The sequence below is a fragment of the Mustela erminea genome, chromosome 1, assembly GCF_009829155.1.
Source record: "Mustela erminea isolate mMusErm1 chromosome 1, mMusErm1.Pri, whole genome shotgun sequence".
Taxonomy (NCBI): Eukaryota; Metazoa; Chordata; class Mammalia; order Carnivora; family Mustelidae; genus Mustela; species Mustela erminea.
Window position 1 is genome coordinate 196,954,340 of NC_045614.1, and position 144,179 is coordinate 197,098,518.

Consider the following 144,179-nt stretch of genomic DNA (forward strand, 5'->3'; position numbering starts at 1 on the left):
ATTATGGTATGTGCAAACAGCAGAATATTATTGAGCCATATAAAGGAATGAAGTGCTGATACATGCAGTACTGTGGATGAACCTCAAAAAAGTTACGCCAAGTGAAAGGAACCAGGCAGAAAGTTTATATGTTTTCATTTATATGAATTTGTATGATTCTATTTATATGAAATATCTAGAATAGATAAATCTGTAGAAACATAAAGCAGATTGGTGTTTGCTAGTGGCTGGGAGAGGGAGAATAGGAAGAAACTACTTAATATACAAGATTTTTTTTAGAAGGGTGATGGATACATTTTGGAATAGATAGAGGTTATGATTGTACAATACTGAGAATGTGCTGAATGTCACAGACATTCTCACTTTAAGATAGACTTTAAAATAGTTAAATTTATGTCATGAATTTGACTATAACTAAGAATATAAAAATGTGTTAAAATTTGTTTTAAAGAACAGAGGCTAAAGACTTCCATTCATGTCCTGGATTTTGGAAGAATATGTACAATATCCACTTATATATGAAAAACCTTTCTCCACACAGAAGAGATTCTGAAAATAATATAAGCTGGAAGGTGATAAACCTTAATTGCAAATTCCAGTGGTTTTGAAAACTTTCAGGAGAAAGTTAAAGGATAACAATATATGTCAACAATTTTTTTTTTTTTATATTGAGGAGTCTGCTTCCTCCTCTCTCTCTCTGCCTACTTGTGATCTCTCTCTCTCTCTGTCAAATAAATTAAAAATCTTAAAAAAAAAAATTTAAAAAAAAAACAATTTTTTTTCCTTCAAATCAAATTTCTTTCACTAAATCACTTCAAATAATAATCCCTTTAAAAAATGGTAAAACATACATATCACATGCATCTCCTTGTTTAGTAATAAAGGATATTTTGATATTAAAATGGTGTTTTAATTATATTTATCCAATAGTGTTCTCATTTTTAATTAGTTTCTGGCATCAGAGTCTCAAGGAAGAGAGTTTGCATCAGAATAAAGAGGCGGTAAGGACCAAATTATTCCATGAGTATATGTATTCAGACTTATTCAACATGAAACTTAAAAAGTGTGTGTGAAAAAAAAATTACCTAATTTTTACGCTAAATGGAAAATTCATTTCAAAAACATAATTTAATGTTACAATTTTCTGGCAGTTAAAATGCCTATTTCAGAACTTCCAATATTAAAGTGAGGGGATGTTCATATTTAAGGGATATTCATATCTATATATTCATATCAATCTGACCATATTGATGAAGTTCTAGAACATAGGTTGGGTTCTGTGGGGTGAGGTCCAGAGCTGATGACCAAGTCAGAATTCTTGAGGCATCTTTGGTGCAAAAATGGTGGTTTATCAAATCATGGGGACAGGACCCATGGTCAGGAAGAGCTGCTGCCCTGGGGTTGTGAGGGGTGGTTGGTTATGAACCATGGAGTTGGGGGAGGTAAGGAAAAGGGAGGTTTCAGTAGAACTTTCATATGCTAAAAAAGACCTACAAGATACCAGATACCAGGGGCCTTGCCATTGCCAAGATCATTTTGCCCTCTAGCAAGGTATTAACATTAAGATGGGTGGGATATTCCTAAAGAATGTCGCTTGTGTCCCATCCAGGAGTGGGGGTGGGGGGAAAGTTGCAAGGTGTCAGACTTTTGCTTTGTCCTCAGCCAGTCTTCTGTTCCCTCATCACTATCACATATTTTTTCTGTATCAATTGTGCAAAAGACCCATATTCTTCTTTATCACTTTTTTCACCTTTTCTCTTTATACCAGCTATTTGGGGCAGACTCAGAAGCCACTAGGACTGTAGTAGTTAAATAGCAAATAATTTCATTCCAATTAATGAAGAGTGTCAAATGCACGTTGAGTAAATATTTGAGATGTATTTAATCAATAGTTTAGTATTTAATCAATTTAATCAATAGTTAAGTATTTTTGCACCATTCATCTTTTTTCTTCTTTCTCTCCCCTTAGAATTCATTTAACCATCACCCACTGAAAACCCTCCAGGTGACTCAGTGCTACCCTCATTATTCATAGAACCAGAAGCAAAGAAAACTAAAGAGGCTTTTGTTCTTAAGCAGTCAAAACAAGATAGGCCAACAATAGTTACAAAGCAATGGATTCAGTAGTAATTAGAGATTTGGAGGCTCTTTGTGAAACTGTTATTCCTAAAAACCCTTAATCCTTCCAATTTCTTCTTTGTCCTATGCTCTATACTTCTGACTTCTGTCAGATAGCAAATAGTATCTGTGCCTGAAGGAAGTTTCTAAACCTAGCATATGCAACCAAGTTTCCTTTCCAAGAATCAGCACTGACACATTACAAATATACCTCCTTTAAACTGTGTTATAAAAGTACATAAAGGCATTGATTTAGTAAATTAATTTTTATCTGAGCCCCTCTTAGTATAAAATTATGCAATTAAATGATATAGTGCATTAAAAGGATATGAAATGGTTTTCTACCCTTCTGTGCAAAGGAGTTGAAAATGTAACTATCCAAGGTTAATTAGTGGCAATAGTAAAAGTAGTATTTTTAGTAGGGGAATGTTTTGTTAAGTAAAACTAAAATATGTTTATGGCTTGCTGTGACCTTATTTTATAATGTTAAACTTAAAGGTTACCTTACAGAATGTAATTACCAACTTTCAGAAGTAGTTTATGGGGGTGTTACAACTTCACACTATTGAATAAAATATTTACAACTCTGTGTGATGATGAATAAAATGCACTGAGATTATACTAATAGATTCAGAGTAAGAGTAATGACATTATTTTTCCATGTTTTGGAAAAAACACATGTTTTTTTCCAAAGCCTGTGGAAGCAAAAGTCTGGATGGCAGAGAGAACAGAATGGCAAGGAGATATTTTTAAATGATTCTAATAGTGTTCTAATTAAAAAATTCTTAAAACGGTGCTCTTCATTTCTTTCTCCTTTTGAATAATCTTGATAACCAGGAAGTCCTTCTTGTTTTATCTAAAATTTAATCAGTTCTGTGGAAAATAAGCCCAGGTGATGTGAAATTTGGCAGGGACTCTTATCTTGAGCTTGCATTAACCTCTGTAGTGTAATGGAGACTGTGAGACTCTTGGGAGTGACAGTAACCACGGTGACAGAAGAACAGCTGGTTATTGGCATTTCGTCCCTTATAATAGATGCCCAAACGGGTCCCCAGACACCTGCAGAAATTACTAGGGTGTGTTAGACCATGACAGTTGATAAATTATTACCAGACACAATCTAAAGGTGGGTTTCTAAACTTCACCATCATCCCCAGGAAAAAAGTACTGCTTGCCTACTGAAGGAAAACATAACTAAATATTCTAAAGAAAAAAATTAAGATAAATGCATAAGATAAGCATAATTCAAAACAAGACTTTCCTGAGCCCAAGTTCTATCTGCCCATGAGTTAACAGTCCAGTAAGTCAAATGACAAGTTCTTGAAGCAAGGAATATATGACTTTTTTTTTTTTAAGATTTTATTTATTTATTTGACAAAGAGAGAGATCACAATTAGGCAGATAGGCAGGCAGAGAGAGAGAAGGAAACAGGCTCCTGCTGAGCAGAAAGCCCAATGCGGGGTTTAATCCCAGGACCCTGAGATCATGACCTGAGTAGAAGGCAGAGGCTTTAACCCACTGAGCCACCCAGGCACCAGGAATATATGATTTTATTTGAGAAAGCCAGCTAGCAGAGAAGGTGGTGGACTAATGTCCCCAATAACTTCCTTACTACTTTGTTGCAGGGAGGGGATTTTAAAGAGGAAAGGAAGGGAAAACAAGTCTCAAAGTTTAAACAGATAATGTTGAAGACTAATCGTAATTCTTCAGAGGAACTTGTGGGCTTCAGTCATGGTTATCTGTCTTGAGCAAGTCCTCAGGTGTAGTTACTTGATTGTCATGAGATTTTGGGTTGTCATGAGGTTAAGTTCCCTATAAACAATATTGATTACTATCTTGGTTATAGTCTACGCTTTAGTTGTGTTTAAGAATTACGTGACAGAATGTTAACATTCTGTAAACAGATTTTACAGATTGAGCTCTAAGTCAGGGTTTCCTAGGTATAGACTACATTACTTTTAAACAATTCAAAGCAGAAGAGAAGGGGGTGCTCTTCAAAATACCTGTTAGTTCTACTACAGTTAGATGGCAAAATTAGGCAACAAAATAATATAAAAAAATAGAAATATTCACAAGTTATGCAGTGTAGAGGCAGAACATTTTTCACTTCTTCCATTCTAGATTCTTTGGCTGGTCTAATAACTCAACTGACATAAGAAAATTAACAGGAGAAAAGCAAATTTAATTTTGAATATTCAGGAGCCTCATAAAAACACGAGACCCAAAGTTAGTTAGGCAGTTGAGGCTTATATGGCACTTTGAGCTAAGCTAAGCAATGGGATAGGGGTCTAGGGCTTCAAAGGGGACGAGGGTGATTCACAGGAACGTAAGTAGGCAGTTGTTTGATAATTAGAGGTTTGCTCTGCCATGCAGGTAAGTCTTTCAGATAAAATTTTATATATATATATATCTGTATGTATTTATACACGCATACATATATATAAAATCAGGTACTAGCCCTCTTTGTAGTCCAGCCCCCTTGTCTAAAGTATTTTAGATAGTTAAGGAAGGTATGAGAGTTTTTCCTGAGACTACTGAGTCTTAATTGCCTTTATCTCAAAATAATCTACATGTCAAAGTGACACGTTTTGGGTTGCCTTATTTTGTTCCTCTTCAACAGTAGAATGAATGTCAAATTAAAAAAACAAAAGTACTTCTACTCTTAATGCACAAGGACATATTATAGCTAGAAGTTACGCTATAAAATTTTAAGCAGAAAATAAAAACAATGGTATAATATTAGCACTGGGACCAATTCTACTTTAATTGCATACAGTGCAAAATATAAGTTAGACTTCCATATATTCATGCTAAACTAGTTCTGGGATGATCTTCACAATGCCATTGGGAGTTTCTATAGAGTAGAATTTAGTAACAGTAAAGCTTACTGATGGTCCACTTAAATTTTTACTAAAAAGCTGAATATATAAGCAATTACTTTCAAATATACCTAATAAAATATATAAGTATATAATTGTATATAATATATAATATTTTATATAATATATACATACCTATACTATGCTTATGTCTATAGAGTAATAGATATATGTGAGTTTTTTAAGGTTTATTTATTTTAGAGAGAGAGAATGTGTAAGAGTGGGGGAGGGGCAGAAGGAGAGAGAGAGAAAACCTTAGCAGATTCCCCACTGAGGGGGTGGGCATGAAGGACTCAATCCCATGACTCCAAGAACATAACTTGAGCTGAAACCAGAAGAAGAGACTTAACCAATTGAGCCACCCAGGTGTCCCATGATATATTATTTTTTTATATTGACTGGTTTCTATTACAAAGAGACTCAAAAAAAGCTCAAACATGAGCTTTTTCCATGAGTAATACTAAATCATTTTGTTACTGGTTTGTATATCAAATATTATGTATTTTGGGGAGAGATAGCTAACCCTCTGTAGCTGTTTTTGTTTGGTCAGGTTTGGTTTGGTTTGGTTTGGTTTAGCTTTCCCCTCAAGGAGGGTTAACAATTCCACATTCAGTGACATTTGTCCAAGAGATGATGCCAAACTTGAAGAAAGCAGACTTTCTTGGGGGGAATTTTAATATGTTTGGGGAGGAAGAATTTTCTCTGTCCTTCAAATTCCTTCTAGTTGGAGTAAGAATCAAATTGACATGAGACAGACTGACAGGAGAAAATCAAATTTAATAGCTTACCTATGGGGAATCCATACTCATGGAAATTCCAAAGACAGTCAAGATGTTTATTTGAGATAAAGGGAGGAGTAGAAAGAAGCCTGTGGATACAAAGGGGAGAAAGACCATTAGCAGAAAGGTGAAAGGAGATGTTCAGAAAACAAAATTTGCTTTATCATGTAGTTAAGTTGTGGATTTCCTAGATAAAGGGGGATCTCTGTTAATAGCTTTCATCCTTGTACAAATAGGCCATGGAGAGGAGATAAAGAGTTTTTCTTGAATGTGCTGGGGTTTGATTACTTTTAACTTGAAATAATGTTCATACCAAAGTAGCCCAACTTAGGGCTCTATGCCCTTAGCCCCTTACAAATACCTACTGTGGCCTCTTACTCCATTGGATTTTCTCATTTCTTCCTTCATATTCTTTCATCTTATTTACAGAAATTCCTTATTGTATGCAAATTTACATTTACTTATAAATGCAAATTTAATGATGAACTCAATGCTTAATGATTTCAGAACATATCTAAGAATGAGCTCACAAATCAATCATCCAAATTACTCCCCATATGATTCTTATAATTAAAACTTATTCTTAGATTTGAGGACAAAACTTATAAGAAAAAAAAAGTCATTTGAGTCTATATGGCACATAATTGTTATAGACAAAAACCTAAGATGATCCAAGTGATAATAAAAAAGTTGTGAGGTACTCTTGTAGTATTTTTGGTTAACCTTCTCTTTTTTTTTTCAAGTAGATAAAGGAGCATAGTCAGAAGAAAGGCAGGCAGGAACAACTGTCTGCTAAGTGTCCTAAGAGAAGACTACGCTTAAAAGGAAAAAGACCCCATCTTGTTATTGTATACCACTCTGAAAATAGCCCTCCACTCTTTCCCACAGAAACAACTACCTGATAGGTAGATGAACACACAGACCAAAACCTGATTGGGTGACGAGTGCAAGGAAGGTTACTCACATTAAAAGAGCCTGCCAACATTCTCATACAAAGCCCTAGACTTAGAAACTCCTAGGGCAACACTCTGGGGTTCCCTCCCTCTTTAGGACCTTTGTTCTGTTGCTGAGTAAACTTTGTTTTGCTGCCTACCACCCTTATCTGGTCTGTCTCTTCATTCCTGGAAATGGTATGGCCAAGATCCATGGAATCTAAAGGAAAAGAAATGATAAGTCATAGATACATTTGTGTCAATTAATTTATGTTTCCAGACTAAGGTGATAGTGGAAATTTCTACCTTGTATATTTGTGTAAGTTTAATCAGCACTTCTTTAGTACCATCTTTATAACTCTCTAGATACCATAGTATAAACACATGGTTATGTTGCTGAAAGATCTATCACAGTTGCTAACTCAGGAAATGAATGGGTGAGCCCTGGAGCACTGCAGGGGCCAACTCCTCTGTCGTAGGAGCTGTCAAGGGGGTTGGACAAATCTAAAGCTTACCTCCTGGCTGTGTTTGCCAGTACTGTTGCTATACAAACTCTGGATAAACACATTACAAGAGAAGCCAATAGTTCAAGAGACTAAATTTGGAAGAGGGAGAAATTTATTTTGGGTGTCAGCAGCCAGAGAAGGTTTCAGGCTCAAGCAACTGACCTTCTTACCTACAAGATAGACACCTCCAGTTCTGTAGGGAGAGCCTGGGGGTGTATGTGCAAGAGAGCAGGCAGGGAGAACATGATCATGGGTGAGGTCTATATACGTTCAGCTCCTGATCATGATCCTGGAAGGGGATGTATAGGGTATGGTCTTCAGGCATTCTAGTACTATAAGGGCTTTTCTTTTTTTCTTTTTCTTTTTCTTTTTTTTTTTTTAAAGATTTTATTTATTTATTTGAAGAGAGAGATCACAAGTAGGCAGAGAGGCAGGCAGAGAGAGAGAGAGGGAAGCAGGCTCCCTGCTGAGCAGAGACCCCCCCCCCAATGTGGGACTCGATCCCAGGACCCTGAGATCATGACCTGAACCGAAGGCAGCGGCTTAACCCACTGAGCCACCCAGGTGCCCCTATCAGGGCTTTTCTGATCTGATAGTTGGGATGTTGGAACAATTGCAAAGTACCTTCATCAATGCTTCAAGAATGTATGATAGAACATTAGAATAGTGGGTTTTAGTTAAAGGATGAGTTAAGCCATCTTGTCTATTTCTGGTTTTAATTGATGGGGACTATAGTTGAGCCAGAGAGCTTGCTAACTGTCACGTATTTATGACATAGATGCTGGTGAGCAATAGTAGTAGCTAGATATAATTTGACTATCCTGGTTTATTATATATACAGATTTCATCTAAATAATAGAAATTACTTGCTCATCTAATGAAGTTTTATAATGTCATTTTAATTGGTATATTCTGAACATATCTAGAATTTTAATAGTAAAAATATTTATTTTGATAAATTCTTAATATTTACCTTAAATTTTATTACATTCTAAAGCAATGAAATATAATTTATATCTGAAATGCTTAGCTGCACATTATTTTAGCTACTTAATTTCTTGTGTTTTTTTTTCCCTGAAAATATACCTGCATTACTCTTACTATTCCTAACTTTCCTGTTTATGCTCATAATTTTATGTTTTCATGTTAATTTCAAAAACTGTTATCTTCAGGGCACTTGGGTGGCTCGGTGGGTTAAGCCTCTGCCTTTGCCTCAGGTCATGATTTCAGGGTCCTGGAACAGAGTCCCACATTGGGTTCTCTGCTCAGCAGGGAGCCTGCTTCTCCCTCTCTCTCTCTGCCTGCTGCTCTGCCTACTTGTGATCTCTCTCTGTCAATTAAATAAATAAAATCTTTAAAAAAACCTGTTTTCCCACAAAATAATGAAGAACAAAATCAGTGAAGATTATGGTGAATTAATAACTTATAGAGAATTTTGTAGGGTAGTTTGAAAAACCTGTAAGTTTATATCTAAATTAATAATAAACAACATAAATTAAATATTAATATATATTAGTTATAATATTAGAAGATGCATATGTACATATGAAATACATATATAGGAAATAATTTCCCACCTCATCTCTCAGTATGTCAATCAGTAAAAATGTAGACAAAAAAATATGTTCATGAGCAAAAGAACGTCACTAATAATATTGTCTGATTCATCCTGGGATAAAATATTTCTCTTTTACAGTCCTTTTGAGATAGGGTTGTGGGTTGAATTTTCAAAAAAACACATGGACCAGAAAAATCTCTAGGTGAGAAATTAACCAAGGAGAAACAAGCAAATAGTCTTCAGAGTTCCAGACACAGTTAATTTAAAAATGTAGAAAAAGGCAGACTCAACGAGAACTTACAATCCTTCCAAAACTAGCAGTGTAAATAAAGAGAAACCCTTTGGAATATTTGAAGTGAAAACATAGAATACAAAACAACAGCAACAGAGAGAAGAAATTAGAATTTGCATTTCAATGAATACATAGCCCTATAGAAGGTTTTTCCCTTTGCTCTCATTGATAGAATCATAAATTGTATCAGAAATTTCATATGTTGAATAATTTTAAAAAATTAATTTAAAAAATTTAATTTAATAAAAATTTAAAAAAAAAAGAGAAAAGAAATTGGGCTACTCTGAATAAGAGCAAAATTCTGCAGGTAACTGAAATTAGATATGGTACTACTAAGTGCAATGAAACTAGGTATAAATTAATGTTTTTGAAAAAATGATTAAAAAGACATCTAATTTTTTATTTTCCACTCCTCCATCGTGCCAACTGGAATGTATAGGCCGCCGTGTTTAATTCGGAGATTTAGTGCTCGCTTAGGCAGCACATATACTAATAATTTGGAGATTTAAAGTTCTGTACACTGGAGATACATGATGAGTGAGTGATAATTTCTTGAATTGGAAGTAAGTAGCTAGTCCTGGACTACTAATTGGACTTTAGTTTTGTATAAAAGAGTTAAAATCAATGTCATCAAGCTACTATTATTTTGGCTTTTGCTTTCTCTTTCATCGCTCATTGTCACATACTCTCTTTTTCTCTCTAAAATAAATAAATCAATCTTAAAAAACACACAAACACACACACACACAAAAAAACTAGAATGGATCCTTCTTAGTCTACAAAATGCTGTCTACCAGACAATGTATAACTAGAGTTCTAAATAATGGGGAAAAGCTAAAAGCATTTCATTAAAAATCAGGAAACTCATAAATTCCATTCTTAAGTTTATAAACTGCAATTCTTTTTTATATATGTGCACAGGATATTTTTGAATATTTATAATATAGTCTCTTGTATTAGTGAAGAATTAGATAAAACCTAAATGTTCATCTCTGGTATAGACTTCTACCTCCTAAATATAATAGTGCATTCATTCCATGTATTACCATAGAAGATTCTCTCAAGCATGACACTGAGAAAAGACATACATTCCATAGGATATATACAGTTTAAATCCATGAAAAACAAAGCTATGTATCATTAAAGATGAATACATGTGTAATAAAACTACATAAAAATGCATAGGAATAATTGAAACTAAACTTACCACGGTAGTTACTTCTAGAGAGGGAAAGGTAAGATAAATCAGGGAGGTGTTACTTAACTCCACTGGCAAAATTTCATTGTTTAAGCTGCATTGTTGGCTCATAATTATTCATCATGCTATTCTTTACTCCTGTTTATATGTCCTAAATAAAAATTGCAGAATTGTAGAAATAGGGAATACTGTTTTAATAGACTTTCGTTCTATGATGTTATTTCAAATTCTAGCAAGATAATGGAATGTTTTATATATGTATTTAATATAAGTTATATTTGTATACATTATATATAATATGCATCACATATATTCATATATATATATATATATATATATATATATATATACCACAGAAAGTGGAAATGTTCCACAACCAAATAGGAGGAATCATTAAAAAATGATTGTGTAAAATAAATACATTTTATGGGAAAATGAATGCATATTTTGGTGATTATGGATATAAGACTGAATAGAATAGGTTTAAATATATGAAAAATAGTTTTAGTATGGAGCTTGCATATTTAGAATTTGGTTATTTTCAGATCTTTTATAAAACTTTGAAGAGCAAAACTGCTGCTATGGAGATTTTGCTTAATAATCATCAAAATAAAAGCTAAAAAAACAAAAATTTGCATTTGTAAGAACACTGTGCTTGTGTTTATATTTTGAAGATCTACAGCATGAAACACATGCTGAGTTCCTGCCAAATTTTGAGACAAACCTTTCCACTCCCACTTAATCTGAAATTATTCTATTTCTTTTAGATTAATTTATATATTATTCATATTCACCTATCATCATATGGACAAAAGATCAATCTTTATATACTGTTATTATAGGCAGTAGCTGGAAAAGAAATAAAGAACATTCCATGAATTCTCTGATACTGTTGGGGAAGAGCACATCTGAATACTGCCACTTGGTTCAGAGCCATTGCAGAAGCCCCGCATATAAAAAGGAGTTTTCAATGCAACAATTTTATTTTTTCTTCCTCATGATTTTGGCTGGGGTTCATAGCTTGCTTATAGGGATTCACAGATTTCTAAGCCTCCAAATCTGCAAAATTACCACATTTCATACATATTGCCCACTATGAAATTCTGTCCCTCTTCAATCTGGCTTGCTCATCTGTGGTCTGACAGATGGGTTCTACCCACAGAGAGAGAAAACCTTGTTTTAAAAATAAAAATTAATTAAATTAAATTTGAAACTTCACATCAAGTTGCAGAGAATTTTTACTGAATAAAATTGTATTAGAGCACTGAGAGTACTGTTTTAACATCCATTTTCATCCGTCACTGAAGGTACTTTTTAAATCTTTGTCTTCTAGCTTCTGTAGGTGTCATTTTTCAAATTTGGTAGAGCACTCAGATTGCTGTAGAATGATGTGTCAGACACAGATTCCTTACAATATCCTGGTGAATAAGATACCTGTTATTGTATGACCCACAATGTGCTTAGCTACACACATAGATGGTAATTGAACTAAACCAGTAGTTAGAGTCCTGTTCCCCATATTTTCTTGTAGCCAACAGTGGCCCTTGCTATGCTGCTTTTGCCAAATGGACATAAAGGGAAGTATGTTGGGTGCTGGTGGGGCTTCAGAAAACCTTTTGAGTTCTCGAGAAAAGAGATAAACCTGTTAAATTTCCCTCTGTGCTGTTCTTCCCCTTGCGGCGACTGTAAACACCATGATTACAAATGGGATGACCATTTTGCTACCATCATGCGTATGTATAAAGAGGAAATCTAACATTCTAGGAATGATAGAAAAAAAAAAAAAACAACAGTAGAATCTCGTGTTTCTGATGGCATGGATGAGTATCTGAGGCGTCAATGCTAGAAACAACCTAACTTCAAATTTCTTATCCTTTAATTGGCACAGAACTAGTCATGTAATCCATTTCTTGTCAAGGGGATGCTTGTGGTTGGTTTCTTTTCAAGTGATGTGTTTATTTTATATAAGTTGTCAAATCTATGGCAAAAGTTGTAACATCTCCGTTACTATTTTAGTGTGTATATGCTCAAAATGATATTTTCCTTTCATTCCTGATAGTGGTAATTTGTGTCTCTTGTTCATGATTATTATAGCTACATGTTCATCCTTTTATTGATATATTTTTTAAAAGATTTTGTTTATTTATTTGAGGAAGAGAGAGAGAAAGAGAGCATGAGCAGGGGGAGAGACAAAAATAGAGGGAGAAGAAGACTCCCTGCTGAGCAGGGAGCCTTACCAACTAAGGACTCAATCCCAGGACCCCAGGATCCTTACCTGAGCCAAAGGCAAATGCTTAACTGACTGAACCACCCAGGCATCCCAATTTTATTGATATTTCAAAGCAGTTTGATATCACTGATCATCTCTATGGTTTTCTTTTTTCAATTTCATTGATTTCTGCTCTGTCTTTTTTTCCTTTTTATGCCTATATTCTTGCTTTGATTTTTAATTCACTCTTTATTTTTCTAGTTTTTTTTTTAAGGTAAAAACTTAGATTGTGGATTTGAAACACTGTTAGTTAATCTAAACTTTTAATTATGTACATTTTTCTTTAAGCACTGCTTTAGCTGTATCCCATATAATTTACTGTCATTTTCATTTTCCTTCAGTTGAAAATATTTAAAAATTTCTCTGTGGCTTCTTCCTTGACTTATGGTTTAGGTAGAGTATATTTTTAAATTTTCAAATATTTGGAGATTTCCAAATTATCTTTATATAATTAATTACTTCAAGTGTCATCAGAAAGCACATTTTGTGTGATTTCAATTCTTTTAAATTTGTCATGTTTTATTTTATGACCCAGAATCTGATTTACATTGGTGAATATTCCATATCAATTTAAAAGAATGTGTTTTCTGCTATAGTTTGAGAGGAGTGTCCGTAAATGTCAGTTGTCAATTTAGCATTGTTCATCTTTTCTATATCCTTGCTGATTTTCTATCTACTTGATATGTCAATTATAGAACAGTGAGATTTTTCTTTTTTTTTTTCAGTTCTATCAGCTTGCTGCATATATACAGAACCTCTTTTTAAGTGTATATATCTTCTTGCTGTACTGATCCTTTTATCATTATATAATACCCCTCTTTATGCCTGAAAATGTCCTTTGTTCTAAATTAAACTTTGGCATTAATATACATAAAGTTTCTTCCAGCTTCTCTATGATACCATTCTTCATCCTCTAACCCTTATTTTTAAAGTCAGACTCTTTGGACAGCATATAGATTCTGATTTTTCATCATATCTTCAGTATCTACCTTGAGTCCATATTTTAGGCCATTTCATAATTTATTGCAATTACTATTTTGATTAGATTTATATCTAAAAACATAGTAGCTGTTCTCTTTTCAATTTATCTCTTAGTTCTCCATTTCCCCCTTTGTTTTCTGCTTGCTTTGGGGTTATATAAAATTTTAAATTACGCATCATATCTACTAATGGCTTATTAACTATATCTCTCTTACTATTTTTGGTTGAATTAATACACATTGGTATTTAATCACAGTGTAATATCCAATAATGTGCTTTTCCACAGTATAAAAACCTGAAGTCATATACTTTTCCTTTCTCCTTCCTACTATTTTCTGGTATGCACATGTTACTTTTACAAATAATATAACCTCATTATTTTTGCCTTAGAATGCCAATTGTCATTTAAAGCAAATAAAAATAAGGACAATGTATTTTTTTTAAGTTTTATTTATTTATTTTATTTTTTTATTTGTCAGAGAGAGAGGGAGAGAGAGTGAACACAGGCAGACAGAATGGCAGGCAGAGGCAGAGGGAGAAGCAGACTCCCTGCTGAGCAAGGAGCTCGATGCCGGACTCGATCCCAGGATGCCGGGATCATGACCCGAGCCGAAGGCAGCTGCCCAACCAACTTAGCCAGTATTTTAACTACTTATGGAGACTTCATTTCTTTGTGTTGATTTTTTTTTTTTATGTATCATATTCCTCCTGCCTAAAGAAATTCATTTAATATTTGTTGCAGTGCTATTCCACAGATGCTGGGTTTTCATAGCTTTTGTATTTCTTAAGCAGTCATTATTTGGTTTTTATTTTTAAGAGAAATCCTAACAGTGTATAGAATTCTGTATTGCTATTTTTCTTTTTTCTTTTCTATTACCACATTAATATTATCCCATTGTCTTCTGACTTGCATAGTTTCTCATGAGCAGTGCATCTTTTATAGCTCTGTGTGTGTATGTGTGTGTGTGTGTAGGTGCACATATATTATATCCTCTTTAGTTGTTCTCTAAGGTTCTGGGATCTGTAGTTTCATATATTTTATTATGTTTGGGAAATTTTTTACCATTGTCTCTTGCAACTCTTTTTTCTGCCCTGTTCTCTCATGTCTTTGTGGGATCCATTTACTATACTATTTGATATTATTCTAAATCTCTTAAATGTTTTTAAATTTTTTTTATTCTCATTTTCTTTTCTTTCTTTGTTTCAATTTGGGTAATTTATATTCACCTGGTTTCAAGTCCACTGATTTTTTCCTTGCCAAACCTACTGGTGACATGTGCTATGCATTCAACTATCCCCTTCATACAGATACGATGAACTCCTAATCCACAATACATTAGGATGTAACATTATTTGTTCATTTTTTAAAGAAATTTTACTTATTTATTTGAGAGAGATAGAGAAAGAGAGAGAGAGAGAGCATGAGTGGGGGAGAGGTCGTGGGACAGAGGGAGAGGGGAAAGCCAACTCCCCACTGAGCAGGAAGCCTGAACTTGGGGCTCAATTCCAGGACCCTGAGATCATGATCAAAGCCAGAGAGATGCTTAATCAACTGAGCCACCGAGGCATTCCAGGATGTGACATTATTTGGAAATGTATCTTTATAAGGATAATTAATTTAAAATGAAGTTATTAATCCATTATGAATGGGATCCTTATAAAAATGGGAAATTTTGATGCAGAGACATTCACAGACAAGTTTGAAGACAGAGAAAGCCATATGAAGAGGGATGACTCAGGTGATACATCTATAAGGAATGTCTGAGAGTACCTCAAGTTAAGAGGGATTATGGTCCTGATGACACCTTACTTCTGTCACGCACAATCTGAGTCAAATTTCTGGTGCTCTGATCCCACTAGTCTGTGGTACTTTGTTGCAGAAGCCCTAGGGGCTAATATTAGTAAACAAAACAAAACAAAACAAAACAAAAAAACAACAACATTAATACCTTTGAGATATTTCTTCCTTTCAGTTATAGTATTTTTAAATTTAAATTTAAATTTTAAATTTATACTCATTTTATTCTTCATGTATTTCTCATTGTTATGCTGAATTTTCCTGTTTATGCATAGTCCACCAAAACTTATAATATAGGTATAATAGTTACTTAAGTTTCAAGTTAAATATTTCCAAAATACATGTAATCTACCAGTTTGGTTCTTTTGGTTGTTTTGTCTTGACAGTAGATTTGCTTTTTTGTGTGTCTCAGGATTTAGGCTAAATGTCAGCCTTCATGGGTGGAACAGTAGAAATTGAGGTAAGCAGTATTTATAACTAGAGATAGGCATATCTCTTTCTTCTCTTTTTCCCCATTGTGTAGGATATTGTACCAGCCTCATCAGGAGTTGAGCTGGGTTTGGATTTTATTATCACTAAGGTTATTTTTAAAGTTACTGTGCCATTGGCTTTAAGTTCCTTAAGTAGTGTCCTGAAATTAGGTATAGTGGGTTGTTTGGGAAGCTTTCTTAATATTTCCCCTCTACCCTCAGCTTTCAAACTTCACCATGCACTTACACCTCAGAAGGAGTATTCCTTCATATTCCTTTCTTTCTTCAATGGAGAACTTCAGTGGGGTTCTCAGTATGAGGTAAATGGGAATATTTTATCTTGTCCTGTTCCACCTTCAATCTTAGATAGCTCCTATGTTTCTGGATGTCAGGGTGAGTTGGTCTTCTTGTTAGTTCATCTGCTCCCAATCTCCATGGCAACCAACCCAGCTTGAAATTTTGTCTGATATTATAGGAGTGATTATTTCCTTTTCCAAAGATATAGAGGATCTCTAATAGTCTCAGTTTAGGATGGTTAACTGCCTTACCCTTAGGTTAATGATTATTTCATTATTTTACTCTACTCTTTCTTCCACTGTCCCCCACTGATTTCTTTGTATTGTTTTGTAGGGAAGGACCCTCTAGGTAGGCTTTATTCCTCTCTTATTGTGAATACTTCCTTCTTTCACATCTGCACCACACAGGAAAGCTTTCTCTGATTTCCTATCCTCCAAATATTTCTCATGAACAAAAAGGAAAGTTTTGGGGAGTAGAACATGATGAGAGTTTCTGTGAACTCAGATTGTGTTCACAGTTCCATGGATTTCTATACTCAAAGGGTCCCACTTTCATCCTGGAGTTTTTTTTTGGGGGGGGGGGTTGTGTGTTTGTTTTTGTTTTAATTTTGCTGAATTTGCATCTGTTTGCCAGATACTTCATCTGTCTTCTACAAGTATTTCATATCTTATTGCCTTGGGAAGAGTCTGTCCTACTTACTAGCCTAGCAAGTACTTGCTTAACCTGTGACCTAAGCACTCTGATGCGTACATGAAAATTTATTAGTTTCTAGTTTATTTAGGTTTTTTGTTGGTAAAGAAATCACGGTCTTTTCAGATCTCTGCCTTTTAGATGGAATTAGAACTCTTTTTTTCTCTCCATCTCTATTATCTACATTCCATCTATCTCTTAATATATGTCTACATGTACACACACACACACAGATAATTTAATAGAAAGGGAGAGAGTGTGTGCAGATGAGCATCACTTGTCTTATTAGAAATCATTCATAGATCAGAAACAGACATAAAGAAAGGAAGCGACTTGCTTAAACTTAAATAACTAGTAACTGAGTCAGGAGTTGAACCGATTTTTTCTGATTTCAAAGTATCTTTTTTCTTACTTTGTTGCATTTTTCTCATGAATTGTCTTCCTTGAGGACTCCTATTTGTCTTTCAAAACCCAGTGTTACAGTGTTATTTCCTTAGTGAATCTCTCCCTCATTCTCTATCTCAGGTCAGGAATTCTTCTAGAATTCTAAATGAAGTTCTGTGTTAGTACATCTAGAAAGTCTGGGAATGCCTGAATTTTTCTCTGTTAATTATCCCTTCTTAAGCTACACACCCAAGAAGTAACTGAAAAGTTTCCTTTTTTACCTGTGGGGAAAAAAAAAACTTTTTCACCTGTGGGTCAGTGTCTAAAGCCCCCAGGACAGAGCTCCTGCCTACCAACCTAAATCCAAAAAATTGTGTTTACAGACATGCCTCAGAGATACTGCAGGTTTAGCTCTAAACTACAATACAACAAATATCACAATAAAGCAAGTCAAATAAGTTCTTTGGTTTTCCAGTGCACATGAAAGTTATGTTTACACTATACTGCTTCAAGCATTAATAATACAAATAAATATTTATACAAATAAATTATACTCTGAATTTCCTTTCAGTTATAGACCTTAATAATACTCAAATTTGTTTCATTTAAATATTCTTTTTAGTGGCACAGAGAAGGAGAATGTATATATTTTTGAGTTCCTGCCAGTCTTAGTCTACTGATGCTGTCATAACAAAGTATCATAGACTGAGTAGTTTAAACAACAACAATTTATTTATTCATAGTTCCAGAAACTAGAAGTCAGAGATAGAGCGCCATCATGGTCAGTTTTTGGTGAGGGCGCTTTTCCTGGCTTGGATGTTGTCACCTTCTCAATGTGTTCTCACATGGTACAGCGAAAGACCAAGTTCACTGGTGTTGTTTCTTCATAAAGTAACCAATTTTATCATGAAGTCCCTACCCCATGACCTCATCTAACCCTAATTTACATGCCAAGGACACAACCTCCAAACACCATCATATTAGGGTTAAGGCCTCAACATACTCAACATAAGATTTTTGGGGAGCACACATTCAGTCCATAGCACTGCCTAATAATTTAAACAAACCTACTTAGGATTAATGGAAAGAAGAGTGTCACCATTGAAGAGATATCTGATTTAATTTTAGTATTACTATTTAGCATTAATAGATTCTAAACAAATACATGTGTATATTTTTCACACACACGTATATGCACAGAGACAGACATATATATATATATATTTTCATAAACATGGCTCATGGAGTAGACCTCTCTAGTTCCCAAGAAAATTGCAATTATTAATATTGCACACCTATCCTGGGGAATCCATTGTACACAATGCTGTCCTTTTCAATGGTTATACATAAAACACTGAAGAAACTACCAACTCAGCTGAGAGAAGCATATCAGAACAAAAGTGTCTCTTCTCTTCGCTTTGTTATTAGCACTGTTATGTTATTTATTTGCTTTCTTCCATCTTTCTTCCATCTTCTGCAAAGATGGAAAGAAAATAAATTATTTTTTATAATAGAGCCTTCTACTATTTCTACAAGGAAGGACCATATCGACAAGTAATATTAGTTAATTGTTTTAGTGTTCTATTAAACCATTGAGTTTTATTGTTTAAATAACATTTTGATAAATGTATTCCCTTCCCCCCTTTCAGCTCTGCTGGAAATTGTGAAAAGGAATTAGTTAATCACTAATAATAGTGTACTTTATCTGTTGGTTATTCCTACTTTTTAACAAATCCATTTATTTGCTTTTAAAGAAGTCTTTAATATTCCAAAGATTATTAAAGGAAAAAGTTAAACTTGAGTTAAAAGAAAAATAAAACTTTAGATAGACGATTAAAAGGAAATTAAAAGGAAAGAAAACTGAAAAACTCAAGCTCACCTACTCCCTTAAATTATACAAACTTCCAGTTCAAAGTTCTTATTTCTTTTGAAGTTATGTTGTGGGAGATAAAAAAGGAGTAATAAATATTTTCTGATGAAAGAACTTTCAAAGTTCAGATACACAATTAAAAAAAAAAGCAATTACTGTAGAAAATTCAAGGATATATTATATGTTAGGAATAATAAGTCTTGTATATCAGAGATTTTATGGAAAAGATATTGAATTTTTGAAGTTCTACATTATCTGTATTATTTAAATAGAGTAATGTATAAAATTAATGATATTTAATTTAAAGAAATATGTTCTCTGTTATTTTGGTTTGAAGAATCTTGTATCTTGTTCATTATTAGTTTGATATAATTGTTAGTATTGTATATATAGGACCTTTTATATGACATATTTTAATATCTGAAGAATAATTTTCCAGGTGTTTTTCAAAGGACATACAATCTTTTATGTAATTTGGAGAACCCTTTTCTTATATACATTGAATTTCATTAAAGCATAGATATTTCTCCCCCTAAATAGCAGGAAACTATCCATGTTGATGGAAATTATGGGTATTCATCCTTCCTGATGGCTGAGTAATATTCCCTTGCATATATAAACCACAACTTCCTTATCCATTCATCTGGGAAGAAAGATAACAGGGAATTATTTTAATATAATTTTATTTTAGTTTTTCTTTCGGCTAAATAATAGGCAATGCTTTCTTTGTTTGTTTGTTCCTAGATAATAGGAAAAAGTTTAAGTAAGATTCTATTGGAAAAATCTGATTGTGTCTGGATCTTGATTGTGGACTAAGATTAGTCTTTCAACAATGATGTACTTTAGGGACGCCTGGGTAGCGCAGTTGGTTAAGTGTCTGCCTCTGACTGACCCTGGGGTCCTGGATCGGAACCATCCAGGCCCTTGCTCAGTAAGAAGTCTGCCTCTCCCTCTGCCTTCCCCTTCCTGTGGGTGCTCAAATGTGCTCTCTCTCTCATAAATAAATAAATAAATAAAGTTTTAAATTAATGGACTTTCTAATTAAAAAAAAATGATACACTTTAGCTAGAAACAAACTTAAAAAATGTTTAAACTAGGAACCTGTTTTAAACGTCTTGTAACTTACTAAAAATTAATACACATTTATAATATTTCATAGCACTTGGGGAGGCAGATATTTGCTACTTATTCTCTAATACCAAATATCAAGATTAAAATTTGATGCTGATTTAGTAGAAAGAAAATATTCTATGTTAGGAAGAAATTTATTAGATATATTTATATTTTCTAATGGAACCAAAAGACAAAGGGAACATGAAGAGGAAATTCAATAAATATGTAAGATAGATGTTAAAATACAATTTTTTTCTTTCTCCACACACATCTTTATCATTATCTCTTTCTAGTGTGTTTGTGTGTATGTGTGTATCTACAGATAAACTTCCCTCTCCTTTTTTTATTTACATGCTTAGTTCAGAACTTGAAATCTTCTGTTAAAGGAACCACGTAAGCTAACATCTGTCATTCTGAATTCCAAATCCCCATGAGAGAGTATCTGGCTGTGTTTAACTTACATGATCAACACTGAAACTGTGAATACAGCTTCATTATTTAGAAATGTAGTTTCTAGGAAATCAATCAGATGAGTTTATAATTGATGATGTTAAAAAAAAAAAAGAATGTCATCGTGACTAATAAATATATTCTAAATATCCCTTTCACAGTTAGCCTCTCAAATAAACCCAAGCTTAGTCCTTGGGCCCTTCCCTCCATCCAGTTAATATGATTCTGGTAATCATGTTTGTGATGAGTGAAGTATTTCAAATAAATCTGTACTTGCATTCAGAGACAAGTAGAGTATCATGTCTATAACAAGTATTTGAAGCCAAGGACATCTCAATTTAAGTATTTTCTGTGTTATGTAATAGTTCAGTGACCATGGCCAAATTATTTGTTGTTCATTTTTCTAAATAGCAAAACTAAAAACAATAACATCAGTTGCATCATAGATTTCTTCACTGGGTAACAAAAAAGATAAAGAATACAATTTGTTTGACACAATGCCTGCACATAGAAAATGTTCACCATATATTGATTGTTGGTAGTATTGGAACTTATAGTAGAAAAGCAACTGGTAAAAAATATTAATCCATTGGTGGGAAAGTGCAAGTCACTGGCAGTCTTGAATAGGTAACTGACACATGATTTGAGTAGTCAATTCATAGTAGAATGGGTATTAACTATGTTGAGTGAGATACATACCACAAGGAGTAGAAAGAAGCATCAGGACAGTAAGGAATATCAGAAAACAGGGGATATATTAGATTCCTAGTGCTGTTATAGTATGTAAATCAGAGATCTAAGATAGTCTATAATCATGGTGACAGTCAGACTGCATTAATTTTGAGAGACTCTAGGGGAGAATCTGTTCCCTGCCATTTCACAGTTTCTAGGCTCTGCACATTTCTTGGCTCATGTAAATTCTTTCCAGACTTCCCTGCCTTCCACCTGCACTTTTAAGACCACCTGTAATTATAGTGGGCTCACCTTGATAATCCAGGATCATCTCTCCCATCTCAAAGTCAACTGATTAGCAACCTTAATTCCCCTGTGGTGTGGAACAGAATATACACAGGTCCCAGGAATAAGAATCACAGGTACCCTCTAGTGATAACTGTTATGTCTACTAAGGTAGGTGCAGGAGTTTGAAAGTTTTTTAGAAGTTAGAGTTTACATGTTCTTTACTTTAGGTCAAGACAAGAGACAAAAATATGTATGAATAAGTAAATTACTCTGTTAAGCAACATAACTGACTGTTTTTTCTTCTCAAGATATAGATTTATGACAGGCACATTTCTACCCATTAATAAGAAGTTAACCATCTGTGACAGAGTCCTTTCAAACACTTGTGTCATTTATAACCATGTGTAATAATTGGAATATTGAAGCATACTAAAAGGCTGATTGAATGAATAATTAGAGGAATTAGATGACAAATACAGAAGCAAGGTTAAACATTCCTGTATTTTTTTTAATTATTAAGGACAAATGTACATCTGAAAAATGTAAAAAGTGAGAGTTCAAATGAATTTTTTATCTAGAAAAGTGGCCATTCTATTAGAATATCTCAGTATGAATTTTCAATAACAAGCTCATTTTTTTTATTCTGAATATGTAGAAGCTATTTAATTTTGCCATCTGTTCTTAGGATGATTAAGTATAAATTAATTGCAAGCAATAATTTTTAGAATGCACTGAATGCCAGGATATCCTAAATGTTGCACAGAGAACTTACTTTCTTTTTCAAAATAATAAAGCAAACTTTTAAAAAGTGAAGTAATGATACAGACTTTGCTGCTTTAATATAATTTTCTTTCTTTAATTTTCCTGTTCCTTCAAGAATTTTGGGGAAATTTGTGTCTAGCATTTTACCTATATCTTTGGTATTCATTAAGAGGCTCTTGCTTAGGATGGTGGAGGAGTAGCAGGCTGAGATGACATCAGGTCACAGGAGTTCAGAGTTCAGTTAGATAGTTATCAAACCATTCTGAACACCTGCAAATCCAACAGGAGACCTAAGAGAAGAGCAGCAGTTGTAGAAACAGAAAATCGACCACTTTCTGAAAGGTAGGACCTGCAGAGAAGTGAATCCAAAGCAACAGGAAGATAGACTACGGGGGGTGGGGGTGGGGGCTGGCTCCTGGCAAGTGATGGAGCAATGGAGCGCAAAATCAGAACTTTTAAAAGTCTGCTCCACTGAGGGACATTGCTTCAGAGGCTAAGTGAGGCTGGAGCCTTCACGGGGGCAACATGGTTTCCAGTCCCATGAGGTCACAATCAGGGGTATCTGAGTGTAGCAGAGTTCTCAGATACTAAAGCAGGGAAACTAGCTACAGACACAGAGCTGAGGAGTGAGCTCTCCACTCACAGTTACCTTAAACTGTGATCCATGGCACAGTTAGTCCACTGCTCTTTGGGCAGGGACCCCACAAGTGTCAGATCTGGGGAGACTCCACTGGAAGAGCATAGTGACAGGAATCTGCTGGATTTGGAGACTCCAAACGGAGCTGTTTGACAGAGACAGAAATGCTCAGTCACAGGCCAGGTGAGCTCCGAGCATGGCTAGAGACCAGGGAGATGGGAGTGATTGAGTACTTTTCTCCAAAGGCACACTGAAGAGTGGGGCCCCAAGCTCTCAGCTCCTTCTGGCTGGAGATTGAGAGGCCGCCATTTTTATTCCTGTCCTCCAGAGCTGTACAGAAAGCATTCAGGGAACAAAAGCTCCGGAGAGTGAACTGGAGCAGATTGCTTAGCCCAGCCCCTGGCAAGGGCAGTGCAATTCTGCCTCGGGCAAAAACACTTGAGAATCACTACAACAGGCCCCTCCCCTAGATCAGCAAGAACATCCAGCCAAGGCTAAGCTCACTGATCAAGAACAGTGGAATTCCAGAGGATGGGAAAGCAAAGCATGGAATTCATGGCTTTCTCCCCATGATTCTTTATTCTTGCAAAGTTAATTAAATTTTCTTAATTTTATTTTTTTATTCTATTTTTTAACTTTTACTCTTTACTCTTATAGTGTTTTTAAACTAGTTTATCCTTTTTGAACCTTCATTATTATAGTCATATTTTATCCTTCATTGTATCTAACTTTATTTTTTGTATACATATAGGTTTTATTCTTCTAAAAAATTTGGGGATACAACTTCTTCTGATAGATCAAAATATACCCTAATTCTAGCACAGGGTTTTGTTCTAGTCTCCAGACTGAAAAAATTCTCTATACATTCTTTTTCTTTCTTTTTTCAAACAACTTGCCTTATCAACTCCTTTTTTAGAATTTTTAAAAAAATTTTCATCTTTACAGTCATATTCCATCCCTTCATTGTGTTTACCCTTATTTTTGTGTGTGTGTATATATATATATATATATATATATATATATATATATATATATATAAGTTTTTCTTCCTTTAAAATTTTGGGAGGTAATTTCTTCTAAGAGACCAAAATACACCCAAAATCAAGTGGATGGTTCTGTTCTAGTCACCAGTAATATATATATATATATATATGATTTTATTTATATTTTTGAACTTCTCTTTACCCCCACTCTTCTCCCCACAATTTGGGGTCATTTCTTATTTGGTTAACACATATTTTTCTGGGGTCCTTGCCACCTTTTTAGTATTTTATTCTCTCCTCATATATTCTTATCTGGATAAAATGACAAGGTGGAAAAACTCGACACAAAACAACAACAACAACAACAACAACAAAAAAAAAAAACAAAAAAACAAAAAACAAGAGGCAGCACCAAAGGCTAGGGACCTAGCAATACAGACATTGGTAATAGGTCAAATCTAGAGTTTAGAATGACGATTCTCAAGGTGCTAGCTGGGGTCAAAAAAGCATGGAAGATACTAGAGAAACCCTATCTGGAGAAATAAAAGCCCTTTCTGGAAAATTCAAGAACTAAAATCAAACCAAGCTGAAATCAAAAAAGGTATTAATGAGGTGCAATAAAAAAATGGAGGCTCTTACTGCTAGGATAAATGAGGCAGAAGAGAGAATTAGTGATATAGAAGACAAAATGTTGGAGAATAAAGAAGCTGAGTAAAAGAGACAAACAACTACTAGAGCATAAGGGGAGAATTCGAGAAAAGTGATACCATAAGATGAAACAATATTAGAACAATTGGGATTGCAGAAAAAGAAGAAGTGGGGGGGCAGAAGGTATATTGTAGCAAATTATTATAGGGAATTTCCCTAATATGGCAAAGGGAACAAACCTCAAAATCAGGGGGTATAGAAAACACTCCTCAAAATCAATAAGAATAAGTCCATACCCCATCATCTAATAGTAAAACTTACAAGTCTTAGTGACAAAGAGAAAATCCTGAAAGCAGACCGGGACAAGAAGTCTTTAACATACAATGGTAAAAATAGTGAATTGGCAGCAGACTTATCCACAGAGACCTGAGAGGCCAGAAAGAACTGACATGATATATTCAGAGCACTAAGTGAGAAAAACATGCAGCCAAGAATACTATATCCAGTTAGGCTATCTTTGAATATGGAAGGAGAGATAAAAAGCTACTAGGACAAACAAAAACTAAAAGAATTTGTAAACACCAAACCAGCTCTACAGGGAATATTGAAAGGGGTCCTCTAAGCAAAGAGAGAACCTAAAAGTAGTAGACCAGAAAAGAACAGAGACAATATACAGTAACAGTCACCTTACAGGCAATACAGTAACACTAAATTCATATCTCTCAATAGTTACCCTGAATGTAAATGGGCTAAATGCCCCAATCAAAAGACACAGGGTATCAGAATGGATTAAAAAACAAAACCCATTGGGGCACCTGGGTGGCTCAGTGGGTTAAAGCCTCTGCCTTTGGCTCAGGTCAAGATCCCAGGGTCCTGGGATCGAGCCCCACATTGGGCTCTCTGCTCAGCAGGTATCCTCCTTCCCCCTTTCTCTCTGCCTGCCTTTCTGCCTATGTGATCTGTGTCTGTCAAATAAATAAGTAAAATCTTTAAAAAAATCAATATGCTGTCTACAAGAAACTCATTTTAGACCCCAAGACACCTCCAGATTTAAAGTGAGGGGGTAGAAAACAATTTACCATGCTAATGGACATCAAAAGAAAGCTGGGTTGGCAATCCTTATATCAGACAAATTGGATTTTAAGCCAAAGACTATAATAAGAGATAAGGAAGGACACTATATGATACTCAAAGGGTCTGTCCAAAAAGAAGATCTAACAATTTTAAATATCTATGCCCCTAACATGGGAGCAGCCAACTATATAAACCAATTAATAACAAAATCAAAGAAACACATCAACAATAATACAATGATAGTAGGGGACTTTAACACCCCCCTCAGTGAAATGGACAGATTATCCAAGAAAAAGATCAACACAGAAATAAAGGCCTTAAATGACACTTTGGACTAGATGGACATCACAGTTATCTTCTGAACATTCCATTCCCAAAGCAACAGAATACACATTCATCTCTAGTGCACATGGGACATTCTCCAGAATAGATCACATCCTGGGTCACAAATCAGGTCTCAACTTGTATCAAAAGATTGGAATCATTTCCTTCATATTTTCAGACCACAATACTCTGAAGCTAGAACTCAATCACAAGAGGAAATTTGGAAAGAACCCAAATACATGGAGGCTAAAGAGCATCTTACTAAAGAATGAATGGGTCAACCAGGAAATTAAAGAAGAATTGAAAAAAATATTCATGGAAACAAATGATAATGAAAACACAACTTTTCAAAATCTGTGGGACACAGCAAAGGCAGTCCTGAGAGGAAAATATAAGTGATATAAGCCTTTCTCAAGAAATAAGAAAGGTCTCAAATATACAACCTAACCTTACACCTAAACGAGCTGCAGAAAGAACAGCAAAGAAAGCCTAAACCCACCAAGAGAAGAGAAATAGTACAGATAAAGCAGAAACCAATGAATTAGAAACAAACAAACAAACAAAAAACAAACAAACAAAAACAATAGAGCAAACAAATGAAACTAGGAGCTGGTTCTTTGAAATTATTAATAAGATTGATAAACCCTTGGCCAGACTTATCACAAAGAAAAGAGAAAGGACCCAAATTAATAAAATCATGAATGAAGAGGAGAGATCTCAACCAATACCAAACAAATACACACAATTATAAGAAAATTTTATGAGCAACTACACACCAGCAAATTTGACAATCTGGAAGAAATAGATGCATTCCTAGAGATGTATAAACTACCAAAATTGAACCAGGAAGAAATAGAAAACCAGAACAGACCCATAACCAGTAAGGAAATTAAAACAGTCATCAAAAATCTCCCAAGAAACAAGAGCCCAGGGCCAGACAGCTTCCCAGGGGAATTCTACCAAACATTTAAAGAAGAATTAATTCCTATTCTCCTGAAACTGTTCCAAAAAATAGAAATGGAAGGAAAACTTCCAAACTCATTTTATGAGGCCAGCATCACCTTGATCCCAAAACCAGACAAGGATCCCATCAAAAAAGAGAATTACAAACCAATATTCTTGATTACAAACCAATATTCTTTGATTTTTTACCTCCCAGAGTTGACATTGACCTTAGAACTTCCCAACATGGATTTAGTCTCCACTGTTTTTCAGAGCCTTTTTCTAGCAAAGCCAATATTTTAGAAGGTATCTTTCGGTTATCTTCCTCTCTTGTTTTCTAAGAACTTGAGGCGATTTCCCCTGTCCTTGTCAGGGGCTCAGCTGAGCTGAACTGCCAGGTGTTAAGTATCTCATTAAGACAGCAAGTCAAAATCAAAATAATTTTCAAGCATATCATCATTTATTGCAGTTGTATAAACCAAAGGCTCAATGGCACTAGCTCTTCCTTGTAGAAAGGGTGTGTTGAGGGTCAAGTCGATAAGCACAGATATGGGGTATCATCTCACATCCAAGGACCCCCCAAAAACAAAAGACTCCCTATAGTGCTATGAATCCAGGGAACAGACTGAGGACAATGGAAAGGGGTAAGAATGAAGTTCTGAATACTGACTTCAAGTGAAGAGAAAAATGCCTTCCCTCTGTGAAGGAGGTTTTGGCAGATACACCTGGGCTAGGAATAACCGTAAGAACATGGTCACCCTGGGGGGCCTGAGTCTCTGGCTACAACTACCTTCAGAGACTCCAGTGCCCCAGGTACCACATCTGGTGTGTGGAGACTCCATGTGAAGTCTGTTAGGTAAAATCTTTGTAATTTTCTATGGGACTAAAAATTCAGTTCTTTAACTAGGAGACATACTCCTCAGTCCTGATTCACAACTTCCTCTGGTTTTCATTCTAACATGATATTCTTGAGAGATCATGTTGTATATCCTAAAAATAAAAAGCAAAACTCTGATATTTGACCTCTTGGATTCAAAGACCAGTTTCACCTTTTTTTAGCATGTGACTCTGGGAAAACCATACATTAAGAGGGTAAAAAGGAAGGGTCTTTTCAGGTATTCCATATTTAGTTTTAAAAATCTTTATTAATTTAAGGAGTTATTAAGTTGACATCATTAACATTAGTTTTAGAATTGATTGGAGCCTGCAAGTATCCCTTTACTGAGTATTTTATCATAAACTATAATAAATAATTTTTATTTTGAAATATGAGTGAGGGATAGTTTTCATGGCTGTGGGTTTGTGACAGGTTTGGAAAGATGTGGGTGAATGATAAAAGATAAGTTTTTGCATAGGTTACTCCATGAAGAGTGTCCAGAAATCCCTTTTAATGCTAATACTATGGGATTGGAGGAGGCTTAAGAAGCAAATGATGTCTTAGACAGTTGTCCCGTTTGTAGATTCCCTACCCCTGTCTTTCTCTGTTTCATTCCCTCACTTCTGAAACAGAAAGGAGAATAAATATAAAAATAATGTGAAATACAGATGACAACATTTATGGAGTGAGTGTGGATTCCTTCGTTTATTTACTTATATATCGCAACACTATTTTTTTTACATTTTAGAAGACCTTAGTGTTTAAATAATTTTTACATAAAATATCTAATTTAATTTTTACATCCATGCCATCTCATATCTGTGGCTCCCCAAATGTCTTAGGACAAGTGGAATTTTTTGTGCAGCATTGTTGGAAGGTACAGGAGGAAGTGAAATATTTCTAATACCTTTTAAGTAAGTGGTAATATATTCTTACCAAATAATTTTATTATTAATTATATCATCTTATAATTATATAATATTAATTATATATATATAACTTAGTAAATTATACAGATGTGTAAAAACTATGATGAGATTTTTATGACTAGCTATGATAGCAGCCTATGATAGCAGTTACTAAAAGTGTTACATTAAGAACTCTGGTGTTTTGAAAACTAGTCCAGTTATTTTCCCTCTATAATATACCCTGATTAGAAAAACTTACTTTGGTAGCTGAAAAGAAATAAAGCTCAGGGATTTATCTGGAGAAAACATTATTCTTACATGTTTGAAAAAAATCTATAGGAAGAAAACATATAAAGCATATCCTGGATTATACAGAAAATATATTGCTGTAAAATGTAATTTCAGATTTTTATTTATTTTTATTTGTTCCTCCCTATTGGAGAAAGTTTTTTTTTTTTTATTAGTGCAAAACATGCATTTTTAAAAATAACTTGGTTTGACAAACTTGTCAAAGTGTGATTTAAAGCAGATGCTCCTTTAAAATGGGCACTTTCAGTATTTTAATGTAATTAAGGACAACACATGACAATTTCCATTCTGTCATTGATTAATATAAATAAATTCTGACTGATCAGACCTCAGACATATAACCTCTACTGACATTCTCTTGAGTTATCTACACGTGAAATATGCATAGCAACTTTAAGCTTTAAGTATACCAAATGCTTTCAAAAACACAATTTCATGTGTTCTAATTCAGAGAGCAAATATGATCACAAATGGGGAAACTGAAGCAAGATCAGGAAAGTCTCTTATCGGGGTCATCCAAGAGTTATTTCAATGATTTCTGAATATTGTTTAATTTATTTCATCAATTGCTTTACTGAAAATAGATTTAGAGTGTGTTATAGAATCTAAGTGCAATAGATTAGTGTTATAGAATCTAAGTGCAATGCTTCAGAATAAAAATGAGATAAAAATCTTAAAACGTATCAGACTTAAATTGCTGAACTCTGTTGGAAATGAATTATTAAAAAATAAGGTATTTAAACAGCATTTTGAGAGTGAAACATTTTATGACATGCTTCAAATTTAGAAAGAAAGGTGAAATACATTTTCTTTATTTGGTTTTAGCTCAGGATATTTGATTGTTTAGGTAGGTTAATATTGACAAGAGTATTTAAGAAAATCTCAGATTTTTTTCAATGACATTTATATACTGGGAGTATAAATGATAAAATAGTAGTCCGTCACTTAAAGTTTTTTTAAACTCTAAAACCACTAGGACATAAAGTTGGAAAACTAAAATTTTAAAGCAGGTTGGTAATCGGTTACTGGATATCAAATGTTAAATTATTCATTATTACATTTATTTGTCTAAACCAGTCAATCAGAGACACTTATATAAGGGTGTGATAATGTCACTTTCAATAACATACTTGACAGGAACAATTTTTATACATTGACATGACATCCAATTTCGGTACTGTCCGATTTTTCAGGCTTTCACTAGAAAAATTTTACATTTCATATAACATTCACCACAGTAAATGCTCTAGTTAAAAAACACACCTATGTATAATTTATTTTTTTTGCATAAGCAAAAAAAAGTAAGCACTGTTGTTTTGTCACCTGTTTTTTGTCACATACAGTCAGATAAAGCTCCATACAAAAGAGAGGGGACCGGCCACACAATACACAAGTGGAACATTAACAAGCAAAATGAAGTCTCAGTAGCAGAATTCTCACGCTGACAAAGAAATTATTCTAAAGTGGCCAGAAACGACAAGTAGTTAAATTAACTAAAACTATGATATTGCTAGAGGATTCCATACTAATTAATAGTTGATTATCCTTTATAACTGGACATTGTTTCTTTTTTTTTTTAATTCTTCCTCTAATTTTCCCAGTTACAAGTTACCTTTCTGAGTTCCTTTACAATTTTATTACTTTTTGCTTTGTTAATTTTATTTTTTCTGTATAGAGCCAACAACTCTTCCTGTGAGGTGCCCTGCATGAATATTATAAATATACATAAATGCTACTTTTTCAGGGTGGTTTGTTACAACATATTTCACACACTGGGAAACATCCAGACTTGCATATTTAATTGTGGCTGAAATGATTTTGTATACTACTAAATGAAATTCTATTTCAATATGATTTAAAAATGTAAAATAGAGATCCTACCATGTCCTCTTTGGAGATTCCTGGGCAATATTCAAATATCACTTATATGATTGGTTATAAAAGATTTATTTTACTTTGTATGAAATACACCATTTCTGGAAAAAGGAAAAACAGGGACTAAAATTGAACCGTTTGACTTAATGTCATACTACAATTACCTGGCAAGGTCTAATGACATCTATAATCTATGACATATCCAACAGTTACAATTTCTGGAAGTGTAATGATGATTTATATTTTTCCCTTTAATCATCTTCCCCCCTTTACTTTATAGCATTATGACCTAAATTAGATATCAATCCATATTTCTACATTCTTTCCTTCTCAACTATATTAAGCTCCAATCATTTCTAAGTATGATCGTTAACTCAGAAGCACCAACTACCTAATTATCCACATCATCAAAAATTTTACATCTTTGGTGTGGATTTACAGAAACAGAAAGGTGTGAAATTGTATTTTTCTGCCTATATTAACCATATGTAGATCCCAAAGCATTCCAAATGTTGCTTTTATATATATGGACACTTTTTAAAACAGTGAATTCCAAAAAAGGAGTTATGGCTTGTTATTAAAGGTTAATAGTCTTAAATGGAAAACTTTATGTATTATGTAATATGTTCTCTTTTCTTTTTTTTTTTTCCCTTAAGTTTTTATTTATTTATTTGAGGGAGAGAGAGAGAAAGTAAGAGAAAGAGAGAGAGCATGAGAGGGGAGAGGTGTAGGAGAAGCAGACTCACCAATGAGCAGGGAGCCAAAGGCAGTTGCTTAACCCACTGAGCCACCCAAGTGCCCCCCATATGCTGTTATTTCAAGTGACTACTGAACGGAACTTGGCATGTCACATGAGGCCCTGGTCAAAACAGAAAGTATGTATCATAGGATTCTAAATAGTCAAGCAGAGTACATTAAGTGAAACTCCTTAGATGTTTAAGAACCTTGCACAATACTAAGTGTGGAATTTGTACTAAATATATGTTATTGATCTCTTACATGTTTTTGTATCCAAGATAATTGGATAATAGTTGATAATTATTATATTAGGGAATCCCTCCCTTTGCTTAAAAATTCTAGTAAGTTGGTATTTAATTACTTTACTTGGGAAGAGGCAAAAAGAGATTATTTCCCCTTCAATTCAGGTCATATTTTTAAAAATTATTGCATTTGCTATCTGGTTTTGATGGTTAGTTGCTTTGTGTTAAGAAATCCTTCATGACAGAAACATATTCACTTCAGTCTCTTTAATCTTTCTTTCTTTCTTTCTTTCTTTCTTTCTTTCTTTCTTTCTTTCTTTCTTTCTTTCTTTCTTTCTTCCTGATCTTCTGTGAGGACTTTCCCAGGCATTTTCCAAGGGTCCTGATCTGGTGGTCATTCATTTCTTTGAATAATTATTCAGTTTAGATGAGTGTCTTCTATATGAACTTGGTGGAAAGAATTTTTAGAGATAACATTTATTTCTGACATAATATTCCTTGCATATTCAATTTGAAAAATAAAATAAGAAGTCATAAAGCTCCTTCTAATTACTTTTTAGAGAGGAATTACTACTTTCCTATTAACATTTTACTCCTCTAGGCCCTTTATGTCATGTTTTTACACCTTAAGGAAGGAGATAACAGCTTTGAATGGTGCCAATTTGAGCAAGACAAATTGGTAAGGTTGGGGCATCCAGTTGGAGTGAGCTTTTGTTTCATTTACACTGATTTTATGTTCTCGTTTTTTACATTGAGTTCATATTAAGAATCAGTAATGATTTTATCTTTTGTGGAAATAAAGAAGAACTAAATGAGAACCAGCAAAATCCATTTTTCAGGATTTGGAATTGCAAGGGTATAATCACTTGGCTTTGGCAGAAACTCAAAGGCAGAAAGCATGGGAAAGCTTTATGATGGAAAACAGAGAAGGCTCCAGGTCTGTTCTGTTTGGAGGCTCTTGATAGGGAGAAGCTATATGTGAGCTAAATGTAAGCAGAGCATCCTTTGTCACGTGTGTATACTTGGCTTTCTCTGTTTGGTCCTATGCTGGAAATAGGGACAAAAATTAGGGAAGATGACAGTTATTAGTCAGTTCCTCACCATATCAGGTTGATTGTTACAGAGGTATTTGTTTGGTTTTTGCAATGTTTGCTAGAGAGAGTGAGTGGTCTGCCTTCCTACATTGACTTGTGGATAGCAGTAGTCTGGCTTCTTGTGCTGGTTACTCTAGATAATGAGTCAGTCTGTGGGCTGGTTGCTACAGATTGTGAGTCAGAGTTCTACCCTTCTATAGGTTCTGGGCCTTTTCCATTCATTCATTCTCTCACCTTTTACAGATAAGCTTTAGATGTTATTGCTTAAAAAGTTGTATTTGTTTTAGGTTGATGAACAAAGAGGTAGTTCGAAATAACTAGAACTTGTATAAAACAGTTTTAACTAAGAAAATGTTATATAAAATTTAATTAATTTTCATATCATGTACTATATTTTATTTACCATATATGACATAAATATTTGATGCCACTTGTAAAACATTCTTCAGATTTTCCTATTATACAAGACAAACTTTTTTTTAAGATTTTATTTATTTGACAGAGAGAGAGAGCACAAGTAGGCAGAGAGGCAGGCAGAGAGAGAGGAAGGGAAGCAGGCTCCCTGCTGAGCACAGAGCCTGACGTGGGCTCAATCCCAGGACCCTGAGACCATGACCTGAGCTGAAGGCAGAGGCTCAACCCAATGAGCCACCCAGACGCCCCCAAGACAAACTTTCTTAACAATAGAACAAACTCATTTTGAGTGAATTTATAAGTATTGACCTTAAGTAAAAAACAAAAAACAAAAAACACAACAGCTGATTATTTATAAAAAGGAACGAATAGATATATTTATTTTAGGTTGATTTTAGTCTCTTATTCCTGAAGGATACTTTGAAAACTTCTTTAAATTCTGGGAAGAATAAAATAGCTCCATAAAAATAATTTCTGCCATTTATTGAGTCTTTTCTGCATACTAGACAATTTAATATTCTTTATATAGTTTTAATAACACTTTCTAAGAGATAGTATAGTTTTGTTTGTTTATTCACATGAGTAAAGTAAAGCTCAGCGAGTTTTTAAATTCTGTTAGGCTATAGAGACAGAACCCAAAGTCTAACTCCATTATGTTTCACAGTCCTTCAAGTGATGTAGCTTTGTCTTATCTATAAATTGTTTATCTACAAATCGTACATCCACTAAAGTGAAACTGTAAATTGAATTTAACATCTAATGTGAGAGCAACAGAAATTACACTGGTCTAGAATTAAGCCTTATGCTTTCTTTCTTTCTTTCTTTCTTTTTTTAAAGATTTTATTTATTTATTTGACAGACAGAGATCACAAGCAGGCAGAGAGAGAGAGGGAAGTAGGCTCCCTGCTGAGCAGAGACCCCTGATGCGGGGCTCAATCCCAGGACCCTGGGATAATGACCCGAGCTGAAGGCAGAGGCTTTAACCCACTGAGCCACCCAGGAGCCCCAAGCCTGATGCTTTCTTATGTCACTAAGGTAGTGATGCCACAACCACTAGCTAACATAGAAGGTTTCAACAGATTGGCTTTGACTTTGAAATAATATAGGAAAAATAAAATTAAGGAAACAAAAACGGAAGCAGAAATATGGAAACATGCCAAAGTTTTGCAAACCCACCCTCATATTATAATAGAATTTAAACACATTTTTTAATTGACAGAGAAATATAAGAAACAGTCTAAATATACAGTAGAATAGTCGGATGAAAAGTTATACATCTGTACTTTGAGTCCTTATGTATCAATGGAACATAATTCATTGACTAGTGATCCTTAGTAGGTTTTTAAAATAAGGCCTGTTAATATTTTTGACAAATAAGAACAATTTTTAACTTTATCTGTTTATTTATTTGTTTATTATTATTTTTACCCACATATTTAAATATTGACTGTGAGACTATTAAAATATTATGACAATATCGTAGCATAATTTTCAATGGCAAATAAAAATAATTTCAATTTTCTCATGAAATATTAATTAAATCAATCTTTTTTTTTTCTTTTTCTTTTTTAGTGTTGTGGCGATGGGGAGTATATAATTGTTTAGAATACACACTCTACATTGAATCATTTTCTTTTGGCAGAAAACTACTGTCAGAAGTCCAGAAACAATCTGTTGGGTTCTTTGTGGCTTTCATAACTGTCATATGGCAGATGAATTCTCAAAAAAAAGCCCAGCCTGTTAGCCTGACAAATGACATCCATTTCTATATAAAAACATTTTATTTCATCACCATCACTTTATAGAAAGTGGAGTTATTAACATTGTCATTTAAAATGTCGTCAAGTTTAATATAATGATATAGTCACATTTGCTTTGTTTGTTTTTATTTTGAGCTCAAAATACATATGGTTATTTTTTCTTAGATAAACCTTATTTAGGACATTATAAATAACATTGAAAATTTTCCCAGAATCCTTCAGATTCTGTGACAAGGTGCAATTTAACACTCAACTTCTGTCACTGGACCCCACCAGTAGAAATATTTTAATTCCATGTATGCTTTTCATATTTGTTATATTTAAAAAAATGAAGTTTAGTATACAACATTCTGGAGAGTAACAAAAAATACAGTGGTGTAAAACTTCTCATTTAATACTTCAGATTTCAATTTTCATTTCCAGGGTATGTGGGTTCTTTTTTCTTTTTCTTTTTCTTTTCTTTTTTTTTTTTTTTTTTTTTAACATACCACCAGTTTGGGACATAAGGTGAATGTCCTACAAGTGAACTCAACTCTCCATGTAGATAGTGTCAGATTCCACAGGCTGAGGCGTGGGCCCATGAGACTGTCCCCAGGTCAGATGCCAATTGCGAATTTAGGTTGTTACCTGAACAGACCGACTGGTTATAAATCAGAGGCTCCCATACCTCCTCTTTGGGTTTGATTAAATTGCTGGAGTTGCTCACAGAACTCAGAAAAACATTTTACTTACCAGATTACCATTTATCACAAAAATATAACTCAGGAACAGCCAGATGGAGGAGATATAGATGGTAAGGTATGTGGGAAGGAGCATGGAACTCCCAGGCCCTCCATGGGCAGGCCACTGATTCAGCATCTTCACAGCTTCATCAGCCAGAAGCTCTGAACCCTTCTGAGTTTTTGTAGAGGTTTTATTAAATAAGCATGATGAATTAAATCATTGGTCATTGGGCACTGAACTCAATCTCCAGGCCCTTGGCCCTTTCCCCTCCCAAGAGGTCAGGTGGGAGGCTGAAAGTTCCAATCTTATAATCACCTGGTAGACTCCAACTGGAAACCAACCTCCATCCTTCAGTGCTTTGCAAATCACTTCATTAACAGAACCAAAGATACCTTTCTAGTTCTCCTCATAAGAAATTCTGAGTTTTAGAATATCACAATATTATCTCAATATTATATTATCAAAGTATTATACTATTAATCCCAATAATCTATAACAATGAGTTATAGAGTCTGACCAACAAAATCCCAAACTCCCCAAATCTTCAAAACTAGATTCAAATTGGATTCAGTTTGCAACGTATTAATAGTATTTATTTGGCTTTTTCTTTCTTTTAAAGTAGATTTATTACTTCAGATTACACTCTAAAGGAAGATACCTATATTATCCCACACAAACAAGGCAACAATTCCCAAGAATATTGTTTCATTTTATTTTCATGAGAACTAGAAGACTGGCTGGGCTCTCGTATCCTTGAAGTTTATATTTTAAATATTTGGAAGACACTCCATGTCACCTATTCTCTTCAGAAAATGTTATTCAGAGAGAAGAGTACTACCACTGTGTCTTATAATTTATTTATGCCTTTAACTCCTGTTAGAATGAGTGTCTCAAAGACAGCATCCATATACTATACATCTAATTTTTCTGTCTGTGTTAGGGACTGGAACAAAAATTTATAAGAATTCAATAGATATTTATTGAATATCTAGGTATGCAAGGGATCTGATCTTTTGACGATTGTGTTGTAGTATCGCATTCCATGGTCAGTTGGTTTTTATCCTACTGTAAGACCAGCTTTTTCTCAGTATGCTTACAGTACAGTCCCCTTTGCATATAATAATTTTAAATTCTCATTTTGTTCTCAATGATCTTTGTATGTGATGACTCCCAAAATTATATTCCCAGACTATCCTGGAAATAATGGATGTATACATACACATTTTTCTCCAGTTGGATTTTTATAGGTATCTCATTGGCTTATTCTGTCATCCTTTATTCAATATAGTTATGAGAGAACATGCCTCAAGACAAGACAATGAATCAGTCATTGCTCAGAATTAGCATGGCTAAAATAAAACAAAGTCTTCAATTCCCCTCACCCACAACAAATCTGTTTTTCTTTCTTTTTTTTTTCTTTGAAGTCTTCTCCATTTAAGAAAATTATTATACCATCTGTATCTTGTTTAACACATATAGATTTTGAGATATACCAGACCCAAATCTATTGTTAGTGTTTCTCATTCTCTGTGGGGCTGTAATCCTGTTCTAAGCTGTGATGGCTTATTTAGAAAACTCTGAGTCCAGGCTCTAAACGAGTATCTCTCCCCTCTCCCTCCAATCTTGTTCTGCTCCAATCTTCTTCCCATAAAGCAACCATAATAAAGTTTTTAAAGCGTAATTACCAAGTTCCTCAAGATGGCCTACAAATTTCACTCTTGAATCTGATCTGGCCATATGTTTATACTTTCTACCTGATATTCAACACCCTAGTCATAATGACTTTCATTCTGTTGCTCAAAAATACAAAGTGGTTTTCTCTTCCAAGGCATTTTGTTTGTTTATTTATAATTTTTAGGTTTTGAGTGTTTGTTTTCTGATTGAAAATTATTTCAAATGATCACATATCTGACACTTCCTCTTCATTTACTGCCTCTTCAAAAGTTACTTTACTAGGATGGACTTTTCATGATCCTAGGCAACAGATTCATCTAGTCACTTTCCCGTTATATATGACCATATTACAGCCACTTCTCTACCATTACCACTCTATGTATATACATCACCTCCTTAAGCCTCCTGTGTCATAAAACCAAGCAGGAAAATAACTTCCCTCATCTCTTACCCATTACCCTGGCCCCACCATAGTAGACTAGGGATTTTACCATGACTTCAAAATGCAGACGTGAAACATGAAGTTTTTATGAGCTTGCTTTTCTGTTACAATGGTGGAACTCATTAAGTAGATATTAAAACTGTTATTAACAACCAAAAATCCTCTGGGATTCCACATGATTATGTAATCATATATATAATATAATATATATATATATGATATATATAAATATATAATTTATTCAGAGTGAATAAATGCCAACAAGTATGAGCCTAGAAAAATGGATCAGCATGATAAAAACAGGAGACAGGAGGTGACATCTTCAATTGACTGAGTTACTGAAGGAGACTCAGTTTAAAAAGATCTGAGATATATTTGTATTGATAACATTAAGGTATTTAGTATAACAACAAATTCCAGAAATAAGTTTAAATTTACTACAGACAAATAAATAGTCAAATAATTCAAAAACGTGCCTATTACAACTAAGAACACATGCATCCCTAAATGCAAAGAGCAGATACTATTGGATCTTGCTCTAGGTGATGTTGAAGTACACTGATAACAGCATGAGAAATTTCCAATAGAACAAGACTGAATATGAGTATTATTTATTTATTTATTTATTTATTTATTTATTTGACACAGAGAGAGAGAGAGAGAGAGAGAGAGAGATCACAAGTAGGCAGAGAGGCAGTTTAGCGGGGCAGGGGGAGCAGGCTCCCTGCTGAGCAGAGTGCTGGATGTGGGCCTGGATCCCAGGACCCTGAGACCATGACCTGAGCTGAAGGCAGATGCTTAACCCATTGAGCTACCCAAGGGCCCCATGAATACAAGTTTTTTTTGTTTTTGTTTTTGTTTTTTAAATTTATTTGTTTGTTTTAGAGAGTGAGAGAGTGTGGGGAGTGGGGCAGAGGGAAAGAATCTCCATCAGACTCCCCTCTGAGCACAGAGCTCAACCTATGCTCAATCTCATGACCCCAAGATCATGATCTGAGCCAAAATCAAGAGTCAGATGTTTAACTGACTAAGCCTCCCACATGCCCTTGAATGCAAATGTTTTTTAACAAGCACAAAATATGTAAGTAATCAACCTGGATTTTCCATCCTACTAGAATATGTCTTATCCATAGGAGATAGTTATAAATCAGGACGTAGTAGAGTATACAAACAGAAAATGACTTCTTTTACATTAAACTGTAAGTGAAATGTTTCCAAACAAAATGCTATGCTGTGACATCTTATATTAAATATTATCTTTGCTATTCAAAATTTAGTTCATGTGGAAGATTTACTCATAATATGCAATTGGTAATAGAAAAAATAGAACAAAGGCATAAATAAAAAATTAAATTTCAATGTTAAACATAGTGCTAAAATGCTATAAAATTGTGTATAAATATGAATAGAGATAGAATATATATACAGAAGGTTTAAATTAAATTAATAGGTATACTACCTGAGAAAAAAAAAGCTGAAATTATTTTGAAGGAGAGAATTAATGTTTACTTCTGTTCTATTTTTTGCTTTCCCTTTTTCTTCCTGAAGACAGTTCAGACAAATAGAAGGGTTAGAATGAAGATTGAGCAAGTTGATGTTTGTTCTAGCTGAAGCAGAGTTCAAGGCACAGAGGAGGAGTAAACCAAGGGGTATCTCAACATGAACCTTGCCATTAACTTAAATGAAGTCCCAAACCTTTATCATACTCATAATTCACTTTCATATGGGATATATTTAGTTGTCTCTCCTAGAGAAATGATATTGTACCATACAAGATTAATACAGCTTGGGCTCTGGTGGCCATTATGTTGCCACAGGTTTATGGTTTTTCTACAGTATTTTGATTTATGATACCCTTCCTTTTAATCGAGGTTCATTATTTGTACATTAAGGTTGTAACTTACTCCATCATATGGGGACTCCTATTAATCAGGGAGTCTATATAGTTCAGCCTGACATGACTGTCCTTTTTGACAGTATTGTTCAACCAGAACAATTTGTTAAATGTGCGCACTTTCAGTGGCTTAAGATTCACTTCAGCAGCTGAAGAAACCTTTGCATTCTGATGCAAAATGACTCTTGTGTGTCATTTCATATGTCATTTAATCTAGGTGATTGACTCTTCAGTTTAACTAACTCAACACTATTTGTTTTGATTTTATAAGTCTTTGCTTTAAAAAAAAAAATGCAAAATCCAAAAGTATGCTCTATCCTGGTCTTACCATAATGTCTTCATGATAAAGTAGTGAGGAGACAAAAAGCAGATCACTCTCTAGGCCTCGGCCTTTGGTTCATAGTGCTGACTCTCTTTCATGTAGATATTGTTTTTATCTGTGAGAAAGAGGGAGAGAAAGAGAAACGGAGATGTATGATTTTCATGTGAGAAAAAGAGAGAGGCTTAAGATCAGATTCAATCTTTATGAGCATTTTAAGTCCTGAAATTCCATACACTTCTAATGCATTGCAGGTTTATGGAAACTACATTGCTTTAAAATATTATATTTTGTTCCAGGAACTCCACATTTCAGAAAGATCAATTCTGATGAGGTTTATTTGCTATGGAATATTAATAGTGAAATTCTGGTGAAATAATACCACTGAGCAAACTCTGCTTAGAGGCTTGAGATTTAGGGAGACTTTATTTGAAGTTTGAATTTACATAGCCAATTCAGGGAATAAAATACTTTATGTCAACATGTGAAGAGTAAAATGATAATAAGATGACTTGGTTCAAGATGTGTATTAACAATGCAGAGATATATAAACCTGAGTCCTCATGCTAGACTAGGTATGTAGATGTTTCCAGAGGCTGGATAGGCAAATACTGATTAAAGCAAGAACATTTAGAGTAATCACAGCTATGAGGAATTTGAAAGTTGCCTTTTCTTTTGCCTTGTTAAATTTATAGTTTCCTAATTAAACTACTTAAAAGTTTAGCATAAGTGTGTTATTTAAAACTCTTGTTTCTATTTTATTCGCATTTGAAAAACAGATTTTGTATTATTTGGATACTTCTTTTTTTTTAAAGGTGAAAAATGTATCTAGTTAAAAAGTCTTTACCACACGGTTCTTTGTTTATATACAAATGCATTTTTATAATTATATTAATTAATAATATTTCTTCCTTCACTTGTACATTAACTAGATTTAGATAATACATATATTTTAATGCTTTGCTTCATAAAAATAAAAGCTTGCAAATGCAAAATACAAAGGAAGGGAGACAGGGAGAGACAGAGACACAGAGAAAGAGAGAGAATCAGAGAAGGCAATAGTTAGCAGTATACAGATAGAATAAATGGGGCTTCCCTATGGATAAACGGCAAAGACATATGCTATAACAGAGACACGGAGTTCTTAGAATCACTTTGGTGGCACAGCTGAATTGAGATGTCCGCATGAAATCTGGCTCCTTAAAGGTTCTAAAGTTAGGTATTACTGCTGTGTTATAAACTACTACACACTTAATGGCTCAAAACAAAAACAAAAACCTCACATATTTATTGTCTCACAGTTTCTGTAGAACACCATTCCAGGTATAATGTAGTTAGGTTCTGTGCTCCAATCTTCCCAGTCTGCAGTACAGTGGTGGGCTGGAACTACAGGCTCCTTAGAAGCTAGACTAGCCATGAGTCACATCCACGCTCCTTTGGGTTGTTGGCCATATTCATTTCCTTGTGACTGTGGATGGGGGTCTTTATTTTGTCCCATCCATGATTCCTTGCAATGTAGGTTTTCCCATCATGGCGGCCTACTTCATGGGTGTTTACTTCTTCAAAGCCAGCAAAATAGAAAGGGTCTCTGACCTCAGGAAGGGCTCAATTCTTTTGGTTAATTCAGACCCATAGAGGATAATGGCCTTTAATTAACTAAAAAATCAATGGATTTTGGACTTTTGTTACACCTGCAAATGCCCTTAGCTTTTTAAAGTGGAATATTTCATAATTATAAAATGCTTATTTCATCATGAAGATATGTTTCCTAATTGAGTATATGCTTAATAATAGATCTTTAAATATGCAAATCTAAATCTTAGGGAAATTAAAGGAAGAGCAGTGATAGGTTTCAGAACACTAACCTAAGGAAAACAGCATGGTTACAAAGTAACTGCTAGTCTAACATATGCTGATGGGAATACAAAATAATGCAACCCTTGAAAATCATCATGGTTAGTGTCGCATGGAAGCAAACAGCATTTTACCAAGCACTCCCAATACCAGCTGTCAAGCCAAGAGAAATGACTATCTATGTCCACACAAATATTTTTATATGAAATGTTCATATGAGCATTATTTATGGTAACTCCAAACTGGCAGTAATGAAATGACCTTTAACTAGAAAATGGATAAACAAATCATGACAATACCATTTAATAGAATATGACTAAACAATAAAAAGGAGCAAATTACTTATATAGACATCAATACAGATTAATGCAATATCTTCATATTAAGTTAAAGAAGCTAGCTACTTACATGACATGCTGCAGAAGTCAAAACTATGAAGATAAGAATTATACAGTGGTTACACTGGCTAGGCATGGAGGGAAGTGTATGGATGGATTACAAAGGTCTCAGGAGGATGTTTTGTACTGTTGGAACGTTTGGGGCTGATGATCCATTGTTTCAACTGTGGTGATAGTTACAAAACTATGTACATGTATTGAATTCACTGTAATGTCCCCTTAAAACAAGTTCATTGTACTCCATGTAAATTATTTGTCAATATGTTTGGTATAAAACAAGTTAGGGACTTTTGGAAGGCTAATTTTTTTTTTCACCTCACTTCACTGGGTCATGATTTTTGACATGTGTTTATAGCAGTTCTTACTTTAAGCATCCCTAATTTGTTAACCTGTGAAATATAAGAAAAAAATTATGGGATAATCCTTTGTCTTTATAAATACCACTACATAACTCATAGGTAGGAAACTTCATACATTCAGTATTTTAAATGATTCTTACTATGGAATTAAAGTTGTTTTCAAACTTTTTAATACGAGACATTTCTATTTTAATGTTATACTAAATGTAGAGTGCTAAATAAAGAGAAATAGTGTTTCTAACATTGCTACAAATACATTAACATTTCCACAAGCTAATTGAAACATTTTGCTTGATATTGATTATACTATCTCAAAGCAATCATCTAATTCACCTTTTATGTTTTATAGATGGAGAAAGGGATATTAACTCATTTTCACTAGAGCTTGGTATGAGCCTTGAGAGACTGAAAAACTTGTATAAAAAGTCCATTTACATGTTTACATGATAAGGGCTTGTTCTACAAATTTCAGTTTGTAAAATGTCTCTATGCCTTAGTTTCTTTACCCATGTTCCAAGTACTTTGCAAATATTACAGCCCTACTCAAAATTTGTCATTGCTAGTCATGTAAGACTAAATCCCTTAGCTCACAATTTGGAGAAGTATACAGTTAGACCTCAGTCTCATTCTGAACCTGTCCGTTCCTCCAGTGCCTACTTTAGTAGATCTACAATGTGCCAAACTCATGTTAGAATTTCTTACACATTTCTCATTCAGCCCTACAAGGTATATATCATAATTCCATTTTTTAAAGATAAGGAAACAGACTCAATGAGTTGACTTGTTCCAATATGATAGAACAAGGGTGTTGCATGGAATAGAGACATGGCAGAGCAAGTAATAACATATAAGACTTTTTGAGAGTTCAAAATGTACAGGGAACTTCTGGACTCAGATCATATTTTCAAAGTAGTTCCTAGTAGAGGACATAGACTTTTAAACAAACACACTAAAATCACAGTTACTCTAATGCACAAGACATAGTGGTGATAGAAAGGTGATAGAGTATTTAATTCTAATTGAGGGTTAGGGTTAGGAAAGGTGTCACAGTAGTGCATTTGCTTCCACTAGTCTTACAGGATGAGTAAGGCTTCCATGGGCACAGAACTGCACATATGTGAACTTGATAAAAGAAACCACAAAATTTTATAAATTACATGGTAATTTTGGGGGTGTTTAGCAACATGGCTCTAAGAGCAGAGGACACAATGTAGAGGGTTAGGAGTGATGTAAGAGCAGAAACAACAACAACAACAACAACAACAACTAAACTATGAAGATAGTGGACTAGGAATAGTCAAAGAAAATGGAAAGAAAGGATTACAATTTCAGCTAGTGGAGTCAGTGATTAAAATGGTCGCTAGTACAGAAAATGATGTTGCCTGTTTTAGTGCTCTTTGAGAACAAATGCTGGCAAGAATGAGGAGGAAACACAGTTGTCAGTGTGGATCTGTGCTCTTACGAGTTTGGGGGGGATATCATTCAGTCCATAAATTGAAACCTTAACCTCTAACGTGACTATATGCAAAGAGAGGGCCTTTACGGAGGTAATTAAGGTTAAAGGAAGTCATGGGATGGGGCCCTAATCCAGTAGGACTGGTGCCATCATAATAAAAAGAATAGATACGGGGAGTACATGCACACAGAGGAAACGCCATGTGAAGACACAGAAGGAAGGCAGCCATTTGCAAGTCAAGGAGAGAGGTTTTACCTGCCGATATATTTCCAGCCTCCAGAACGGGGGAAGATAAATTTCTGTTGGTTAACCAGTCCATGCTATTCTGTGTTGGCAGCCCTAGCTGACTAATACACACACATATTGTGATCATTATTTTTTAAGTTTCTGTATACATTCTATAATTCTCTTTATATAATTTTTAAGATGAACCAATCCTCCTTGGATTGGAACCAATCCAAGCTATCACTATGTCTTTTACAACTCTGTACATTTCATAGGCATCCCGTGTAGGAATAGAGTAAGAAGAAAGAGAATGGAAAAGAGCAAATACCAGCTGGGTATTTCCTGTTTTAATGAAGACAAAGTAAACCTCTTGGAACTCTAATTTGTCTTACTAAGCTGAACTCCATCTAATAATGCAAGCTGAAAGAGAGTCTGAAGTTCCATCTGAGTTCTGTGGGCAGAGGTTTTGTGGCCTGATTTCTATGACAGTGTGTATCAGGAAGTGCACATGCAATAAAGAAATACATGTGGATAAATGAATAAATGAAGTGTCTTGCCTCCTGGAACAAAAAAAGAAAACGCCCCCTGTTCAGCAAGAACAAGGAAGAATGAACCTTGTATATATTATTAGCAGTAAGTCCCATACATTTCCTTTCATCTCTTTCATTTTAAACACTATGCTATATAACATTTTGGATCGTCATGTATGCCTAGATATTTGGAGTAGAAGGTAATGAGAAGCCAGCCTGCTTCCAATCTCTCACTCATTTTATGGAAGATAAAATCAAGGTCTACAGAAATGATGGGTTCACAGAAACACAGCTAGCTAATGACAGTTCTGGGAGAGGGCTCACACTGGAGTGTGCAGACCCCATATCATCCTGTGAAGAATAGGAAAAATGTGTATATCACTCTAATCCAAATAGCAGTATACCTCTCATTTCTTCTCGTCTACTTAACTGGAAAATTGAATTTCCTTATCTTTAGCTTGCCAAGTGTCCTTGATTCCCTTTCTAGGCTCCCCGTGCATTGGTGTGTTGTACTCAGGGAAGAATCATGCTTCACATCTGCAGCCATCTTGGGCTATGTGATAGAGATCTTGTTGTTGTTGTTGTTGCTGTTGTTGTTGTTGTTGTTTAGGGGAATGTGTGTGTGTGTGTGTGTGTGTGTGTTTTCTTATATCTCTTGCTATTTCAGTTTTCATCTGTCAGCAATATTAAGGATCTGAGAGATATTGTTGAGAATTATTTGCTGATTTTGACTTGGTCCTCTGAGCCCTAGCATTTTGTAAATATCAGAATATAAATGTGAGTTCTATACATTATCCTATGGAAAGTTCACTAACTAGATTTACGATACTGTTCATTTCCTCTGTTATTACTTGCATCAAGCCTAGTGGAAGGATCTGTTGGGCAATAACTGGAAGGCAGTTTCTAATTACAATTTGGATTATAACAAAAGCTTCAGTTACAATTAGTAGAAAATACATATTTGTCTTGAAAAATACTGAACAACTGAATAGAACATCATATATATATATATAGGTATGTATATATATATATATATATATATATATATGATGAGCAAACATAATGTGACTTATGTCATCATTTTATTTCACAACTTTCAGTTTAGCAGGAATATGTAAAGGATTTTTTAGACCCTCCCTCCAAAAGAAGACAGATTATTTTAATATGACACTTCTGAGATATTCAGTAGCTTCTTTAGTGAAGGCAGGAAAAACTTAAGTAAACTTTCTAGCCTGTTTTCCTTGCTAGATCTGCCATTTGTTCATACAAATTTGGGTGAACAAGATTTATCTGATGTTTTGGCCCCACTCTCCCCACATGTCATTGTGTACAATATCATCAATGAGTCCAACATTTAATACCAAGTAGGATATGGTATTAAAGAGCACCTCAGCATTATTCCAAGAGGATATTGTAATCTGAGAATTTGATAAGCTGTAGGGCAACAAAGATGGAGGTTATGTTACCTTTCTTTTTTTTTTTTTTTAAAGATTTTATTTATGTATTTGACAGAGAGAGATCACAAGTAGACAGAGAGGCAGGCAGAGAGAGAGAGGAGGAAGCAGGCTCCCCACTGAGCAGAGAGCCCGATGTGGGACTCCATCCCAGGATCCTGAGATCATGACCTGAGCCAAAGGCAGTGGCTTGACCCACTGAGCCACCCAGGCACCCTTATGTTACCTTTCTAATCACTGCAAGTGGCTGCCAAACCCCAGTCGAATATGGCATTTTTTCCTGTAAATAGTGCTCATTAAGGTAGATGAAGAGCTTTCAGAGCATTTCCTATAGAAGTACATTTTTTTTTAGAGGTACATTTAAAAAAATATTTTATTTATTTATTTGACACACAGAGAAGGAGAGATCACAAGAAGGCAGAGAGGCAGGGACAGAGAGTGGGGGAAGCAGGCTCCCTGCTGAGCAGAGAGCCTGATACAGGGCTCTATCCCAGCATCCTGAGATCATGACCTGAGTTGAAGGCAAAGGCCCAACCCACTGAGCCACCCAGGTGCCCCTGGAAGTCCATTGATATGTAGCCATCATAGAGAAGACACACCCACGTATGCAGCCCTCTATTATGAGTAGCAAAGGAAAGAAGAGACATAGGGAAGCAAGTGTGTGTGTGTGTGTGTGTACACATACATAGATATGTTCAGTTTTCCTCTGTATTTCCTAGAAAGTAGTGTTATCCCCTGGTTCAGAGATTATAGTGCCTGGCAGTGGTGTAGGAGGAATTCAACTTCAGTAAAGTTGTAATGAATTAGTAATATGCCAGGAATTGGGAGCTGGACTCTTGATTTAATAAGGAAATTTAACCTTTACAAAGTGGAAAATGGATATAAAGGAGGAACTATGTACCTTTCCTTAGGAAAATATGATATCATGTTCTCTTTTATGTTTCTTTCAAAGAGAAGTTCAAGGAAAAATCTCATTGGAAGGGTTAGTGAATTTAATATTCTTCATCATAGATCATAATTCTAATAGAACACATATTCCATGTCTATTCCTAATTCCAAAACCTATAAGTGGTTATGTCCAATAAGTGGTTATATCTCTGATTATTAACCTTCCTTCACAGGTACAACCTGTAATCTCCCTGTGACCAGCCTTCTCAAGTAGTATACTCCACATTGGCTCACCTTTTCTGTCTTAAAGCAAACTCTGAATATTGCTTCAAAACTTTACAGAGGATAAATTTTGGAGAAGTCTTGAAATTATAATGCTTGTATATCTAAGCAAGTGCATGTTTTAAATTCATCTCTTAAATGCTTTGAACTACAACAAGCCTTGAATTCCTATGTGTGCCTGTACCTGTATGCCTGTGTGTGTGTAGTAGTGAAAAGCACTCGAGTGAATATGGATGCTAAAAGTCAAACAGTGCTGAAACTAAAAGCTGAAAGAGTGAGTGATGGATGGATTGATTGATTGAAAGTTCCACAATAGGGGGCACCTGGGTGGCTCAGTTGATTAAGTGTCTGCCTTCTGTTCACAACCTGAGCATTCGGGGCTGGAGCCCCTTATCTGGCTTGCTGCTCAGTGGGGAGCCTGCTTCACCCTCTTCCTTGCCCCTGCTCATGCTTTCTCTCTCTCTCTCTCAAACAAATAAATACTTTTTTTTAAGCTCCAAAATAAAGCATACAGCAAAACCCAACTGATAGCATTAAAATAAATATGGTCAGAAATCTATGTGAATAGGCATCACTAAGAAAACTAAGCTTCTCTTTTTGTTCTAATATCAATAACTCTTTGTCATTATATTTATTACAATTTGTACATTATTTTATGCGCAGATTTATTTGTAAACAAAAAAAGACTAGAATATAACAGGATGTGATTTACCAGTCTTTAAAAAAAATAGGATTCTTGCATGTTTACTGAAAAATAGTTCTAAACTTCAAAACTTCATAAGAATAGATATTCAAGGATGTATATGTTTAGGAAGAAGCATTATTATTTTAAGGTATGTCAATTTTATTAGATGATATTTTTGATGGATGGGTCTCAGAAGAATCATTTTGTTTTAATATAGCAGAGAAATTTCAAAACACACACACTTTTTCCTAGAAGCACAAGAAAATAAGTTCTATTAAAATTCCTTTTGCATTTCCACGTGAAAGTAAAAACATAATAGCAATAAACTTCACATTTTAGAAGTTAGTGACATATAGACTTGCAGAGCTGAAGAGACCAATTAAACAGATTTCACTCTCATTTCCTCTGCTCCTGTCAGCTCTATTTCCAAGAAGTAATAGAGAAATTTTAAACTGTTAACATTTTATAGATCTCCAGGAAAGACCATTTTCTGTAACTTTGCTCCACGTGCTCGTAATATCTAGGAGAGAGTAGAAGCAATAGTTACGGGAAGGGCTAAATAGAACAATTATTTTGCTAGAGCCCTATAACCAAGTATCAAACACTGGGTGACTTAAACAACAGGCATTTTTTCCTCATGATTCTGGAGGCTGGAAGTCCATGACCAATGTGTCCACAGAACTGTTTGCTCCTGAGGCCTTTGTCTTTGGCTTGTAGGTGGCCATCTTCTCTCTGTGACTTCAGTTGGTTCTCCCCCCGTGGAGGTCTGTGTCCTATGACACCAGTTATATTGGAATAGGACCCAGCCTGATGATCTCATTGACCCTCATTACCTCTTTAGAGATGTCCAAGTCAAGTCACATTTGATGTACTGGAAGTTAGGGCTTCAACGTATGAATTGGTGGGGGACACAATTCAACCTTTTTAGGAAAGAGGTCTCAGGTGTGATTTGGCCAAGAAAGCTCACAAAACAAGAAGGGCTTGTATGGATTTATCAGGGTTCTATGGTTGGAAACAATCTCTTTGCCTTCAAACATCTTTAGTAAAATGCAAAAAAAAACAAAAAAAAACAAAAAAAACCCCACAAAATTCTTGGTTGGATTAGATTTCCTATTGGAGGTTCAAGTCATTTAAATTTAGGTTGATATGATGCCTAAAATGAGCCAGTTTCTGAGTTTGCAAGAATCATTTACATAGGAGTTAAAACATGATTTTGGTAAAGAAATTGTGTTTTGGGTGCCTGGTTGGCTCAGTGGATTAACCTTCTGCTTTCGGCTCAGGTCATGATTTCAGAGTCCTGGGATCCAGCCCCATATCAGACTCTGCTCAGCGGGGAGCCTGCTTCCCCCCCCCACCCCCTGCCGGCCTCTCTGCCTACTTGTGATCTCTCTTTCTCTGTGTCAAATAAATAAATAAAACCTTAAAAAAAATTGTGAGTTTCATGGTTTGCTGACATCATGTTTGTTTTCATACTTTCGTTGTCATACTTTTGTTGCCCTTACTCATTCTTTTTCTCTTTATTTACATTTTCAACCTAACAATTTCATCCCTAAAAAATGGTGGTCAGTTCTGAATACCTTCTCTCTCGATATTAAAATAACAAATTTAGTAGTAATTTTGTCCTTAAAATTATATCATTATTTAAAATATTTAAAATGGTTTCACAATATTTGAATTAGGATGACATGCAAACTTAAAAGCAGGTAGAGCTACTACATATAGGGCTTATTATATAGCAGGTGGTATGCAGATACAGAAAAGTTGTATTTCTACATTCATAATGATAAAAGGTATTTATCATCAATATTTTAATTATGAGATATTGGCTAATATGACCATACTTAATACATCATTTGATAGGATACCTAAGTTAGTAAAATTATATAAAGTGAAATAAATTCTTGAGGAAACTCACTTTCCTTTTTTTGTGTGTGTGTTATGTTAGTCACCATAAAATACATCATTAGTTTTTGATTCAGTGTTCCGAGAATCATTGTTTATGCACCACTCCCAAGGCTCCATGCAATACATGCCCTCCTTAATACCCACCACTAGTCTCACCCATCCCCCTACCCCCTCCCCTCTAAAACCCTCAGTTTGTTTCTCAAACTGTGGACTCCGAGGAACTTCACTTTCTAACACAAATATTGTCATTCATTCAGGAATGGTCTGGAGACACTCACATTCACTATATTGATATGTAGGAAGTAAAAAGAATTGCTAGCCTTAGCAGATAACACTAGGGTCATGCTGACATCCTTCTGATAACTTACATTCACTGAATTATAGCTCGTTATTCATTTAATCCTTATTTTTATAGCATTATATTATGATTTGAATTACTTGAGAAAGGCATATAATTTAGTACAGTACATGTAATTAAAATGAGAATAGTAATATTTATTAAGATTGCCTCAAAAATCTCAGTGACTTTTTAACTAATTATGCCATAGGTGAATTTGACTTCTGTATAAACGACTGCTGTCTGCACCATGGGGTGATGATGAAAAGTTTGAGGAGATAAAAATGATAAGAGGATATTTTCTACTCATTAAACTGCATGTTGTAAAACTGTTTTTCATGATCTTCTTACATTAACTACTGAAGGATAAAAGAATGTAAAATTTTACCAGATGAGTTATAAATTCTGCACTTGTTCATTTTAAATGGACAGCAGAATATAAGGTATTTTATCTTGTATAGCTTAAAAATGTTAACTTTACCTCATCCTTGGCAATGAAATGTAGAAGAGAAACAAATGCAATCAAGGGTAAATTTATCCTAAGAATTACTATTAAATCTGAAATGGCTGAAATTTAATAAAGAAGCAATGAGACTATTTTGTGGATTGTATATAAAAGAGACATTCATGTCATATTTAAAAAAGAATACTGAATTCTCCTTTCTTTACTGTTTTAAAAAGGAATTTAAATAGGGCAAACATAATAATTAAAAAGCTCAAATTAACTAGAATGACACTAGATTCATGACTATATTCACAACAATACAACTCTTGAGTTTCATTCATAGATTATAAATATAATAGTCTGATTAGAAACGTGGCTGAGATGTATTTAACTCACTGTTACACTAATTTATACTATTAGATGTACACATAGCAGAAAATATCTATTTTTTAAAGCAGTATATGTCCAAGGTAATTAGAAGTTTTAGAAATTGTTACTGGGATTCCTTCTCCCCTAGGAAATGAAGAACAATCATACACAGGAACATTGTTAGAATAGATTGAACTTGAAGAAATAATATCTGGACTGATCTACTCTTGTAACTTGAACAACTAGAAAACCAAACAAAATATGTAAAACTAAGATTTTTCCAATGTTGGACAATAAGCAGTGTAGAGTATAGTAATCCCTGAAAAAGTTTATAGGCCTCAGCTAATGGAGGGGAAACATAGATGCCTGAATTCTAAGCATCTACCTTCTGCTCAGGTCATGATGTCAGAGTCCTGGGATTAAGTCCTGAGTTGGGCTCCCTGCTCAGCGTGAGTCTGCTTCTCCCTCTCCTTCTGATTCATGCTGTCTCTTGCTATCTCTGTCTCTCTGTCTCTCTCTCAAATAAATAAATAAAATATATTAAAAATTATTTAAAAAAGTGAAACAAGGATAAGACATGTGGAATAATGTTACAAAGTTTAGAATACACATGAAATGGTATAATAATATTGGAAAACGGAGTAGGACAACTTAAAGATGCATATGGTAAACATTAGAGCAGCCCCTTAAGACACTTCAGTGGTATTGCCAACTTACCCGAGAGAGTTAATTTGGAATCATAAACAGTGCTAAAATTCATCTTAAAAACAGCAGGATTAGAGGAAAGATAGCAAGACAAAGAGATGGGCAACTATAAATCAAAGTTGGTAGATTTATCCCTGAATAAATCATGTTAAACGTAAAATCATCTAAATCTGCATTGCTTTGTGTGTGGCCAGTAGCCACAGGTAGCCACTGACCCCTTGAACATTGCATAGTACAAACTGAGATATGCTGTTAAGTATAGAATCTGCCTTGAATTTTGAAGATTTGCTACTGAAAACAGAATGAATATTACCTTGTTAGTAATACATTTACTATTAATTACATGCTAAAATGATAGCTTATGGGTGTATTGGGTGAAATAAAATATATTATCAAATTAATTTTGCCTATGTTTGCTTTTTAAAAATGTGACCCTGGAAAATTTTAAAGTTACACATAGAGCCTATATTAAATTCCTATTAGACAAAGCTAGGATAAACACTCAAATCAAAGGCATCATATGTATTAGACCTGTACACTGAAGACTATAAACTTATTGAAAGAAATTAAAGGAGATGTAATTAACAGAAAGAGATATCATTCTAATGAGCCAAAAGACTCAATATAGCTAAACTCAAATATATCTGCAGTTGGATCTATACATACAAAGCAATTCCTATGAATATTCCAACAGATCATTTTGTAGAATTTGACAGACACATTCAAGAGTATGTATAAAAATGCAAAGGACCAAAGCAGTTTTAAAAAATAATTTTGATTCTTGGAATCCACAGTTTCTCGTGGGACTCTGAGAAACAAACTGAGGGTTTTCGAGGGGAGAGGAGTCGGGGGTTGGGAGTTCCTGGTGCTGGGTATAAGGAAAGCCCGTATTGCATGGAACATTGGGTGTGGTGCATAAACAATAAATTCTGGAACACTGAAAAGAAATAAAATAAAATAAAATGAAAAAAAATTTTTAAAAAGCATTTGGATTACTATCTTTTATTGATTTCAAGTTCTAATAGAACTTATACATTGCATTTAGGGTGTCTGGGTGTCTCAGTCGGTTAAGTGTCTGCCTTTGGCTGAGGTCATAATCTCAGGGTCCTGGGATCAAGCCTGGCATCAGACTCCCTGCTTAGTGGGGAATCTGTTTCTTCATCATCTCCCTCTACCCCTAAACCCTACCCCCTGCTCATGTACGCTCTTTCTCAAATAAATAAATAAAACCTAAAAAAAAAAAAAAGAAGAAGAAGAAGAAGAAGAAGAAGAAGTATTTGTGAAACCTGAAGAAAAAAATGAAGGGTAGAAAACAGAATTGACATGGTTAAATAATTAAGTAAACCTAGTTAAAACAAACAAACAAAAAACAAAACTTTTCTGATCGCAAATTATTTTAGTTTATGGAAATACATTGTGAAAGAATTAGTATTTGAAAACTGAGCTGATTTCATTTTATGTTTCATAATATGTGCATTGAGTGCCTTCTTAGCGCAGTAGGCAGCGCGTCAGTCTCATAATATGTGCATTGATACTTAATAAAAAGTGATTACTAAAATCACTTAAAGTTCACCAAAAATTGTTACTCCTTTCCAATTAATTTCCTGTTACAAAGAAGTATGTCATTGATGTAGGTAATTCTTACACTACATGGATATCTCTATTAAGGAGAAGGGACATTCTATCTGAACATCCCTTTGTTAGAAATTCATTTTTTGAGAATAACAGAGAAAGGGAATGATAGACCAATAACACTCAGAGCAGATCTGTATTTCTACAGCAGTATTTCTAGGTAACAGTAATTTTAATAATTTGGAAAACTTATTAATTTTATGATGTGAAATGTATACTTGTAAAGCTTATCTCATTCTCAGTGAGATAACCAGGACCGGTAGCAGAGAGGCAATAAATAAAAAGGGACATCTAATTTGTTGGAAAGCAGGCGCGCGCGTGCACACATTCTTTCTCTGTTTCTCACACACACACAGACACACACTCTGGGACCCCAGAAAACTGTTTTTTTGCACACTTTTTTCTCTGAAATTCAAGATCACTGAAAATTTGTTGCATGAATTTCCAGAGAATATCTATTAACTATCACAGAAATCTCCAGAAGTTGTACAAGTGCCTTTAGAATATTAAGAGAATTTAACATACTTAGATTCATGAGCTTCTTTTTGAACCCACCTAGGAAGGAACCTTTGACAGTCTTGAAAATCCTACTTCATCATGAAAGTCATAGGAATGACTTTCCTCTAGATCTCATTTTCTTCTTATTCTGGAACAACCTCTTGAACAAACAAGGCTTTCATTTTTAATTTTATGTTGGTGAATCACAAATTCTTCTCTGACTTCTGATGTCAGTTTAAATTGCCACATCCTTAGGGAACTTTCTTGACAGACTGGATTAAAACCTTTATATCCTCCAGAGCCCCAGATTTATTCATTCTTGGTATGGTCACATTTGAAATGATATATTCATTTTTTTGTGAATGTTTGATTTATGGTGTCTACAATTTTCTAAGCCAAGTGAAGGCAAAGCTGGTGTGTGTGTGTGTGTGTGTGTGTGTGTGTGTGTGTGTGTTTTCCGACCATATTTGTTGGCCAATGCTACTAGAACATTGCCTGAGAAAGAGTAAGTAAGCACTTAGAATTTCTTTTACAGTGAATGAATGAAGGCCTTCTTTTTATATAATAACAATGAACTGGTCAATAAGAAACATTATGTCTCAAAAAAAAAAAAAATCAGAGGTATCTCGTTAAAGGAAAAGTTAACAAAGACCAAGTTGCCCTAAACTTTACCAGAAAACTTTATTTTATTAAGCATAACGCTACAGAAAAGTCCCATATTTCACCTACATATAATAATGGCTTCTGAAAAGTCACTTTGAACATCCTCTCATCAAGAATTGAAGTTTGTTTCCTCATCTTTTGAGTACAGACTTGAATTGGGTTTTCCTCTGGCCAATAGACTGACCCTGAAGTGATAGGGCACTGGTTGTAAGCCCTGACTGCTAAGACCTTATATGCCCCATGAGGCCAGAACCCCAAAACCAGGCAGTTAAGAAGCTAGGCTAGCCTGCTGCAGGCTAAGTGATCATGTGGAAGAGCATTGAGTCTTCCCAGCTATAGTGTTTATAGAGAGTCAGTCCCCAGTTGATCTGAAAGCTGACCGCAGAACCCATTAATCCAGTCAAAATCCGTCCCACTCACTGATCAGCATAATTTCCAGTCTACACTAGGCTTGTTAGAGTTTATAAAGGGTTGCTGCTTTATGTCACGGGCATTTGCAAGACAATACCAAGAATGACAACACCAAGAGTAATAATTATAAAGAAATATATCTTGAACAAATACAAGTAAACCTAAATTTAATTAGTCCCAATTATATTCTGGTTTCAAAGTGGTATCTCATTAGAATGAACATCAGTTCAAATGCCAAAATAATTAAAAACGAGAAAATGTTTATTATATGTTTTTGAACAGTGTAAGAGGAGGTTAGTTCATATTTAGTAGAGCATTTTAAATATCATGGAGGTAAGTAAAAATTTATTTTCTCTCTCAACACTGTTCACGTCTCCCTTTGCCCACATTTTGCCTCTTATACATCCACAAAGCTTTCCAAAAATCTGTCAAAACTGCCTAAAATTTTTGACCAACAAATATATACTGTTGCCAATAAGCTACCCTTGAATAGACAAGGGTATTGTCTATTGGAATGGAATACAAGGGTATTCCATTTCTCTGGTTTTATGTCCTCAAGGAAGCTTCACAAAACCCATACCACATCCTTTTTGAAACGAGTACTTAAATAATTTTTCCTTTTATAAAAAGACAAGGAAATGGGGACATGGATTATTTTATATTGAGACTATTGGTGAGTTTTAATCCTGCTACTGATATTACAGGTTGGTTTAGGTTTAAAAAAAAAAAAAAGAGCCTTGTGAAATCTTACAAAGAATAAGAGTTTTCTTACTATCTTTTTGCAAAAATAATTTCCTGGGACTTTTTTTTTTTTTTAAACATACATGTATTTTTTAACAGTTCTATTTAAGGTACAATTTTGTGTGACCATAAGTGCACACGATTCTGGAATATGTCAGAGATGACCTAACTGACCCTGGGAACTTGTTATTAACTTTTTCAGTGGCTAGAGAATTTAACTTAATATCTCCTTAATGCTGAGTGCAAAGATCTGGAGAAAGACCATCAGAGTAAACACACACACACACGCATGCACACAAAGTTGGCTTCAATTCCTCAACTAAATAAATAATACAGTCTAATCAATTTTACAGGTTGTCTTGGTTCATTAACATTGAAATATAATCAGGAATCATTTCCAAAAAAAAAATTCATTCAATTTTGGGAACTGTTGTGCTTACAAACAGTTCATGAACTGTAGGAGTACACTTTTATGTTCAAAAGCATGGTTTTGCAAAGCATATTGGTAAAAAATGCATTAAAAGAAAGAGAAATGAGGGGAACTTGGGTGGCTCAGTGGGTTAAGCATCTGCCTTCAGCTTAGGTCATAATTCTGGGGTCCTGGGATTGAGCTCCAAGTCAGGCTCCCTGCTCAGTGGGGAGCCAACTTCTCCCTCTCTCATTCTACCTCCCCCTGCTTGTACTCTCTCTCTCAAATACATAAATAAAATTTAAAAAAAAATTAAAAGTGAAAACATTTTTAAAAAGAGAGACGAGAAGGCTGGAAAGAAGATAGGAAATTTTTCTAACATTTTGTCTTGTTGAAAATGCCCTGTTGTAATCATCAACTCATGTCCATTTATGATTTCAATGATGTGTTTTCCTTGTCACAACAGTGAAAGGAAAAAAAAAACTTACCTAAGTATTTCTGACTATTATGTTCAAAATGTCAATAATTTGATTAATAATTTCAGTTATATCATTCTTAAATATATTCAATACTGGATTTCATTTCTTTACTTAATATATAATGTACACATGTGTAAATGGGAAAACAAGAATAGCAACAATTTAATCTATGTATTGGGTAAAAAAGTCATTTTTTGTTTACAAAAATTTATAAATAATAATTTAAAAAAGATTTTATTTGCTAAAATTTGAGACCACTTATAGGAATACCATTAAAAATAGGATTATAAACTCTGACAAAATCGGCTCTAATGACATAAGTAACAATTATAATAAAAACAATAGCTAAAATATTGTGGCTTACTACATGCCTCTTACTTATATTAAATGTTTTTTTCTTTTTTTAAGATTTTATTTATTTATTTGACAGTTAGTGAGAGAGGGAACACAAGCAGGGGGAGTGGAGAGGGACAAGCAGGCTTCCCACTGATGCAGGGCTTGATCCCAGGACCCTGGTATCATGACCTGAGCGGAAGGCAGATACTTAAGGGCTGAGCCGTCCAGGCACCCCTGTATTAAATGTTTTAACCATCATGGCAAAATAAGAAGGTAGGTACTGAATTATCCCCATCTTCAGATAGGGAAATGTAGACACAGCTAGGAATCAAGAAACAAACAGAAAACCCTGTATTTAACAAAATAATCTTACCCACAGATGAATGTTTTTTTTCAGGTGTAGCAAACTGTTTTTCCTCCTCTAATGACTCTTTAACCTCTCCAATCCTCTGTTTATCAACTCTAAAATGGAAATAGGAAAATAATCCATCACATGGGCTTATTGTGAAAATTGAATGAAGCAGTCAGTACAATATTTTAATATTCAATAAAATAAATAAAATGTCCTATTAGTATTAGTAGTATTGTGTCATTTTTGATGTAGGCATTTCTTTTGATCATGAAACTAAAAATATTAAATAATCAAATTTTCCATGTTTTCTTAATTTTCAGGAAGCACAAAGGGAAGATATACTTCAATTTCAGTTGTTGTTGTTTTTTAAATATCCAGGGTGTCTTGTATGAATATCTGCAACTATCACTTCTTTCTCATTTTTGTTGTTTATTATTTATATCTCGCTTTTATGATTTCATGGTTTCATTAATCTCATGTCTTATCATAGGGCAACTTCATATTGTCCATGGAAATAAGCCCATCTATCACAAAGGATTTTCTTTTCACTGTCAGAATTAAAGACCCATTTCGAGTGGGTTCAAAACAAAACAAACAAAACTCAAGAGTGTTTTTTCTCTTTCTCACCCAAATCAACAGGAGAGATTATCCAAGGCTGGAATAACCACTCTATCCTAGCATGAGGACCCAGTGTTCTCCACTGTATCTATTTCATTATTGTTAGTCTGTATTTTCTCCCTGGGTTAAATAATATATAATGGAGGGTGCCGGAGTGGCTCAGTGATTAAAAGCCTTTGCCTTCAGCTTGGGTCAAGATCCCAGGGTCCTGAGATCGAGCCTCACATCAGGCTCTCTGCTCAGCAGGGAGCCTGCCTCCTCCTCCTCTCTCTCTCTGCTTACTTGTGATCTATAGGTCAAATAAATAAAAATCTTTAAAAAAAAACTGATTAAAATAATAATAATATATAATGGAGAAGCTGACCTTTTATCCTGAAGTTCAACTGGTTGTGAATCCAGCAGGAAGACGGAGAGAATCAAGTGGCAAAGGGGCATTACTTTGAGCTGATTTCCTGGAAATTACCTCAAGGTATTTTTTTCCAATTTTTTCAATAATCATCTGCAGTAGAAAAGAGGTTTGAAACATGAAATGTTTTTCTAAATACATTGACAGCTCATAGAAATTCCCAGTTTTGCTACAAACAACAACAAAAAGCAAAAATGAATACTGGCTTAGCCACTAGATGTTTTGTCGTAGTAAAGAAGAAATGACAGAGGACCCTTGCATAGAAGCAACACCTGTGCAAGACCAACAGCTTTTCTATAGAAAGGCTCATGAAACCATTCTCAGGAAAATTCCATAAAAATCGCAAGAGGGCACCTGGGTGGCTCAGTGGGTTAAGCCACTACCTTCAGCTCAGGTCATGATCTCAGGGTCCTGGGATCGAGTCCCGCATCGGGCTCTCTGCTCGGCAGGGGGCCTGCTTCCCTTCCTCTCTCTCTCTGCCTGCCTCTCTGCCTGCTTGTGATCTCTCTCTGTCAAATAAATAAATAAAATCTTTAAAAAAAAATCGCAAGAAATATGTTTCTCATGTTATGCCTGCTTTAATTTATTCCTTTAGTGAGTGTAGCAACCTGTGACATGCAGCAATTTAAGAAGTGATATTGTGTATCTCTGTATCTGTGAGTAAAATGTGACCATGTAAGTAGAGATGTTATTTTGAGACTAGGTAGCTAGCTAAAAATTTCATTTTCTATGTTCTGGAGACATATCTTAAATTTTATTTTATGAGTTCTGGATTTATTCAACTAGATAAGACTTTTGTGTTATAAATGGGGCCATATTATAGAGCATATGCCAATAGTTCAGATACCCTGTGCCCTTTGGTCCATACATTCTGATAAACTGCTCCTTGAATTGCTCTTATATCAAGTTGTGACATAATAATGTTCTAGCACTTTTAGAGTTCATCTCATTTTAAGTTGTGTTGTCAGGGACTTGCTATTCTTAATTGATTTGAAATTTGAAAAACACTCTCCTTATCAATAATTTTTAATACATTTCGTTAAATTATTTGGTTTGGGAGTATTCTTATACAACTTTTGGTTAAGAATTCTCTGTATAGTCTTTAAGCCTTATGACAATAGATCTATCCATTGATCTATCAGCAGGCAAAAATGCTTACTTTGTCATTTTAGTAAATGTAATAATTATGACTGATCTATTATTTTTTTAAATATTTTATTTATTTATTTGACAGAGATCACAAGTAAGCAGAGAGGCAGGCAGAGAGAGAGGGGAGGAAGCAGGCTTCCTGCAGAGAAGAGAGCCCGATGCGGGACTCAATCCCAAACCCTGGGATCATGACCTGAGCTGAAGGCAGAGGCTTTACCCCACTGAGCCACCCAGGTGCCCCTGACTGATCTATTATTTAAGAGCTATTGCAGTTGTTACTGGAAGGATAAAGTTATACTTTCTGCCTTCCTAAAAAGGAAAACAAGTATGAGAATGGCTAAGTATTTTCTCAATCTACCACTCATTTAGTCATTTGTTCATCTAGTTTGTGACTCTGACGTGCTAGGTGACCCTGTATACTGTGGATATATCATAGTGAAGAAGAGAGGCAAGTTTCCTGCATTTGGGGACTTATATTCTTGCTGTGGGGAGAATACAATACACGTAGGCAACTATTTAGGCAAGATCCTTAGGCTTAATGACAAATGCCATGAGTAAAGAATGCAAAATTAAGAGTTCTTTAGGTTAGAAGTTCAGGAAAAGCCTCATAAAAGGTTTGTATTTGAGGTGATATCCGATACAAGAAAATAAAGTATGTGTAAAGGTTAGGAGGAGAAGTGTTCCAGGCAGAGAAAATAGTAACATAAGGGTCCTAAGCCTGGAAGGAATTTGACAGGTTCTGTGAATAAAAACAATGTCAAGATGTCTGTAGACTCTTGAGTAAGCAGGAAAAGTACATACATATATACATATATACATACCTCTAAGGTGAGGACAGATAGTGGGTTGTTAGGACATTTGAATATCTAAGTGAAATGAAAGTTGCTGAAAAATGTTTACAAGGGGTGTATATGAACTTGGACCATTTATGATCAGTAAATTCAAATGCTAGCTCCAACTTTGAAATGTGAAGAGAGAAGGTGCACAGCTCAGGCGATGGTTAAATGAGGGCTCAAGGTCTTGCATGAACTTCAGAGGAAGAGTTTATAACTTGGTCTGAGTTCATCTTTTTTGGGTAGGAAGGGGATTCTCTAAAGTCAAATAGAAATAGTTGATTTTAAATGAAGGAAATGCTGTCACAGAGAAACATGGTTCCAAAATGGGGAGTGAGGTGAGGAGCTGGGAATGGCCTTATGAAGAATCCCTCCCATCAAATGTTTATTTTTCTGGATAATTTTCTTCGTATTCTACATTTAAAAATCTTATTTCACATTATTTTTTTTAAAAAAATTCTCTTCTTTAGGGTAACTAATTTTCATTTAATCATAAATTCAATATAGCTTGATCCATCCTTCTAATAATGGTATAAGAGAAAAAGCTGTAAAAAAGAAGGATGATTTTCCTTCTGTTCAGTGACCATCCTTGGGGAAAGAGCAGCATCTTATTATGGAGTGTTTCCAGAGGTTAAAGAGAAGGGCAGTGAAGGTGGTGAGAAGTGGGCACATGAAAGGCCTACGTGGACATAAGAGGTACCCTTGAGTCTGAAGCAGCTTCTAAGTGGACAATTCAAGGACAGGAGATAAAACCTCCTCTTCCCCCAGAAGTTTAAAAAGAATGGAGAAAGTTCATGCACCTTGAGTCAAAATTACAGCATACACTGTGTCAGTTAGTCTGTGCCCATCATTCCACTCAGGTTTGTTTAAAAAAAAATAGACGTTAAAGGTTCACTTGTTACCAGGCAGTGGGGCAGGTACTGGGGGTAGAGTGAGAGATCCAGGATGAGACTTGGATCTAACGGAGCTCATGTGCTGCTGGGAAACTAAATTAAACAGATAACTTTCATGACTATGTATGGTGCAGACACTGATCAAAGAGCATTAGATGAAATTCTCCAATCAGGGTCTATAGGAAATAATTTAGGTTTGCTGAGTTAGAACAAAGAAAACTGCATGAGATGTGTTTTGGTGCATGAGTAGAGAATTAGCAGAATAAAGATGGAAGAAAGGGCAGTAAAGCCATGGGGAACAATGTGTGCAAAGGGATGGACCCCTGAGCACACACCCTGCACAAAGAAATTAAATGAGATTGCCATGTCTGAAATAGATGGTGAAGCGTAGAGAGCTTCAGCATGTGATGATGAAGAGACTAGGGAGGACTGACTTGTGAATCATCTGGAATTCCAGAGTGAGGTCCCCAGACTTGAGTCTAAATGTTATGGATAAATTAGAAAGATTTTAGCAGAGCCAATGTCTATTTTAGAAAGAAGAAAAATAACTCAAAGAAGTCAGGAAATCTTACTTCTAAAGTGATCAGTCATCCATGTCTGATTATCTATCCTTTTTGAAGATTATCTATCCTTTTTGAAGAATCCTTGTTTATTTTTCAGCTTCTTCAGATCGTCAAATTTTCTCTGTCTTTTCACTTATTTCACCAGTTTAAAAAAAAATTAAATCTTCCTTTCTTTTCTAAAAAGCATGTATCTTAACCTTCAGTACCCCTTGAATTTCTCCATCCTATGAGACTTACTAAAAAAAACCAAAAAACAAAAAACCTTGTTCTTTAAGCCTGTTTAAATCTACTTTCTGGAAGAGAGCTGTAGTGTTGCCTAACCCCCACCCCCATTCTGCTTTTGAATTTTCAGCTCTATTAGTTCCTCGTAAGTTTTGTACCGATTACATCATGCAGTTCTCCTGGGTGCACAAGAATCAAATAAAAAAGCTCAGCCACCCATGTCAGTTCCTGTGCTTTTTACAACAGAGAATCTTTCCTAATTAGCAGGTGTCGCATTGGTTCAATTCCCTTGTCACCACCAAGTTCTGCACCTTGACAACCAAAAAGCTGTTCCTAGATGAGTGTCTGATTACTCCCTTTGACTCTTGCTATATAACAAATAATTAATAATTTCCTTTAATCTGATCCATATTGTCCATTGATGTCCAATTATTTATATTTCTTTGTTTTTTGACCTGAAGGCTGATATATAGCAAAACTGGCTTTAGTTTATATTTTTGAATATATACTTCCTAAGCATTAAGTAGGTAATATTTTTGTAAGAAAAATATTTCATCTTTTTTCTTCCTTCTCCACTTCCCCCATATAATCACATATTTATTGTCTCTCTGGTTAGACATCAAATTGGAAGTACATTTTATGCCAGAAGGGCTCTGTTGTGAGCAAGGAGGCTATTAACTACTTCAATTTTCAGACTTTGGAAAGGTCACTGTTTGGAGTGATCCAGTACCAACATTTTTGTTTGTTTTGAATTAAGACCATAAATAAGCATGGCCAGGCAGCTAGTGCCTCTAGTTTGCACCCTTTCAAGTCCTTCCTGGTGTGTGTGTTTAGTTGAGAAATGACAGATACAATTTGTAAATCTCTGTGGCTGAGGCATTGCTCTTGAAGAGAGGACCATCCAGAGCCAAACTGAGAATATGACATTGTGATAATATGATTTATAAAAAGTATAAATTTGTTCTTTGTCCTAATTACTGATGCAAAGCTCTCCAAATCCTTGGAATTTCCTAAATGATAAGAACAATAAAGTTGTCTTTTATTATGTTAAGGAGGTAACATGTAAAACGCACATAGGTAACCTAAGGATGGGGACTGGTTCCCCGTGGAAACAACCTTGTGATTGGAGGGTTGTAAGTTTTAGTTTTATCCCCTGCAGTTGGGGAATGGAGATTAGCTAGAGGTTAAATTAATTGCCATGACCAATGATTTGATCAATCATGCCTATCTAATGCAACTGTCATAAAAACCCCAAAGGACTAGGTTTAGAGAATTTTCACGTTGGTAAGTGGGTAGAAATTTGGAGAGAGTGTTACACTTGGAGAAGACATGGAAGCTCTGTGCCTTTCCCCTATACCTTGCCCTATTTTGTGTCTTTCTCATCTGGGTGTTCCTGAATGATATTCTTTTATAATAGGTTGGTGATCTAGTAAGTAAAATATGTATCTGAGTTCTGTGAGCTGATCTAGCAAATTAATTGAACCAAAGTGGGGAGTCTTTGGAACCTCCAATCTATAGCCAGTTGGTCAAAAAGACAACATGGACTTGGGTCCGGTATTTGAAAGGTGGTGGGGGCAGTCCTGTGGAATGAGCCTTAAACCCATAGAATCTAATGCTATTTCCAAGTAATAGTGCTAGAATTGAGTTGAATTGTGGAACACCAAGCTCATATTGGAGATTTAGATCTGTGGGACTTTCCCTATGTTCACAGTGATGCTGTCTGACTTTACCAGAGTCCTGTGTGCTCCAAAATAGCAACAGGCAAGAAATTCTCCAACCTTTCTGTGTTCTTGAAATGGCTAACTGCAAAGAATCATTTTTCCCGTTATGACATAGACAAGACCCACTGGCAATCCATGCCTTACATATGACAAGAACAGATGAAAAGTCCCTTCACCCTGAAGGCTGAACTGAAACTGTTTATACTCACTGAGTGATCTGCACAAAATGTCTGATAACTTCACCAAACGTCACTCAGGTTTCTCCTTTCCCAGGTCTCTGAACCTTCACACTCTTCTGATCACTGTGATAATGAACAAGTTCTCTTTCCCAGCCTTTCACGGGAACTTCTAGACCCCAGGGGAACATGTATCTCCCCACCAACCACTGTCCAGTCACACCCTCACCCATCACACTTCCACACACCTGGTCTTTTAGTCTTGTTTACTCCTCTCTGCAAAAAAGTCTGTTTCTGGTACCATTGGATATACTTGCAGATCTCCTAGTAGATTTTCCATACGACAATAATCCCCCAAGCCTCATTGCCTTATTGCAAGAGTGCTCCTGCCCCATCACAATAACCTTCCCCCCCTTTACTGTGAGATATATATAGATATAAATTATATATAAATTATATAATATATATAAATTATATCTATATATATCTCCTCACTGAAGTCTGGATATGTTTTTTATTTGACAGTATACATCCAAGGACTAGCCTCAGGTATAAGGGGAGAGGCTTCCCTTTCCACTAATGCCTCAAAGTCATATAAACCTTTTCCCCTATCTCTCATGCCAACCGTGAGAGCAGCAAGGGGAAGATGGAAAAACCTTAAGACTGAATTATCTTAGAGATTGTGACGTCAACCTCAAAATCCTGTTTAAACCAGCCAGTCAGACTAAGTTTTTAATGGATTTTTACTTAACTTATGTTCCCCATTATTTTTTCTATACCTAGAAGATTGTTGTAAGAAGAGTAAAAATAAAAGAGAAATTTTAGAGAATTAAGTAAAATGCCTATTTTCTGCACATTGGAGTTCACAAGTACCTTTGTGAACTGGCTGTGCATATAAATCTGGGACTTTGAAAACTAGTCTCCCCCCACCGCCACCCCATACCTCCTCAGCCTCTGTTTCTTACTTTGTAAGTTTTTCCCTGGAAGCTTCAATCTAGCATTTCATATATTTTACTTACTATACTGATTTGTTTTCAAACATTTTCTTTTGATGATTTTAAATGCTTTCTGCTGAGACTGTTGGCTATCACCAAGAAAAAGGAGAATCAATGATGCCCCTTGTGAAAATAATTTTGTTCATTTAAGGAAGAAGAGATAAAGTAGCATAGTACATGCTACTCCACTCCAGCACCTTTCTCTTAAGATCTTAGGCTGTACTCCTAATGCCATCTGGCCATATTACTTTTGAATATGTGATTTAATTTCACATATCCAAGTAATTTTTTTGGCCTACTTTCTTTTAGTAATGAAGCTTCTATATACCCCCTATCCTGAAATTATTTCTAACTCTAAATATTTTATACAAATAAGAATCTGGGGAATTTTTAATCCTCTGATTGGAAGATTTTTAGGACCATATGTTATATTCTGTACAATTTCCTAGAAATCCTAGAATGCCATTTTCCAAAAACATAAAAAAAACATAAGCTGATTGTATAATATATTCACAGCACTATTTACTCAAGTAAGTTCTTTCGAAATCCTGTAAATTGCCCTTGGTCTACAGAAGCACTATTCATGATTATTTATGAATATTATTTATAAAATGATATTCAATGACAATGCTAAGCAACCTACTTAGCAGTAGGTTAAACTCTACAGAGAGAATATATATTTAAAAACCTAATCCTGACAGGCATACATTATACAGGTACAGATGTCAGGCATGAGATAATTCCTGCTGGTAATTATTTTGAAAGAACAGGAAACAGAATGTTATTGTTATAGAAATTTGTCAGGAGAATCTTGATCTTTAATAGATTGCATAGAAATATGAAATGACTGAGGATAGAACATTTAAAATCTTCACAGGCAGAAGAAACTAAGTGGGTGGTCAGAAGGAAGGCAGAGAGAGATTGTTGAGGCTAGGAGAAGTCCTGTTGAGACAAGGACATATTGTAGACAAAGTCTTTCCTCAGAAGCCCTTGAAAATGTTTAGATGGGGGTATAAAAATGACTTCATGAAGAGTCAAAGAGCACGAGAGAAGAAGAAGATATGTTCCCAGCAGCAAAATGAAAGCATCTGGGGAATATTTGCATAAAGTAGAATATAGACAAAGTGTATGCCTACTAAATTGCGGATTTCTTTCTGTCAAATGTAGTTAAGTTTGTCAATTAATTTGAGGCAATGGAAAGTCTGAAACAAAACAAACAAAGCAAAACCCTCTTCCATGCATAGTCCCCTCTCACTGAGGGAATGTATAAAACCACAGAGCACAAACAGAACAGCTCAAACTCTGATCTTTTCTGAAGGTGATTTTTTTTCTGCTTATTAATCTTTCTTAGAAATATTCACCTAGAGAGGAAAAATGCGTTTTCTTCTATCACAAAAGAAGCAAGCCTTTGAAATCCCATCTTTGTTCTTCACAATGTGGACTTGTATAACTTACAAAGAATTCTCTCTGAAGTACATAAACAAAGAACGCCTTGCTGTATACAAGTTATCTGTTTAAGAGAGCTTTCTTCTCTTCCTCTGTCCTGATTTGAAGTGTTTCAACATGCTGCAAAACTAAGATCTAATCATTGCAACAATTGACTGAGGATTCCCACTGAGATTTTAAGGAAAGAAACAAGCATCACACAATATTACACTGATAGGCCCCAAAGACACTTAGGAAATTGTTTAAAGATTATTTGCTTATATTTTCTCTTTAAAAATACCAAAAAAAATTCGGGTTTTCAGTGAATGATATGTATCATTGTCAAAGCCAATCTGTTTATAAGTATTTGTAAATAAAGTTTCTTAAAGATTTTATTTATTATTTATTTGACAGACAGAGATCACAAGTAGGCAGAGAGGCAGGCAGAGAGAGAGGGGGAAGCAGGCTCCCTGCTGAGCAGAGGGCCCGATGTGGGGCTCGATCCCAGGACCCTGGGATCATGACCTGAGCCGAAGGCAGAAGCTTTAACCCACTGAGCCACCCAGGCACCCCAAATAAAATATTTTTAAATGATGTCGAACATGCTCATTACTCCAAATAGTTGAATTGCACTAAATGAGCTGGAAACAGTGGTCAAAAGTAATTCTCTGTAAAAAAGTTTTACTTTTTTTTTCTTTTTTTCCCTAATAGTGGAAAGAAATTTTATTTTTTTTTTAAAGATTTTATTTATCTATTTGAGAGAGAGAGTGAGAGAGAGCATGAGAAGGGAGAAGGTCAGAGGGAGAAGCAGACTCCCCATGGAGCCAGGAGCCAGATGTGGGACTCAATCCCAGGACTCCAGGATTATGACCTGAGCTGAAAGTGGTTGTGTAACCAACTGAGCCACCCAGGGGCCCTGGAAAGAAATTTTAACTTGTGAGAAAGATATACTTTTACTTTTATCTTAGGATAAAATTCCAGCCTTTCCCAGTTTAAAGAATTTTGTCCTTTGTTACTCTTACCCACTCCTGTTTTAACTCGACTTTGTGGCTTTTGGGAGATAGCCTGTAATTATGAATACTTCTTCCTTTCCCTGCCATTCCTATTCAGAATTACCAATGTCTTAGGAAAATCAGTCTCTCTTTTCTCTCCTTTTTTAAAGATTTTATTTATTTAAGAGAGAGAACTAGCAGCAGGAGAGGCAGAGGGATAAGAGGGAAAGGTAGAGGGAGAAGTAGACTCCACTGCATGGGTAGCCTGGTGTAGGGCTTGATCCCAGGACTCCAAGAGCAGGACCTCAGCTGAAGGCAGATGCCCAACCAACTGAGCCACTCAGGCACCCCTCTTTCTCTCTCAGTAAACAAAATTAGGAAAAAATAGTCTTCCAGAAAGAGATGGGGTTATTCAGAAGATGTGAACACAAAGTGTCCAATGTGAAAATAACCCATTCTAGAATGTTACCTCCATTTCAGGACACTACACCTAGAACCACAGCAGGCTAGAGAAGTAAGTGAGAAAGGTGCTGCATTGATTCCTGCAGTATAAGTTCAATTCCCACCACATTCTGCTCTTTTTTGAGAAGTGTGCATGAAGAATAGAACATTTATTGGGGAGGAGTTTGAGATATCCAAGTTTTCAGTGTTCATTAAAAACCATATCACCTTGATTTTTCTCCCAGAATATAGTTTCCATTTTTGTAAAATGAGGAATTAAATTAGATGATATTACTGTTTTGTTTTTATTTCTGTTGCTCTGTCATTTAACAGAAAAATTAGGAAACAGTATAGAGGAATGAGGACAGAGTGACAAAAGGTTCCCACAAGTAGTCTATGCTCCAGATAAATGCATAAATACTTTATGTACATAGGGAATTTTCTATGACTATGTTGCATAATGTAATACATAAAATTAACCATTACATACTTAGTCTTCTTTATTTTAGTCCCACCCAATTCAGTGATTACTACTAGCCTAAAGTCGGTTTTGCAAACTCTTAATGTGATATATTGTGCCTTTAAAAATTCTTGACTTTTCCAATGACTACAGGAGAAACTATTTCAGCATAGTTTCACAAGAGAGTTGGAAAATTATATAAACTTCACTGAAGTAAAAATGGAAAAAAGAGATGTGATATTTAAAAGTTTCAAAGGAGTCCTGCTGGAAATATAAAGCTAAAATGTATATATGTATATATGAAATGCATATTTAAATGTATACTTAACTGTATGTTTAAAGATTTATGCCTTACATATTCTTAATATTTGGTAGACAAATTCTTAAATGTATTTAGTAATATCCCACCATCACTTTTTCGATAACTTAAAGTTTCTTTTAAGTCAGTTCAACATAAAATTTAAATGAAAAATACATTTCAGTGTGTTTAAAAAATGTTTGGAAATGTAGGATTATCAGGGAGTAAGACTTCCTGTCCCTTTCAGGGGTCTTTCTAACTTGACTAAAAGTAAAATTGCCATGAGACAGAAGAAACAGGAAAAAATCAAATTCAATAGTATATATGTGGAGAATCCATACAGACATGGATACGCCCAAGACAGGCAAAATAAGGTACAAATGTGATTCTGAACTAAGGAGAAAGGGGGTAGGGGACCTAAGACTTCAAAGTGAAGGAATGTAATTCACAGGAAGATGAAAAGGAGTAAATGACTTTCTACCATACCTAGTCCATATCATCATGTAGTTATCTTTGGTGTTAGTTCTCTTCCTGGAGTAGTTTCTCTAAATTCTTTTTTGGCAGTTGAGGGGAGAGGTGAAGAGCTAGAGCTTTTCCAGAACCTTCCGGGTTGTGATTACTTTTTAACTCAAAATAATCTTCATGCTAAAGTGGTCCATCTTGTCCTGCCTTTGACCCCTACAGAATCAATGCCATGAATTATGATTAAGGGAATGGTATTTTGGGAATGGCAGAGTGAGTAATGCAGTGAACCCTACCCCCAACAAAACCACCTTTTAACTAAAGAAAATTATAAAAGAACAGTAACAGCAACAAAATGTCCATCATTTGGACTTCTGGAAATTGTCTGAAGAGCATAAAGCAAATGGAAAAACACTTACTTAAGAAAGTCCATTAATGCTCAACAAAAATAGCTGAAACTTGTGACATTTGAGCCAAGACCTACTGTGTTTCGCTACTTCCAGCTCCAAGTAAAGAAACTCTTCTTTTGGTGCTCCACCCCAGGAGGGTGAAGCCATAAAGATGGGATTTTTCACTCCAGCTCCATTTGAGGGCTGTGATTCCCCTCAGAAGGGGTAGGCAGCTGGCATTTCTCATCATTAGTCTTATTTTATACAGCTCCATTCGAAACAGAAGACTGAGGCTGGTTAACCCCTACTCAAGCTCTAATTGTATCATGAAGATTCCACTCCAGATATGATAGATCAAAACTACTTGGCATAATTGCCTTATCTCCATTTGCTCATAGGGGAGAGTTTCCATGCTGGGAAGGGCAAGCCAAGAAGTCCAGGGGCTGCCAGCTCCCTGCAGGGCTAGTTTACAGACCTGGAGTGCCATTCTAATGCAAGAGGGCCTGTGGTTCAACCTCAGCTTCCCTGCAGAACTGCAAAGATTCTGATCAGGGGAGAGGCAGGCCCTAATGACTTAAAGCTCCACAGCTCTGCCTGAAGAGAATGACTTTTAATTGGAAAAAATCTCAAAGAATTCCATATTTCATGTTGTTGCCAAAAACCATGAGGACCTTAGTGGGAAGCAATTAAGAGCACACTGATAGCATCATGATACTACTACCATCAAGTGACATGACAGAGAAACCAGAAATTCAACACAGAGAACCAGGAGAAAAGGCAGCTTTGAAGAGCCTTCTTTGGAATCACAGTCAGCCATGGGGTTTGGGAATATTGTGTGTATGTTAGTTTACACCAGCTTGGGGATAATCAGAACAGGATATGAGGTAGATTTGAAAACATTCCCAAACCACAGAAAAACTCATCAACAAAGAGTAGAATCCTCACTGGTACAAAGAACTTAAGTATAGTTCTGGCAAAATATTGGCTGAATAATAAGCTACTCTGACTCAGGGACACATCTTCGGAAGCCAGGCTTAAAAATAAAATCACACGCATAACTGGCTGAGTGGAAAACTATGTGTATGCTTTAGGCTGTGCCCTCTTAGGAATATTCTGAGAACTATTCCTTGTTAGGTGAACATGGGACAAGATCATAAACTCCTTAAAATGTGATGAGACCTTCTATGTCAGACACATATATAACAGCAAAAACAGTGAAAAATGCAGATCTAACTGGCTAAGGATATTTAAGCACACTCTTAGATCAAAAAGTGGCTTAACTGACCTAGATATGACCACTAGGTGACTAAAAGATGAAAAGACTAAAAAATAAAATAAAGAAAAAAAAATTAACAAGAGTCAGTATAGGCTGCACACAATGGGGAAATAGACTCCACAGACACAGTTCACCCAAGTTACTAAAAAGACACATGACTAAAGAAACAATAACAACACAGTATCAGACTCCCCCTCTCTTCCTTTAGGGAGACAGTTAAAAAAAAATCAAGACAGACAAGGAAACTAAAGAGTATGGCTCATAAATAGAAAGAAAGAAGAAAAAAGAATAACAAAACAGAAATTGGTCAGTAAAATGTGCTTTTGCAGAAGCCCCAGCATTGGACTTGTTGGATGAAGACTTCAAAGCAGCCACTACGAATATGTTTGTTGAACTAAAGATAAATATATCTAAAGACTATCTCACCAAAAAATATCAGGAAAGTGATACTATAAATAAGAACCGAATTAAAGACTGGAGTTGAAAATTATAATAGCTAGAATAAAAATGTGCTAGCAGGACTCAGCAGTAAATTTCAGCTGGCAGAAAAAAGACTCCCAAGATTAAGATAGAGTAATAAAGATTATATAATACAACAAGCCAAAAAAAAAAAAAAAAAAAAAAAGGAATGAAAATGAACAGAGCTGGTCTTAACACCATTAAGAACAGCAGTACTTGCGGAATGAAAGTATCAGGTTTGGAGAGTTTGGGTCATGAAAAATATTCAGAGATATAACCTGAAAAATGTCTGAAATCTGAAAAAATGTCAGTCTACAAATCCAAAAATCTCAACATACTTCAAGTATCATTAATTCAAAGAGATCTACACATCATAGTCAAATTGTTGAAAGTCACAGAGAAAATCTTGAGAGTAGGAAAGGAAAATGGCTCATCAGAAGGAGGTATAATTAATAGCTGACTTCTCATGAAAAAAAAAAAATGACTCCACAAGACAGTAGAATGACATTCAAAGTGCTAAAAAAGAGAAAAATAAATGTCTATCAAAAATCTTATAACTACAAAGCTATCTTTCAAAAATGTGAAATAAAAATATTCCTGTATAAATAATAGCTTAAAGCATCTGTTGCTAGCAGAACTTTTCTTTCTCCTTGACATATTTAAAAAACAACTATGTTAAAATGTATATAATTGTATTGTTGGGTTTAGAACATTTAGAAACATAATATATTTGATAGAGCACAAAAGGGGCAAGTGACAACAAATTTATGTAGAGAAAGAAATGGCACTATGTAAGAACTCAAATACAAAGAAATGAAAAGAAGGTAAATGAAAATACTAATATAATAAATGCTACACATGTATACTGTTCTTCTTTCTTCTCTCTCCTTCCTTAAAAAACATGATTATATAAAATGGAGGTTAAACACCACATTCTACAATAATCAATGAGTCAAACAATAAGTTATAAGATAAAATTAGAAAATAATTTTCAGTAAATAAAACAAACCCTTAGCATAACAAATTTGTGGATTTCTGCTGAAAAATGTTAAGAAAGAAACTTACAGCTCCCAACATATCTAGAAAAAGGAAGATGGATGTTAAATCAATAGCCAAATACTTCACTCTGATTAGGAAATCAGAAGATACCAAACTCAAATCAAGAAGGAAGATAATAATAAACATTACCATGGAAATAAGTCCAATTTAAAATAGAAAAATAATAGTGAAATTCAGTAAAATCAAGTCATTAAAAAAAAACTAGTAGATCCAACAAAACTTTATATCTGATGACTAGAAAGAAAAAGATTCAATTACTCAAATCTGTGATGAAAGAATGTAAGAGAATGCTATGGACAACTCTATGTCGAGTAGGTAGATAACTTAGAAGACATTAACAAAATCCTAGTATAGCACAAACTATTAAACTTATTCCAGAAGAATTTACAAAATATGAATAGACTATAAAGTAAAATGTTTGAGTTAGTGATTTTTAAATTTTTCACAAAGAAAAACTTGGCTCCAAATGGCTTCCCTAGTGATTTCTATCAAATAGTTAAAGAATAATTAATACTAATCTTTCATAAAATGTTCCAAAAATAGAAGGTAAAAATTTTCTAACATATTCTTTGAGGCCAATCTCATCTTGAAACCAAAACTAAGTAGACAAGGACATTGGATGATCAATATTCCTTGTGACATAAAAATCCTCAACAAGGTATAAATTAAGTCCAGAAAAATATAAAAAAGCTTATACAACTTGAACAAGTGAGATTCATCCTTGGTGTATAAGGTTCGTTTAATATTAAAAAATCAATTGATGTGATATACCACATTAATAGGATAAGGGACAGTCATCTCAATAGAATTAGAAAATTCAATTTACAAATCCAACAGTTTTCATAATAAAATCACTGAACATATTAGGAATAATAAGAAACTTTGACAAAATCATTTATAAAATTCCAGAGCTAAATCATCTTTGTTGGATGAAAAGTGGATGATTTCCCTTTAAGATCATGAATGAGACATACCCACCCCTGTGATTATAAATGACATGATTTTATATATACACATTTTTAAAACACCCATTTAAAATATTAGAACTAATATTTGAATTTGGTAAGTTTTCAAGATACAAGTTTAATCAACAAAATTTAATGATATTTCCATATATTTGCAATGGACAATCTAGAAATAAAATTAAACAATTCTTTTGCAAAAATAAAGATAAAAAAAGATGAAAATAAAGATGAAAAAAAATAAAGATAAAAAAGATGAAAAAAATATGAATTAATGGAAAGACATCCAATATTTGTGAATCAGGAGACTTAATAGTTTTAAGATAGCAGTATTTTCAAAAATGACTATTGGGACACCTGCATGGCTCAGTTGATTAAGCATCTGATTCTTGGTTTCAGCTCAAGTCATGATCTCATGGGTCATAAACTGAGAAACACATTGGGCTCCCCACTCAGTAAGAAGTCTGCTTGAAGACTAATAAATAAATAAACCGTTAACAACAGCAACAACAACAACAAACAAAAACCCCACAGAAACCAAAAATGATCTACAGATTCAACACAGTTCCAATTAGAACCCAAACTAGATGTGTGTGTGTGTGTGTGTGTGTGTGTGTGTGTGTGTGTATACAAATTGACAGGCTAATCCTGAATTCATATGCAAATGTAGAAGAGTCAATTAAAGAAAAAAAAAAGCCAAAAAAAAAACCAAACAAACAAAGTTAGAGGATATCCTAACTACATAGCTACAGTAGTTAAGAGAGTGGCAGGAAGATAAATACATAAATACTAAAAGGAAATAAAAGATGTCCCTAAAAAAAATCCACCCAGCCCTGGGTGGCTCAGTTGATTGAGCATCTACCTTTGGCTCAGGTCATGATCCCAGGTCTTGGGATATGGTCCCACATCAGGCTCCTTGCTCAGTGGGAAGCGTGCTTCTTGCTTTGCCTATTGCTCCCTCTGCTTATGTTCTCTTTCTCTTGCTCTCTTTCTCTGTAACAAATAAAGAAAAAATTTTTAAATAATTTTAAAACAAAATAATAGTAATAATAATAATAATAACCAAAAAGTGGAACAATAAATGTCCATCAGCTGATGATTGGATAAGTAAATATTGATGACAGATAATTATTAAATATTGTTAAAAAGGAATTAACTACTATTACATGCTACAACGTGAATAAAACTTGAAAATTTTATAGGAGAAGAAACCTCTCACAAAAGACATCTTATATGATTCCATTTATATGAAATGTCCAGAATAGACAAGTCTATAGAGAGAGTATAGATTGTTGTCTAAGGTTGTATGGGGATTACAAGGGGAATACCTACTAAAAGATCTAAGATTTCTCTTTGGATTGGATAAATGTTCTAAATTTAAATTGTGGTCAAGTTTACACAACTCTGTGAACATATTAAAAAATATGATATTTTATACTATTTGTGGGTAAATTTTTTGATATGTGAACAACATTTCAGTAAGGATGCTTAAAACATATGATTAAGGAAAGTAATTTGGAGTGAACAACTCAAGAAAAAATAGGTAATATTTACAAAAGAATATTTTGGGGCACCTGGGTAGCTCAGTCAGTTAAGCGTCCTACTCTTGATCGCAGCTCAAGTCATGATCTTAGGGGTTTGAGATCAGGCCCTATGTCAGTCTCCACGCTGAGCCCGAAATCTGCTTAAGATTCTCTCTCTCACTCTCCATCTCCCTCTGCCTCTTCCCCTGCTCTCTCTCTCTCTAAAAAAATTCATAAATAAATAAATAGCCATATGTGCCTAGTTGTTACTCTGTTGCACAGTTCAGATCTAGAACAACCTTAAAGATAGTTGTTCATCACAGTTGTTAATTTGTTTAATTTCTCTTGAAAAGGTGAGAAAATATCTATATCATATTTTTGTTATGAGACTGAATGAAATTATGTATATATAGAAGGTAAGACAGTGCATGGTACTTAGCAGGTACATAGTTTTTGTTTGTTTGGGAAAAAAAAAAAGTTGATATTGAAGAATAGAGAATATGTACAAGGACTTGTGGTCCAGTCATAAAATTACAGGGCGGAGTCAGAGCCTAGTTCTTTAGATTTAAAAAAGAGAGGAAAAATAGTCATGAAAAGAGAAGTTAGGATCATTGGTTTTGGGGTATTGACAACAAGATTGTCTTTACTAAGACTGATCTGAGACAACAGTTCCTTCTATGTGTCACTGCACGTGAAGATTTGGATTTTCCTAATCCATATGGATTAGTGGAGACGAGCCACCCAGGAGTGGGTAGTTTTTGCCCTACATCTACCAAGAGCCAAGAGCCGGGCTGCACCCCATTTGAAAACCATGAAGCTCCTGATCACCACTGATGGACTAGCATGGCTTCCTGAGTCAAGAATAAGAATAGTCTATTACCTGGAGCTTGTGACTCTGAGGACACCAGATTTGTTTCTTTCTGCTTTATTTACTTTAATATCGGACACACGCAGGGATGTGGAAAGAGTTCTGAGAAGAGCAGAAATAATTAATGGAATCAATTCACTGAGTTATGAAGAAAGATTGCAGGAACTGAAAATGCATTGTTTAGATAAGCATCAGTTGTCTAAAGATATGATAATAGTCTCCAAGTACTTGAAAGGTGAAAATAATATGCTGCCCTTCGTATGCAAATTTAAAACTACTGGTCCAGCACTAACGCTTGTGCTTAAAGTTTTTTTTTCTCACTGGTAAGAATACCTTTAAACGATTTTAAACACTTCTTACATTCAGTCCCTCTTACAACCAGTAGAATTTAATGATATGCTTATAAATAGGAAAAGGCTAAACTGTCTAACTTTATTTTTTTTTTTTTAAGATTTTATTTACTTATTCTACTGGGAGAGACAGAGAGAGCAAGGGCGTACAAGCAGAGGGAGCAGTAGGAAAAGGAGAGGGAAAAGCAGCCTCCCCACTGAGCAGGGAACAGAAAGCAGGGAGCAGGATGTGGGCCTGAATCCCAGGACCTTGGGATCATGACTTGAGCCAAAGGCAGAGGCTTAACCAACTGAACCACCCAGGTACCCCTAAACTATCTAACTTTAATATGGACTGAATCCTTGATTTTTTTTTTTTAATTGTCAAGAGGTTTTCTTTCTCACATCAGCTATTTCTTTGATACCAGGAGGGTATCCTAACAATTCACTTCAATTCTGACCTTGTTTACCCAGAAGTAACATCAGATCCCACAGGTTCAAGGGGCTCAATCCCACAAGATTGTCCTCCATCAGATACCAGTCACAAGTCCCAAGCCACTCGAACTTCTGACTTATAGGCTGTAATTCTTGAGGTTTCCCCAGCCCCCTCCAAGTTTAATATTTGCTAGAATGGTTCTCAGAACTCAAGAAAACACTTTATTTACATTTGATGTGTGTGTGTGTGTGTGTGTGTGTGTGTGTGTAAATGCTACAACTCAGGAACAGTCAAGACAACAGAAGAGAGGGTTGGTGGCACAAATCTTCTCTGCACTCTCTGGGCATCCTACAGTCCCAGCCACCCTTGTGTTCATCAGCTTCAGAGCTCTCCAATCCCTGTTGTTCAGGGGTTAGTACAGAGATTTAATTGGCCATTGGTGATTAACTCAATCTCCAGTCCCCCTTTCCTCTTCAGAGGTTGGGAAATGAAGCTAACATTTCCAAGCTTTTAATCATAGTGTGGTCTTTCTGGTGATGAGCCCCATCCTAAATGGACCATCTAGGGGTCTACTCACCGAGTTGCCTCCTTAGAACAAAAGACTCTTCTATCACTCTTATCACTAAGGAAATGTCAAGGTATTTCGGAACTCTGCTTTTAGGAGCCAGGAATGTCGACAAACACCAAATACTTTCTACACCACCACGATTATATAACACCCTCACTGAATTAGCTTACAATAAACAAAGTGAAATCGTGGGCTACCAATTAATGCAATTACCAACCCCCACCCCAACACACATATGCACACCTGTACTATATAGCATTATAGCTCCAAGTATTCACAATTGCCCATTTTTTACCCTCTGCTTTGTCTCAACAAAACTTTATTCAGGCTTCTCTCTTCTCACAGGTCCCTGAACTAAGGCTTGTCCCCAGCCCTGGGCAAGACTGAGATGCAGGGATGTCTGGGTGGCTATTCGGTTAAGCATCTCCCTTTGGCTCAGGTCATGATCCCAGGGTCCTGGGATCGAGTCTAACATCCAGCTTCTTGCTTGGCAGGGAGCCTGCTTTTCCAACTCTGTCTCTGCCTACCACTGCCCCCTCTCACTCTGTCTCTGACAAATAAATAAATAAAATCTTAAAAAAAAAAAAAAAAAGCCAAGATGGAGAATATGTCCTTTTCAGCAGTTGATCCCCAAGTCAGGTGATTCCTCAGACACATTTTCTGTTATGCTCTTTTACTCAGCCCCCCTTGCTTGTCCAACATATTCTTAAAAGTTTCTGCTAAACTCTGCTTACCTCCATAAAAGAAAAGCCTTTTTCAGTCTGATTTTCATACACTTGTGGATTTCTGAGCTTTGAACATTTCTCACTGTTGTATTAATCTTTTTAAACAAAATTTCTCTTTATCTTGGCCTGGATGCATTTTTGTTTGATGCAAAATGTAAATAATGCTACAATTATATCAGATGACAATATCAGCACAAGTCTACTATGACAAAGTAAAATTAAGAACTAAACAAGTCTGTCAAAAACTTGGGCAAGGGTTGCCTGGGTGACTCAGTGGGTTAAGCCTCAGCCTCCAGCTCGGGTCATGATCTCAGGGTCCTGGGATCGAGCTGCACATCCGGCTCTCTGCTCAGCGAGAAGCCTGTTTCCACACACTCTCTCTCTCTCTCTGTCTGCCTCTCTGCTTACTTCTGTTCTCTTGCGCTGTCAAATAAATAAATTTAAAAAAACATTGGTCAATACAAAATAGATAATCTATATAGTTTTATGAGTTTATAAAAGTGCTTTCTTTTTTTTTAAGTACTTTTCATAAATTGAGTTCTGAAGTGAAGGAAAGATACAAACACATTATTTAAAAATTAACATTTGACTACATACCAAGAAAAAAATTCCCTTAAAATTATATGTGCTGCTGGAGCAAGCACCTATTTTTTTTTTTTTTTTTTCCAGTGGAAGGCTATCTGCAATCAATACATCCCATGTTTCAAGGTCTGTGTAAGAGAGCTATAAGAGGACCAGTGATTCTCCTCTTTAAAATAATAATTCTAGGTGTTATCTCAGTGAGCCATCAAATTGGAAAAGAATACTACTTATTTTATAAAAGATAAGTCTTTTTGCCCCTGAAGATTCGTGTGATAAAACAATATGGTGAGTGAGAATGTTGACTTTTACAAGCATTTTAGGTATATAAATGGATTTAGCTACTTCATATGAGTTAATCTGTTTACTAAATTGTCGTTAGTAATTAATGTTAGTAAATTGGTTCCTTGGAAATTAAACATGTCAACTTTAATAATATAATATTTATATTTAATATATTTTATAATTAATATAATATGAGCACATGTATTTTTCTGATAATGCTTATTTAATGGCAATAGGAAATTTTAGATAAGTCTTGAAAATGCAAAAGCAATTAAAAAACACTTTTTCTATTATATTGTTTTTATTAGTCTTTTCTTTAAAACCATTTTGTCCAAGCAAAAATGTTCTACTAGGAAATGTAAATTGTTACTTTCTGACTTAGTAAAGTCATTATATATTACTTCTACCAAACCAATAATTTCTTAATAATAGAAAAACTAGAATCCTCATTACAAATGGAAAAAATAATTTTATAAAACCATATTATGCTCATTCAGGTGTCTTTGATTCCTTTGCATAGCTAAATAGGAAGCAGAAACAAAGAACAGAGGAAAAAATGTTATAAAGTTTATAAATGGTCAGTTAGTAAACTCAAAGTATAAAATAAATACATCCAAAATCCACCTAATTGCATGAATATTTCTCAAATGACACAGCTAGTAATTTTCTCACTCTTCCTAAATGGACTGTATGTCATGTGGAACTCTTCCAGATCATTTGTATTCATGACCTCACCACTGGTAATAATTCACATATTACTGTTAAATGAAATATTGTATTTTGAAATTATAGCTAGAAACAAGTTTAACAGGTAATATTTCTTTTGTGGTTTCTTATTTTTCAAAAGAATAACATGAAACATGTAATAACATAAAAAAGAAAAAAGAGCTTCTTAAATGAAAATTATTTCAGATTCATTAATGATTCTTTGAGTTGTGTATAAAAATCATACACTGTAGTTTGAGCTTCATTAGAAATTTCTATCGTAGTTTAACAATAGGAGCAGCTGTTCTGAATGTGAAGTGATGCTACTGTAAACATCTGTGTTTTTATTAATTGCAAAATATGTAAAGATGAGTGAAGAAACTTGCTTGTAGATACCGACATGTTACATCAGCACTTTCAAATTAAACTGAATGATGCTCATTTTGGTCAGTTAATTCCCTAAGAGACATTGGGAGTTATGTACATCAGTCATTTACCCCACATTTTTCAGAAGGAAAGGTATCATCTATCCTTCACTTTTCGGGGAAGACTTGACCTTTACTGGGCTCTCTGAGTAGTTCAGCAAACTATATAATAAAAGTTGGAGACAAGTCTTTTCATTTAAGCTAAATTCTAAACACAATATGACTCTCTTATATCGCCATAATGTTGGAATTAGCAATGAATTGGGTTTAATTAGGAATTGTTTTCAAGTATAAATTAGATCCTTGGCACTCAAAGATAGCTTACAAACAAGAATATCAGCAACAGATGGATAATTATTAAAATGAAGAATTTCATATCACAACTTATTAAAAATGCTCCTACCAAGAACTATGAAATCAGAATCTGCATTTTAACAAGATGCTCAGGTCATTTGTGTACACACTGAAATTTGAGAAGCACCAGGTCATGTGACCTTCATAAGAAAGGTTTTAAAAAGAATCCTCTGATCAAATATGGAAATAAAAAGGATGTACTTTAATTCCTTCCCAAGCCTGGGACTGTATGGACCTCTATGAGAGGATAAAAGAAACAAATCTTAAATTTGCATCTAATCTGCCTGTCCCTTATCCTATCATTTCTCTTATTTGATGGAAGAATTATTTAACTCACTTGTTTCTCTTTATTGGTATCTTGTCTAAGGAAATCAAATTAAAAATTTTAAAAGGCATTTTTTCTGTCTTTTTCAAAGTGTAAATCAAATCTTAGGGCTGGGCAACAGAAAACATTTAAATAACAGGCACTTAAGCCAGATAGACTTTGCCTTTAATGTCAAAAACATCAATCAACAAATTTCTCCAATGTGCAGTGAATTTCAAAATTCAGTGAACTTTTGTTAACCATGGCTCACAATGAGCTCTCTCTTACCTCTTCCTGCTCCTTCATTCCTGATGCTATTACCCTGCTTCAAACCATAATCATTTATCATCTGAATTTCCGCAATACTTCCTGCCTAGTTTCTGAATTTTCACATTTGTTTTCTCCAATCCGTTTTTTTTTTCTTTTTATATTGTAGTCATAGTATAGTATCTGAAGTAGAACACTGTTAACACTTTGCTTCAAATTCTTTTAATGTTTTCATTTTTAGGGAAAAGCTCAAACTTTTTGTTATTCCTGGTGATTATATCCTTGCTCTGTTTTTGCCTCCTTTCTGTATTCATCTCCTATACTCCATATTCAAGGGATATTGAATTCATGTCATTTCCCTAAGCATACCTTCTCCTCTTTCGTTTTACCAAAGAGGTAATATTAGATATTTAATGCTCTCCTTTCCTTAAAGTATATATGGCACATAGTCTCATTTTTTTTTCCTCATTCTAATTGCCACAGCTCACTTGGAAGCCAGCCCATGCTAACTCTCCAAAAACTTCTTTGCTTGTGGATGCCCACAGCTCTCTGCCCTTCTCTACTATTATCTATTAGTGTTTTTTTTTTTATATTAAATCATCCAATTGCTGACAGTTTTTTTAAGTGTTTTTTTTCTTAACTTCTTATGGTAGATTACCTCTTAGAAATAAAGCTGACCTGTTCGTTAAAAAATGGTTTGATTTAGGTGATTATAAGACTAGAAAAGTAGAAATCAGATAAAGAAATGAATGAGTTGAATAAGAAAGGAGTAGGAATTTGGGTCTGGCCTAAATACCAAAAGAGCAAAAAATGTAAAAGTGAAAATAGTGTTAAGAATCATCATCTGGAGCTAGACTTTATGAGGAAATTTGATTTAGGAAAAAGGCTTGATTTGTAGAATGACCAAATAACTTACATAGAACAATTCTTGAAAAAGAACAAAGTTTTTCTAACTAAACATAATAATGGGATTTTTCACATGCCCTTGAAAGTTGTATCGTGCAAAAGATTTTGGTGTTTGCAAACTACTAATATATGCTGCATCCTCTGAAGAGAGCTGTATTTTATGACTGGATTAGCAAGGGCCTAAGGGGAAACAGTTGTAAAAGGGAGATGCATGACTCAGCCTAAGAAACTTGGAAGCAGAAATGGGAACAAGAATTTAAGGAAAAAGCAGTTCATACAGCACTTGGAAAAAAGTATTGCATTTTTTGTAGGACATACCTTTGGAAACACAATAAATGTCATTAAATCTTATAAGACTGTGTAACCTCAGCTGATAATCTGATTCAATCATAGCTGTATTCCCCAATAGACTTCAGTTTCCTGCTCTCTCCCCATCTGCCTCTTTTTCTTTCTTTTTTTTTTTTTTTTCATTTCCAGCATAACAGTATTCATTATTTTTGCACCACACCCCGTGCTCCATGCAATCCGTGCCCTCTATAATACCCACCACCTGGTACCCCAACCTCCCACCCCCCGTCCCTTCAAAACCCTCAGATTGTTTTTCAGAGTCCATAGTCTCTCATGGTTCACCTCCCCTTCCAATTTCCCCCAACTCCCTTCTCCACTCTAAGTCCCCATGTCCTCCATGCCTCTTTTTCTACTTGCTATCTCGAGCTCTCTTTCAAATAAATAAATAAATCTTAAAAAAGAAGAAGTGGGAGGCACCTGAGTGGCTAAGTCAGGTAAGCCCCTGCCTTCGACTCAGGTCATGATCCTGGAGTCCTGGGATGGAGCCCCGAGTCCGGCTCCCTGCTCAATGAGAGCCTGCTTCTCTAGCTGCCTGCTGCTACCCTGCTTATGCTCTTTCTCTCTCCTCTCACTCTATCTCAAATAAGTAAAATCTTAAATAAAAAAAGTTTTCTTAAAAAAAGAAGAAATGGGAAAATTGGAGATATTATCAGACATCATTAGATGATGATTTATCTTCTGATTGAGGGTTCCTCAACCAAAACAGTGAAGGAAAGATAATTAACATTTATTAACCAATTGGTATGTGCTAGATGTTGCACTTACACAGACTCATTAATCCTAAGGTAAAATCTTTGTTATCATAGATTCATGTGTAATGAATGATATAATTAATAAAATTAAGTAACTTGTCAAAGGATTACCCTCTCAGTAGGTAACTAATTAAGAATCAATATCCATATTTGTTTTAATATGAGGAAGGAGAAGTTTCTCTGATCATTCCTCTAACAGATCATGCATGCTAGCTGTCTCTTTTTTTACTAGTATCTCCTAAAGGAAGAGAAGTTACTAAAATGATTGATTAGAGCCCAGGACATTGACTGTATGTTAAAAAACACAAGCCCATAAAGTTCTCTTATTTTTCTCCCTTGTGTTATATAGTTATTGTTGTTGTTTTTATTTGTTATTTATTTACTTTGTATAATCCTCCCCACCTCACTCACTCTCAACTTTCTATTAATTCAGACCCTGTGATGATTTGTTTTAAAGATTTTATTTATTTATTTGTCAGAGAGAGAGAGAGAGACAGTGAGAGAGGGAACAAAAGCATGGGGAGTGGGAGAAGGAGAAGCAGGCTTCCTGCCCAACAGGGAGCCGAATTCAGGGCTGGATCCCAAGACCCTGGGAATCATGACCTGAGCCGAAGGCAGACGCTTAACAGACTGAGCCACTTGGCTCACCCTGTGATGATTTCGATTCACCTTGGGGCCCCCTGTTATGCTCTAACCCTAAATCTCATTCTACTGAGCTCTGCATCGGCATACTGAGACCTTGTAAAGTTGTATTTTGAGACCTGTTCCGTTAGTGTGTCTTCTGATCGGCTGCATAGTGTTGACATACTTTGGAGTCTTTAAAGGCCATAGCATCTGACCTCATCCCTCACTTCCAACATCTTGGAGATACAGCAAGTCACCTAACTTCTGAAGTGAGCATGATTTGTTCTCAATTCAGGATCTGAAACTTACTGGTGATGTCTGGAATGTCCCTTAACCCCTCTATATTATCGTCATACCTATAAAGCAAGTGATACCAATTTCAGTTTTGTTTTCAGGATGAAATGAGGTAATGAATGGATAATGTCTAATTGTAAAATCCACTCTATTGGACACAAACAACAACAATAATAGTAACTAGCAAAAGTTCTATGATGGTCAGGGATCTCTAGAGAAACAGAGACAGAAGACAGCAGGAGAGGGGAGAGATTAGAGATTTACTATAGGAATGAATTCATGTGGTTACAGAAGCCAAGCAGTTTCACTGTCTGCTGTCTGAAATTTGCAAAATTAAAAAAGCTGGTGGTCTTACTCAGTCTCAGCCTGAAGGCTGAGAACCAAGGGAGCCGCTGGGTGAGTCCTGGGGTCTAAAGGCTTGAGAACCAGGGAAGCTATTATGTGAGAGATGATGGACTTCCTAGCTCCAAAACAAAGAGAATTCACCTTTCTGTCATTTTTTGTTGTGATCTTGCCCTCAGTGGCTTGGATAATGCCTGCCCACATTGGGGACGGTGAATCTCCTTATTCAGTCTACTCAATCAAATGCTAACCCTTATAGACACATCCTGAAATATTTAATCAGTTATCTGGACATGCCTTAGCTCAGCCAAATTAACTCATGAAATTAATCACCACAAGTTCAAACATGTATTTTTTGGAGGGGGGAAAAAAAAACTAATTAAAAAAATATATTTGAAAAAGAAAAACTTTAGAAAAAGTATTTTTTTGAAAATAGCTTTGTGAATCCTGATAAAAAGGAAGTAAGAGAGGCATGCTGCATTTCAGAGTTTGAACTGCCTGATTAGAGTAGTTAATTACATTATGAAAGCTAGGCCTTTTCAACTAGAAATGATTTCTGGAAGAATTTTGTCAACTTGACATTCATAAAAGCTATTTTTGATCATATATGACAAAATTTGGCCAATATTCTAGTTTCTCATGTCTCTATAAAAGCTAAAGATGAAATATTAACCATCACTCAGTGAGTGTGTTTCTATGGAGACTAACATAAATAATGTATATAAATTGCTTTCTAATAATACAGCTTATTTGAGGGCTAGAACTTCAAGGCTTAAAGAAATAAGGTGCTCTGGGGCACCTAGGTGGCTCAGTCAGTTAACTGCCCTCTTCCTTTTGCTCAGGTCATGATCCTAGGACCCTAGGATCCAGGCCCACATTGGGCTTTCTGCTCAGTGGGGAGCCTGCTTCTTCTTCTTCTGTGGGCCTCTCTGGCTCTGCTTACTTGTGCTCTCTGTGTCAAATAAATAAATAAAATCTTTAAAAAAAAAAAAAAAAAGAAAGAAAGAAAGAAAGAAAGAAAAAGGAAACAGAATGCTTTAAGATCTTAAATGTGTCAAGCAAGTAGTAGGAAACATAAGGTCACAATTAATTCATAGTTAAGTTCCTTCTAAGAGCTTAATGTGTCCATATTCTATCTTGGTGAGTAAAAGGAAATTCACGTTTTTTGAAGATATATGCAGGTAGTGCTATTGATATACTGTTCTGAAAATGTAGGACATCGACTTGAATTCTCCTTCAGACAGATGGCTAGTTCATTTTCACAGGGACATAGGACACGGGAGTGCATGTGGTTAGACCACATATATTATTTTTTTCCCTCAAAAAAGAATTTTAGTTTTAGTTAAGTACTCTGACATGTGCAGTTTGAGATCGAAAGTTCAGCCCCATAAAGCTTACAACAGACCATCTGGAACTAAAAATATTTAAGAACAGGTGTTATAAATTGGCCATTATGTCCATACAGGAGCAAGATGGTAGTTGAAAATCTGCTTTCAGGTAGAAGTACATCTTGATGGATATTTCAGAATAAATTATCTGCAGAATGTACTCTTAAGTGTCTAAATGAGTTTGTCAGTTAGGTTACATGACTTAAGAACATCTACTTACATTTGGCAAATGTCAAATTAATTTTTCATTTTCAAATATTGTGTGCTTGACTGATCTTTTTACAATAAATATTAAAAGAGATTTTTGTTAAGGTCTCCTCTATAAAATAAAAATATCTTTATCAGGCAATAACGCATGTGTCTTCTAACTACTGTGATAGGTTTATATCTAATAATCCTTTTTAGCAAACATCTTTATTTTATATACATACTTTCCCTTCTTCAATGAAAAAAATATATATAATCCTTTCTTTTGAGAATTTCTTTTCATCTTAATGTAAGAGGGTCTTCGGTTGGCAAGACTGTTTTATTTCTTTCATAGTATCATTGTCCATATCACATGCAAAAAGCCAGTCTACACTTTTATAATTCAGCTCAGATCCAGTGAGAAATGAGAAAAAGGAATTCCTGGAGTTTTGGGGGTTTTTTGGTTTGTTTGTATTTTCATCTGGTGATATAATTGTCCTGACATCCTCTTAAATTTCTGTTTTACCAAAGTTTAATTATGAGAATCACTAGATTTTCTTTCCTTCTTTTTTTTTTTTTGAATTAATTGATTAACAATTAATTGACTGATTTTTGAGAGAGAAAGAGTGTGCAGGGAGGGAGGGCAGAGGGAGAAGGAGAGTCTTTGCACTGCATGCAGAGCCCAACATGGAGCTCCATCTCATGACCCTGAGATCATGACCTGAGCTGAAATCAAGAGTTGGACCCTCAACCAACTGAGCCACACAGATGCCCCAGATTTTCTTTCTTTCAAAGTAGAAATTGAGGTTTTGTTACTGAAAGACCTTAGGCTGATTTCCTGTTAAGAATATTATTATATACTAATATGTGGAAAGAACCAGGCTAGGAGCTAGGTTTAGAGTTTATAAAGAAAAATAAAATTTAATCATTTCCCTGAAGAATTTGAAGTCAAATATAGGAAGGAGTAAACAAATCCCCAAAATTAAAAGTAAATGTGAAAACATTTGCAACTGAAGAATAGACAAATTGCCATTGAAAACAGATTTCTGTAAAGATGGATTTCGTAAGCCTGAAAATTAAGTGCCATTTTTCCCCTCTACTTCACTTTTTAAATTCAGTTTATTAACAGGTGTGTCCAACCTATATATGAGTTCTTTGAACTTTTCTCTATTTCATTGTCTTACCTTTCTTAAGGATGTGGTTTGTGTAGTACTTAAGAGCATGAGCTCAGGGGTGCCTGGGTGGCTCAGTGCATTAAAGCCTCTGCCTTTGGCTCAGGTCATGATCCCAGGGTCCTGGGATCAAGCCCCACAATGGGCTTTCTGCTCAGCAGGGAGCCTTCTCCCCCCCCCCACCCCTCTCTGCCTGCCTCTCTGCCTACTTGTGCTCTCTCTCTCTCTGTGAAATAAATAAAAAAATTAAAAAAAAAAAAAAGAGCATGAGCTCAGAAGTCAGAATGCCAGAGCTCAGACCATCCCACCATCACTCAGTAGATATTTCATTTGGGAGAAGTCATTTAAACTCTTCATAATTGGGTTTCGTCATTACTAAAGATGAAAAAGTACGCCTACTCAGAAAGTCAAGTCTAAAGGCGGTGCATCATTTAAGCATCCACTAAAACAACAATCAGGGTTAGTTTTTTGGTATTATTGCTGCAGCTTTCTATTCATTCCATGCAAATTCCACTTTCATTCATCCTTGACCCACCAACTGGACTTCGTTTGAGACAATGTAAATGTGAGCCTTCCATTTATCTATCTACAGTTTTTCAGGAAATCCCATCTGCCTTCATGATGAAATCCTAGTACTTTTTAAGAGTATGTTAGACCTTTCATCCTGAGCACCTTGTTTATGTATCCAGTTTCATACTTATCCACTAATGTACCCTCTCCAGCCAGTGCCCCTTCTCCCGACCTGCCAGATCCACTCTTGGTACTTCAGATTCTAGGAAGAATGAACTATGGGCATTCAAGCCCTTACATTGGCAATGCTGGGGTACTTGGGTGGCTCAGTTGGTTAAGTGTCTGCTTTTGGCTCAGGTCATGATATCAGGGTCCTGGGATGGAGCCCTGCATCAGGCTCTCTGCTTAGCAGGGAGTCTGCTTCTCTCTCTGCCCTTCCCCCTTGACTCCTGTGCACACCCTTTCTCTCTCTGTCTTGCAAAAATAATAAAATCTAAAAAAAACTAATAATTTGGCAATTCTGTGTTTCACTTCTGAGCCTTGTACTTGCTGAATTCCCATTGGTTTCTTCAGTCTGTCTCCACTTGCCTCCCTTCCTTCCCCTGATAGACCTAGTGTTACCACCTTCAGTAAGCTGTCCATTTATACCCTTTACTGCATTGTTTCCTTCTCTCTGTGTGCTTCCTATGTGAAGCCTGGATCACCCCAAATCAGTGTACTGGGATGTCCAGTTTCCTTGTAAATTCACCATTACTTATACATGTGTGTATCATCTTAATATTAATGTAGCTTATATTTAATATGAAGAGGTAGTGTTTTCCTTGAGTTGTGGAAAAAAGTTCCCTTTTTTGGTTTTGTTTTGTTTTGTTTTTTAAAAGATTTTATTTATTTATTTGACAGAGAGACACAGGGATAGAGGGAACACAAGCAGGGGGAGTGGGAGAGGGAGAAGCATATTTCCCATTGAACAGGGAGTCTGATGTGGGTATTGATCCCAGGACCCAGGACCCAGGGATCATGGCCTGAGCTGTTTAACAACTGAGCCACCCAGGTGCCCCATGTTCCTGGTTTCCAAAAAAAAAAAAAAAAAAAGGCAAAACTAAACAAAACCTCAGGAGAGCAGATAATTCAGAAGTTTAATTCTGTGAACATTTATGAAATAAAAAAAAATAAAATAAAAGTGTTACATACATATTCAGAAACCACAGTATACATTATATAGATATAAATTACCATTCTTTTGTGTTCTTCATTTGCAGAATTAAGCCCTGCTATTGAAATCTGGAAATATATGTATATAATATCATATGACTCTGTATGATGAGGGAACATGGCAGATTGGGAAAATTGTGTCTGCACTGTAATGTGGCATCCTGGATTAGAATTCTTGGCATCCAAAAGGCTGCCTAGTTAACCTTAAGCTACTAGGCTTCTCATCACAGGTTTCCTCAGTTGCATTTCAGGGCTAGCTTCTTCTAGCTTTCAAAATCCTAAAATTACTGTCTGTTATGGACTGAATTGTGTCTCCCTAAAATTTATATGTTGAAGCACTAATCCCTGATACCTCAGAATGTAACTGTATTTGGAGATGGGGTCTTTAAAGAAGTGATTAAGTTAGAAGGGGGTAGGCCCTAATCTAATCTGCTAGTCTCCTTCTAAGAAAAGGGAATTTGAGCACATAAACAGGTTTCAGGGATGTCCACAAAGAGAGGAAAAGCCATGTGATGACACAGCAAGAATATGTCCACCTACAAATCAAAGGGATATGGAGGCCACTTTTAGGCAAACAGGCTTGAAGAATGGAATGTAGAAAAGACCCACAGTGACCACCTTGCTGAATACAGACAGGCTCAGCAGATGACCCACCTTGAAATATCCACAGTCCCTAACCAATCAGTTGGCTATTTACAGTCAGACATAGTTACCAAGAAAAGGGAGAATTCTAAAGGTCTCCGTATCTCCTCATCTTCTCCCTGTAAGAATAGTCCTTACCCACTGCTTCTGTGGAGAAAACCTCTCTTCTGCTGTCCTTCCTGCTGCTCTCTTTAGATGTCGTCAATAAACTACTATCTTCTTTGTTCTGCCTCCCATGAATTCTTTCACCTCCCGTGTTACTGGCTTCCCACAGGTTGTCACCCCACATTTGGAGGCCCCCATCTGATGGGGAGAGACACCCCATTTAGATACTACAAGTGAGGGCTCTCAAAATAAACCAAATGTGCTGATACCTGGTTCTTGGACTTATAGCCTCTAAAACTGTGAGGAAAATTAATTTCTGTTATTTAAGCCACCCAGTCTCCAGAATTTTGCTTTGACAACCCAAGCAAATGAATACACTGGATAAAGTAGTAGATGTTAAGAATCAGAGTCCTGGTAGGCAGAATAATGTCTCCCACAAAGATGTCTATACTCTAAGCCATGGAACCTGAGGATATGTTGCCTTACATAACAAAAGAGACAATAGTTTGATTAAGGGGGTCCTAAGATCCTGGATGGTCTAATTAACCTAATTATTTGAGCTTTTAAAAGTAGAGAATCTTTTCTGGCTTAGTCAGAGAGATGAGAGGAAAGAGGAAGAGGTACTCCATCTATCCTTAACTGCCATTGAAGATGGAGGAAGCCAGCCATGAGTCAAAGAACAAAGGCAGCCTCTAGAAGCTAGGAGCAATGCTCAGCTGATAGCCCCTACAGAAAAGCTGAGCTCAGACCTACAACCACAAGAAACTGAATTTTTTTCAATAACTCAAATAAGGAGAAAATGAATTCTCCCCTAGAAATGCAGCCCTGACCACACCATTTAGTCCAGTGGGACCTGTCAGACTTCTGTCCTACAGAACTATGCAATAACAAACTTGTATTGTCTAAAGCTACTGCTTATGGAAAATTTGTTACAGCATCAATGGGAAATCCACAAAATGTTCTGTTTTTTCCAAAGTCTTCAGAATAGGATTTCAGTGTGTTTGTTGTGTGGGTATGCCCTGAAAGCTACAAGTTTCCTGTAGTTTTCCCTTTTTCAGGTATAAAACACAAAGGGCATCTTTTACAAACTACCCCATGTACTTGTCATGCAGCCTTTCATCCAAGAATAGGCTATAATTCACCATTATCTTGTTGACAAGGCTATGATTCGTTTCACACATCATTGTTCATTAAAATAATATGTACCAGTGCCTTAGTTCCATCCCACTTCAAAGTTCCAACTGCTAACAAATTTATGGTCAATTAATTTCAGTGGGTGAAGAACAATTGAAAACTATACATGTTTTTTACCTTTGTAGTTCTTTTATGAAATTTAGAAACTGTAAACCAATTATAATATAATGTTTTAAAAACTATTTCCTAAAACTTACCCATATAGTATTGTAAGGACCTATTCAGTCAGAGTGGCCCCACCCTGGTTGAACTGCCATTTTGTTGTAAAACTTAAATTGACTCCCCCTCCCCCCCCAAGGGAACTTATTTAGGGACAAGTCTGGGAAACCAGTCCCAGGTAACAAAGTCCAGGTACGGGGGTGGGTCAGGCCAGGTGCAGGTATTCAATCAGTGGGGGCACATTCTGTCTCCTAGCTACCAAGGAGTATGGGGCCCTGCCCTTTGGGAGCCTTTTGGTGCCAATCCTGACCAAGGTGTGATAGGCTAAATCAAATGTCTCCTAGGGTAAATTGTAATTCAGTTGGTCGCCTAACATCACTGTGGAGTTTCCTGTGTGTGTTACAATCTCATTGGCCACCTGTGTGTGGTCAGGCCCAACCACATGGCCTTTGCTCTATAAAAGTTAGTCTGGAAAGCAGGGAGGGGTTGTCCTCTCTGGGGGGTGGCCCCGACCAGTCTGATTCCTGATGCTTGGCACGAAATAAAAATTTACTTGACCTTCACTTTGTATCAGTCTTGCTCCTTTAGTCACAGACCCATTATTGGGGTACCCAATTTTGGGGGGACCCAACAGTATTCAATCTTACATAAAAATGGGAAAGCATTTAGTTATTTTTAAGCATTAAAATTTTTGTCTTTTTACTCACTTCAGAATCGTAATTACTTTATTCTTTTTACTTTAGTATTTAATTTTCCTTACAAAAGGGCCTGTATCACATGTTGACCTAATTACTGCTTTTGATAATTTTCCAAATAAATTTTCTGTATTCAAGAAGAAGAATTTCCTGAATACCACGTAAAAAAATGTTGCTGTTACTTATAAAGTCACTGTGTTGCTTATCTACTGTTATCCAGAAATATTGCTCATACTCTTGATTTGATGAAAGAAGAAATAATATTTATACGGTTTTGATCAGTTTGCTGACACTCATTCTGTTTAAGTTAAAGCAGAACAAGAACATTATTGATCCTTGCTAAGAGGTGGAGCCATTCTGCATGTAGCCCAGGTTCCAAGGCTGTGAAATTCTGCACTTGAAATACAGCACTCACTAACTGTTTAACAGTGTTCTCCAGGAGAATTTTAACTACCTCGACAGCTGGTGGTGACAAATATAGCTAAAAATAGACCAAAAAGATTTCCTGGTTGCTGGGAGGTCAATTACATTGTCTAAACCAGAGAATTCAACAAGAAGGAATTATTCTAAATGTATGTTTCACAACCATACAAGAATTGCTTGAAAGTGGGAAAGAATCAAAGAAATAAGATCATAGGTACAAAGGATTTTAAATTCCATGGGTTTATGAAGGACTATAAAGCCATGTATTACATTGAAGGAGATGCCTTTGGGGGAATTAAAAAAAAAAAAAAAACAGGCAAAGGAAACTAGGGAGGGAGTATTCACTATAGTTTGAATAAAAGGTGCGATATCACAAGATATCAGCATATCAAAAAGAGTAGGAAGAATTTTCATTTGAAAGTAAAGACAGAAAGTTGAGAAATGAATAGCATAAATTTGCAACTAAAAGGAAAAGTGTCTCAGAATGAACTATAACATCCTAGCAGGTGTCCATCTGTCCTCAGGAAGTTTCAAATTCCGAAGTACACAAAGGTTTCTGAAGAAAAACAAGTTTTGTATTTAAAATTTCACCCTGCTTCTAATCCCTTAAAATATAAAATATCAATAAAAATCGGGTTTTTACTAGTAGCCTACTATCTTGATTTTTCTGGTTTATTTTTTGTTTTTTGTTTTTTGTTTTTTGTTTTCCACTTTTTGGAGAGAAGCACAGTATCTATCTTTAGAGCTCTCAGGGGCTTTTTACATACAAAACATTCCCTAAATATCTGTAAATGTGAAAGATACATATTGAGGATATGTTATTTCCATAGAATAATGGGCTTACCTGTGTATTTATATACATGTGAGAGCTTGTGTATTTTGGGGCCAGAAGGCACAAATCCTGTAAGCAGTGTCCAGGTCACATCTGATGGTAATTACTATTAAAAACACAACTGCTCAGACCTGAGTCATTTGGTAAGGCAGTATGAACTAGGACTTATTTTGACTGTGTGGAGAATACATAAAAATTTTTCCCCTTATACTTTTCTACAAATCATAAGCTAAATGTCAACAATTGTGACTGAAATATTAATTAATGTTATAGATGAATGTAATTTATTCTACTTTACTTTTTCACTTAAATCATGTCTTTTAATTTGTAGAAATACTGTATTTTAGAATCTGGAACCCGACTGCCTGGAGCAGAATAGCACTGGCACTCTTTCTTTGGGCTAATAGTTTGGCAATCACTTAACATCCCTTTTTTTAGTTTTCTCATATGTTGAAGGGGCTTGTTTGGAGATCGATGAGTTGATCTGAAAAGCAAGGAGAACAGTATATTATGTAAGAATTAGCACTTGTCATTAGAACATAAATTAGTCTATCAACTGACATAAATGATTGATAGCAATTTTTTTCTTTTTTTTTCGTTTTTTTTTTTTTGAGAGAGCCCTGGTGTGAGCTTGTGGGTAGAGGAAGAGGTAGAATCTAGAATCTTGTGGGGGGAGGGTTCAATCCCATGCCCCTGAGATGGTGACCCAAGCCAAAATCAAGAGTTGGACACAGCAAACTGAGCCACCAGGCACCTCTCAGATTATTATTATTTTTTTTAATGTGGAAGGGAAAGTTACAGATCAGCAGATGATAGGTCCATGAGCTGCTCTTGATGAAGTTCTAGAACCTAGGTGAGGTTTGGTGGGCTGAGGTCTGGAGCTGATGACCAAGAAAGAATTCTTGAGACATCTTTGGTGCAAATGGTGGTTTATTAAAGCATGGGGACAGGATCCGTAGGCAGGAAGAGCTGCTGCCCCGGGGTTGAGAGGGTAGGCATGTTATATACCTTGTGGTTGGGGGAAGGTGAGGGGAAGGGATGGGAGGTTTCAACGGAGTATTCACATGTTAGGGAGGGCCTACAAGGTGCCGAGGGGGAGGCCTTGCCCTTATGGCTTGATCAATGTTGTCTTTAGGTCAGGCATTAACATCAAGATAGTTGGGAGATTCTTGGTGGGGTGTTATGATCCTGCTATCATTTACATTCCCTTCTACCTCAGCCTCCTCCAGTTTATGGTGGGGAGGGAGACATTAGGGCTTCAGGGACTGAGAGTTATTTGCCTCTGGAAATTTGTGCTATTGATAAGGTAACCTCCCTGATTAGGTCTCTAGGACATCTGTAGAGCAAGGGAGATTCCTGTTCTGCAGGATTGCGATCCCTGCAAGTTAACTATTGTTTTATGGCAGTCAGGGGTGTCTGAGGAATGCTACACATATTATGGAGGGGAGCGGGTGAAGAGGGGGTGCAAGGTGCCAGCTTTTGCTCTGTCTTCAGCCAGCCTCCTGCTCCCTCATCACTCTCACTGGTAGGAAAAAAGAATTCAGAAAGAGACACTTGAAACTGACACTATTTTGTAGAATAGGCTCCATCAACTTTTTCTACAGTGTGTTCTGTAAGATAATCCAGGCAGTATAGTACTATCAAATGCTCCATAATATCCCAAGATAGTCTCCAAAATGTTGGCCAAGACTGAAATCATGGTGTATTTCCCCAGACAGCAATTGACTTGAACACTGATTTGAGTAACGAATATATAATCCTAGTTCTGTTCTGTTTAGGCTTTATTTGATTGCAAATAATAAGAATAATAATGGCTTATTTACTCTTGCTATATCAAGAAAGAGGGAGTAGAATTTGTTCAAGGACACATTTGGGGCAATAATGGAGACAGTTACAAGAAAATCAAGAATAGTAATCCTAGGACTGGAAATCCAAGGAGACTGGAAATTAATGTTCTGTGTCCAAAGCAGTTCTAAGGATCCCAGAAACAATCCTTAACAGGCATTCATAATGACTCAAAATGCCATCCATACTCAGCCACTCTGACTCTAGCCTTCTTTTGAATTCAAATTGTTATCCCCCTGCTAAGGAGATGTAAGAGTTGAAAGAATCTGACTTAAATAATAACCATCAGCTCTGAATAGATAGGCCACCTTAGAGATTATGATACTACCTGGATTATATTTCTACAAACTTTGTCAAATTAGATTTTGTGGCAAGAACTTGAACACCGATGACTGAATCCTCCACAAGACTTTGAGCAGGGCTATTTTTTAAAAAAATAATTGTTCATAGCAAATAGGATTTTGTTATTTTAAAAATTATTAGCCTTTTTTGAACTGTATACACAAGAACTATTACCCAGCACCAGTTTTAAGTACATGAGTCAATGAATTTTGACAATTATCGATATAGTTTTCTAACTACCAGAACAATCAAATTCTAATAAAAAATATATTTTACTAACCACAAAATGTTACCTTGGGCCCTTTTGTGGTCATCTGCTCCCATCGCCCTCAGCTACTGGCAACCACTGATCTGCTATCTCTACAGTTTTGCCTTTGCTAGAGTTTAATATTTATTCTGTCTTGTCAGAGAAAAAAAATTAACACCCTTATCTGTTTCTTTATTTTCAGTTATGCAAGTCATCCTAAGACTTCTATTCAATGAAAATGTTATCTATATCCTAGAGACATCCGTATATTTACTAAATTATTGTTTTGAGAAGTTAAAAATCATGAAGATCACATTAGGATAAAGAACTATGATGGTGTTTTTGGATGTGAATATTACTAATTTTTTAAAAAAGTGTTATTTTATGATTGTCAAAGAACAAAATTGTTCTCAAATAGTATATTTTCCTCAAAATGAGATATAGAATAGGATTTCAGATACCTGGATTATTTGTTCTATTCCATTTGAAGTGTCTAAACATCTTTTACTATGTTGTAAGTAGAATGCTTGACAAATCTCTTCATTTAATGCAATAGTATTTTATCTCAGAATATCATAGAAACATAAAGAGAAATGATTCTCTATTCTGATTTTAACTCTCAGTGAAATGTATGATAATATGCAGTAAAAGTGTGAAAGTCAGTCCTCAGTACTTTTTTGTTAAGGTTTTATTTATTTTTATTTATTTGTCAGAGAGAGAGAGTGAGTGAGCACAGGCAGACAGAGTGGCAGGCAGAGGGAGAAGCAGGCCCCCCCTGAGCAAGGAGCCCGATGTGGCATTCGATCCAGGGATGCTGGGATCATGACCTAAGCCAAAGGCAGCCATTTAACCAACTGAGCCACCCTGGTGTCCCAATCTTCAGTACTTTTTACAATGAACTTCTCCCTAGAAACAAGAGTAGATTAAAACAAACAAATAAAAAAAGCAGAAATAAAGTTTGAAAACATTTTCTAAATTGAAAATATCTTAAAGACTAAGCTCTTATTTGGCATTAGATGAACAAGTATAACAAAAGAAAGTTGTGAAAAAATATTTGATGTGCTTAACAAAATGTTCACAGATCTTAGGGATAAGATAGCAAAGTTAAACATATAAATATGTTTCTTACTCTGTTTCAAGTACTTTTTAAAGCTCCTTCCAGATATTAACATATCTGACCTTTATACTAGAGATAAATATCAGTAATAATCCCAATTTACAAAAGGTGAAAATGAGATACACATAGTTTAAACACATTTTCCATGTTCAGAAAATTAGGGAGCTGGACATCTAGTTTTCTAACACAGAACCCTCTTAACAATTGACAAATAATATAAGAAGTCTTATTTATATCTTATACTATCAAAGATCAGAGGTTATTTATACCAGAAGTAGAGGACAAAGTTTCCTTGGATGGTTATATCCCATATAATTTTTTGATTTATTATTAAAATAAGGAGGACAATTGTTCTTGCCTAATATTGCTTTTCCCTTTTATATCTCAGAATAAATTATACCTGTAAGATATATATCTCCTCTAGAAAAGTAGAGGTTCATAAGTAAAATACTTTTAAATCATTTATTTTTTTGAAAGACGTTTAGGAAATTTCTCTAGAACTCTCTTGTGGGCATAATGGAGAAACTTAGATTTGTACTTCCTGGAAAATGTTAACAAGGATTACTTATTATGCATAGATGATTTACTGGACTGAGATCTTTACTATAGCCAAGGAAATAATTTGTCAGGCATTAAAATGGCAGTTCCCACAATGTGTGTCAAATTGTCCCACTAAAGTAAATCTAAAATGAGAAGAGAGTGAAACTATCCTTCTGAATGGCTGTGAATATCCTCTAATGGTGCTTACTTCAATTTAGCAATGCCTCCTTTAACAAGAATTTTTATTGGTAAGTACAGAATATATGAGTGCCTACAATATAATTTTGAGATGACTAAAATTATCATTTTGAGATGTCAATTATTCCATTTTGTGGGACTTTTATATTCTTGTACTAAACCCATTCCACCACCCTTTCAGAATATGAGTATACTCACATTGGAGAAGTGTGGGCTTAGAATAAAATATTGAAGGCATAGCTTTCAGTTTTTTATATATATATTCATATTACATATAATACATAATATAATATATAATAATATAACTGTTTTATATTAATATAGTTATATATAAACATATTAATTTATATATTTATTTTTATATTATTACAATTATATGTCATATATAATTATATAAATATTAATTTTTATGATTATATGATATATAATATATATTAATGTGTTATATATGTATATACTGCAATATTATTATATATATTAACTGCATGCCAAATGAGTACTCAAGATTATTAAGCATCTTTGTAGATGGTTTACATTTGATATACTATTTTAAATAAGTCTTTTAGATACAATTTATCAACAGTAAACTGTGTCCATTTAAAATCTACAAGTAGATGAACTCTAAAAGATCTATGAATTTGTGCAATCACAATCACATTTAAGATAAAATATTTCAACCATTTCTTTTTTTTTTTTTTTTAAAGATTTTATTTATTTTATTTGACAGACAGAGATCACAAGTAGGCAGAGAGGCAGGCAGAGAGAGAGGAGGAAGCAGGCTCCCTGCTGAGCAGAGAGCCCGATGTTGGACTCGATCCCCGGACCCTGAGATCATGACCTGAGCCGAAGGCAGTGGCTTAACCCACTGAGCCACCCAGGCGCCCCTCAACCATTTCTGTTTCCTGATTCATGTCCTCATTTCCTGATTCCTCATTCCTCAGTTATTGCTATGCTTCCTCTGTACTCTTTTGTGACTAGATTTTTTTTTTCTCTCAGCATACTGATTTTATAATTCATCCATTATATTGCTTACCATCATTAATATATTCATTTTTATTGCTGAGTAATATTCCATTGAATTGATATGCCATAATTCACTTATTCATTCTTTGGATGAATATGTGCACTGTTACCAATTTTAGCTATTATGAATAAAAGTATATGAGATTTTACATGAACTTGTCATTTCCCTTCGGTGAGTTTTCTAAGATTGAAATGGCTGAACTACATAGTAAGTTTATATTAATTTTTAAGAAACTACCAAAGTATTTTTCAAATAGATCATACCATTTTAGATTACTACCAGGAAGTATGCAAGTTTCAATTGTTGTATATCTCCACCAACACTTGCTATTTACATTTTTTTTGTATTATCTACTTTTTATAATTGTTGTCTATGGTAGGATTCAGCATGTCATTCCTCTAACATCATTAGAAACAGTCCTCCTAGTATGACATATTAATGTATGTTCAAATAATCAACCATATAATGTAAAAACAAGACCTGACTTGAGAGAAATATAGCAGGAAAGACTTCAAAAACCTTTGTAACTCTAGGCCCTGTAAAAAAAAAAAAAAACAGAAAATAAAATGGAAATGATACTAATGCAAACTAAGAACTAGGAACAATTATTTATGAAGAAATAAGATAGTTTCATTATGGCTATTGTGAAAATTAATAAAGGGAAACCTCACTAAAATAGAGTCAAAGGCCAGAATGGGCAGTTCTCATGCCTTACCACTGCTCATCAGTGGAAGACCCCAATTGGAAGGAAGTGGTACCTTACAAATCAAAATTACTTGACTGGCTCAGCAGAAGGGGAAGGGGAAATATTTTCTTCTCCTCCTGCAGCAGCCCAGCCAATGAGAGATTGTCACAACTCAGAAAAATCACTATACTTTGAACATCCAGGTTATTCCAAAGGACTTTCTCTTCATAACATCCCTCCCAACTTCCCCCTTTCCTCTGTAGAAGAGCTCCCCTATGCATGCTTCAGACTTGCCTATGGTTTTGCCTTAGTTTGTATGTCCTGAATTGTAATTCTCAAATAAATTCATTTTTGCTGGTAAAATTACTGACAATTTCATTTTAGGGTTAACATTGTCAATATGGTAATTTTGTTCAGTTTTCAATACTATAATGTGAAGTTATTTAATTTATACAGGTGTCAATTTAAATAATGTAGAATGTTCACAGTAGAATAACTGGTTTCTAGAGCAAATCATCTTGGAAATAGAAAGAAAGGTGAACCTGTGTGAATCATTTGTCAAGAATATTATAAAAGGGGGCACCTGGGTGGCTCAGTGGGTTGAGGCCTCTGCCTTCGGCTCAGGTCATGTTCCCAAGGTCCTGGGATCGAGCCCCGCATCCGGGGCTCTCTGCTCAGTGGGGAGCCTGCTTCCTCCTCTCTCTCTCTCTCTCTGCCTAACTGTGATCTCTGGCTGTCAAATAAATAAAACATTCAAAAAAAAAAAAAAGAATGTTATAAAAGAGTTTAGGTGTAGATGGATATGGGGGAAGGTAGGCGAGACTAACTGATCTCTGGTGTCCTTTCAAGTCCTTCACTGACTCAGTTTTTAAAATTTATTTTATAGCCTATTAGAAGTAATTCACACAAAGAGAAATAATATAGGCTTTTAAGAAAACAAACTATGTAGTTATATTGCATTTTTAAATATTTAGGAATAATTATCTTATAAATTATATAAAGAATACAATTGCCTTATAAAACAAATTCAGTTCCCTATTTATAAAAAATAGTGAAAGGAATCTTTCCTTTTCTTCTTTTTGTTGAAGTAAACATGCTTTCCCTATTGCCATGAGCCACAGACAATGTAATACAAAAGGGGGTGCAAAATATGTTTGAAAGTAAGGGTAGGGGTAAGTATCAGCAAAAGAGAATGGATAACATTAAGGTTCTATATTAATATTATCCTCAGTGAAATGTCATTAAGTCATCAATTTTTTTACCACATGGGTCTAAAAATTAACTCATCCATAAGAACAAATTGATTTATAGCTATATCATATTTTTGGGTTAAAGGCAAAATATATAAAAAGGATAATTAATCTCTAATTAGCATTATATTTTATCATGCTGGAGGTTATTCAATTTAAAAAAAATCACAAATGATTGAATACCAAGAAGAAATGCTATATAATGGACACTTCTGAAATTCAAAAATGAAAGATCAGCTCTTTCTGTTTAAAATACTTACTACCACTTTAAAATACTGTGAACATAATCTTAGGAGAGGTTTCAGATAGATGACAATGAGGTTTAGTTTAATTTCATGTGGTCACAGAGTTCAGTTGGTATTTGGTTTTGACTTCACAGTGATAACAAGGAGCTGGGTATAATTATTTGTGTAGAGAAATTTGCTACAGCTGAGCTCCTTTTTTCAGTAGCATTTTCTTTACTCTTAGGAAATGCCCTAGGATTGTTTCTTTCCACCGGATTTCTTACTGGTATGCTACGAATGGTTAAAGAAAATCTAAAGTGTACCAGGGTGGCTTAGTTAATTGAGCATCTGACTTGATTTCGGCTCAGGTCACGATCTCACAGTCATGATCTCAAGGTCCTGAAATCTACCCCTGTCAGAGTCAGGCCCACCTCTCTCCCTCTTAAAAATAAATAAAATAAAATAAAATAGTCAAAAGTCAAAATGTGTCTTAAAAATGCCTTAAAAATTAAAAAAAAATACTGAAATTTAACTCTGTAGTATCTCAAGTACTGCATCTAAGAATATTTGTATGTATTTGTTTCAGGATATTATATTGGCATTTATAAATACCAAATATATTCAGACACATTTCAGTCAAACTTGTGTTCCTACTAGGAGAGATATTAGGAAAAGGGTAAATAGGAATTGATGACCATCTTTCTTCTTCAGCAGCTCAGGAAAACAGCTGAGACCCTGCTTGAAGGGCAAGCGTTCCACCTGCCTAGCCTGAAATGAGCTAATTGCCTACCTGTCAGTTCATCCTTCCGTTTCCCTTCACTCATAGATGGCTTTAAACAATGTGAAATTCTTTATCTTTCTGAATGCCAGTGGTCTTATATGCTATTTACCATTTCACATTTTTAAATACAGAGTGCTACAAAAGCCGTGCCCTATTTAAAGAGAGGAGCTTGGGGTGCTTGGATGGCTCAGTGGGTTAAAGCCTCTGCCTTGGGCTCAGGTCATGATCTCAGGGTCCTGAGATCGAGCCCTGCGTTGGGCTCTCTGCACAGCAGGGAGCCTGCTTCCCCTTCTCTCTCTGCCTGCCTCTCTGCCTACTTGTGACCTCTCTCTCTTTCTCTCACTCTCTGTTGAATAAATATATAAAATCTTTATTTAAAAAATAAAGAGAAAAGCTTTCTCTAGTGTTTTAGACAATGCTAGTGTTGTATTTGAAATAAACAGGATTACTTGGCTAAGCACATTCATTTAAAACTTAGATAATTTTATAGATTTTCCATAGCCCTCTCAATGTGTAGAATCTCTAACATACAGGCCTGATGCCTTGAACTCTAACTGTGGGATAATCAAGTTAAGACGGGTATTTTCTCTTTGGTGGGAGTTGGGGAAATCTTACATCTTATTAGATTGTAACTTTGTATCTAAATAGGTTATATAAGAGATCCTTAGTAAAATGATACAGTTTAAGACACAAGGTAAGGTGGGGGTGTCATTGGGGGGCACCTGAGTGGCTCAGTTGGTTAAGTGTTTGTCTTCAGCACAGGTCACCATCTCTAGGTCCTGGGATCAAGGTCCAGGTCAGGTTCCCTGCTCAGCAGGAGAGCCTGCTTCTCCCTCTCCCTCTGCTGCTCCCCCTGCTGGTGTGCTCTCTCACTATCTCTTTCTCTAATAAATAAATAAAACCTTAAAAAAAAAAAATACAAGTTAAGGGGAAAAAACTTCCTGGATATTTGGAAGGTGCCAAATTCTCTCATATTAGCTCATTATTCAATTAGTATCAGCCGTCACCCTGCTTCTTTCTTTTTTTTTTTTTTTTTTAAAGATTTTATTTATTTATTTGACAGAGAGAGATCACAAGTAGGCAGAGAGGCAGGCAGAGAGAAAGAGAGGAGGAAGCAGGCTCCCTGTCGAGCAGAGAGCCCGATGCGGGACTCGATCCGAGGACTCTGAGATCATGACCTGAGCCGAAGGCAGTGGCTTAACCCACTGAGCCACCCAGGTGCCCCGTCACCCTGCTTCTTTAACCCTCTTGTTAGGATCCACTGATTGTGGAGGTATATACAGTTGGGTAGTAGAGTTTATCATCTGGCTGTCTTTGTTTCTTCAGCAAGAGTCCTCTGCAATGGTTTTGAAAGTTGCAATTTAAAAACTGGAAAAAAAAAAATCTGTTGCATACAAGGTTTCCATATAAGGAAACCTTACTGCTAGTTGTCCTGAGGCATACAGAGATGAATCAACTCAGTGATCCCTCATAAAATTTACAGCCCAAAGGGGAATACACCTGTAAAAAGCACACCTGCGTTTAAGCCCATGTCCTCCATACTAGCTGTTTGGAAAATAATTTGAAGAAAAAAACGCACAAACGAATTGTATGGAAAGTGATATCATTCTCCCTAAATGTGAGTTCTCAAAAATACTACAATTGGGATTGGGAGGGAGACAAACCATAAGTGACTCTTAATCTCATAAAACAAACTCAGGGTTGCTGGGGGGAAGGGGACTGGGAGAAGGGGGGTGGGGTTATGGACATTGGGGAGGGTATGTGCTATGGTGAGTGCTGTGAAGTGTGTAAACCTGGCAATTCACAGACCTGTACCCCTGGGGATAAAAATATATTTATAAAAAATTAAAAATTAAAAATTAAAAAAAATACTACAGTATTGTGTTAGTGCTGTTGGGAGAATTTCTGGATAGAAATAGCTCTGGGAATGGCAATTATCCTGATACAACGAAGCTCTCCCAATAATGGGTATGATAGAAATGATATTCCCTGAATAGTGTGGACATGGAGCAGAAAATGTATATTTTTGTTTCTTACCTGAGAAATATTTAAAATATTCATCAATAGCACAGTGGATGTGTGTAGGAAACTAACACTTAATAAGATTATGGGTTTAGGCAAAGGCATAGGCAACAAAGTGATAATGAAGAGAGGAATCTAAGAATTTAGCAGAAAATGAGCTGATATAGACAAGCCACATTTTGTTTAACAAGATCGAGGTTCCTTTTGTGGCCATATATATTTTTCATAAAGTTGTAATTCTTACTTAACACAGAAGAATATTATGGAAGCTTAAGGAAAAAAAAGAAAAAGAAAGATGCTCAGGACAGGATTGAAGGCAGAGGTTGGGGGTTGGAAAGTCTCCTTGGAGGGTTGATACTTTAGGCATACATTTAGGAAATTGTCTTTGTCACTTAGGGTTGCTATAACAAAGTACCGTACACTAGGTGTTTTATAAAAACAGATTTTTTTTTTCCCCCTCACAGTTCTGGAGCCTGGAAGTTCAAGATCAGGGCATCAGAAAGGCCAGTACTGATGACAGCCCATTTCTGGACTGCAGACACTGTCTTCTCATTGTATCCTCACATGGGAGAAATGGAAGGGGAGCGAGATCAATGGGGTCCTTTTAAAGGGTAACTAATCCCATTCAGAGAACTTTACCCTCAATACCTAATCACCCCTTAAAGTCCTCACCTCCAAATACCATCTCTGGGGATGGGGACGGGGAGTTTAAAATTTTAGCATTTGAACTTTTGGAAGGAAAAAAACAAAAACAGTTGATAAAAAATGCATATAGTTTAAAGTCAGGAGGGTAGAGTTTGAAAAAATTTTTGAATAAATATAAAAAAGTTTCTAGTAATATGGTCAAGAAAGTAGGCATCTGATGCAAATAAACATGGACACAGGGAGAAAGTGATTCCCTTATAAATTTTTATTTACTTATAAATTTATTAAAGATTTTATTTCTTTATTTGACAGGGGGAGAGATCACAAGTAGGCAGAGAGGCAGGCACAGAGAGAGGCAGAAGTAGGCGCCCTGTGAGCAGAGAGCCTGCTGTGGAGCTTTATCCCAGAACCCTGAGGTCATGACCTGAGCCAAAGGTAGAAGCTTGACCCACTGAGCCACTCAGGTGCCCCTCCTTATACATATTTTAAATAGTTTTGGATATCTATATAGTGGCACAAATTATCAAAATATGTAAAAATACTTTGAAGGGAAGTTTCTTCATATGTATTTAGGAGGGCAAGTTTCTTCCCATTGTCATTAACTCAGGTAAGAGAAAATCAATCAGGGTCCAACTTGTAACCCTCCCTCCATTTTTTTTTTTTCCTTTAGCAATTATGAATTTGCCATAGAAGAGCTCAGAATGTAACAAATATGTGAATTTTGAGAAAGGATTTTAAGTAGAGAAGTGTAGCCCAGCAAGAAAACAAAGCAAAACATAGATGATTATGACCTATTACAGATACAATGAAGAATGAATCAGTAAGTATGTTATAGAATGCAGCATGTTTAGATAAGGCAAAGGAAGAATATAAAAGTTTTTATGAAGAATATCAGGAAGGATTTTTTCCACTTAAATTAATAGAGAAGTGATTACTTGGTGAAAATGATATTTAAAGTGAAGAGAAGGTGACTTTTTCAAATATGTCAAAAGCTCTGGAAAAAATTAATAAATTGACTCATCTGAGAAGTCAGTGAATCTTTCAATAAGAGATTTAAAATCAGGAGACCATTCAGAATGAAGCTGTCACTTAAATGGCAAATGTCTGTTAGAGAAAGAGGCGGGAAGTGATTACGGTAATTGACCCAGCATTGTCCTTAAAGGTGCTCTTGGCAGCTTCTGGAATGACTCAACAGATAAAAGGTAAGTTATAAAATGTTACATAGCTCCCTTCTTGAGAGCAGTATATGAGGAAAAAGGAAAACTGGCAAAAAAAAAAATGATAAGTGAAGAAAGTGTTCACATTCACAGGGAAAATTAACCTGTTTGGTGTTACACTTATATGATGAGTTAGCAGTGATGAAGCTATAAGAAATCAAATATGTGTGCCAAGGAGAGATTACAGATGAAAGATTCATTGAAGTTACCTATGGTGTTCAAATGTGTGATACATACTCTTTAGGTTTAAGTGACCTTGAAAGTTTATACTTAAATAGAAAATCAATTGTTCGTAAGTAATGGATGAGTAGAACACTGGGGATAACAGGGTGCTTTGAATACAGGCAGTTGCTTCAAGATTCTTGCCAGATTGTTCTTTATTTCCCAGCACAGATCTCTGTCCGTTCAGTATCACTATATAGCCACGTTCTACTGGGACCTTTGTTCTTAAGAACTTCTAACTTTAAGGACTTTCTAACTTTGAGGACTTTAGAGATCATAAAATAAATAAGAAATCAGGAAGAGGTATTGATTTAGGGGGAAATTCTATACATTTCAAAATGGTAATACCTTATCTAATGTCCTCCCTCAAAGTAAGAGAGAGAGCTTTGGAAAAAGATTTAGAATGCCTTAGTACTTTTGGAATGGCCCATCAGTGATTTCACAACCATCAAACCTTACTCTCTTCCCCCTCACACTTGAATGATATAAGCCTTTTGTCAGTTTCTTTCATCTTGAGACTCTATTTTGTTCTCTATCTCTCATCATTTTTTTTTATTCTGTTATTTTCCAGATTTTTGTTATTTGCTCTTTCCTAAAACATGGCTCATAAGTGGATTTATTCCTCTCATTTCACAAGATTCCTTTTAAATTTTCTACTGATGTTCTTTAAAAATTCACTTTAGTATCGACAACCCTCAAACTGTCCTTTCCCACTTCAGATGCTCTGCTCCTTCTCTAGGTACTTATTTTCATATGTTGGCTTGTGGCTCCATTTATTGTGGTGCTTGCTCTTGGCAGACTATCAAACAAAAATGTATTCATCTTCCCCTCTTTGATAGTATCACCAACCCTGAGCCTGCCACTATTTTCTACCAAAATTCTTACCATTTTTTAAATTCTTTCTCTTTTATCTCTTATCAAACATTGCCATGCATGTATGTTTCTTATTTTAATTATTTTGGCAATGGAACATTCACTCAGTATTTTTGCAGTAGCTTCCCAAATGTTCTCCCTGACTCAAATTTCGTATGTCCAAATCATTATTCAACTGACACTAGATTGTTTCTTGTCTTAATGCAATGACCTGTCCATTATATACCATTCAAATGCCTTTGTGTCCAACCTGATAGCCTACAGAAGAGATGCTGAACTTATATTTTATAATATTTGAGACATTTTATATTGTATCTGCAACTTTGCTTTCCAGGCCAAATATCCTTAAATCTAATTCAAACCAAGCAGAATGCTTTGATGTTTTCTGACAATATCCTTCCCATCTTCAAATTGTTCCTTGATCCTGAAATAGACTCATACAACCAGACTGGTCTCCAACTCAGAGCCTGCCTCAAGAAGCACTCAGTATAAACTTTCATTGGTCTTTTGACTCAAAAGTAATCACTTCCTCTTCACTGCTCGAACTATAAACTATTTAAACTTGTTTAACAGCATTTATCACATTTTGCTTTGTATTAAGGCAGTCCATGCAATAAAACCTAAATCCATGTGGTCAACAAACAAACAAATGAAAAACCAAACCAAAGCAAAACAAAAAACAAACAAACAAACAAACAAAACACAGGGGCAAACCTGTCAGAGACAGTGACTTGATGCAGCAAGGGTGAGTTTCCAAAGAAAATTCCAAAGAAGTATCTTTTGTAAGGTTTGGCTTCCCACGGAATGATTTTGAGAAAGGTCTAAGGAAAGCACGCACTTTTGGGTCAGTCATTTTTTCTATGGCAAGATTAAAAGTGGAGATCAATTAGTCATTGTGTGCTCTCTTAAAGTGAAGATGACTTAGTAATTGAGTATCTCTAATTAGAAATATATATGGCAAAGAGAGGCTGGGAGTGTGATTGGTAAAAAATGGTATCTCTTCAGAAAGAGATCATTAATGCATTTTACATCTTCTTTATGACGTGGGAGATACGGCATTTCCTGTTAATTTAGTAGCTGTCATATCCTGTGTCTGCTCACACCCTTTTCCCCAGGCTGATTAATGAGAGGGTGGTTGTTGTTGTTGTTGTTGATGTTTTCTTTTTTAGTTCAAACCAATTTTTACTTTCTTTTCAGACAGTCTTTAACATTGTCTTATATCTATATACTATTTTCTCTACCACTTGAGAAGACAGACATTACATTTCAGGAAAAATGGTACAACTGTTCAAAACACAGTTTCAGAATGACACGGGGTTCAGTATCATTTCCTGTATTTTTTAGCTTTTGTATAATTTCCTTTGCTTGGGCTGTTTTCTCAGTAATAAGATGGGAATAATAGTATAATATCTCATAGGCTTGTAATGAATAATGAAGTAATAATTCTTATAAATTGTGTTGCATAGTGAATGGCTTTCAGAAGTGCTCAAAAAGCATTACATTATGTTTCATTATTCCAATTCTATGGTACCAAGATCTATACATAACGGACTTCTATAATCACAGAAAAATAGAATTAAGAGAAAAGTACACCCTATTATCAAAACTTGAAGACAGCTACTTTTTAAAATTATTATATAGTTATCTATCTATCTATTTATATATGTATATATAAAATCAGAAGTTTTTTTAAAAAAATTTTTGCTTTATAAAATCCAGTTATAAATATTTATGTTTAACATATGTTTATATATACATATATTTTTCTGTTTAGGATTTTTTTTAAAGATATTTCATGAAGCAGATGGGTCTTTTGAAATTGTATGTTTATATATTTAAGTCACATAGAAATGGATTATTGGGAATTATTATTATCATTTTTTTAGCAAACACAATCCAAATTTATGAGGGAAATTAAAAACACTAAAAGAAATATGCAATGGAAAATTTTGGTCTTTTTAAAAGTTTACGTAAATACTAATTGACTTTAAAATAACTAGATAGATAGATAGATGTGGCTATTTCTTACACTTGAACTCTGTCAGAAATACTGGTTGGTACATAGTAGGTGATCAACAGTATTGAATGAAGTAATTTAAAAAAATTCCATACTTTTCTTTCAAAATGCAGTGAAATTTAACAGATTCTCCAGGGCTACTAGGCAGTTGACTTTGTACCAAGGATTAGAGCTGAGTGATAAAAATCATAGACCATTTCTTCAAGGAGTTCATAGTCTAGTTGATAAACCAAAATAAATTACATAATTTTACAACTTTTCATTATTTTAGAACCTTTCAAACTGCTAAAACTGAATCTTCTTCCTTCCCTGCTCCCCCAAAAAGATTGAAAAAAAAAAAAAGCAGAGAAAAAGAGAGATTAATTGACTGCAGGGAGGGGGTAAGAAAGGAAAAAAATATATAAATGCATCATCACTTGGGCAGGAACTAGTGAGAAGCTATCTATACTATATTAAGACTATTTTTCAGAGGTATCCTACATGCAAACAGTACATTTAATCTAATTTATTAATCCCATTATGGCAGGACATATCCTAGGAGATGAGATTTAGTCCTGTTTTGTATTCTTACATCTACAAGGAAATATTAAAAAAAATTGCAAAAACCTTCCAACCTATCGCTATTTGTGTGGTATTTCAGCAAAACAGTTAATTTATGCTGGAAGATTAAAAGTCATTTATTTATTAACATTACAAATAGAAAAGATGTGAGAAACTAAAAATAAATAGAATCAAACCAACTTAAAAAATATACAAAACTCAGTTCTTCCTAGATACTGTTTTTGTATTATGTTGAAATTGCCTTTTTTTTTTTTTTAAGATTTTATTTATTTATTTGAGAGAGAGAGAGAGAGAGAGAGAGAGAGAGAGAGAATGAGCAGGTGGAAGGGGAGGGGCAGAGGGAGAAGGAGAAGCAGACTCCCTTCCAAACAGGGAGCCTGATAGAGGGCTGGATTCCAGGACCCTGGAACCATGACCTGAAGGCAGATGCTTAACGGACTAAGCCACTCAGGCACCCCTTGTTTTGTGTTTTAAGTGAAGTAGTACTTCAGATCAAAAGTTCTGGAACAGGACTGCCTGGGTGTGAATACCTACAACCATATTTACTTCTTTTTATTTTTATCAAGTCCAAGAGATCACGTTTTAGAGCATACATCGTTATTTTATATTCTCCTCTAGACACACATAAGCAACCTCTACGACTGATTTGTAGGATACCAATTATTTCAAGATATATCTTGATTTCAGAGATGTTATGAGATGGAAAAAAAAGCTCATCTTAGAGTTGATGGGATATAGCAGCAACAAAGTGAACATGGGCAAATTACTTGATCTAAATAAAATTAAGATCCATTATTTCAAAAAGTGTCAATAAAAGTACCCACACAACTCTTTTGATATTTAAATTATACAGTTTATATGAAGCTCTTAGAGGATTATATGGCACATGTTAAACTTATTAGGGGAAATAAAAGCCTAACCTATTATTTTTAAAGCATTTTATAATGCAATAAATACAAAGAAACAAAGGAAATTATACACACACACACACACACACACACACTCCCTCCCCCCTTACAATGACAGTTTTCCTGGGAGGCATTAAAAATAGCCTGTGGTAATCTGCTCATTGCCTGGTGGTTCTCTAAGTCTAGTTGACTCAGCCAGGAAAAGAAAAAGAGAATATATGGGAAAGCTCATAGTCCTACAGACCTAGGTTTCCATGTGGCACACTGCCTTTCACTCTCATGGAGAAAATCTAGCCCCCTATACTATGTCCACCTGTGAAGTGAGCTAAGAAATGAATTCTCTAATTAGAAACCTTCATTCTTAGAACCACCCTTTTCCAAGGTAAGAGCAGGAGAATGGGTTTAATGGAAAAGTCAAAAATTCTGTCATAGTACATGTTCAACAAATATCAGCTATTCTTATTTTTACCTAAAAGAGAAAAGGTATATGAAAAAGGAAAATGCTACATTAACATGATACAATTGTAAAGCAGGACGGATTTTTTTTTTCTTCCTGAAACATAAAAAAATCAAAAGTTCATTTTCTTGGGACACTAAGTATACTGTGCTTTCTCAGTATTTCCTCACCACGTCTATAGTTTATTGAAGGCACAGCCACAGCTGGATCTTACTTTTCACTGCCTGGTGATAAGAACAAGGCTTTCGTTGGTCACTTTCATAGTCATCTAGAAACGGAAGCTATACCTCTTTAATGTTCCATAAATTATTTGGAAATGAATTTTAAAATTTTATGAATTTTAAAGATTAAGGATATTTTGTTGTGGTTAAAATGTAGTATTTTATATGAATAGCATGATCATAGTGATTCAGTAATAATGGAATCATGACCAGCTACTATTAAGTCAAATAATTTTATTTTAACAAAAAAATCTACTGCACATAGAAGATGGTTTTGTCTTTCAGACTTTATGGAGCATCTACTTCACATGTTTCTATAAAATAATATTTGAACTACTTCAGACCTCCTTCCTTGGAATGGCATGAGATTATCAGGAAAGCTTTTTCTCTGTTTCCCTGTATGTTAGGTTTACATCTTTATTAATCTGTGGTACATAACACTTAATTAGACCTGTCCTTACCAGTCCTCTCAGCTTTGATCTCACGATCAATCCTAAGTAATTATTTTTCTCTCTATCACTAGTTCCAACTCTAAAACAGGTTTTTCTTGGATTCCTCCGTGTGTGTGTGTGTGTGTGTGTGTGTTTTAAATATAGACCATCTGCCACAATAAATTGTTTTGAATAAAGCAGGTTGTGTAAATACAAATACACAAAAAGTAAAATACCTAGTGACCATTAAATAACATAGTAAATACATGATATTTCTCAAAAAAGAAAAGGATTCTTGGTAACTCTCAGTTTTTATTATTCTTTTTAAAAATGAAAGACATTAGTTAAACATATTCCGAATTCCCTAATGCAGTGTGTGAGACCACACTATCAAATGATAGAACCAAGTCTAGTAAAACAGTCTCTACACTAAGCAATGTGTTTAAAATATATCTCGTTTTTCATAGCCCATTAGCTCACTGAATGAATTTGTCTGAATCATGAAGACAAAATGGGTTTAAATTCCTAGGGCACATCTTTTCTTCTATTCATGTAATTTACACCTTCATCACTTGCTCTCAGAGCAAAGATCCTTTACACTATTGACAGTATTTTGAAGCATTGCTAAAGCAAGATATAATGAGGACATACTGAGAGAGACAGTTAAAGAAATATAGAAGGAGAATAAGAAATTGCATACTGAGAAAAAGAGTTACACAAACACTTAACCCAAGCGCTCTCTCTGGGCTTTGTGGTTTTGCTACTTTATTCCTGAAAAATAAAGTGAATAGATAAAGAATCACACCAGGGTTTAAGTTCATCTTTCAGGGAAGGAATATCCACATGTTTCTATGGTTTGGAGTCACAAAAGTATTTTTATATGGTTTCATTAGACTGCTGTGTGTAGAATCAATTTACAGCAGGAACCAAAGATCAGGGAGTTGAAATGATTCTTGAAAAATGATTCCTATAACATGTAGCTTGGGGAGGTGGCTATTAATGATAAAAAGAAATGGAGAGCAATCCCAGAACAAATACATAAAGATATAGGTTATTCTAAATAGACTTCTTAATGTTAAAAATTGTATGAACCTGCTATGTCCCTCTCCTGAAATTCATATATATGTGTGAAAGTATGATTACATAGTAAATTATTCCAATTTGTGTGTGTGTGTGTGTGTGTATACACACAAAATGAATTCTGTATAATCTCATAGATATGTATATGCAAACAAATTTTATGTGTGATTACAGGAGAAAATGTGTTATAAGAGAAAACTTAATAATCAAGTTTACTTAAGGTCAAATCAAAATAAAATCAACATATGGCCACACTGTAATGTTAATAGTAGAAATGGAAGGGTTATTTAAAATCAAACATCGAAATCAAAACAAAAATTAAAAAAAAAAAAAGCCATGCACTGTGAACTCCAAAACACATCAAAATAGTAAAAACTTGAGTTCTAAATGAGGAACTATTGACTATAATGATTCTTAATTCTTAAGGGATTTGACAAACCTAATTTGGAATATCAATACATAGGATGATTGTAAATGCAGTTGAACCACAGCTAAAGAAAGAACAAATAATAAACCAGAAAATTGCCTTGAAGAATAAGTCACATAAGTGATTTTATTTCTGTTATACAAAAAAGTATTTTTCATAAGATAAAGCTGAAAGTGACAAGACAAATACTTTTTTTTTTTTCCCCCCTAAGTAGGATTAGAACACTGCCTTGGTAGAAAAATTACATCTCAGTATTTATCACATTGTGATGTTAATCTCTGGGAAGATGTACACTGAATTTATACTCTATGGTACTTTGATTTAGTTCAAGTCAGTTGGGTTCCTAAACAGCATTTTCTCATATTTTTTTTTCATGAGATCTTTTATAATTACCTTATCATAAAATATTATTTTTGCTTAAGTGAGTGACTTATGGGATTAAACTCATTCACTTAAATTTAAACAGTACATTTTTAAAGGTAACAAAAAATAAATATTAAATATCAGTACTTTTTGGCTTTTTTATTATAATCTATTTGACTTTCTAAATGCTGCAACACTGTATTTATGAGCAAACACTACTTTTGATGAACTTTCATCAAGAAATTTTTAAATTTTGTCCAATTTTTCAGCCAAAGCTCCATCCATACCCATGAAATTTACCTAAAATTAAAAAGTCAGTTTTAGAGTGATTTTTTTATAACTGAGCTTCCTCTGCAACCAGCAATTAAACTCAGAATCTGAGAAGGGATTAAAGTACTAAGAATCTTTTAATTTTCTTGCTATTTAGTTTCCTGTTTCTCTTTGTTTTACATTTTTATTTCCTTTGATAAAACTAGTTATATTTGTGTAGCGTCGGACATTTTTACTTTGTTGGAATAATTATTAACTTTAAAGTGTGAGTAAATGAGAACCTTTTACTCTACTATATGGTCATTAAAAAAAATCTGCCTAATCTTCAATAAAAAAATTTTAGACCATTGTGTTTAAACAGTGCATAAGAATTAGATTGCCAGTGAGGCTAGAATTAAAATGTTTTCAACTATACTAAGTAGTTGAAAGAAATCTTGAAAACTTTAAGTATTTTGCAATTAAATATACATCTATATCTTATAGTATACTGTACAAGTTTTATAGGCTTACAAGTACAAATATTTCTCTGTTGGCCAGAGAAGAATAAATGAATGAATGAGTTATCTCTGAAATAGAGCTAATGTCATTTTGAATATATGATAACTTTTGAAATAAATGAGGGACTGTGATGGCTCCAAGAAAATTATAATCATTGATCAGCTACTTTTCTAATAATGCTTACTTATAAATAATTTTTAAATACAATTTAAAGAGCACATAAGGACTTTTAATAGGGATTATTTGTTGTACTTTATTTTATCAAACAAGACTTCTTTTTACTTAAAAATGCTTTTAAATTGCCTTTCCATGATTCAATTATTATGCAGTATCTATTATACTAAGCGATCATCTAACTAAGCAATCATTATCTTGATAAGCAATACAACTAAAATTATAAGGAGCACGTGGTCTAAGATTATCTTGAACTTTTGTTGGAAATATTTGGGTGGAATTAGATAGTAAAAATTACTCATAAATGATTCAACTCTGAGAGGCTGGCTTTTTCACAAACATTTATCAGCTTTAGTACAAAATTTACTCATTTTATCATGGATAACTTTAAGTAAATCTTATGTTCTCCCAAAATCCAGAGTACCACATCCTAAATTATTTTATATGACTGGAATTTTTAAAAATACATTTAGAAGAGTTTCTTGCAGAAAGCAGATCACTCTATTCAGTTTTATCTTGGCATCCCAAACGTTATATATTCAAAATCAAAGGAAGTGGGATAAGGAATATAAAAGCTGGTTTAATGCTCTAATTCTTATTTGGTTATTCTTTTTTTGACCAAAGGGAGTTATATAACACAAAATGAAGTGAAAGTAAAGGACAAATCACTGGGTCATTTTATTCTGAAGAAACACAAATATATTCTATTTCATAATTGGGAGCAAGGGAGTTTTCAGTCCTTAAAGACACCCTGCAAAGGGACCATGTATATAAGAACAATATACTACATTGATTTTAAATTATGATAGAATTAACATTATTTTTTTAAAGACTTATTTATTTTAGAGAAAGATGGGGGGAGAGAGAGAACACAAGCTGGGAGAGGGCCAGAGGAAGAGGGAGAGAGGGAATCTCCAGCAGATTCCCCACTGAGCCCAGAGTAAGACATGCGGCTTGGTCTCAGGACCATTAGACCTGACCTGAGCCAAAATCAAGTCAGACTGTTTAACTGCTGAACCACTTAGGTGCCCAGAATTAATATTCTTTTAATGGTACTCTTTCACTCAAAATACAGACACAGGCACACACACACATATGACTAAGACTATTCTCTGCCATCCTTTGTTTTTGTGTTATTTTCTTTCTTATTTTTAGTTTGTTTTTGTTTGTTTCAGTGAGACTAAAATTGATGGGGATGATGGAAATGTGTGGACACTAATATGATAGTGGAATATACTTCTAATTGTTCCTGAAAATTTAAGTTTCCTTATTGATGGAAAATCAAAATACAAAGACAACTAAGTGTTATCCTTCAAAATTCATATAGTATATTCCATATACAAATGTCCATTTTTACTCTCATGTTTGGATAAGTACCTTCTATCTCCCCCATTCCCAATATTCAGAGTTCATATTATGATGTTGAGGCAATGTGTAGTATATGTATGGGTGCTAGTGATAAAGGCCTGAGGGACCTCATTGTAGTTGGACAGAATGTGCTCCCTTCTACATTTCTTTGCCTTGTTACAAATATATTAATATAATAGTAACCATGAGAATGAGCACACTAAAATACTAAGATATATCATTCGATCTCTAACGTTATAATCGACTACACAGCAAATTGCGATCCATTCCCATTCATCCATACCTTCATTCATTCACTTCCACAAATATGAATCATTTTCTTTCTGTCTGCCCTTGTACTCTAGGGGCACAGTCTGGACTGACTGGCAAGAAATACTAACAACCTTCATGGAGCTTCCCATTTAGGGAGGTGACAGAAGTAAGTTCAACAGTGGCACAAATACACATGTAACTGCAAAACTGGAAAGGGAAAAATAGTGCCAAGAGTAGTGGAAGAGAAGTGCTTGACCTGGTCTGAGAAAGAAAGGAAAGTTCTCTCTGGTTAGATCCGAAGCATGATTATGAAGAATGAACAGATTACCAGCGGACAAAGCAGAACATTTAGGTAAAGTCCATTCCGTAGGCTAGAATGAAGAAGAAGGAGCACTGTGTGTTTACGACAGTGAAGGGAGACCAGTCTGGGTGCAACGCAGAGAAGAGGAAAGCATGAAGCGAGAGAAGGATGAAGGGAGCTGAGCACACATCATCCCGGATCCTTCTCAGATACAGGGTTCAGACCATACAATCACTTGCAGTTTGCTTTGAGGAGATTATATTAAACTTTCTTAATGACATCATGATGCTTTCCCAGGTATGTTGCCCTACTCCTAACGTCATTCACTCAGCAAATGCCTATTGAATGATTACTTGGGAATCACTACTTTGTCAACAGACCTGAATTCTGTCACCCCAGGAATCAGATGATTTAGAATAGAGAAACTAGAGTTGCTTTTTCTTCTAGGGTATTGAGTGTCCCACAGCATAATGCATCTAAAATGTAATGATTCATAAAATATCAATACAGTTGAGGAATGTAGCGAAGTAAAGATTTATTCCATCTTAATTCCAGGTATTTGAAGGGACTGAGAGTCAGATCATTTATAGTGCTTCTCTGTGGTGACATTATTTTAATGGTGTCATTTAAATCCATTTTCAGTGCAATCTAGTAATTCCTCAATGATAAATTACATTATTTAATATTTCAGCTGAGACACTGGTAAGATATAGAGGTCCAATTGTTTTAGTGAAGAATTTAAAGATTTGCTTGCATCTTAAATTAGAATCCTGCATTAAATTAATAGTTTTTAAACTAACTATTTCTTTCAACTTGTCAGAATATCATATATTGATTGTAAAACAAGTGTTACATGTTGTTTTTAGATCCACTTAACTTTCAATTTTGAACAAACCTACCACAAATGCACAGCATGAGAAGAAAAGATGAAAAATGATGAGTTCACTTACATAGCTGTTCTCTTAATCCCAAAGCAATAAGTCTTTTTTCCCTTTTTCTCATTTATCACATATTTGTAAGAGAGACTTAGTTGCCCTAGGGGGGAAATGTTAAAGAGAGAACTTAGTATTTGAAACACTTACCTGATTTTTTTTTTTTTTTTTTTTGCTCCTTTTCTATTTATAAACAAAGCAAAATGATAGCTGGAAGTAAATCATTTTTAGCAAATAAAATATGAGTATAGACCAAATGTTTTGACCATTTATTTATATTTATTTATATTATTCAAGTGTGTGCATTCTGATTCAAGTGAAAGGTGGGCAAAGAACATTTTTGTTCAACTAGAATTTGTTGAAAGACTTCCAATCGTGGTTAGATGTCAAAATTCTGTTTCAGGAATCAGAGTTGGAGACACAATGATTTCTTTTTGTATCCAATTGAATGTATTCTTATGTTCATGCTAAAAAGGGCAGCGTCAAGCAGAAATATTGGGTTTGCTGTGATTGCGTTTATTGTTGCAACTTTCAGAGATGAGAATCAGTGACAGGCCTGCAGTCCCTGCTGCCTCGTCACCACATTCTGGGATGGTTGATACAAATCTGAAGTCAGCTCACAGGACCTGAAGTAAGGTTTGAGGAAACAGACAGCAGTCCTTGGGCAGTGGGGCTTTTGGATACAACTAGAGAATGTTTCCTCCAGTGGTAGCAGGGGGCAACACAAAAAAGTAATCTGATGGTTTAGAACCTTGAATCCAAGCAACACCAGCTCAGTGTAGGTAGGGAGTGAAGTTTGGGCGGGAAACTCTTCCCTGGGAGGATACATTTGGGAGCTGGGGCACAAGAAATACTATTGAAGTTGTGAAATATGACAAACTCCTTGCCACATCATTGTTCATGGCTAAATCTGGACTGGAATCCAATCTTTGAAGTTGACCTTACTTCTTTCCTTAAGTAATAGATTTGTGGGTGACCAGTACTTTGTCTAGGAGTATCTCCTGCAGGAATTTAGCTTTGGACTAAAGTTAACCCTCCCTTGCATGCATAGCAGTAATTTTACACAACTTGAAGACTAAAAAGGACTGGTATTAAAGACCTATAATTATCACTATAGTCAGTTACTCCCTTTGATTCTATTTGTGTCTCTGTGGCAACTCATTCACATTTCTCAGGTAGACACCCACTTCTCTTTCCTCAGAATGGCTTGGCATTCTGTCATACAGGTGTAATGGGAAATTTACTGGAATAAAATGGAGTGGATTTTAAGTGGCATTAACACATACCTTCTGATCTTGTAAAGGAATTCATGCAACTAATTTTTATTATTTCTCATAGTGAAAGTGTTTTGTTTATTTGTTTGTTTCCCTCAAAAGCATATTGATACTGTTTGGTCTGTTCCAATTTTTTTCTTTTTTTAAAAATATTTTATTTATTTATTTGACAGATGGAGATCATAAGTAGGCAGAGAAGCAGGCAGAGAGAGAGGAGAAAGAAGGCTCCCTGCTGAGCAGAGAGCTTGATGCGGGGCTCGATCCCAGGAACCTGGGATCATGACCCTAACCAAAGGCAGAGGCTTTAACCCACTGAGTTACCCAGATGCCTCTCCATTTTTTTTTTCTATTTTATGTAAGGAAAAATAACTATCTGAAGTAGTATATGCACACATTTATACATGTAGAAATATGTGAATTAATATGTATATACAGGCATTTATAGGCAACATTAAGCAATACTATGTTGTTTTTGTTGTAGGTGAGAATTTTTGTAAAGCTTTCTAGTGCCCTTGTATTGGACTGCTATCTGAACATTTCACAACAGTAAAAATATAAAAGCTGCTCTTTTTGACCAATTTTTTTTCACTTCAATATATTTTTGTCATGTTCATAAATTGGTTTACTATATTTGCACCATCAACAGAAGTCTGTGCTTTTCAACATTTTACACCTGTGAAGAACTATGACTTTAAAGCAAGCGATAGACGTAATTGGTTACAAAAGAACTTCATTCAGCTCAGTAGCAGGAATGTCAGACTTGCAACAAATGTTTTCCAGTTGAAAGAAATCTGAATCTCTAATTTACAGTTTTATTTCTTTCCTGATATCTAGCTGAATATGTTTACTTTCAAATTCCTGGTAGTTCTGGTGACCTTTGTATATTTTTCTTTAGCTGTCCCCAGTATTCTTTCTCATTTATTTACTTGTTTATTAACAATTTTTTTTGTGTTTTTTTTTCTCAGTCAAGATACTATGTTTATTCAGTCTTAAGCTTTTCTTTCAAAACAGTGTATCTCTTGCATAAGTGTGCATATCTATACTGTGTATGAAAACAGATGGGAAAAAAAGATCTAGAATAAACATGCTCACGAGTTTTTACATGCAGTAGCCAAATTTAGCACTTCCAGTATAAAGATGACCCACGATTGTGAACACTTTGATTGCGGTGGCGGTGGATAGGAGTGCAGGTCAGGTTTAGGCTGTCAAGTTTAGAATAGCCTGCAGGCACTGTGTTCCTCCTGAAGAGTGAGAGGTTAGTGTCCATCCACACAAAGTACAAGGAGTTTGTTGGTTAGCAGAGGAAAGAGGGGATTTATTTCCCTTCCCAATTTTCTTTTGTCTCTTGAGCTGAATGACTTTTTCTACAGGCCTAGAGGGTGAGTAGGAAATGACATATATTGGCATGTTCTGTATTATCACAAGAGCAGTTATAGATCTCCAAGTGAGCAGATTATGTTCCCAATTCTGTAAGATCTCTCATTCCCAACTTAAATATTTTCCCATAGAAGCACATTTTTGGTTAAAATTATGTTTAGTACCAAATTGATCTCACAATGAACTTAGTTCATAAATTAACCTTTGCCCAAGTGATGGTGTCAAAGTTAAATATTTGTGGTCGGTCTTATCCAACCATAGCTGTCTTCATACTCAACCCTCTTTCACCCATCTCTTTATTTTCTCTCTCCTCTAACTTTTCTTTGAACAACTAATGCTTTCTTTGCCCTTGCAGGAGTGGCCCTCAGTCAAACCTGAAGATTGCACAAACCGAAGAATATTCCTTAAAGAATCAAGTTTTGCTTCACCCATTTGAGAGTAGACAATTAGGAAGGTCTGGGAGATTTGTTTTGTTTTGTTCTGCACCACTTAGTGGCCCCTAAGGAACCAGACATCATTCAATTGCTCTATCCAAGCGTGAGTGTGTATGTGTGTGTGTATCCTGTATGTCTATGTTAAGGGTTGGGCGGCATATAAAGACACCCTTGAGGATGGCAATTAAGGTTTTCATGATGGGCAAAATCTTTATGACTTGAAGATGGGTCAGTTATTTAAAAATTATGGGCCAGTTATTTAAAAACTAATGAGAAACTGGGGATTCACAAAGCTACATCACCATCTAGAAACACACAGTGTTCTCTCCTAATGTACATAAACATTTCTCAAAATGTTCATGTATTGTGTTTCTAATGAAAATATCCCATATATACGTTGGTCTTTTATTTTTTTTAGTCATATTCTTGTCTCTTTGTGAAATCACATACTTCCAGACTCTGAATATTCACTCACCTTTTATATTGTGATTTTTAAGAATTATGTACTTTTTAATAAGCTCCCCAACATCCTTAGTTTTCACAGAATGCCCTCCCACTTATTCCTGTAAGCATAATGTGGTACAGCCAGTGTTATCTATCTATTGCTAAATCACAAATGACCCCAGATGTAATGGTTTAAAAGAACAGACATTTATTATGGTCCAATTTCCATGGGTCAGGAATTTAGGACTGGCTTTTCTGGGACACTCAAGAATTTTAATGTGATTGGAACCAGGATGTCAGCTGGGGCTACAAGCATCATAAGGTCTGACTGGGATCAAGTGTCTGCTTTCTGGAGGATGCAACTGACACATTGTATCAACAAACCAAATAAGGCCACTTGACATGTTTTCCCACTCTCTGTACATAAACTGTCCTGTATTTCTATCAGTTTTCATCTCCATTTTTCTAATAGCAAACAATAAGGGTTTTTTGTTCTTGTTTTTGTTTGGTTTTTGTTTTGTTTTCTTTGTTTTCTTGAACCACAACAGAACTCCTCTGCATGGAATGCGACTTCATCCTATCTCTTCTCATTGTTTCCCCCTCCTTTTCCTTCTTCACCAATTCCCCCTGCTTCTCAACTTGCTTCACATCATTTTTTGGCTACCAGTTCCCTATTTAAGAATGACAATGACATGCTGTGCTCTGGGAGTGTGGGGTGTGTAGTGCATTGAACTGTAACTCCCAAAAGAATATGTTCACATCCTATAACCCCTGGAACCTATAAATGTGAACTTACTGGAAAAAAGTTCTTTGCAGATGAGAATTTCTGTCATCCTGTATTAGGGTGGACCCTAAATCCATGACGAGTGTCTTTATAAGAGAAAAGAAGCAAAAAAGATAAATGCACAAGGAAGAAAATCATGTGAAGATGGGGTCAGTGATTTGATCTATGCTGCCACAAGCCAAGGAATGCTTGGAGCCTCAAGAAGCTAGAAAAGAAGACAAAGGAGAGAAAAATGATTCTCCTCATGAATGCCTTCATGGAATGTGGGTTGATACTTTGATTATAAGACTTCTGGCCTCCAGAATTTTTAGAGAATAAGTTTCTACTGTTATAACCCACCAAATTTATACTATTTTTTTTTTATAGAGCCCTAGGAAACTAATACGGGGCGTAAAGGGAAATAAGCAGTTAGATATTAGTTGGAACTTACTCCACAATTATTTAAAAAATGAGTTGGCTTTTCTAATGAGTAGATACTTCCTGTATTGCTGATTAGTTTTTTGTTTTGTTTTGTTTTGTTTTTTCCAGGACAGAATTCCCGTCCCTAGTAGTGGGACACAGTTTATATACATGTTGGAGAGCATTCTGGGAGCAGAGCCGAGGAATATTCTGGAAAGGTGTGGGGCAAAGGAGAGGGTCATAAGATACAGAGTGAAGAGTTTTACTTTTGTCCTTTTTTGTCCACTGCTTCATCTTTCTCTGCCCAGGTGTCACATAGCCTAGTGTCTAGAACATTCCAATTCAATATTCTCAGAGAATCAACTTCCTTTGGGTCCTGGTGGAGGAAAAGATACAGCTACTCATCCAGTCCTTCTAATCTCAGCTTCTAGTCCTTTACTTGCCCCCAAAGGCCCGCCAAACCCAAAACTTATAAGATTCAGAATAACTGTAGTCATTTTATTCCTATCATTATCCCTCTTTTCCTTTAGGTTCCATCTTTCTCTGTTCTCCTAAATGGCCATCCCTTCTTCTTCTTTTAAAATATGCAGTAACATCATTTCTCCATTTTCCTTTTTTTCCTCTCTCACTCCATTGTTTGGTTCTCATGGACCTGTATGCCGGTTGCCACTTTAGTCGTGTTTTGAAATGCAGCACGGAAAAACTTGTCCTGCCTGAAATTTATATAATAATCCTTCTCTTCCTTTTATTTTGTCTTATTTGCTGACAACACTGTCCATAATTTTACTAGTGCTACACAGTTGAAAGTCAATTCATTTTGTTTCCTCCTCCTGGTCTCTCCTATAGCTTAACCACAAAGCCAAGCGCATATATATATATATATATATTATATATATGTATATATAATATATATATATATATTCAACACACTCACTATTCTCTGTCCCTAATAATGCTGCATTAATTAGGCTTCTCATCATCTCTCAATGGTCTCCCTCCCTTTAATAATGCATTATCAGATCCATCATCCAGAGCCTTATGGAGGGATCTGTCTCATATGTATAGAGGATTGTGTGCCTTCTCTTTTAAAATCTTCAGCACCTGCTTTCATGGCTCTTTATCCAAGGGCAGCTCTTGAAGACAGCATGCAGGGTGTTCATGCTGTGACCTCTCACCTTCTCTTTCCTAAGTGTTCACTGTTCCCAGGCTGACAGTTTATATTCTAGAATCACCTATCATCTCTGTAGCTTTGTCATTTCGTTTTTTTCTCTTCAGTTTCCTACTGGTCTTTTATAATAGGTCAGAAATTTCTTCTTCTCCACAATGAAGCTTTCCTTGACTACTTCTTCCCCCATCTATCCCATCCTGCTCAACCAGGCTGATTAATTCACTGATTATTGTCTTCACTCCTGGAAAAGTGATCTTTGTTATCTTGATCCCGTTTATTATAATTATCTTCAAGTGCTCTCTTCTTCTTCTGAGATGTTGGTGTTTTGAAGTAGGCAACACACTTTATCTATAAGTGTAATTTCTTGCTTATAGCAAGGTGTTGGGCATACAATTGAGCTTATTGAAAATATGAATAAACTGGCAAATCTTTGTCCTTATACAGGACAAAGGAGGGGGGAGGAAAAAGATATACTCTGATTTCCAAGAAGGCAGTTATGCGTCTTCCAAGTAATTTTGATTCTAGTTTGTTTCTAGTCAGAATCAACTTCGATGGTTCAGTGCTTTTATTGAGGTTTGCCTTTCTGCCTGGAAGGCCCTTTCTACTTTCTCCTTACTGAACACCTAGCTTAGATAAGACACCATGATTTTTGTTAAGTTCCCCATGTAGGAGTCTTAGTTAAGCACAGTCTATCAGAAATAATGGCATTCAGAATGTATTTCTTCTCTGTGCCGAAGAGGTCAATTTCCTTACCTCTGTAACAGCATTCATCACACTAAGCAGTAAAGTGGGATACCTCCCAAAACTTAGGAGTGTAACTATGGAAAATCAGCTTGCAGTAGTTTACTTAGCCTTGGGTAAAGTATAATACCTCCAAGCAATAATGCATACATGGGCCATTGAGCAGTTTTCTCTAATAAAGAGGTCAGGATCTTGCTTCAGAAAAAGACTACCTGTATGGGCAGGTCCAAGTCTATAGCAGAATCTATTGTCTGATGAAGAATGTTTCAATCAGGGACAAACAAATGTTTAGTTAAGGGGGAAAAAAAAATGGAGACTAGGATGAATCAGTAAGCATTGAGCATTGATTGTTTAGTGAAATAAATGGAGTGAGGATTATCACCTTTCTATCAAATATTGGGGAAAGACATAAACACACACGTGCTTGCCTGTTCCTATCCCCACCCCCCATCAATTTCTCTGTCCTCCCTCAACCCCCAGCCTCTCCTCCTCTCTCAGGTATGTTGAATTTGGGTTCTGTTGACAAACTTTTTCCCTCACTAGCGTGAGAAGATTGACTTACTCTCTCTATCTAGATATTCAAACACACAATAAGTGTTCAAGAATTTTATTGAGTGCATGTACAATATTTTAAACACAAACAGGTTGTAGATCAATTATAAATCTCAGTTACACAGCCTTATATAATAGAATATTGAATCAATTTGATTCTCTGGTTGTAATTTTAGAAAACTTAGGAGAAAATCTGTTGATAGTGAGATTGTTTGACATTATCTTTCATTTTTTTCTCCTTTCTCACCTTGTTACAGTACAGTCCAAGGTAATCCTTAAGTCAAAGGAGAGCCTGGAATAATGTTATTAGTCTTCTCTATTTTCAAGTTGAAAGACACTGAACCAGTCACTAATATTTCAAATACCAAGAAATGAGTCCTCTGGAGCTTTGGGGGCACATTGCTATTCCTACCTCCTTTGTTTTATTTGCTTTTTGGTGTGTAATAACCCTTGACACATTACATTTTATTATTTTAAAACATGATGCATCAAACATGTCATATCCCAGGAGGTCATGATTTAACATGGAACAAGAATATTCTCCAATGAAATTCAGGAATGTTCCCTCTATCCCTATACTTTAAAGCATTCTAATCAGGAACAGATGCTGGATTTTGTCAAATGCTTTTTCTGCACCAATTGAGAAGACCATGTGGTTCTTCTCTCTTCTCTTATTAATTTGTTCTATCACATTGATTGATTTGCAAATGTTGAACCATCCTTGTAGCCCAGGGATGAATCCCACCTGGTCATGGTGGATAATCTCTTGTACTGTTGGATCCTGTTTGCTGGGATCTTGTTGAGAATCTTAGCATCCATATTCATCAGTGATATTGGTCTGAAATTCTCCTTTTTGGTAGGGTCTTTGCCTGGTTTGGGGATCAGGGTAATGCTGGCTTCATAGAAAGAGTCTGGAAGTTTTCCTTCTGCTTCAATTTTTTGAAACAGCTTCAGGAGAATAGGTGTTATTTCTTCTTTGAAAGTTTGGTAGAATTCCCCAGGGAATTTGTCAGGTCCGGGGGTCTTGTTTTTTGGGAGGTTTTTGATCACTGCTTCAATCTCGTTACTAGATATTGGTCTACTCAGGTTGTCAATTTCTTCCTGGTTCAAATTTGGGAGTTTACAGTTTTCCCGGAATGTATCCAGTTCATCTAGGTTGCTTAGCTTATTGGCATATAACTGTTGATAATAACTTCTGATGATTGTTTCTACTTCCTTGTGATCTCTCCCTTTTCATTCATAATTTTATGAATTTGAGCTTTTTCTCTTTTCTTTTGGATTAGTGTGGCCAATGTTTTATCGATCTTATTGATTCTTTCAAAAAACCAGCTTCTAGTTTTATTGATACATTCTACTGTATCTCTGATTTCTACCTCATTGATATCAGCTCTAATCATGATTATTTCCCTTCTTATGTGTGGAGTTGGTTTGATTTCTTGTTGATTCTCCAGTTCTTTAAGGTGTAGAGACAGCTGTTCTGGATTTTTCAATTTTTTTGAGGAATGCTTGGATGGCTATGTATTTCCCCCTTAGGACCGCCTTTGCTGTAACCCATAGGTTTTGGATCGAAATGTCTTCATTCTCATTGGTTTCCATGAATTGTTTCAGTTCTTCTTTGATCTCCTGGTTGATCCAAGCATTCTTAAGCAAGGTGGTCTTTAGCTTCCAGGTGTTTGAGTTCCTTCTGAACTTTTCCTTATGATTGAGCTCCAGTTTCAAAGCATTGTGATCTGAGAATGTATTGGTCAGTCTTTTGGTATTGGTTGAGTCCTGATTTGTGACCCAGTATGTGGTCTATTCTGGAGAAGGTTCCATGTGCACTTGAGAAGAATGAGTATTCTGTTGTTTTAGGATGGAATATTCTGTATATATCTATGAGGTCCATCTTTCACTTTCAGTCTGGGTGTATCTTTAGGTTCAAAATGAGTCTCTTGTAGACAACATATGGGTGGGTCCTGTCTTTTTATCCAGTCTGCAACCCTGTGCCGTTTTATGGGTGCATTTAGGCCATTCACATTGAGGGAGATTATTGATACCTACATTTTTATTGACATCAAGTTACCTTTAAAGTCTTTCTTTCTGTAGATTGTCTCTATATTTCTGTTCAATGCTATTCTTGGGCTTTTTCCTCCTTTAAAGAAGCCCCCTTAATATTTCCTGCAGTATCAGCTTGGTGGTTGGATAGCCTTTTAAGCCTTGCTGGTCTTGGAAACTCTTTATCTCTCCATCCATTAGACCCACAGCAAATATCATCCTCAATGGGAAAAAGCTTGCAGCCTTCCCATTGAGATCAGGAACATAATAAAGATGCCCACTCTCACCACTCTTGTTCAACATAGTATTAGAAGTCCTAGCAACAGCAATCAGGCAACAAAGAGAAATAAAAGGTATCGAAATTGGTAATGAAGAAGTCAAACTCTCTCTCTTTGCAGATGACATGATTCTTTATATGGAAAACCCAAAAGACTCCATCCCCAAACTACTAGAACTCATACAACAATTCAGCAACAGAAATCAGTGGCTTTCTTATGCACTAATAATGAGAATACAGAAAGGGAAATTAGAGAATTGATTCCATTTACTATAGCACCAAGAACCATAAAATACCTGGGAATAAACCTAACCAAAGAGGTAAAGGATCTGTACTCGAGGAACTACAGAACACTCATGAAAGAAATTGAAGAAGACACAAAAAGATCAAAGACCATTCTATGCTCTTGGATTGGAAGAATAAACATTGTTAAAATGTCTATACTGCCTAGAGCAATCTATACTTTTAATGCTATTCCGATCAAAATTCCACCAGTATTCTTCAAAGAGCTGGAGCAAATAATCCTAAAATTTGTATGGAATCAGAAGAGACCCTGAATCACTAAGGAAATGTAGAAAAACAAAAATAAAACTGGGGGCATCACGTTACCTGATTTCAAACTTTACTACAAAGCTGTGATCACCAAGACAGCATGGTACTGGCATAAAAACAGACACATAGACCAGTGAAATAGAGTAGAGAGCCCAGATATGGACCCTCAAGTCTATGGTCAAATAATCTTCGACAAAACAGGAAAAAATATACAGTGGAAAAAAGACAGTCTCTTCAATAAATGGTGCTGGGAAAACTGGGCAGCTATATGTAGAAGAATGAAACTCGACCATTCTCTTACACCGTACACAAAGATAAACTCAAAATAGATAAAAGACCTCAACGTGAGACAGGAATCCATCAGAATCCTAGAGGAGAACATAGGCAGTAACCTCTTCGATATCAGTCACAGCAACTTCTTTCAAGATATGTCTCCAAAGGCAAAGGAAACAAAAGTGAAAATGAACTTTTGGGACTTCATCAAAATCAAAAGCTTCTGCACAGCAAAGGAAACAGTCAAAAAAACAAAGAGGCAACCCACGGAATGGGAGAAGATATTTGCAAATGACAGTACAGACAAAAGGTTGATATCCAGGATCTATAATGAACTCCTCAAACTCAACACACACAAAACAGACAATCATATCAAAAAATGGGCAGAAAATATGGACAGACACTTCTCCAATGAAGACATACAAATGGCTATCAGACACATGAAAAAATTTTCATCATCACTAACCATCAGGGAGATTCAAATTCAAACGACATTGAGATATCACCTTACACCAGTTAGAATGGCCAAAATTAACAAGACAGGAAACAACATGTGTTGGAGGGGATGTGGAGAAAGGGGAACCCTATTACACTGTTGGTGGGAATGTAAGTTGGTGCAGCCTCTTTGGAGAACAGTGTGGAGATTCCTCAAGAAATTAAAACTAGAACTTCCCTATGACCCTGCAATTGCACTCCTGGGTATTTACCCCAAAGATACAGATGTAGTGAAAAGAAGGGCCATTTATACCGCAATGTTTATAGCAGCAATGGCCCTGGTCATCAAACTGTGGAAAAAACCAAGATGCCCTTCAACGGACGAATGGATAAGGAAGATGTGGTCCATATACACTATGGAGTATTATGCCTCCATCAGAAAGGACAAATACCCAATTTTTGTAGCAACATGGATGGGACTGAAAGAGATTATGCTGAGTGAAATAAGTCAAGCAGAGAGAGTCAATTATGATATGGTTTCACTTATTTGTGGAGCATAACAAATAGCATGGAGGACATAGGGAGATAGAGAGGAGAAGAGAGTTGGGGGAAATTGGAAGGGAAAGTGAGCCATGAGAGACTATGGACTCTGAAAAACAATCTGAGGGTTTTGAAGGGGCGGGGGGTGGGAGGTTGGGGTACCAGGTGGTGGATATTGTGGAGGGCACAGATTGCATGGAGCACTGGGTGTGGTGCAAAAATAATGAATACTGTTAAGCTGAAAATAAAAAATAAATTTAAAAAAAGAATATACTCTGAAAATGAAATGAAAAGCAGATCTAGCAGTTGTTAGGGATTTGAAGATGTCCACACAATTACCCGGTGTAATAAAAATAATCTGTTCATGCATTTTTCCTGGCTTTTTCCCTCTTCATTGTGTGGAAAATTTGGTGTTGCATTTTCTCTTTTGGAGTGATCATTTTCACTAGCATATCATACGTCAAGTGTGAATATATCTAGTGATGCAGTAAAAGATGATAGCATTCTGAATATATTCTGTGCATAGCCTAGGAATTCAATCCTATAGTACTATATTCCACTTTATTTGCAATGTTGGAAATCGAGAAGAAATAAAAAGGCCAGGATCAAAAGTATAAACTGTGGATAACCCCCCAAAAAATCAGTGCTCAGAGATGGTAAGAATATTTCCTTTGGGTTTCCTTGATAAATATTTGACTGTATACCATTTAATATGTGCTAGAAAAAGGAGTAAGAGGTGCAGAAACACTGATATTTAGTTATTTAAAACTGGAAATCTCAACAACCGTATCACTGTACAAATAATCAGTAATATTTGAAAATTCTAAATCAACATTGGGAAATATCTATTTTGCATCATTGGACAAGCAGTTTAAGGAACTTCCAAAGAACAAACCTACTCCTAAGGATCAAAATTCAGATCAAGGTGTTTACAACAGTGTTTATAAACTCTTGCACTGTCTTTTAAACTTATATTATGAAAATGTTGTCACTTGCTACCTTCAATTTGCCTTGGCCTCCTGTTTTCCTATCCCGTTTATTCTTCTTGCATATCCTTCAAATTCATATTCCTGTGTGCTTTTCTACAGAATGACTTTTTAGCCATCCCCTCCCTGCCACCCTGCCCAGACACTTTGAATTATAAGGGATAGGGTCACTTAAATTGTCTTTGAAAAAGTGTAGGAAAAGATACAGATGCACGATAACTCAGGAAAAAAAAAAAAATCTATGGAACACCTGCAGACCAAGTGCTCTATACTGTATTCTCTTTCTCATCTTCTCTGGTTCCATCTCTTTCTGCATGTGTATCTCCATTTTGAGCCTCTGCCTGTTTCTTTTTTTGCCTTGTCTGTGTTCCAGTATGTATTCCTCTAACAGTGTGCATGCATTTCCAGCTTCAGAACTTATTACCAGAGGAATTAATGTCTTAGATTCTCAACTCCATCGAGTACCATATGATCTGTTCAGTTTATCTCTTCAACAAAAGCCACTAACCAAAGATAGCTGACCAAGCTATTGAATGGCTGTCTCCGAGTTGAATTTATACTTCTTTATCAATTATCTATAGCTGGGAGGCACAGAAGCATGAAGAAAAGATCAACACACTTTCTTTCGAAGTAGCTGTAGGAAAATCGAGTATGCACGGAAATCTATCATTGCTCTATTCTTTTTTTCTATACATTTGATTTTCAGTCATAACTCATCCTTTATATCTATTCAATCAACACAGGGGATATTGACTTTATTTTATGCAAACCAAACACGAGTTTTCCCATCTTCCCATTTATTTGACACTGTTAAAATGAATTTAACCTAGATATCTAATCTTCAAGTTGATACATGTTCTTGATGATATTTTCAAAACAAATTCAAACACTTAGGATGTGCTTGCTGAAAAAGTATCTTTCAAAACAAGCTGGCATGCTTTTATTTTCTTTCACTATACAATCCCCATCTCCAGGAAAATCCCCCAAATTTCATAATGCAGTTAGTGATTTGGTGTTTATTTAGCATTTTACTTCTGCTTTATGAAATGACTCCGATTACATTTCCTCTCTCCCTTCCCTCTCACTACTGTACAGGTATTTCTGACTAGTTACCTGGTGGCTTGGTGCCTGGAGTCAATAGATGTTCAGCTGTTGGAAAGCAATGAAGGAATCATGCAATGTAAATACTAACACTTTGTTTAGAACATTGAACTAAATTAGCCCCTAGCTACATCCCAGAGTTTTAAAAGTTAAATACAGCGAAAAGTAAATAAACGCTTAGTGGGATGAACACTTTAAATAGTTAAACTTTCTTTCCTCCTTATGTGAACATCAAAAGTTTTTAATATATAATTTTTAGTTTTTGTTTTTGTTTTTTAAGATTCAACTATCCATTTCAAAAAGAGAGAAGGATAACAGATTCAGGGAAGGGGTGTGTGGGGGGACAGAGGGAGAGAGAATCTCGAGCAGACTCCACACTTGGTGTGGAGCCCAATGCCAAGCTCAATCCCACAATCCTGAGATCACAACCTGAGCTGAACTGAGTCAGGATGCTCAATCAACTGCACCAACCAGGAATTCTCATAATTCCTAGTTCTTTATGGACAAACTGGAAGACATATTTTTATTATTAAACATATTAATTAGTAAGAAGATCTCTTATCTATGTTAGCTAAAAACAGTATCACATCAATAACTTAAATACACATTAATCTTCAATATTTGTATTTATTAAATATTAAAAATTAAAATTTTAATTTTTATACTCACTGTACTATATTCCCTAACTAGTTTTTTTCATAGCTTTTAACTTTCAGCAAAATGCTAATGTCACTTCTGCTCATGAAGCAATAACTCAAACATTAAGTAAATAGAGAATTAGAGAGTCTTCAAACTGCCCACACATATTTTGCTACCCAAGAGCTCTATTTTCAAAGATGTTAGAATTTCTTATTGGGGGAATATATCCTTATACAACTACTATAGCACTTTATTTTAATTTCCTTCTTTGGAATGTTTTAGAATTATTTACACTTAGGAATTTGTGTTTTATGCATTCATACAATTTTCTCATTTCAAAAGCCTAAGATAAGTTTTAAGACGCCTCATGCAGTCCTAGATCTTGCTTTAGTCATCTTTCTCTTCTTCACAAAATAAACCTCTTCGAAACCTTGTCTGAAGTTGACTCCAGATCTCTAACCTATGTTGTTTGAGGTGTTGTGATCTGGCTTCAGCCTCCACAGTGTTTTGTTCTTACTGGGGACATTAGGGCTAACATTTTTGTGAGAGGTGAATTTTCACACGTTAGATGTCTTGACTTCTCAGGATTGCTTCCCTTTGTTGAAAATCCTTCCTAAATGCTTTTCTTCCTTCCTCAGTGTCCACTTTTGCCTTACCAGAATCTAACTCTCTGCTCATTGAAATATGAATTTGTTGTTTTTCCAGTGTTCTGTCACAAGCTTTCTTTTCTTCTCACTTAAACACTTGTCCTTTATTCCTGTGACTTTAGTTACCATCTATGGGTCTCTGTCTTCAAAATATGCCTCCATTCAAGATCACTTTAATGAGCTTTAAATCCGAATATCCACCAGGTTCCTGGAGATCCCAAAGAACCATAATATTAACTAAGTTCTTTACATCTTTCTTCTAATTTGCTTTTACTCATGATTCCTGTCTTAGGTAAGGTTCCCTGGAAATAGACCTTAGAATGAAAATCTTCCTGCAGGGCATTTTAGGGAAAATAATTGGGGAACATCTCCTGTAGAAGTAAGGAAGGTGGAGTTGGCCGTGAGAGGAAGTGAATTATAACAACAGTAGCAATAGAGACATTAGCCAGTAACACAGTGAGCTCTGGAGCTGGGATGGAACTTTGGGGTTACCTCAAATTGAGGCAAAGGAGCTAAAGCTTTGTACCATGGCAGTCAGCAGTCACTAGTTGTGAACTGACCCTTGAAGGAAAGTTAATAACATCATGGGATGTATTGCCCTTGGTCAAGAGCCATTTCCTAGAAAGCTTCAGTGGTGACCCAGTAGCTCACAGCTTTCCTGTAGCTGGATGAATAACTGCCCCATTTCTGAAGGGTAGTCTCAGTAGCTCCAAAAAGAAACCATAGCAGGTCATGACTTACTACATGCATCAACCCCAGCTAGGTATAGATCCACTAAGGTTCTTACTGGCTTCTTCCTGGAATAACTTAGAAGAGGAAAGTAAATGGGACAAAATAATTCTTCCACGAGTGCTATAATTCTCAACGTGACAACTAACATTTCTGTCTCCCACTAGCCAGTCTAGATTCTCCATGCCTTCTCTTGGTTTTTTTGTTAGCCTAGGTAAAGGATGAAGTGAGATGATCCAGATCCCAGAGGTATCTGCATTTTGCCCATTTTTAACATGTCCTTCTCAGGCTGTGGTTGCTGCATCTATTCATTTGCAACCAAAACTGGACAGGTAAATACTAAGAGAGACCACAGGTGATCGTCAAATGAGTTTTATCCTGCCCCCACTACGTAAGATCATCCCTATCTCTACTCTTGCTAGTATGATGACATTTGTTTTGGTCATGAAGGGATGCAATCACCAGGTGACAGCCATAAATAAGTGTAGTGATACTCTTACTCTCCTTGTTGGTAAAAGTGTTAGTCTCAGACAACCAAGATCTCTAGACCCACAAAGCCTAAAGTTGTGAAGACAAGAAGCATGAACTCCCCATTTGTGGAATGAACCCCATCACTGAAAAGTATCATTTTCAAAATGATATATCACCTGTAGCTTCAAAATCTGTTTTGTTGCTCTATCAGGATAGCAGCTTCTGGATGGTATGGTTTGCAGTGCAACCAATAGCTCTCACGGTCATGAGCTCCTGGCATAGCTCCTTGCTATAAAGTGGGCTCCATAGTCTGAAGCAATTTTCTGTGGGATTACATGTTTGCAAGACTGAATTTTATGCTGGCCAAAGCCTGTTAAGAAAGATAGACCCTTAGCTGGAATGTATATTGGTCTCAGTCAAGAATCTCTGTCCTTTCAGTTTGGAAGTGGTACTACATAAGAAATGTAATAATAGTATTACGGATTCAGCCCTGGTCTAATCTCCTGGTTATTTGGACATCAGGCTTGGAGAGTTGAAGCCCATGCTGTTCAGTCCATCTACAGCCATCATCCCTGCCACTGTGGCTACTCTGTTATGAATCACTGTGCCGTTGCTCAGTGATAGAAATTTGGTCATATCAATTGGCTATGTCCTTCTGTCTACTTGGTTGCTTAGTGTCTCTTCCCTAGAGTATATCTTCTGGGGGCTGTTATATTGCATTTCAAAGATATTTTGAACTTTGTGTTCACTGTCTTCCACATGCTATTTCTTGAAACTTCTGTTATCCTTGATCCCCACTCTTTTTAAATATTTATTCCAAAAAAAATAAGTCATTCACCACTGCCAATGTCAGAAAATGGGAGAATTAGCCAGGGCAGGAAAAAAATGTTTCTTTCACATAAATAATGGCTGATTCTGAGTCTCATTTCTAACAGGGATGTCAAAGAAAATGAATTAACAAAAATATGTTAATCTACTAAGATACTACATCTGGCACAGCAGATGCAATTGAGGCAATCACTTTTTAAAGTATTCTGAAAAAAAAAAAAGTATTATCTTGCCAGAATCTGCCTGTTTTTGAATGATCTGGGCTGGTTTAATAGGGATATGTCTGAGACCACTTCTTCTGCATATTTTAAGGTTTCAATAATCTCTGCTCTTCTCCCTACTTCCCAGATGCAATACAGTTTTTGATTTATGTTTTGACTGGGCATGAAGTTTTAGAGGATTACATGTGGCTTTCCCAATGAGATGTCTCTTACCCATATGCCGAGGAACTACTGGAGTGGGTCTGCTAATTATCAAGTATGTTTGTTCCAGCTGTGCATTTCCTAAAATGACCCCCAGGTAGTTTTATGGACCCAGTGGATTCATGGTGAGTCAGAGCTGAAAACAGGGGTCCATTTTTTTATTTTTCAATCCATGATGATGTTTTGTGGCCCATGTATCAATGCCAACTTCAATAGTTTTTGATGTGTCTGAGTAGTCCAAGTCACCCTGTGTATGATTGCTATCTATTTGGCAGTACGCACACTTAGGGAGGAATTACTCAATACACTTGCCAAGGTATTATGGCATTTTTCTTCAAGGGGACCAGACCTCTACTTTAGTCAGTGGGTTCCAAGTCTGAGTATTGGGGCAGGTCCAGAAACTGAGCAAGAGATCATGAATATTATTAGATCCTCTGCCTCTACCCACTATTCATTCATTTTTGATATACATATTTTTTATTCTATACAATAAGAAATACTTTTCATGGCTGTCCACTTCTTTTCCCCTAGAAACACTCTCTTCTATTCACTATTTCCACAGTTCAGGATTTCTGGCTGCCAATCTGCATTGCTATTTAGTACTTAATTGTACTCCTGCTTTCTACTTATGCTTAACATAGTCATCTGATATCTATTATTTTGATATTCTCTCGTCACTATGCAACCTTAATGCTACTAAGGCAATCAGGTCTGTAATAGCATTTTATATTGTCATCCATGTCCCAGAAAAGATAGCCACTATCAAGCCTTTCAGCAAGATTGTTACTCCCTTCACTAATAAAAGTGTCTTCCCAGTGCTCCTGTAAAACATAGTTAGCTGGTGAGTTTTCTGGCCTTATGTTCATTCTACAGTGGCCATTTCTAACAATGTAACTGCCTCCCTTTGCCATACTCCCAACAGAATCCAGTGCTTACACTGGCTTCTCCCAGCATATATTGATTAGGTACCTTTCTACAATTAGAAGACCCCAGCACTAATTCTGTTTGACCTTCGTCAAAGGTCAAGGATGAGAAGGATGAGAAGATTGAACAGTTCCTAAGGAAGGGGTGGGTTGGATTATCAAGGAAGAGAGGCCCCTACATCATTCTGTTAGCAAAGCTAAGTAAGAGGCTTGCATTAGAGGAGCGTACCTCTTCTCCTGGCCTAGGGAGTTTTGGAAGATCTTGAGTTTCATGGGTTCTAAGCACATTGGCTCAGAGACACCCCACTCCAACTCCAACTGAGTCCCTTGCCTTTTCAATCAGTGCTTTAACTTCAGAAGAATAGAATTGGAAAGTTGAGAATCCAATCTCTCTAGGGGTTACTCTACCCTTATAATTAAGTCCTGAATCTGATTTTTAAGTTTCTGTCCTTTGAGTACAGAAGATAAAAGTCTTTTTAAAATTGGCCTTCTAACTTTCACAGCCACTTAAATTAGTGATTAACACTCTCAGCCTTTCTTTGTCTTTCTTTGACATAGTGGTAATACTTGTTATATAGCCAGCTGGTCCCACAATCCAAACGGTCATCGGTTCTCATCATAGCTTCCAAATGTCTGGGCTATTATGCCATTCAGTGCATTTCCTTCCATTAGTGCCCCATCAGATTTTCTTAGTAGTCAAATTGAACCACTACTTAACCTGGGACTATCACTATTCCACATACCATCAATATGTTGCCAATTACAGCAAATAAGTCATCCAGATCCAAAATTCCTATTTTAAATTCTGCTTCCTAGGTTAATATGCTTGTTCAACTCTATTAAGTCAGTTGCAAATAGAATCTAACAGAAAAATGTACAGTCAAGGGGTTCACTGGATGGTGTCTAAGAAGTAACATCTCTGCAAGAATGAGGGAAGCAAAACTGGGCAATTGGAAAATTTGAGCATTAAGGACAACATTGTTGGAATATAGATCACAGCAGATACCCCAGGGTCTCTGGGATTTACACAGCCTTCTAGGGTTGTCTTCCTTGAGGGGAAGAGGGTCTAACCTTTACACAATTGCATTAATCAGCCATTCAATGTGAGCTACTTTCTGGGGGGAAAAAAGGATACCTCTGAATAAGGATGCTCCTTCAGCTGAGGGGATTTCCTAGAAGCAATTCAGATGAGAACCATCAGCTACCAATACTCCCAGGATCTAAAGAAATGCATGTCTTCATCCTGAAAGGGAGGTTATATTGTTGTATGCATAATAGTTTTCCATTCAGTGAAAAGCATCTCCTTCCAACCACTGTTCCACCGTCTAACAGGGAGAAGCATGCTTGATTATTTCCACAACACTCACATATCAGTCAATAAAATTCTGGTGATTCTACCTTTCAAATGTCTCTGGAGGCAGTTCATTTCCTTTGCCATCCTCACTTCATTCGCTGTAGCTAAGACTGCCATCATCTCCTTCTAGGTTTTCTGCACCATCCTCTTATGCTCCCACCTTTAGTCGTGTCTCCTGTCAATTCTTTTTTTTTTTTTAATTTTTATTTATTCATTTGACACAGAGAGAGATCACAAGCAGGCAGAGAGAGAGAGAGGAGGAAGCAGGCTTCCCACTGGGCAGAGAGCCCGATGCGGGACTCGATCCCAGGACCCCGAGACCATGACCCGAGCCGAAGGCAGAGGCTCAACCCACCGAGCCACCCAGGCGCCCCTCCTGTCAATTCTTAAGGAGTGAAGGTAAAGGGATATTTTGAAGTCATAACTCTGATTAAAGCAATGTAAACCTTTTACAAATTCTTCATGATGAAGTCCAGATTTGTAAAATAACTAAAAAAAAAGCAACCTCCAAAACTCCTTATGGTATGCCTGATTTATATTTTAAACTGCAATGCATGTTGTACTAAAGTACTAGGGCTACTGTGACAGAAGATCACAGACTGTGTGGCTCTCACAACAGATTATTTATTTATTTATTTATTTACTCACAGTTCTAAAGGCTGTAAGTCCCAAGATCAAGGTATTAGCAGAGCTGATTCCTTTGCAGGGGGAGTCTCTTTTGATTTGTAGATGGCTACCATCTCCCTCTGTTTCACATGGTCTTTCTTCTTTGAGTGTCTGTGTCTTAATGTCTTTTTCTCATAAAGACACTGACTATATTGCATTAGGGCTCAGACCAATAAACTCATTTAATCTTAATTAACCTCTATAAAGAAACTGTCTCTAAATTCACTCACATTTGGAGGTAGTGGGGGTTAGGACTTCAACATACAAATTTTAGAAGGACACAAATTATTCCATAATACATGTCACCTATAAAACCTGGTGAACTATATCCTCCAAATATGCTTTGCTCTTACTTAATGTAAGTTTGTTCTAATATTATTTCTCAGTTTTCACTTTCCTTCATCCTTCTTCTTCATTCCTTCAGGATTGAAATTGAATGTTATTTTCACTAGAACACTTTCTTTATATCTGTGAAGTTGAATTAAGTGGCTTTTCCCTGAATTCCCGTTGCGCTCTTTTTATTAACAGCATAACACTTATCAGATGTTATTTTAATTGTATACTTATTCATTTATTTCCCCCAGTAGTAGTCAAACTTTTGTAAACTCAAAAAGAAAAGAAATATTGTCTTATTCACTCTAATATCCCCAGGATCTAGCACTATGCCTAATGTGGATTAGAATCACTATAAATAATTTTGATCATATATCTTTTCTTGCATTGTTAATCACTTAAAGGCAGCTTATGTGCTTTATGTGACATTTTTTCTATGAGAGTGTTCAGAAAATTTTTGTTTCCCAAACAATAAGTATATAACAATTGCAGATTCAAATTTATTTAAATAATTTCTTAAAATACTTTGTCAAATTTTGAAACACCTATATAAATTTGATTGTTTTAGGACTTATATAAAGTGCAGTTATTAACATATCTGCCTGTATCCTTTGGATAGGTTCTGACTATGACTAACATATTAATATTTTTTCATAAATGCTTTTAAATGGCAGGTCAGTGAGATATTTGGATTTCATCTAAAACTTTCTTATGTTGGTTCTGTAATATTAATTATTTTCCCCAACAGTTTTTATGTATGCTATGTATGGATTCAGGCAATGAATGCCTTAATAAAATGTCCATAGAGCTATCTAGGTGGTTTTCTTTCTTTCTTTTTTTTAATATTAAATTTAAGCAAGATTAAAAGACACACTTAAGGATTTTATGGGAAAAGAGTGGCATAATGCATCTGAAAAGTTATTTGTAATAAGATAAGTTGAGATATCCAGGAAAGCTGGAAAAAAGGAAGTAACTAGAAATACAGGAGCAAAATATCTTTGGACATCATTCTGAGAGATGAGTCATAGTAATTAAGAAGTAGGAAGGAATTTAGAAAAAGATCTAAATTAATGCATTGTTTGGCTAGATGAAGATTTGACATAGAAAGATTCAAATGTCTTATCCTCTGACCACAAATTTAGTAACAGCGGCAAAATCAGACCCTCATACACTTTGCTAAACTATTCTCATACTCAAAAATCTTCAATAAATACATGCACTCCACATCTGTATTTATGAGACAATACAAATCCATATCACTCTATAAAAAATGTTTTGTTCACTGCCTAATATTAGACAGTTCTTTTGGATGTGTGGGAATTCTATAAAAAAGAGATTTAAACCTAAGTGTAATAGAGCTTTTAGCAGAAACACATAATTGGTGTGGTTCAAAGAAAAAGGGTTAGTAAAGAGCTTCTAATACCTGTTATCTTACAGAAATTATATCTTTACCTTTTAAGACAGAGTGAAAGCATATCGATGAAAAGAAGTTAAAAAACAAAACCAAAATATATAGCAAATTGTAGCTGAACAGAATTGATTGACAAAGAGAAGAGACACATGGGATGCCAATTATAATTTATAATAATGGGCATATTATCTTATATTTATCCAATCTTTTACCAATTTTAAGGCACTTCTGATATAAATGATCTTTTATTTGAGCCACAGGCTAATGAGGTATGTGGGTCACTTAATGCCACAGTTTATATATCCAGATACAGAAGCTCAGAACTTTGGTGATTTGTCCCTACTTAAGTAAACTGTCTCATCAAAATCACCAATGCCCTACACAATGCTAAAACCACTGATCAATTTTCAGCTTTCACCTCACTTGGACCTGGTAACAGTATTTACCACAGCTCATGATTTACTCTCATATCTTTGAAACACTGCCTTTATTTGGCTTCCCGAACACCATTTGCTTTGGTTTTATTTCTTCCTCAATAGCTGATGCCCTTTTCCTTCCCTTTGCTGCTGGTTCCTCTTCTTTCTGACTTCTTAAAATCAAATGCCCCCCTTGGGTTTTCAGGTAGACTTGCTCCCTTGTTGATCTCTCTGCTTCATCATTAAAAGTGTCCACAATACCTCTCTAAAATGTATTTCTCTTCTCCATATGGTCTGGATTTATATATGACTATCTACACAATATATCCATGCATGTAGATAGCTCAGATTAGACATGAGTGGATGAATTCTTCATTGCCTTCCCTCAACCTTTCAGGCTTCCACACAATGGTGTATGAATAACAGGGAGCAGATCCTGTGAGATGGAGACTGAGATTTGACCATTGGCTTCAGCATCATACAAGTCATTGAGGAATTTGACAAGAGGCAGTTTACTTATGTAAATGTGTATGAGTTGCAGAATCACTGAGTCTCTGTAAGTGGGCAAAAAAAAAAACATTTTCAGGTGCTGTTAAACCTCAGGATCAGTACTCTCCACACCCTGGTCAAAGGCAAGCCGTCTCTCACTTGGATTGTTGTAATCAGCTCTCTCTTATTTGTTTAATATCACTGCTTGCCCTTTTGTCTCTCCCCAAACCAGACTACGCGCAACACAGCAGCTCTTGTAATCTTTTAAAATCTAAATCAGATAATTTCACTCTTGGGAAAACCTGCCAGTGGCCTGATCTTACTCATACTAAAGGGAAGTCCTTCCTGGAGTCTAGAAGATGCTCGATAACTGCACCCCCACCCTGTAGCTCCCTGATGTCATCTTCTATAGCTCTCCCTTGCTCACTGTGCCGCAGTCACATTGATCTCTTCTGCTGTCCTAGAAACACATCAGGCAACACCCATCTCAAGACGTTTGCACTGGCTTTTTCTCTCTCTGGAAAAGACAGAGAAAATTATATCATATTTTATATAAATAAAAATAAATAAATTATTATTTCTGGCTATCATTTTTTGATCTTTCTTCCTCCTCTTTTGCTCAAATATGGCCATTCCCAATGAACTTTGCTCTAAAATTCTAATTTTGCCTTTCTTGTTTTTATTCCTTTCTTGATTTTATTTTATCTGGACTATCTATCTCTCTATCATCTATCAGAACGATAGAATATCCTATCAATCTGAAGTCAATTACTGGGAACAAGTCAGGTATCCTGCCTTCCATGGAGATTCTTAAAAGGCCATTTAGTGATTATTTATTAATTACTAATGTTTGTTTCTCTTTGGAGGATGAGAATACTTAAACAAACATGTAAGCTCATAAGTGGGAATTTGAAGAACACAATTTATACACTACTCGATACTAAGAATGATTTGGCTTAAATCATGGCAAAGTTAATTGTTGTATATATTACTGAGATTTATTGAGAATAATGTTCTCAAACTTAACTCATAAACCAAGTGTCAACAAATACTCATCTGTCTGGGAATTGGAAAGGAATCAGCTAATCAATTGCACTTCCAGTTTGTGTTACAAGGGCCAGAGATTATCATCCTGATATTTTAGGAAGGAAATTAAAAGAAGTCTACGATGCTATATCTAGGCAATGGTCTCAGATAGCTGCTCTGCCAATTGAATTTATTGCTTTCTTATTTGGGTAACCTCTAGAGATTGAACAGTAGCACCCAGACTCTTATGAAAATGTTGGCAGATTAGCCCAACTATCAAAGCTATAAGGTATCAAGGTCTATAAATGACTTAACCAAAGCAATATCCCTACTAAAAGAGTGTGAAGCAGAAGAGGGGATTAAGACTTAAGTGAATGTATCCATATATATTGGTTTTTCTAATTTGAATGTTTGCTATAAAAAATTATATATTCTAAATGTAAAAGTAGCTTAAGACCAGCTGCAATTATCTCTAATTTACCTATATTTTTTCATAAACCATCCTAAAAAATCTCCCCAAACTTAAAGAAACATACTTAAAAAATTCAATATCCACGGTGGGTTGAATTTTGTACCTCAAAAATTCACATCCTCTAGGAATTTCAGAATGTTACCTTATTTGGAAATGGGGATCTTTGTAGATGTAATTCATTAAGATACCATCATATAGAATTAAGATAGATTCTAAATCAAATGACTGGTGTCTTTTAGAGAAGAGAACACATATACACACAGGGAAGAGACTATATGAAAACAAAGGCAGAGGTGGAATTATGTTCCTATAAACCAAAGAATATATCAAGAGCCATCAGAATCTGGAAAGAGCAAAGAAGGATTCTCTCCTAGAGCCTTCAGAGGAAGCCTAGCCCTGCCAATACCTCAATTTTTAGAATTCTTATCTCCATAATTGTGAGAGAATAAGTTTTTGTTTTAAGCCACATAGTTTCTGGTAATTTACTATGGCAGTCCCAGGAAATTAACATACATATTATAAGTAAAATGAAGATATATAATAATAATAATAATAATAACAACCAGCCATCTATAACAATTTTTCTACCAAAAGAATAATTTGTAAATGAATAGTTGAATATATTGAGGAATACCCAATTTCTAATCTACACAATCTAATAGCAGAACATAATAAACAAATTTATACTGGGCACCTGGGTGGCTGAGTCCATTAAGCTTCTGACTTTGGCTCAGGTCATGATCTCAGGGTCCTTGGATTGAGCTGTGTTTTGAGCTCTGTGCTTAGTGGGAGCCTGTTTGAGGATTCTCATTCTCCCTTTCCCCAGCCTCTCCCTGGCCTCTCCCCCTAATTGTACTCTCTCTCTCTCAAAACAATAAAATCCTAAATAAGTAAGTAAGTAAATAAATAAATATATAAGCGATTACATGGTCCTCGTAAAGAAAGAGCTATAAAAGAGGAGGATATGCAGTTGAAACTAGCAGTGCAGGGACCAAAAAGCAAATTGTTGCCAGGAAATTCTCTGTAGCTTCAAAGATAGAAGAGGTACTGACTGACTAATTTATACATGTATTTAGCATATAGTTGATAAGCTGTCAAAAACATTATGCCACACTAAAGAGTTATATTTTCATTGTAAATAAATTAAAGCCTATTTGGACACAAATGTATTGTGAATGTGATTAATGTAAACTAGTAATCATCTCTGCATACATTAACATCTTCAAACTCTAGAAACTAGAAACTGAGGAATGGAACAAGGAATGTAGTGACTATGTCATGACACATCTCATTAACTTAATTATACACCCAGACAGTCAAGTATTTATTAAGCAGCTTCTTTATTAGACAGTAAAAGAAGTTTTCTAATAATATTTCTCTGGTTTCCTTAATCATTTTTTCAGAAATTATCTCTATTGTTACATGTCAAATTGTAATAAACACAAATACATCCAATTTTCTCTTTCCTCTGCCTTTATTTGATCTTCCTTGTCTATTCAGGAGACAGAAACTATAATTTAGTTTGAACAAGAAATTTAATATCAATAATTTTTAATAATAAAAGCAAAGAAATAATCAATATGTAAAGAGAATTTTAAAGTACATGAAGAAGGAAGGACAAAGCTGAGTGAGTATGTCCCCACCCAAGGCTGGGATATAGACTTCCTTTTGAGAAATTGTGGTCACATCCCATTGGATGGTGGAAATGTTCATTGGGCTGCCCCAGCCAGACTAGCTGGAAATGCCCCATTCAATATGCAGGTGGGCAGAGAAGAAGATATACAGGGGGTGTCAGGAGCGTGAGGTACATACACAGTGTGTTGTCCGTAGGGTTACATAAGCTACCCTGTTACCCTCAAAGGTGTGGGGTGACTGAGGCTGACAACAAGGGTGGAGAGGGAGTAGGAAATTTGGGACCCACTGGCTACCAGGGGAGCAAAAGGGTCTGGGGAGTATAGTGTCTATTTCCGGAGGGTAGCAGAAACGTGGTCACCAGATCATGATGGGTATTGCAAGCTTGCTAAGAAACAAGGTGCTCTGGGCTTAGGCAGAACCCCCTATACAGCTACACAGTGACAAGGAGAAAAAACAAAAATAGCAGAAAGAAAATCACCTTACTACTGGAAGGTCTTTACAGAGTTCCCTACTGACACAACTTAGTACTGCACTTGCTACAAAGCTCTTTTATTGCAGAACCAGTAAAGAAAGATGCATTTGGAGCCAAGAGCAATCCATTGATATCTAGAACATTTTTGACTCTCTAATTCATATATTTTTAAAACCACTATCTCAGATTCTTCCTGGGCTGAATTTTACGTCTCATTTTCCATTTCCAGATCCCATTTTATATTGCCACTGCTATTTTGATGTATTTCCTACCTTCAGAGTCACCATTTTGCACACTTCTAGGGGGTATCATTTGTATAATTTTGGTGGATGCCACATACCACTTTGGGTGGTTCAGTGAAGAAGCATAGCCCTTAAATATCCATATATATCATATTTTTGGTCACATAATTTAATTCCCTAATAAAAAAGACCAAACTCCTTAATATCTTATGCCATACCATCTGACCAATCTTCCAGTGATATTTCAAGACTACTTTCTCTCCCTACGTTATGCTTCAGATAAATACTCCAGATACAACTTGTATCATTTGGCCTTTGGGTTTTGATATATTATGCCAAAACTAGATTGTTCTTATTTTGTATTTCTTTTTTAAAATTTCTACCTATAGATAGATACTCTACTATTTATTTATAGCCTCATGATTCAACACAAATGGCATCTTCTTCACTGATCTTCTGAAATAGAAACATTTACTCCTGAGAATAACTACAGCAACATGTTCACTGTATCTTCTTTTTAATACATGCTTGAGTTACTATATGATATCAAAATTAAAACATGTCTTTCCACATTTAGTCTTCAAGACCAGGAACTGTGTACCTCAGTTAGATAATATTTTGGACAAATATGTCAGATTATTTATATTAATATGATAATGAATAACTTCTAATAAGTGTGAAAAATTTAAAAATATCTCTCAATTTTCCTTTATTTTTAATGAAAATGATAATGAGAAAATATATTAAGCATTTAGAAAAACTCCTTCAATTTTTATATATAGAAATAGAGCTAGGACACACATATATAATGTGTATATTTGTGGACATGATCCATCCCGATAGTCTTTGGTTTGGCAGAATGCATCTGCCCTCAAAAAACGACAACAACAACAACAAAAGGTTACCTTCACTCTAAAGATAATTTCTGAGAAGACACATCATTTCAAAGTGTAGGCTCAGAATAAGCCTATAGGCATTTCAGTTCTGGCTGTGTTGTGGCTATGTTGCCTTGGGAAATTAATAAGTCACGCTGGGCCTATTTTTTGTTTGTTTGTTTATTTTTTTTTCACTCCCCCCCAAACATAGATGACAGGACTTCATCAGTCTGAAGATATATATATAAATATCAAGTTACAAATGCCCATGTGCAGGGCACCTGCGTGGCTCAGGTGGTTAAATGACTGCCTTCAGTTCAGATCATGCTCGCTGAGTCCCGCATCAGGCTCCCTGCTCCGTGAAGAGTCTGCTTCTTCTTCTTTCTCTCCTCTCATATTCTCTCTCTCTCTCAAATAAATAAAAAATAAAATCATTAAAAATATAATTTTTAATTATAAAAAATAATTAAAAATAATTTTCCATGTGCAAAAGATTTTATTTATTTATAACCGGGCTTTAATTAAATTCCTCATTTTGCTAACCAATAAGTAAAATATTACTTAGGTCATTTTTTTTCTGTAATTTCCTGAGCTATCCCCCTAAATTCCAGATAAGAGAGTGATTGGAAAAATTAGGCACTCTCATGGCAATTGGGTATTCATGTGTTGGGAGATGGGGACACATCCCATCATGTCCCAGTCATGCCATCTGCTGCGGG